Consider the following 144,179-nt stretch of genomic DNA (forward strand, 5'->3'; position numbering starts at 1 on the left):
TTTGCTTTGTCCAGATGTTGTTTACTAAAATGCATTTCTTCAAAAGTCTGCTTTGCTGTCCCGTCCCTGAAGCCGGTGAGACGTGAGCCGCTCAGCCAGCTGAGGGCCGCTCAGGACATAATTGCCGTTGGGTGGCTGGAGTGGAATGGCTTGTTTGCTTTCCTAGGCTGGACAAGGCGATCGTTATTCATCTAAAGCCGTAGAAGGAGTTCTCTCTCTATCAATCGATCTGTCTGTTCTCTGTTGGGACAAAAGGACAAAAGGAAAAACTGCTAGTCTTTGAGATAAGTAGTGCCTCATACCCTGGCACAAGGCAAGGGTGTGCAGCGATCATTAGTAGCAATGAAAAGGGTGAGTTCTTGCTATGACGCTGTTGGGACAGGGCGCAGGTAGTTCAGTCCTGGGGGCTTATTATGTGCAAGAAGGTTTGTTTGTTTGTTTGTTTTCGTTTTTTCTAATGTGCAAGAAGTTTAAATGAGTAATGAAAATAACTGCCATTGTGTACTCCATTTTCTTGCAATCTTTTTTTTTTTTTTTAAAGATTTTATTTATTTATTTGACAGAGAGAGAGATCACAAATAGGTAGAGAGACAGACAGAGAGAGAGAGATGAGGAGAAGCAAGCTCCCTCCTGAGCAGAGAGCCCAATGCAGGGCTCGATCCCAGGACCCCGAGATCATGACCCGAGCCGAAGGCAGTGGCCCAACCCACTGAGCCACTCAGGCGCTCTCTTGCAATCTTTTTAAAGGGGTCTGGTTATAGTTCACAGAAAGGATTACCATCAGGCATCTGCATGCATCCCTCCTTCTTATTCTGATCCGGAGGGGGCTTCTCTCTTTAAACATAGCTCCACACGAGGACTCTGTCTTCCGTCTCGGTCCAGGTGGCTCTTCTTCTTCCTTCCCATAGCTCCCAGATCTGTCATCCCTTCACATGTTGACACACCCCTCTTTACTATCAACTGGAGAGCAGCTTCCTGAAGGGAGGAGGACCCTGGAGGGCCAGGTACTGGATTCTGTGTGTGGCTATAATGGCGGTAGGAGTGATGTCTGTGGCTTGTCTCCAATTAATAATATCTATACTCTAAAAGACACCATTTATTTAACATTTACTGTATTCATTTTAGCAAGCATGCTCTCTTTTATGTTGAATGTTCCCAGAAATTCTGACCAGGTCTCTCTGGGCTCACACTGCAGTGTAGGAAACTATACTGTTACGCAGGTTATTTGATTTGCCCAAAGCCAAGCGGCCGGGCCCTCATGTCAGCGAAAGTAGCCGTGCTTAGCTGCTCCACGGGCCTTTCAAGGGAGCACCACTTGCCCCAAAAAGTGTTCAGTAAAAAGGGGACATGGAAACAGTGTCAGGCTGAGTTGCTCAGCTAGAGAGCAATGAAGTCTCCAGGCTTGTTACCAGTGAATAGTTTTACCCACATTTTGCAGACATTGAATGCTTTCTGGAACATGGGAAGTGTCATTGCTTGTGTGCTGAGATCTGATGCCGGTAAGAAGATGTGGAGGCCCACAGGTGGACAGCTCGGGCTCATCTCCTGCCCCAGCAGCTCCATTAGTCTATCCTCTCGCCCTTCTGAGGGTCAGGCTCCACCATGATGAACACCACACAGTTACGTGTTACCGTAAGAATGTCCCAGTCACAGTTCGTGATTTCCACTGTGGGGCAAGGTGGTAGTGAAATGTCCCAAGAAATCAGAGTCACAACCATAATCCTAGAACTGTGCTCCAACAGCAGAACCAGGGCCAGTGACCAACCCATGGTCCTTCTTGGGCAATTCTAAGTTTCTTCCATTTTTCTTCCTCCAACAATCTGCTCTTTCTGAACTGGCCAATGGCTTGTCCAAGGCCAGTGGGCGAGTTGCAGCAGAGGTGGACCTGAATCTAGTCTGTCTAATACTTAACCTCCTACGCTATGCTGTGGGGATAAATATTCAGCCTCACTCTCCAGTGTGATGGCCACCACATCAGCACACATAGGGAAGCTTCCACAGAGGGACCAGAGGGGCAGAGGGCTCTGCTGGAGACATAAAACCTGTGCATAGACAATCTACCAGCTCAGCAAATCCAGCCACACTGGATCCAGAAGAAGATTCAGGATGGACTCTCATTAGACCCCCTGGTCATGGGCATATCTCTGGCTCCATGTTGAATTTCTCTAGAATTCTGAGGTTTCTGAACTGATGATAAGTCCCAAGCAAATGTGCAGACCCCATTAAAAATGTAAGAGTGATCCTATAGCCGAAAAGCACACTATGTGGCTTAGGAGGGAGAAGGAGCCCATATGTAGAGTTTCCTTGGCTCCTTGGCCCATGACAGCTTCAAGTTCAAGTACAAATGCATCTTTCCAGTGAGATTCAAGGTTTGGTCAAGAAAGCAGAATCCATGCCAGGCATCTCAGAAAGATAATGTTTAATACGGCAATTAATAACTTATGTGACGGAGAGTGGAGAAGGCCTCCTAGACGGGGAGGTGCCCACAGCAGGGGCTGCCCAGGTAAGGACCCCCACTGGAGCCAGAGCCAGCAGGAGACACCACAGGTGCTGGAGATGTCCAGAGACAAGTTGGGGAGATGTGCTCTTCCTTCTCCCATATTCTCACCCTCTGATCTTCTAACAGTACCTCTCGGCAGGCCCATTGGCAGGGAAACCAGAGAGCAGATGAGGCAGGAAAAGATACCCGGATGGCCTGGGAAGAGAGAATGTGGCCTCTCTTCTGTTCATCCTCTCCTGACCCAGGAGAGAGGAATGGGGCTGGGGAGTCAGGTTGTGTGTCTTAGTCACTTCCCTCCTTTGATATTCACTTAAACAGATTGTAGAAACTAGAGCCAGGATGTCTTTTATTTCTACTTAAGTGGAGAGAATGCAGATGAAAACAGGAGCCACTTGCTGCAGAGTTACCCCGAGAGAGGCACTGTACTGAACACACTTTACGGATCCCTCATTAATCAGCTCAACAACCCTAGGAAGGCAGCTTTATTACCTCCATTTTACTAATGAACAAATAAAAAGAAGCCAGGGAAGGACAGTCAGCTTGCCCCGGGTCACACAGCTTCCTTGCAGAAGCCTGGGTGAGGGCTGGAGCCCACCTCTAAGCCACAGGCCTATGTTTTCTCTGCATCCACCAAAAGGCCAGGCAGAAGCACAGCGGAGGGACCTCGCCCCCGTGAGGAGTTGTTTGCTCGCGCTCTACTCACCTGTTCGAGCATTAAATGAACCAACACAGGAAAGAAAAAAAAAAAAAAAAAAAAGGAAAAGAAAAGAGCAAACCAGGCTGTGAATTTCGATTGAGGATGAAAGGTAATTCCAGCACAAGGTACAAACGAGAGGTGCCCCTTGTTGGGACATGAGGTCTGGAGCCCCGAAGCCACAGAATTCCTGTGTCCTATTCATTTGTTGTCCGATGTTACAGTCAGGACTTGAATCGCTTCCTTGTCCATTGCCTTTGGAGAGCTGTGCGCCTCCTTCTCTTTCCTGGGTACCTGGGTCCCCTCGTGGGGCACCCCTGAACCCCTTGCCCAGTGCGGAGCAGGCCCCGTGTCGGGACGACGTGTTGCAATGTCAAAGGCGTAATTGCCGAAACCAAGTGGAAACAAGACGACGATAATTCATGGGAGGCAGCCACGTCACTCAGGCTCCTTTCTTGGAGTATCTGACTAGATTCCCCTGCAGCAGGGTGGGAGCAAAGTTCCCCCCACCCCCCAAATTCTCCTCAGCAGGGGAACGGGGTGGGAAGGAGGGGGAGGGGAGGGCAGTCTGGGACCAGAGCTCATGGCCTCCGCTCTGCTCCGACCCTGCCAGCAGGGTGCTGGGGAGAGGGCTCAGTCATCTTTTGTTCCTACTTCATTTTCAAAATAAATTCTTGCAGCCGCCAGGACTCTAAAGAGTATGACTGAGTGGCTCTTTGAGAGGCAGGCGGTGGCAGATGGGTAAGTGTGAAAATGTGATCTATCTGGGATCTCACACTCTGCAACACACACAGAACACCGCTGGAATCGCAGCTTTCGAGCGGAGAGCTCTCCATTTGTGGCCAAATAATGGTGACTGGCATTTGGCTTTTGGAGCCGAACGGATAGGAGGTCCAAGAGGTGTGCGGATGGCCTCTTTTGCAGGATCCTCTGACCCCAAACCACCTCATTTATGTTATCCTGAAGAACATAGGGAGCAGATAAAGTTTTTCCTATTTATTATATGTTTTTACACACACAACAGTATTTGAATTAAAATATTGGACGAAGGTAGTTGGATGAAGATGTAGTGGCATCTACAACTGATGCCCGGCTCAGCCCTCCCGTTACAAACAAAACCAGATACAGAAACAAATACACAAACATGAAAGCAACTTGATTTGAAGATACACAACTGGTCGGAGGGTTTTTAATACAGCAGGTATTTGCACAGTAGTGTTAACTACAGACCACGTGCTAGGCATTATTCTGACCTTGAAGGAAATAAGTAGAAGAAGACATGTTTCCTCTTCAAAGGAATCTGAGCTAACAGAGACAGCCCTGGGGGAGGACCCTGGGTTTTCCTCAGTGCCCAGAGATGGGCACAAGGGTCTGAGCCAGCTGAGAGCCCTTGGCCTTTCCCCAGTGAACTGACACAGCCCCTGGCCCCAGGGAAGCCTTACTCATATGTGTGAATGGAAGGACCCAACCCCATTCTGAGAAGGCAGTGTTTGTGCTGGATCGTGATGGGCTGATTGAAGTTTGCCAAGTAGGAAATGATAAAAACCCATCAAAGGTGGGAAACAGAATTGCCAAGGTCTGAAGGTGGGGAACAAGAACAGCCACAATATGCTGTGTGTCCTCTGGAACGCTGCAACAGAAGACCACAAATTCGCTGTGATATGAATAGCAGATTCTTAATGATCATGGTTTTGGAGGCTGGAAATCCAACATCGGGGTGCATGGCAGGGTGGTCGGGTGCTGGCCAGGTCTTCTTCTGAGGTGCAGACTGGTGCTCTCTCCTTGTGTGGGCAGAAATCCCATTCCGGAAGGCTCTGCAGGAACTAATCCATTCCCAAAGGCTCCACCTCCAAATGCCATTGACGGGGAGGAAGTTTCAACATAAGAATTATGGAGGGAGGAGTGCCTGGGTGGCTGAGTCCTTTAAGCCTCAGACTCTTGATTTCTCTTCAGGTCATGCTCTCCAGGTCATGGCATGGAGCCCTGAGTCAGGCTCTGCACTCCGCCAGGCATGTGCTTGAGATTTTCTCCCTCCCCCTTGCCCGGCTCTGCCCCCTGCCCCTCCCCCTGCTCTCTCTCTCTCTGTCTCTGTGTCATATAAATAAATCCTCAGTTCATATAATGCTCGGTTAGTAAGAGAGCTCAGTACCAGAAGATGGAGTCACAGAGAAGGAACCTCTGTAGTGCCCAGGGAATCCCCAATATCCTGCATTTTCAATACACGTTGTCTTTGAAACTCACATTCACATAATATGGGTCTTTACTTCAACTAAAATCTAAATGTCAGTGATTCAAGCATGTGCCTTGACTCCCCGTACAACCAAGGATCAGATCCCACACAAAAGTGAAAACCGCATGGAGCAAGCATCAGTCTTCCGCTTTTCTGGATTCTTCTTTGTTTTACACCCAAAAGTAACAATGCTTTTCGAAATTTTTCTCTGAATTACTCTTACGATTATATTTTAATATTTTATTTTATTAAGATTTTATTTATTTTCTTGACGGAGAGAGAGCAGCAGAGGCAGAGGGAGGAGCAAACTCCCCCCTGAGCAGAGAGCCCGATGCGGGACTCCATCCCAGGACCCTGGGATCATGGCCTGAGCCCAAGGCAGAGGCTTAACTGACTGAGCCACCCGGGTGCCCCTATATTTCAGTATTTTAGACAGGCTAATCCCACATCCCAGAATCTTGCATTAGGGCATGAGAAATCCTCAATTTCTGTATGGCAAAACTACTTCCAGTATTTCAATATCATCTTCTTTAGGACACTCTGCATACCCCAGTAATTGTTTACTCAATTTAAAAACTCAGTTTGGCAAGGTTTTCTTTTGGTTTGTTTGTTTGTATTTAGGTAAGACTTAAGTTTTTCCTGGTCCTTGCTGCAAGGTTGTTGGTGGGTATCCCTTTTCCCATTGGACATCTGAGTAAAAAAGGTCAATCAAAAACCTGTCCAAGCTGTTGACAGAAAGCAGCTAAGAGAAGAACAAACCTGAGGCCCGTCTTTCCCTTTGTCCTGATGTCCCTCCAGTGTCTGAACCTGGAAGGAAAATAAAATGACTTGGTTCGATGCATGAATAAGGAGAAAGTCTACTAATAGTTCTCCAGTATATGTCCGAAAGGGTCATTAATGGGGCCATTTCTTCACCTGTGTACTTGGCCTCTAAAACCAGGAGGAGAAATAGATTCAACTGTCATCTCAGCTTCCTCATCCACCCCAGTCTCCCCTCGGAAGATGACCCAAGACCCTGGCGGGCTTCACAAACGAGCCGCCCCCCCATGGTGATTTGTAGAACCATCATGTCTGCAGGGTTAACTTTGGTCGGAATGCACGAAAGCAGATGACCACAGAAATCGAACTCTCCCAGACTCCGGCTGATGTCGAGTTCCTGCAGCATGAGTCATTCAGGAAAAATTAATAATGGAAATGGCTAATTTATAACTGGGCACATCCAAGAAAAGGGTGCGTGCATGTGGAAGGAATGCATAATAGTGATTTTTCTCATTAACAATAGCACCGGCTTGAGCGATTAATCTGCCACACAAATGAGCTGTTCCAAAGTACCAGAAAAGTCTCCAGACTGCACACCGGGGCAGAGGCTGGGGAGGCCGACGGCGCTTGGCCGCCTGCTGGGGATGTCCTCTGGTGTGTCTCTGTCCACCTCTCCCTGCCATGGGGGGCACCCAGGTGGCCATCCTGACGTCAGCGGCTTGGGAGCCGGGCCCTGGGCAAGGATCTCCCCCGCCTTTCGCACCCCTCCGTCCTTTCCTCTCTCCCGTCTTTCTCTTTCTTCTCTATGGCCCCCCACTCTCTGTACTTTCCCTCCTCCATCTTTAGCTCTGTGTCCTTTCTCTGCTTTTCCAACCTCTGCAATCGTCTCCCACTCTGTCATGTGTCTGTCTTCACTGTCCGTTAGTGTTTCCTTCTTCCTCCCTTTCTCCCTCTGGCAGTAGTCTCTGTCGGCACCCTTGGAATAAAACTGAGCCTCAGAATCCTACAAGTACAAGGACGCGTGGTACTGAGCTTTTCAAACCCTACTGTGCTCATGAATTACCCTGAATTGCTGTTAAAATGCAGATTCTGCTCCTCTCGGTCTGGGCTGGGACCCAGGATTCTGAAGTTTTCCAAAACTCCCAAGTGATGCTGATGCTGAGGGTCCTGAGTCCCATGCTGGGAGTACCAAGGACTTAGAGCATCTCTATGTCGAGTGTCTCACTGAACAGAGCAGGAGACCAGGCTCCCCGGGGATAGGCTTGAGCAGAGAGCCCCACACGCAGGGGACTGCAAATCCTCCTTCCTTCTTCAAAGTTGGCTTCTCCCTGATGTGTTTCCTCATCCTATCTGCCACTTAGGCTGGAGAGAACACTTTTTCCAACTTGAGACAAGAAGCAGACATCTTAGACTCGGTTCTGGGTGAAACTCAGCTCTGCTACATACCATCCTTTTGAAACTGGACAAGTCATTCAACCTCTTTGGGCCTCCGTCTTTATATTTGGAAAATGGTACTTACCTCTCAAGGCCATGGTGGCGATCTGTAAGTGATGTGCAGTAAGAACCCGTAGAATCATGTTTTTGTCTACACTTTCCTTCTCAAAGCTGTAGGTTTTAGGTCGGCAGATTCCATTTCTCATGGGCGCACCTGTCCTTCTCGGGGAGAGGCTTAGTGAAGAATATGGTACCTGCCCCTTCCCCTTCTGAGAGAAGTGCATGGTCCTTACGCTTTCACATTCAGTCTTCCACGAACCATCCCAAATCGAGGAGCATGGGGCGCAGACAGCCCAGCTGACCTCTCCAAACTCATCCCACACATTTGTGCTTCTTCAGGCTGGGATTTAAGTCCTTGGCTCCCCAACTGGGACTCTTCTCCTATGGCCCATGGGCTTCCAGCTCCAAATTAGCTTTGAGCCATGGTTGCTTCTTGCCACCTTCTTTAAGGATCCCAACAAAATTCTATACTTTCCCAGCAAAAACCAGTTCACATCCTGGGCTACATATTCTAGCCCAGCCAAACCAAACTATGGAGTTAAAAGTCCAAAGATAATTTCACAAGGACGTATAAAACACCTGGTACTCTGATGTGCTTTCCATAAATGAAAATTACCAATCCTCCGGCAACATTCTATTGGTATTTGTTATTAATTTTGCCATTATTACAAATAGCTTTCACTTGTACCGTTTTGCCTGGCCTCTCCTCTTCCCCCCGCCCCCCCATATGCCTGTTTAACTTCATTTCTCCAGATGAAATGACTTGCTCCTTTTAGTCACACTCCTACACTGCCAGATGACATTAGCCAGTTAAGGAAACTGCTAGGCTGTCGGCAGTTTTTAGGGTTTTAAGGGGGAAGGGAGGTGGGTATTTTATTTTTATGTCCAACCCTATAAGTCATATAGGGACTTTGAGTTTGGAGGTCTTCCATTCTTCCCAATGCAGCTAAGCATCTGAATGTGCTGTTTCTCCGTTGCCTGGGCAGATTTTTCTTGACCTGTCTAAAACCCAGAGTGAAGTTGAGAGGTGCAGCAAGTATCCATGGGCAGGGCCAGTGAAGGGGCATCCTGTGTGGGGCATGAGATGGGAAAGTCATCCCTCCCTTCCAGTTTCACTGTCCTCAACTGGAGGGGGAGATGACCCTTCATGTCTCCAGGGTGGCTGTGAGGGTTATTTGACTGTGTGTATGTCATGTGCCTAGTGTGGTGTCTGGCAGAGAGAGATGCTTAATTCCTGCGTGGGTCCTTCCCTGGCCCTATGCCCCCATCCACCGCTCAGCACTCCTTGTCTTATGGCCTCTGTTTTCCTATCAGTGTGGTATATTTGCTGAGCTTAGCAAGGCCAGGCTCGGACGTATGACCCTGGTCTATGACTCACTCCAACAAAGTTCATGCTCATGCCCAAATAATTTTTGTTTTCTTTTTTTTTCTTTGTTGTTTCATTTTTATGATAGCCGCCATTAAGCTGAATATGTTTACATTTTGATTTCAGAAGGCAGGAAAGGTAAGATGTTCACTTACATTTAGTTACATGGAGTATGATTAAAACAGATGGTTTTAGAAAATACGTTGTAGGTGTTTTTTCCTTCCTTCCTTTTATTTATTTATTTATTAGTTTTTTAAGGAGAAATCAACAATAGGATTTTGCTGGCCTTCTCTTGCTTGGTTTCTTCTTTTTACTTGGATTTCTTTTTCTTTCCTTTCCCCTTTTCTTAATTCCTTTCTGCTTTTCTTTCTTATTTTCCAAAAGGCTCTGGATCCCTGCCAGTTATTATTATAAGCTGAATGCATTGGCTTTGAGCCAAGATGCCAATAGTTAAGCACGGCGCCAAAATGGATGGTTTCTCTCCTGCTTCCTTCAAATATTACCCTCCCCCCAGTTGTAACTTGTGGGAGGGGGTGGGCAAGTACTTCTGCTCTCCAGTTTCTGCAAATGTACCACGATAGTTGGGAGAATAGGGCCATGGGGATATAAAAGGCAAAATGATTGGAAAAGGTGAACATGAAAGATGTTTAGGGTCTTTTCCTAGTTAGGAGTTATTTTGGGCATCCAGTGAATCATCTTCATTGAGGTCTGACAGAGGTGGAAGGAAGACCTGCCATGCACAGTGGTGTCAATGTGCGGCATGCCTCTTGAAGACAAACCAATTTCAGGGACAGGGAGACTGGAATGTCAAGAGACAACCCTCATGTCAAAGAAAGGGATCTTCAGAATGAAAATCCTGAAAAAGGATATATGCATTTTCCAAGAATATGGTCACAAACTATCACAGATTTAGTGGCTCAAAACCACACACAATTATGGTCTTACAGTTCTGGAGGTCAGAAGTCTTGCTATGAAGGTGTTGGCAGGGAATTCTTTCTGGGAATTCTTAGGAAGAACATCCCTTACCCTTCCTAGCACCTGGAGGTGGTGCATACTCCTTGGTGTGGCCCCTTCCAACAATGACATTATTCTGACCTGCCTGCTTCCATGGTAACATTCCCAATCCCTCTGCTCCCATGGTCATATCACCTGCTTCCTCTGAACCTCCTGCTTCCCTGCTGAGAACCCTCCTTACTACATCCAGCTCACTTGGATAATGAACAATTATCTTCCCATTTCAAAATTATTAATTTAATCACATCTATGAAGTGCCTTTCACCATAGAAGGTACCATCTCCACAGGTTTCCAGGATAGGACATGACTATCTTTGAGGAGGGGGTGTTCTACTGTCTACCAGAAGAGGCCTTGCTGATTCTCACTTGCTGGCCCCGTGGTTATTAATGCAAAGCCCAGAAATTGTAGGGCTCCACTTTGGCTATGGTCCTGAAGAAGCTACAACATCTCTCTAATTTAGCCAAATGGCAACCTGGTATACATTCAGGATTTGGTTCTTTAACACCACACTCATCTCTGACACCTGAATTTCTGCCTATAGAAATTCAGACACAGGCATGTCAGGACTTGGGGGCACTGACCCTAAACCCATCTGCATTTGGAGACAGTCAGCTGCACCAATCATGGTTATAGCTTGCCTTGGCTTCTTCTAGACATCATTGCTCTAACATTCACTTTGCCTCCTCTCTGCCTCTCTGACCCCTCCTCTCCCTCCCAGTGGATGCTAGCACAGAGATTGGAGAACAAGTAGATACATCCCAATATTCAGAATGACCTTACGCCAAGAAATAAAAGTGCCTAAGGACTAATTATTAAGTACATCAGGGCATCCTGAGATTTTCTCTTCCCCATAATATTGCTACCAGGATAGGGGTGCCTGCGTGGTTTAGTGGGTTAAAGCCTCTGCCTTCAGCTCAGGTCATGATCTCAGGGTCCTGGGATCGAGCCTCACATCGGGCTCTCTGCTTGGCACGAAGTCTGCTTCCTTCTCTCTCTCTCTCTGCCTGCCTCTCTGCCTACGTGTGATCTGTCAAATAAATAAATAAATAAATAAAATCTTTAAAAAAATATATTGATACCAGGATAAAAGAGCAGAATAATGAAAAGAACCCACAAACTCCACTGTTCCCTTATTCTTTCTTCCCTTGCTGTTGTATTAATTTTCACAGAGGTGTGATCCTTAAACCGTTTCTTTCAATAGATTTCACAAAATCTTAAAATGCAATTCTATGAAAATAATAAAGAACATCATATTTGCAAGGAAGTCATATTCAACGCCATTCAAAACACATGATACACAGAATCTCAATCACCTCAGATTTTTAAGCAATTCCTTTTTAATATATTCGCAATTCAGAAACAGTCAAATCAAGGAAGAAGAAGAAGAAAAAGAAGGAGGAGGAGGAGGAAGAGAGGAAGGAAAAGAAGAGAAAGGAGAAGGAGGAGGGAGAAGTGGGGGAGGAAGAAGAAGAGGAGGAGGCAGTGGAGGAGGAGGGGGAAGAGGAGGAAGAAAAGGAGAAGAGGAGAAGGAAGAAGAAGAAGAAGAAGAAGAAGAAGAAGAAGAAGAAGAAGAAGAAGAAGAAGAAGAAGAAGAAGAAGAAAAGGAAGAAGAAGAAGAGGAGGAGGAGGAGGAAGAAAAGGAGAAGAGGAGAAGGAAGAAGAAGAAGAAGAAGAAGAAGAAGAAGAAGAAGAAGAAGAAGAAGAAGAAGAAGAAGAAGAAGGAGAAAAGGAAGAAGAAGAAGAAGAAGAAGAAGAAGAAGAAGAAGAAGAAGAAGAAGAAGAAGAAGAAGAAGAAGAAGAAGAAGAAGAAGGGGAGGAGGAGGAGGAGAAGGAGGAGGAGGAGGAGGAGGAAGAAGAAGAAGAAGAAGAAGAAGAAGAAGAAGAAGAAGAAGAAGAAGAAGAAGAAGAAAAGGAAGAAGAAGAGGAGGAGGAGGAGGAGGAGGAAGAAGAAGAAGAAGAAGAAGAAGAAGAAGAAGAAGAAGAAGAAGAAGAAGAAGAAGAAGAAGAAGAAGAAGAAGAAGAAGAAGAAGAAAAGGAAGAAGAAGAAGAAGAATAGGAGGGAGAAGGAGAAGGAGGGGAAGAGGAAGGGAAGGAGGAGAAAGAGAAGAAGAAGAAGAAGAAGAAGAAGAAGAAGAAGAAGAAGAAGAGGAGGAGGAGGAGGAGGAGGAGGAGGAGGAGGAGGAGGAGGAGGAGGAGGAGGAGGAGGAGGAGGAGGAGGAGGAGGAAGAGAAGGAGAAAGAGAAGGAGAAAGAGAAGGAGAAGGAGCAGGGGCATAAGTCTTGCAGGAGATAGGAGGGAGCAGGCCTCCGATGCTAGGAAATGGGTTACACCTAGAAATGTGTCTGTTTCATATATAAACTCAATATTATGCCATTGCAATAACCTTTGCTCGATGCAGATATTAAAACTTCATAGTTTGAACATGTTTTTGTACAACTGAATAAACAAAGAATATTATTTATAAGACTCCCCAGAGGAAAGGCTTAATATCTCTTCATTATTCAAGATGTGTGACTTAAATTATTTTTTCAGGTCCCCAAATGAACAAGATTGCTGGTCTTTCTGACATTCATGGATGTTAGAATATGACACTGAAGCTAAAGCTAAAGCTGACTCACAGAAAGAGAATGATATTGTTGCTTTTGTGGGGAGGGAAATTTGGGGATCATTCTATGGCATTTTTGGACTCCCTGTTTTGTTCACTATGTCTTAAAGTGAGCAGAAAAGTTTTGGGGCTCCCTTTAATGAGAACAAGCGAGAAGGAAATTGAGGTGCTCTGCCAGCCCTGCAGCCAGGCTTGGGAGGCAGAAGGCAGAGTTTGGACAGGGAGAGGGTACAGAAAGGCCAGGGAAGTAAGAACAAAATGGTGGTGGTGCTGAGCAGCAGTTGGGAATTGGCAAGCAGTGAGAAGGTGCTTGGTAAGTACCTGCTGCCTTCCATTTGTCCTTCCTATGTCTCTTCCTTCTTCTCTGTTTTCTTTGTGTCTTGGCTTATCCTTCATGGACTGCATATGATTTGTGGCCTGGGACTCTTGTTCATCTCCCATTCCCTCCCACATGGAGCTGAAGAATGAATGAATGATAAGAATTCTTGGTAGACACTTACTTACTATATTTTAGAGTATCTGGCCCCAAATAGATGATCAATATGAGATACCCATATACAGCCTTTGTCCACACAAAGTTTACTTCCCTGCATAGTTTTGAGGGTATATGGCTAAGCAAGTTGAAAAATGGGGTTTATGAGAAATAAAAAATCGCACCTGGGACGTTTTCAGCTGATGCACTGAACTGACCATTCGGGTGTTAATTAAACTCAATTCCTCAGCTCTTAAAGGGAAAAATGGCCACCAAGATTAAAGCTTCATAATTTGTCAATTGCCCATGATTGATCTGAAACTATTCAATTTAATCAATTATAAAGGCATGTTCTTTATCCCACACAATATATAATCTGCCCCTCAGATATTTTCAGTCCATAAATGGAGAAATGTTTTCCAACTTATTTTTGTTTTAAAGAAGACCTGAGAAGATACATTTCAGGATTGTGTTGGACTTGAATCTGTCCTCCCCCCCCCCCAGAGCTTCTGTTGTCTTCGTGCACACACATAATCTCTTTTATAAATCCCTGATCTTACATCTGTTAACTGAGGCAGGGGTCCTCACTCCCATGTTTGACACTATCTTTTCTTCTAAGGTCTTTATTGTGGCTTTCTCATCTGGCATAAGTCCATATTTCTTCAACTTTTGGTCTTTCCCTGAAACTGCCTTCTATTGACAAAGGAGGAAAATTGGCAAGGAACTCAAAACACATTCAAGACATCCACATTCGAAATTCCACTGGGTGTCATCACTTCTTTTCTTTGCACCTGGCTTTGCCCTTTGCATCAGTGAGGGGGTCAGAGTGGACCTGCACAGGGTCCTTTTCTGCTCTACTACCACCATCTTTCTACTGTGGAAAGCTCCTTCAAAAGAGCTTGCTTCTTTTAGGGGTTTCCTATCTGAACGTTTCAACAACTGAATCTTTTCTGTCAGTTTTTTGGGGGAAAAAATAAACTGTATTTCTTGACAATCAGAAAAGAAGTATTTCAAAAACATCTCTGATTATTTCTCTGCCCTCGTGTTGGGATGGCAACTTTTGGGAACAAAAACAGAAGATGATAATCCCTTCAGAGGATCTGAATTTACTTGTTCCCTCTATAACTCTGAGCAGGTCATGTGACCTTTAAAGTTTGCTTTTTCTCCTCTCAAAATGTAGAAACAGTGCTTGCCCTGGCCTCTTGCAGAGTAATTTTTGGATGATCCCAAAGAAGGATGTGTGCCAAGAGAGTTCACAGCCCAGGGCCACTTAAGTGACAGTAGCTGTCTCCAGTCTGCATCTCTATGATTTGTGCATTATCTGGCTGCAAGTGGGATCATTGGAAGTCACACATTTGGTCATACCCTTTCCTGGACCATCCTCCCCAACCCCAGTTTCAGGATGGCAGCTGCTCTTCTTTCCTCTCCAGCTTCATCTCCTACATCTTCCCAATCCAACAAGGACCCTGTTCCCCAGCCGCAGAACCATCTTGTGTTCTGGACAGTGCCATGGTCTATATACTTCTGAGGTTTTCATATGCTTTATCTCTGCCTTTCCTCTCCTTTCCCACTCTTCCCATCTGGTTAAATACTTCTTTTACTTTTAGTGACTTCGTTTGTAAGATGCTCCCCAACTTTTTGTGTAAACAACAAGAAGAAGACAATACAAATACAGTTGAATTTTCCTTTCCTCCTCACTGATCTCACTTCTTTATCTCCTCAGAAGTAAACACTCTCCCCAAAACTACTCAGTCCCTTGAGTAGTTTTTATAAATGTCTAAACATGCATGTTGCCATAAAATATGTTGTGTTAAGCATTTTAAAAAATTTGTGTAGATGTTGTCATAGTACATGCCTATTTTTGCAACTGTTTTTCATTGAATACACGGGCAGAATCTCTACAAGAGCCCGAAAGGTCAAAGTGTCTGAAAACCAAATTTTTTCTCCAAAATGTGTTTGGCAGAAAAAAATCTACCTTTACCTGAACCCATTAGGTAGCAAAACATGATTGGAATTTATGTGTAGCTGTTCAATTTTCATATATTTTTTTTCTATAGAAGTATTAGTAAGTTTGGTTTCATACTGCTGGCTCCGATTCTGCTGAGGATGTTATTAAAATAGAGATATATTCCTCTCTGAATTTAAAAAAAAATACCAAAACACATCTGGCCTCAAAAAAGTTTTGGAAAATGAATTTGGACTGGGATGTTGTTGACATTGGTCAATTCATGAAGCTCTAGTGCATCAGCTTAACAGCTTCACCAGCACAGTAATATGACACTGTATAATTTGACTCAATTTACTTATTCAGTCTCTGGTTCATGGACATTTAGGGTATTTCCAATTTTTGACAATTTTGAACAGTACTGCAATATAGCTCTTGTACATGAATCCTTGTGCAATGAATAGAAATGGTCTAAAAATAGAAGTGCTGATGCATAGGACATATGCTTTTCTAGTTTTATTAGCTAGTATCAGTTGTTCTCCAAAATGGCTCTTCCAAAAGAGGCATGAGCAGGTAGGACACAACACAGAAAGCTCTTATGTTCCTCATCCTTCCAGATATTTGGGATCTGTAGTTTAGGAAATGGTCAACATTTCTATATTCTCCATACATATTCAAAATGAGTACTTACTCCCTAATTACACGGCCACAAGTGTCTATATTTTCTGTTATATCACACTCAGTAATTATGTTGTTTAAATATTCTAGATCTTTATTATTTTGTCCCTCAGACATCAGTTCTGAGAGAGGCATATTAATTTCTCCTGCTGTGATGTTAGATTCTTCAGCTTTTTATTGCAATTCTGTCATTTTTGTTATATAATTTGAGGATATATAATTGGATATATGTAAGTTCTAAATTGCAATACCTTCCTGATACATTCTTGTTCCCTAGAATGTGTTTGGACTTCAATTTATTTTCTTGATATTAAAATAACGACACCATCTTTTTTTGGTTAGTTTTGCCTGATATATATTTTCTCAACCTTTTACTTCCAAGTTTAATAAGACATTATGTTTCTCTCTCTCTCATCCAATCTTACAACTTATCTTTGTATCTGGAAAGTTAAACATTTACTTTTATTATGATGACTGATGTATGTGGATTTATTTATAATTTCTTATTTTATGTATTCCATTTTTTTCATTTTTTCTTTCTGTCTTTTTATTGGATTGATGAAATATTTTCTATTTCCTTTTACTCCCTATGAGCTGTAACTTAACCATTCTATTGTCATTTTTAAAGATTTTAAGATTTTATTTATTTGACAGAGAGAGACACAGCAAAAGAGAGAACACAGTGGAGAGTGGGAGAGGGAGAGGGAGAAGCAGGCTTTCCACTAAGCAGGAAGCCCAATGCAGGGCTCGATCCCAAGACTCTGGGATCATGAGCTGAGCTGAAATCAGATACTTAATGACTAAGCCACCCAGGTGCCCTATTGCCATGTTTATATAATATTTCATTTTTGACCAAACACTAAAAAAATAAACAAAAACACAGTATCTTTCCTCACTTCTAGATTAAGAGAAAGATCCTCTTTTTAAATATTATTATTTAAAATTTTAATGTCCCATTATTTCTGGATTGTGTGTGTGTGTCTGTACATGTGTGTCTTTCTGACATGCCTCTGCTAATTATTCTTCTAGCAAGGTACTGTTTCTAGTGCATTCTTATGTGTCTGAAAGATATTTATATCACCTTTACATTGCATGACAGTTTGGCTGGCTATAGAATTCTTGACAGACTCTTCCTCTTTCCAGTAATTTAAAGATATGATCAACCTGTTTTCTGCTCTGACTCAGCTCACTGCTACATTGCTGGCTACCCGGTCACACAGCATCTGTCCTCCGGCTGACAAGTTCATCTGATTTGAGTCTGCCATTTGACTATCCCTTGAGTTTTTAATCTCACAATTCTGATTTTTTACTCTTATAATTTATGTTTGGTTCCTTGTTACATTTTCTATTCTTTTTATAAGTATCTATCTATTTCTTCTGGTTTTTGAATCTTTATTTTTCTCAGTTAACTATTTTTGGAACTTTATTAGATTTTTTTTTTTTTTTTTTTACTGAATTTCCTTAATATGCTATCTGTCCTGTGACAAAGATGCCACTTCCCAATAATACCAAAATAATTCTTTATTTGTTTGATCTCACAACACACATATACAATACTCTCAGAACCACATATTCCTATGCCATTGCCAACAACATAGTTAGTAAGCAAGTTAAGATTTTACTTATGGTTGTATTTACCTTCCCCACTTTATTTTAGATCTTTGTATGTATTACATCTATATACTTGAAATAATATTACCGTTTCTGTGCTCAATGTTTGTTCATATTTTAAATAATTTACATGGGTAAAAATACTATATTATACACCCAAATACTTGCCATTTCTGCAGTTCCAAGATTTCCTCGAACTGCAATCATTTGCTATAAACAATTTCCTTTAGCAATCACTTATAAGAAAAATTAACCAATGACATGTTCTCTTAGTTTACCTTTATCTGGGAATGTTTCTATTTTGTCTTTATTCCTTTGGATGTTTTTATTATGTATAAAATTTTGGGCCGATAGTTCTTTTCTTTCAACAGCTTAAAAATATTGTACTGCTTTCTGGTTCCAACAGAATTCCGGAGTATGACATAATGAAATATATAGGCCTCTGTACCTTTGAAACTAGAGACTAAATGTTGCTCTATGATTTCTGATGGAAAATCCAGTCATTTTGATTTTTTTAAATTTTTTATTTTTTATAAACATATATTTTTATCCCCAGGGGTACAGGTCTGTGAATCACCAGGTTTACACACTTCACAGCACTCACCAAAGCACATATCTTCCCCAATGTCCATAACCCCACCCCCTTCTCCTAAACCCCCTCCCCCCAGCAACCCTCAGTTTGTTTTGTGAGATTAAGAGTCACTTATGGTTTGTCTCCCTCCCATCCCATCTTGTTTCATTTATTCTTCTCCTACCCACTTAAGCCCCCATGTTGCATCACCACTTCCTCATATCAGGGAGATCATATGATAGTTGTCTTTCTCCGCTTGACTTACTTTGCTGAGCATGGTAGTATCTGTTCTTATCAGTTTGATTTTTTTTATATGTGATTGTTTCCCCCTCTAATTGCTCTAGACATATTTTTTTTTCTTTTTGGTAATTTATCTTCAGTTTTCGGCATTTTATTTTGTTTTATTTTTTCTTTTTGTTGTTTGTTTGCTTTTCTCCTGTTAATCTTTTTAAGTTTTTATTTAAATCCCAGTTACTTAACACACAGTGTAATATTAGTGTCAGGTGTTCAATAGAGTGATTCAACACTTCCATACAACATCTGCTGCTCGGGAGGACAGGTACACTCCTTAATCCCACCCCTCATTTTCCCCCATCCTCCTACACCCCTTCCCCTGGTAACCGACACTTTTGTTCTCTATAGTTCAGAGTCTGGTTTATTTGGTTTGCCTCTCTTTCTTCTTTTGTTCATTTCTTTTGTTTATTAAATTCCACATATGAGTGAGATCATATAGTATTTGTCTTTGACTGACTTATTTTGCTTAGAATAATACTTTTTAGCTCCATCCACATTGTTGCAAATGGAAAGGTTTCATTCTTTTTGATGGTTGAGTAACACACACACACACACACACACACACACAAATGTATATTTATATACCACAACTGCTTTATCCATCCATCGGTTAATGGACACTTGGGCTGTTTTCATATTTTGGCTATTATAGATAATGCTGTTGTAAACATTGGGGTGCATGTATCCCTTTGAATTAGTATTTTTTATTCTTTGGTAAATATCTAGTAGTACAGGGTGCCTGGGTGGCTCAGTGGGTTAAGCCTCTACCTTCCACTCAGGTCATGATCTCAGGGTCCTAGGATTGAGCCCTGCATGCGGGAGGGGTGGTGGTCCCTGCTCAGCAGGGAGCCTGCTTCCCCCCTCTCTCTCTCTGTCTGCCTCTCTGCCTACTTGTGATCTCTGTCTGTCCAATAAACACATAAAATCTTTTAAAAAAAATACCTAGTAGTTCAAATGTGGGAAATTAGGTAGTACTACCCAATTTTAAATTTTTAGCTTTTTGAGGAAACTCCATATTGTCTTGCACTATCTTGCATTCCTACCAACAGTGCAAGAGGTTTCCCCTTTCCCCACATCCTTGCCAACACCTTTTATTTCTTGTGTTGTTGATTTTAGCCATTCTGACAGGTGTGAGGTGATATCTTATTGTAGTTCTGATTTGTATTTCCCTGTTGATCAATGATGCTGACCATCCTTTCATGTGTCTTTTGATCATCTTTATGTCTTCTTTGGAAAAAAAATATTCATGTCTTCTGCCCATTTTTTAACTGGATTATTCATTTTTGAGTATTGCATTTATGTTCAGTTTTTAGCATTGTAAACCATATTTTCATGCATGATTTTCTTTCATCTTGTCTTGTTTTAGTTTTCCTGGACTTCCTGAATCTAGATATGTAGGTCTCAAAACTAAGGGTGATTTTATAGCCAATGTTTTTTTATTTTTATTTTTTTTTTATTTCCACACCTATTTCTCTTCTTCTAGGTTTCCAATGACATGAAATCAGAGTCTTAAAACTTGTCCATGGGTCCCTGTGCATCTGCTCATTTAAAAAAAAATATTTATTTATTCATTTAAGAAAGAATGAGAGAGAGAGAGAGAGGGAAAGAGAGAGAACATGAGAAGGGGGAGGGGCAGAGAGAGAGAATCCATTAGCAGAATCCCCACTGAGCACGAGATCCAATGTAAGGCTTGATTTCATGACCCTGGGATCATGACCTGAGCTGAAATCAAGAGTCAGGTGCTTAATAAGCTGAGCCTCCCAGGTGCCCCTCTTCTAATTTTTAAATTCTTCTCTCTGTTCTTCAGACTGTGTAATTTCTACCCATCTTTAAATACACCAATTGTTTCCTATTCTTTCTCCATTCTGCTACTGAGACCACTCAATGGATTCTTTTATTTCCTATATTGAATTTGTCAGTTCTAAAATGTCCATTCTTTCTTTTTTATTGTTTCCATTTTTCTGTTCATCTATCTTTACACTTACCGTTTCAGTTGTTTCAAGAGTGTTCATCTTCGCTTCTGGGATGTCGTTATAATAGCTGCTTTATGGTTAGATGTTTTTGATTTTTTGTTTGCTTGTTTGTGTTGCCTTTGTATATCAATTTTGGAGGGTCTCGTGGGCACTTTGAATATTATTTCGCAAGACTCTGGATTCTGCTAAAGTCCCCCGAACGAAGTTGATTTTTGTTTCAACAGACAATCACGTGATTCACCTGAACCTACAAGTTCTATCCCACCTTCTGGGGTTGGTGTTGCTTATGTCAGTTAAGCGTTCCAAGTCTTTGCTCTGTTGTTTGGATCTGTCTGCACATGTACCACCCAGGGCTTGGTCTGGGGTTTAGTCTATGGTTTATTTCACAGCCTGGTTCCTAGAGCCTCCTCTATGCTTCTTCTCTATGCCTTACCCAAGCGCTTCCCAGGAGTGAATCCTGGGTTTGGGCGAGTTCGTACATAGGAAACAGGTGTCCCCTTCTCAGATCTCAGAGTTTTTTCCACCCAGAAACAGTGGCCCTCCAGGGGCCACTCTTCCCAGTTCCTCTGGCCAGTAAGACAGGTTTCTTTCTAGACATTAGCCTTTCCAGGTTGTTGGCTAATTCCATATGGCTGAATTTTAGTTCACAGGGGTGAGAAAAGGAACAAAGGGTCTTCTCCAAACTACAGGGACCCGTATTCTTAGCACCCCTTTGGCAGAGAGCAGGGTCTCATGTTAGGGTTTTAGATGCCTAGGATGGGATGCTGCTTTGGTGGCCGTGCAGTTCCGCTTCTGAGGTTGTCCTCAGAACATGACTGGGAGAGAAGAATGTATTTTTGAGACGAGGAGTGGAAATTTCTCCCATACTCTCTGACATGTGGGAGTTTACGATCTCTGTCCTCTGGCTAGAAATAAAGGTTTCCACAGGGGTAGATTTGTTTGTTTGTTTGTTTCATTTTGTCCTATTTTGTTTTTCCATGCCCACTGCACATCTGGTGATGAGATCCATCTTTGAATCAGAACAGGGAGATGAAAGAAGTGGGGGGCATATTTGCAAATATCATTCTTGTCATGGAAAATTTATTCACACATTTACTTTAGCTTATAACCCCCTGTTACGGTTCAATTTCTAGAATTTTCAGGTAGTTTTATCTGTATTCTGTTTAAAAATTTTAATTGCTATCAGACTATAGTAGAGTTGTTCCATGTTAGTCTGGAAATGGGAAAAAGATTAATTTATATGACATGTTTAGAAATTGCTTTGAAAAGTTTTGATCTAATTTTGCTTTTAACTGTATAAAATATTGCTGTGGCTCCAAAGGAAGAATGACAGAACAGAATTGTTTGGGTCAAACTGTGTCCCCTTCGAATCCATATGTTGGAGCCTCTATCCCCAGTGCCTCAGAATGTGACTGTATCTGGAGGCAGAGATTTTAAAGAGGCGACTAAACTAGCATGAGGTCATGAGCTTGGTCCCTAATCCAGTTTTCCTGGCACCCTTGGGAAGAAATGTGGACCCAGAGAGACCATGAGGGGTGTGTCTAAGCTGAGAGAAGGTCATGGAGAGACAGGAGGAAGGTGCCCTCTGCTAGGAGAGAAGCCTCAAGAAACCAAATCTACTGACATCTTGATCTTGGACTTCCAGCCTGAGACAGTACACTTCTGTTCTACCCTGTGCTACTTTGTTATGGTCACCCTAGCAAGCTGGTATTAAAACAAAACAAACAAACAAACAAAACCCTCATTCTTAGCTTCCTTTCCTGCCCATCTGCTCAGTGTTTCTACTCCTTGCCTTCCTACCTGCCATGATCTTCTGTCATGATCTGTCTCTTCTTTTTTTGCAACAACATCTCAAATTTGTTATTTTTTTTTCTTTTTTTGGGGGGGGGGTAAAGGACACTAGTTTTTATTTTATTTATTTTTATTTTTTGTTCTCATATATTCTCAATAACTAACATATAGTACATCACTGGTTTTTGATGTAGTGTTCAGTAATAAATTAGTTGTGTATATAACACCCAGTGCTCATCACAACCTGTGCCCTCCTTAATACTCATCACCTGAATACCTCATCCCCCCAGCCCCTCCCTTCTGTAATCCTCAGTTTGTTTCTGGAGTCCAGAGTCTTTCATGATTTGTCTCCCTCTCTGGTTTCTTTCCAAAGATACAGATGTACTGAAAAGAAGGAGCACCTGAACCCTAATGTTTATTGCTAATGTCCACAATAGCCAAGTTGTGGAAGGAGCCGAGATGCCCTTCAACAGTTGAACGGATAAAGAAGATGTGGTACATATATGCAATGGAACATTATGTTGCCATCAGAAAGGATGAATACCTACCATTTGCATCGACTATGGATGGGACTGGAGGGGGTTATGCTAAGTGAAGTAAGTCAAATTTGGTAACATTATGCCTAATTTTATCCATGAAGACACTATTAAGACAGGTGAGCAGGAGAGCTGACCTTTGACACAAGGCTACACAGCCCAAATTCTTCCTGCCACATTGCACAGAAATCCAGAAAAGAGGGTAAATGAACAGCATAAGATTGCCCTCATTCAGAGTAATAAAAATATGTCATTTTAATTCACCAATCCTTTATTTTTTCCCCTCAAACTGTGGTTCATGCAGCAAAGGTGGTACAAATCCCTTCCTGAAAAATTTTGACAAACTTGAAGCACCACTGAGAAACGTGAAGGGCTCTCAGCGGGACCTTGTTATTCTGAACATTAATACAAAGCCGTTCCGTACAATACAATACAACTTGATTTTGTATGGCACCCCATTCAAGTAGGAACCCCAATGGAAGCTTACACATCCTGTTTTTAATCAGATTTGAGTGATTTAATTTCAAACACACAACCACTTTTGCCTAATGCAACCTGCGTTTGAAGAAAGGTTCCTTCGTGACAACAGAGTGAGAGAATGACAGGGGTTTTATTCCGACTCTGACTCAAAAGACCATATTTTGCCTCTGATGAGGGTACATAAATACCACCTAGGGGAGGGTGAGTGATGGATGGCATGCGATTTTCCATTTTGCTCCTCTATGAAGTACTTACGTGCTGAAATTATAGTATTGAATAACAACAAAAAAATACCAAAAATGCCTTAGTTGTTTTTTTTTTTCCCCTTTTTCCTTGGGGGGGAAAAAATGTTCTGTTTATCCTCCCATGACAGAAAGACAGCTTGGTAAAGTGAAGTTAACGGGGAATTGAGATTTCTTGCTTTTGCTTTAGGGTCTCCCAACTAAGTGACCAACATTGTGTCCTGGACTGCTTCTCTTCCCTTGTGTTCGTTTTCCAAACCCTAGAGGAGGAAAGGTCCATGCTTTGGTGTATGCACTCCCTGTTACTCCTGTTTATTAACACAGATCCCTGCTGAGCTTCTACTTAGGCTTGGTCTCTGAGTGCTTAGGAGAACCCAGTTAGGAGAACCCACTGATCCATTACACCTAGGCTACAGATACTCAAAGAGAAGCTTCTGTTTGAGCAGACATTTTGAGCTAAAGACCGTGTTTGGGAATAGGGAGAGGAGGGATAGGATTAACACAAAGGGCTGATAGCAGAAATAGAGCTTTCTTATCCTGATAGTTTGGCTTTCTTTATAGGTGACCCAAAAGACTAAATGAACAGCAGTGAGGCAGCCTCTTAACAGGCAGATGTGCCTATTAATCCGGAGCATGAATCACACAGATAAGAAGGAGCAGGGCCAGCATTTGACCTTAGCTGGTCTTGTTCTGGTAGAAGCCTGCTTAGCCACAATGCTATTTTACCTTATAATTTAAGGTAGAACGTTTCTGCCTCCAGTTCTGCTTCCTTAGACTCTCTTAGCATTACTGATTTCCTCCCATAACTGTATACCTTAAGGCTGGAGAAGCAGCAGATTCTCTTCTGAAAAACCCTCTCCCTCACACACCCCTGCCAGTGCAGCCATGGCAAGGATCCTCAGAGGTGGGCAATGTGCATGCATGTGGTCTGCCCTTTGGTCTACATCATTCAGACAACAAGAACAACTGGTTGTATTTATCCTACAGGAAATCTCTGACTTCCTTTTAACTGTTACTTGGTCTTCTTCCCTAGAATCCTAATTCTCTCCATGACTATGGAGCAGGACAGTAGGTGACCTATCTGATGACCTTGTTTCCTAAGTGAAGCTGAGTATCAGTTGCCTTCATTAACAGATAAAGGGTAGATGGAGACTCTGCAGAGCCTTTTAGCCCCACTAATTTTGATCCCTTCTCCCTAGTCCCAGGCTGTGCCTGCTGACTCTAGCCCTAGCCTAGATACTGACCCTTGGATGAAGCAACCTTGTATGGCTCCATGGCCATGCTTGTTGGCTCTTGTTTTCACAAGCTTTGGTCCTTAGCACTTTACACATGGCTGTTGGCTCAATCCCAAATCTCATTTCAGCTTATTTGCCTTCTGGCTGCTTTTAGCAAAATACCAACATCCCAACTGGGCCCAACAGCTTAGAATCCAACCCAAGCCACTGGCCCACTCTACCTCTGATCCTTACAGATGGGGTATTATCCTTGGATAATACCTCCCAACTGTCATCCTAATAATCTTCTAAGAATTAATCCTAAATATTTGACAAGAGGAAAGTTAAAAACACTGACCTAATAGACTTCCTTTTGGGAATTGTGTGCTTTTTTCCCAACACCAACAACCAATATTTCAATTCTTCAACACCAACTGGGGCTCCAATAATTTGATTCAATTCTGAAACTGACTATCTAAAGTTAGTGCAGATCCCATAGAGTAAGGGCTCAGTCCCACAAGACTGCCCTCATTTTAGATGTCAGCTCCTCATTTTAGAATCCAGCTACAAGTGCAATCCCCAGTGCAATCCCCAGACCACCCACACTTCTGTCCAGCTAACTACAAATGTGTGGATTCCCACAACCCCCTACTCGGGTTCCATAATCTGCTAGAACAACTTACAGAACTCAAGAAAGCATTCATGATTACTGGTTTCTTATAAAGGATACAACATAAAAATAGATGCATCAGACAGGGTTTTGGGGGAGGGGTGCAATATGTAGTATAGAGTTTCCATGCCCTTTTAGTGTGGTCCATCTTCCCAACACATTCTTGTCTTCACCAGCTCAGAAGCTCCCTTAATCCTATACTTTAGAAGTTTTTAAAGAAGTGTCAGTGTATAGATGTGATTAATTAAACTATTAGCCACTGTGACCTGATTCAGTCTTCAGCTCCTCTCTCTTCTAGGGGAAGTCAAGGGGTAGGACTGAGGGTCCCAATCCTCAGATCCTGGCTTGACCTTAATGGCAACAAGCCCCCATACTGAAGTTATGTAGTCTTCCTCAGTTCTCGAGTCACCTCAGTAAAATATAAAAGACACTCATCACTCAGGTGGATTTTAGGAGCATTATGTCAGGAATCGGGACAAAGACCAATTAAAAAAAATTTGTTAAACCATAGAAACCTAATAAAAGTTTAAACTTATGTTAAATTAAAGCTAGCCAAGATTCCAACGAGGAACCTACGTCATTGCTCAGAGGAGAAATGCTTCTCCAATCTGCAGGACCCTAGGGCAGCAAGAACCAACAAGGGGTTCAGTGGAGGATCAAAAACAGTTGTGTTGAACACAGAGATACTGGCAGTCCCCAAGAGTTCCTGAGGACCAATTATATACCAGGTGCTATTCAAAGCTGTGAGATGACACCTGGGAGCAAGATAAAGCACCTGTCCTCCAGCAGCGATGGTCTAGTTGCAGGAGACATGAAATTCTCATGCTGTGTCTACAGGCTGCCCTAGGAGAATCCTTCTAGCTGCAGGGTGAGGCACCTCAGAAGGAAAATGTGGGTGAGAGGACCAGGTGCCACAGGGAAGTGCCAAGAATTGAAAAAGTACTGAATTCATTAAGTGGACCTAATGGGAAGAAATAGGGTGAGTGACCTCACTGTGAGACTTGGAAGTACAAGACCTGTATCTCAGTTCCCTCTACCAGAGAACCCAAGCCACAGAAGCCCACATGAACTTGGACCCCTCTGAAAATCACTGGCACCATTTAAGGTCATTACCGAGGAAAGAGGGACACCAATTCCACCATCTGTCCAGATCTCGTACCCTCTCCCTGTTGTCACATCACTGAAAGCACACTGACTGACCTGTGGATTGTTCCTTCAACAAATCAAGCACATTCTTGAATCAGGACATTTGCACCAGATGTTTCCTTCCAAAACTCTTTCTTCTAGTATTGAAGTAGTTCATTCCCACATTGCATTTAGATCTCGACTCAAGCATAGCTCAGAGTGGCAGAATTCTCTGCCTACTGTGTATCAGATATACTTTTCTTCCCCCACACAACATATTTCTATGCTTTCACTGTGGCCTTCCTTTTCATATTACAACTTGATTAATATCTGTTTGCACCATCTTCCTATTTCTAAGGCAACTTTACCTGAAAAGTTCTTCGATTATTTTATTTATGGCAAGTACCTAACACAATGTACTTACCTAACTATTTGATAACTGACAGTTGTTTGAATACATATGGATAGTTCTGTTCTATGCAGTGTGACTCTTGAACTCTGGTCAAAGATGACTGGACTAAAGAAGGAACAATGGCTTCTTACAGCCAATTCACAGGGTGGCTGGTGGACTGAGAGCTTTGTCCCACTGGAGGTATGTACCCATCACATCTTTTGTCTTTTGCATTGAAATGAGAGGTACTGAGGCAGAGGCCACTGGGGCAGGAAGTATTTGTAGAAAGGCAGTTGATAGGTCCCATTAGAGTATGGCTGTACAGGTTTCTTCTGCTGAGGACATAAAAAAAGGACTCACGAGTTCCAGTTTACGGAAAACACTGGGTCATGAGGCCCAGAGGAACTGTGGTTTCTGCTCTTTCCAGCTATTTTTTGAACCATCCGAGCTTGTACAAGTGGCTGAGAATCCAGGTTTCCTTTTGTAATGTGTCTCCATGCACTAACCCTTCCATGCTTTGAGTAAATTGAAAAGGTCCTTGTTTCTGAGAAACAAAGAAATCCTAACAACATTTTCATACTTCATGTGGATTTTCAGGTCTGGTAATGCCAAGATATGTTTGGGTTACAGAGAGAAGAAAAGGAGAGTCAATGAATAAAAGGAGAAAGTCTAAATTAGAGGGAAGGAAGTTAATGAACACCTCTTGGGGATATACTATTAATTGTGGGTGTAAATGGTCACATTTGACTTTGACATAAACACAGTTAGGATGGTTTGGGATATAAAAAACAAAAAACCTCCTTGAACTGGTTTAAAGTATAAGGGAATTTTCCCCATGTACCGGGAGTCCAGGTCTAATGTAGGTATAGAGCATGATCAGGGACTGAGTTTCCATTGTCCCCCATTCTTTTGTCCCCATTTGGTGTGACAGCTTCATGCTCAGAGTACCTTCCCCTATTGTAAAGGATTCTAGACATCTGAGGCAGCATGCTTTCAGGGGCAGAGAGAGAAGTCTACTCCCCCATGTCACAGCCAACCAATACCAACCCCAAAGTCTGGGTTTTTGAATTACTTGTTCTACAGGGGAACAAAATGATCATTAGTGACTATAATGGCTCAAGTGCTCTAGAATGTAGGGGTCTTCTCTATCCCTTTAAGTCACAGAAGTTGGATAGGGTAGAATTAGATACTTGAATCAAAGATAGATTGTTTTTGGAGAAAGGAAGTGAGGAAGGGTGTATTGTCACCATTCCACTGATGAGGAAACTGAACATAATTAAGTATCATGTTCATACAACAGGAACTGACCACTCAACTAACTGACCCCGGGCCAGTCTATTTTAAACCCTGTAGGTATTGCTTAAGGGATAAAGGAGGGAGGGGGCAAGAGAGAAGGGAGGAATAAAAAAAGGAAAAATAGCAAACAGAGAACAAGCAAGAAATAAGGAAGTCAAAAGCTTCCTTCCCCAGCAGGCCTTGCTATGCACCCGGGCCAGCTTAAGAACCAACTGTCACCATGCGGTTTTCCAGTTCATTACTCCTTGGCATCAGCAAGTTCTCATTTGTGAGAAGAAAACAATGACTTTAAAAGGCTCATAAAGATTCTTGGACATCAACAGAGGCTTCCCCAAACATAATTTTATTACATTTGGAGAAAAGGGAATCTGCTTTTTTCAGAGACAATCTTCACTTCCAGATATATTAATTTACAAATGAACAGAAAGCAAGTGTCCTGTGGTTGGCTGAACTCCAGATATTAGTGGAAGAAAATAGCTAGAATCATTCAACTAAAGTCAAACAAAACAGAGATTTCCATGCCTGACTTTTAAAGAAGCTTCTAGATTTCTGATTTCATTCTCTGAAGTTGAATCTCTTGGTACCTGAGGCTAGTAATATTTTAAAAGAGGGAGTAAGTTTTCCATCAGTCCTATGGGACAGCCTGGCCTATTTCTTTCTGCTGCAATACCAACAATATTTAGGTGTCCTGGGGTGGTATTGAGTGTGAACTGGGGACTGACAGTGGGGAAACACTGTGGGCCTCAGCACCAAGGCCAAGGGTGGTGTTCAATAGCATGAGCATGTAGGCCTGATAAGACAGGTGAGTTGGGTTCACAAGGCTCTAGACAGCAGGTCTTACTGAATACTCAAAGTCAAGCCTGCAGGTGATTTGGTTGTTTGTGGAAGAGTCCCACATCTAACTAGTGTTGTGAGAACCTGTATTTCCCAGAAGATATCTGGAAGGAGCTAGGTAGGTGTTGAGAGCCCTTGATAATTATGAAAAGACTCTGGGAAGATTAAGGACACCACTGTCCAGAAGGAATATTTCATATCTAATGCTCAAACTTCTATTATACTACTACATTCATTAGTTGGCAGCCAAATTTTCTTCCAAACACATCTGAATTTGAATCTTAAACATATACTTTATTGGCTTAATCATGTGCTTCAGTTCCCTTAGATACAGAATGGAGATCATATACCCAACTCATAGGATTTCTGGGGGTTGGATTGCTGTCAGGGGTAAAAGAATGGAGTAAGCAAAATGCTTAAAGGTTGAATTATACATGGAAAATAATAATAATTAATAAGTTAAAAACCCTCTAATAATTAATGCAATTATTAATAACACCAAAACCTACATATTAGTTTGCTTGTGATGTCATGGCAAAATATGATAGAAGTGAACAGCTTAAGTAACAGAAAGTTGTCTCTTACAGTTCTGAAAGCTGGAAATCCAAGCTCAAGTTGTCGGCTCACTCAGTCTCTGGTTAAGGGCCTCTTCTTAGTTTGCGGATGGCTGCCTTCTTGCTGCATTCTCTCATGGCAGAGACAGGGGGTATGGGGGGTGGGGAGGAGAGAGAGAGAGAGAGAGAGAGGGAGAGAAAGATCTCTTCTGTCTGTTTTTTAAGGGCACTAAATTTTATCAGACCCAGCCTCAGGAACTAATTATTTCCCTTTCTCCTAGAACCAAGCATTCAGTCTGTGAATTTTGAGAGCATACAAGCATTCAGTCTGTGACTTTGCATGAGCACATGCATGTGTACACACACACACACACACACACACACATGTCCCTACAATTTTCCTTGACTGAGACTATCAGGTTTTCTAAGGCTTCCAAAGGTCCTTAGTATGGCATCATAAGAGGAAGGATTAACCACATCTAAAAGGGTACACTTGAGCTTATGTTTTCCAGAGTTCCCTCCAGGGATTTGTCAAAGTTTGTGTGATCCACACTGTTTGTGTAAATCTGATCCAAAGTGTGTGTAAATCCAAACTGAGTATTCTATAAGCATCATTTCCCAGAAGAAACTTTGGACTGAGAAATGACAGAAGCTCCTTGCCCTGGTAATCCATGCAACTTGTCCTGGGATTGCCATTGAAAAGCTTTCACGCTTAAATTGCCTCATTTTATTGGCCAGAGAGTTGTGGAGATCATTTGTTGTGGAGATCATTTGTTGTGGGGATCATTTGTTGTGGAGATCATTTGTTGTGGAGATCATTTGTTGTGGGGATCACCCCTCCCAAGACCATTGCTATCTTCCTTCCTTTTCTATTATTTAAATTACTAAGTTATTTTCTCCAAGAAAGTGGAGAACCATTTCCAATTCATTTTTAGTTACCTGGCACTTATACCCACAATTCCAACTTTGGTGTCTATGGTAAACATTACTAATATTTAATAAATATCTATTCTACAAAATCCTAAAGAAGCCACAGCATCATTTAACACAGAGCTCCACACAAACTGCTGCCAATCAACACTTGCAAATCAGTATAAAACCAGTTTCTTATATATGCTGAAGTACCACCTGGTGGGACTAGATGATGGAAGCATTCACATCTTTGATATGGTGGAATCTCAGAAATGTCAAAAATATTTAGTGTACATGGGTGGCTCTGTCAACAAAACTGTCTGAAACTTTCATTTCAGGTCTTGATCTCAGGGTCATCAGTTCAAACCATAAGTTGGGCTCCCTTAAGAAAAAAAATCACTGGGAAACCTGGATGGCTCAATAAATCAAGAGTCTGACTCTTGACTTTGACTTAGGTCATGATCTCAGAGTCCTGGATTGATTTGAGCCCTCTGTTGGGCTCTGTGCTGAGTGGGGCTTGCTTAAGATTCTCTCTCTCCCAGGGCACCTGGGTTGCTCAATGGGTTAAGCCTCTGCCTTCGCCTCAGGTCACGATCTCAGGGTTGTGGGATTGAGCCCCACATCAGGCTCTCTGCTCAGTGGAGAACCTGCTTCCCACTCTTTCTCTGCCTGCTTCTCTGCCTACTTGTGATCTCTCTCTCTGTCAAATAAATAAATAAAATCTTAAAAAAAAAAATTCTCTCTCTCCCTCTCCTTCTACCATTCCCCCTGCTTTCTCTCTCAAATAAATATATAAACATTTAGATAAAAGAGAAACTTCAGAAATATTTAGATCAATGGAAAGATTACAGATGTTAGAATTTGATAATTACTTGAATCCTGATGTATCACATATAACTCTACAGCTTTGAGTAAGTCAAGACAATCCTTTATGACTTCATTGTCTCATATGATGGTAATAAAAACATTATCTAACTACAGATATGGTCTCAGGTGATATTGTCTGCCAAGCCTTTGGTACAAGATGAAATAAGGATAAATGTTAGCTCTTTTCGACCATAAGCTACTCTCATATCCTGTGTGGGCTATGTTTGCACCCCTGATAAATAATTAATTAAACATTCCTAGAGTTAAAGAACTGTAACACATAAAACTTTCTATTAGTATCAATACTTTGAAGAAAGGTCCAATTCTGGAACATCACAGTATCTTGTATTGGACTTATACTAATGGCAATAACAATTACAACTCTGAAATAACATTTTAGAATATTCTGAATCTTGGAGAGCATTCAAAACTAGGCAGATATGATTCCTGAAATGAGAGATAAATGAACTTAATTCTACACATAATCAGCTTTTTCTGTGTAGATATTGGTGAAAAAAACTCAGACATAAAAAAATAGTGTTACGGGGCAAAAGAGAAAGATTGCATGGAGCACTGGGTGTGGTGAATAAACAATGAAGCTGGAACACAGATAAGAAATAAAATAAAATGAAATGGAAAAAAAAAAAGAGAGAAAGAGGTGTGAACTTAAGACTGGAAATAGATGGGAATTTGAATGGAATGGAATGACTTACATTTGGAAAGCCCTGAATTCTACATACCAAATATTTTCTAAATCTTTCACTGTTCCTAAAATTCATATAAAAGAGAAAGGCAGGGGCGCCTGGGTGGCTCAGAGGATTAAGCCTCTGCCTTCGGCTCAGGTCATGATCTCAGGGTCCTGGGATCGAGCCCCACATCGGGCTCTTTGCTCAGCAGGGAGCCTGCTTCCTCCTCTCTCTGCCTGCCGCTCTGCCTACTGTGATATCTGTCTGTCAAATAAATAAATAAAATCTTAAAAAAAAAAAAAAAAAGAGAAAGGCACCCAGAAATCACCATGAAACCCAGCAAAAACCAACAGCTGAGAGCTAAAGAACTGTGAAGTTTTAAGCAGTTACTCAGTACTGGGAAGACATAATTTGGAAGTGTAATCTTATCAAATTACAGGAGTTTAGTAAAAACTATGAGTTTTTTTACTGAAAACACAGAAGTACTGTGCTTAAGAACAAAGAATAAATCCATGGACCAAAGAAACAAAACAAAACAAAGTAAACTGGCACTAGAAAGGCATAAATTCAATCTAAGAAGACCTACTGTAATTTCATTACCTTCTGTGGGGGGGGGGGGGACAAAACAAAACAAAACAAAAACAGCAACAAAAATCTCAACATTATTATGGGGAACATAACAAAATCCAGAGTGTCTATATGAATCCTCAATATCATGTATGCAATAAATATTCCCTAACATACCTAGAAGCAATGAAATATAGTTAATAATAAGGAGAAAACATAGACAAGAGAAGCAGATGGGTAAATGACTCAGGTATGAGATCACAAAAAAGAAAAGCACAAAAGAATCAGTAAATAGTTGAACATTCTGAGGAAAGACATAAAAGCTATAAGAAATAACCTAGTGGAAATTTTAGAATCGAGAAATACAATATATGAAATAATAATGCAATAATGAACCTAAATATAGTTTGAATACATCAGGGAAAGAACCGGTCAGTGGATCAGTATAATGTGGATTCCAGTGGTAAAAGAAAATACTGAAACAATTTTAACAGAGTTTCAGGAACATATGGAATGGTATGAAATTGACTACTATGGATGGAATCAAAGTTCCAGAAAGAGAGGAGAAAGAAAGAGGTGGAAAATAAATGAAGAGATAATGACCAGAAATGTTCAAATTTGGAGGAAAAAAAAATCATTCATAGGTCCAGGAAGCTCAGGAAATCACAAGGAGATAACATAGTCAAAATACAAACAATGGATAAAGAGAAAATCCTGAATTATCCACAGAAAAATATATACTAATTACAGGGGAATAAATATAATAATGATGACTAACTTTTAATTAGACAGGATGGAGGTCAAGAAGCAGTGAAATTGCATCTTTAAAGTGCTGAAAAAAGATCTGTTGATTCAGAGTTCCATATCCAATTAAAATATCCCCAAAAGTAAAAGTATAATTAAGGTATTTCATATTAAAAAAAATCTGAGTAAATTCATCACCAGCAAACTCACAGAATAGAGATTATGAAACAAATTTCCTCAGGCAGAAGACAATACTATCAGGTTAAAATTCTGATTTACAAAAAGTAAGGAGGAGTGCCAAAAGTAGTTTACATAAGGCAAAATAAAACTGAACATTTTAAATCAATTTTTAATAAGTTCAATAAATAATTGAATGTGTAAAGTAAAAAAAAATACAAATATTGTGACATTTACAACATAAGCAGAAGTAAAATATATGACAATAGCAGCATAAAAACGTGAAAAATATTGCATTATATGTTTCTTACCTTATATTTAGAATAATATAATACTTGTAAATAGACTGGGAGAAGTTATTGCAACAACATTATGGTAATAAAACAACATTAAAATGATTAGAAAATAGAGAGGTAAATCCAGTGGATGCTAACTAAGAAAAATGGAACCAAAACAATATTCAGTTAATTAAAAAGGCAGGTGTGAGGAAGAGAAATAAAACAGATGGGACAAATGGAAAATAAATGGAAATATATTTAAATGTAACCATGCTGATAATTACACTAAATACAAATGGATCAAACATGCCAAATAACAAGTAAATATTCTTGTAATGGATAAAAAAGCAAAAACCAACCTTATATTTACAAAGAAACCCTTCAAATATAAGAAACTAATCTGTTAAAAAGAAATAGATACAAATGAAAATGAAAGAGAAATATTAAAATATGTGAAATACAGCTTAAGCAGCATTCAGAGGAAAATTTAAAGTCAATTTATTATCCTAGAAATAAAATTGATCATCTAAGCTTCCATATTAGGAAAGTAGAAAAAGAAGAGAAACTCAGGCAAAGTTAGAAGAAGTAAAAACTAAAAGCTGATAAATACATATGAATACCAACATCAGAAATAAAAAGTAAGACATATTATAGATTCTTCGGTTCCACGAACATCAAGAGAATAATAAGGAAATAAATGCAATAACTTTCTTGCAATAAATTTGACATTTGGAAGAGACAGGCAGCATTTTTAAAGACAAAAACTATGAAAGCTTAAAAAAGGAGGAATAGAAAACTTGACTGTGTCTACATGTATTAAATAAATTGAGTTAAGGAGGGTATGTGATCTGATGAGCACTAGGTATTCTGCAACTAATGAATCACTGAAAACTGTATCAAAAACTGATGACATACTATATGTAGGCTAATTATGTTTATATGAAAATAAAATAATAAAATAAATAAATAAAATTAATATTTCAAAATTTCCCACAAAGAAAATGTTGGATTCAGATTGTTGCACTAATTAATCTTAACAAATGTTAAGTTCACAATTAAAGCTGTATACATGCAGTCTTAGAAAATAGAGAAGTGGGGCATCTAGGTGGCTCAGTGGGTTAAGCATCTGCATTCAGCACAGGTCATGATCACAGGGTCCTAAGATTGAGCATTGCATCATGTTCCTTGCCAGTGGGGAGCCTGTTTCTCCCTCTCCCTTCATTGCTACCTACCCCCTCTCTGTCTGTCAAATAAATAAAATCTTAAAAAAAGAAAATAGAGAAGAAGCAAACATTTTCAATTAATTTTATTATGTCAAAATATCTCTGATAAATAAATCAGACAAAAATATTACCAAAAAGGAGTCAGTAACTCAGAAACATAGGTGTAGAAATTCATAATTTTTTTTGAAAATCAAATTCAGCAATACATAAGAAAGGACAACACAACATGAGCAAGAGGGATTTATTTTCAGAATGCAAGGTTAGTTTAATATTTGAAAACCAATTAATGACATTTACCACATGCAGGAGAAAGTATTTAAGTAAACTTAGCAGCCACTCATGATTATTAAAAAAAAAAAAATCTTACAACAAATTAGAAAGAAAGAAAAGAAACTTCCTTAATCTATAAAGGGCATTTATGAAAATACTCCTATACGAAGTAAGTAACTAAGGTAATTCTTACTTAATGAATTATTTGTTGTTTTGCAACTAAGATTAGAAATACAATGAGGATGTTCACTTTGGGTACTTCTTTTAACATCATACTATCGGTCCTTGCAAACACTGGACCTGAAAAATAAATACGGGACATTAAGTTGGGTACACTAGAAGTTAAATTGTCTTTATTCGTAGATGACTTGATTGTTTACATCAATAATCCTAAAAAAATTGAAAAACAAATCAAAACCAAAAATACTTGTATTAATGAGTGAATTTAGCAAGGTCATTGGATACAAGACCAAAATAAAACTTGTGAATTTCTATATACTAGAAAGAACCAATTACAAAATGATATTAACATGGAGGACTTTGGGAGATGGAGAGTCGAAGTGAGTTGGGGGAAATTAGAAGGGGAGAGAAACCATGAGAGATTGTGGACTCTGAGAAACAAACTGAGGGTTTTGGAGGGGAGAAGAGTGGGGGCTTGGGTGAGCCCGGTGGTGGGTATTAAGGAGCGCACGGATTGCATGGAGTGCTGGGTATGGTGTTTAAACAATGAATTTTGGAACACTGAAAAAAAATTAAATTAAAAGAAAGAAAATGAAGTTTGAAACTCTATTTTTAATATCATTAAAAGTCACAAAATACAGAAAAATATTGTCTGATAACAAGCAAGATATCTACCCTGAAAACTGATGAACATTACTGAGACAGAGACTGAAATGGAGAGATGTACTACACTCATAGAATGGGAAGACCCACTGATATGTCAATTCTCTTCAGACTGGCTGATGGATGTAACATACCCTGGATTAAAATTATGGATCATTTTATTACAAAAAAAATACAAACTGATAAAACTTATATGGAAATGTAAACAATCTTTTAAAAAATTTTTGTTTATTTTTAAAAATTTCTTTTCAGTGTTCCAGAATTCATTGTTTATGCACCACACCCCATGCTCCATGCAAAACAATCTTTAAAGAAAATAATGGAGTTAGAGGACTCACACTCTAATTATGAATCTTTCTAAGCCACAGTATTCTAATTATTGTATTATTAGAGTAAGAACAGAAAAATATGAGAGCTCAGTAAGAAATCCAGAAATAGATCCACAAATGTATAGTCAGTTGATTTTTGGCCAAGTTATTGCACAATATAGTGGGGGAAAAAGAAAGTCTTCTCAAGAAATGATGATAGAACAATCAGACAGTTACATGAGATGATTAAGGGAGCTTACCTCAGACTATACACAAAAATTATTTTGAGATGAATGCAAGCCAAAAGTCTAAATATTCTAGAAGAAAACAAAAGAACAACGTTGTGACCTTCTTCCTTTGAATACAAAAAGGACTAAACATGGGGAGTGGGAAATCACCAAATTTGACTTTATCTAAATGAATTCCTTCTAGTCAGCAAAAGAGACCAGTAAGAAAATAAAAAGAAAAGCCACAAAGTGGGAATAAAGCATTGTAATGCATATATCTGATAAAGGACTTACATCCAGAATATATAAAGAACCTCTGAATATCAAAGTAAAAATATCACAATCCAGTGAAACTGGGCAAGAGGCAAATACCCATTTCATAAACAAGAGGAACATTAGACCAAGAGAACATTAAAAGGTGCTCCAAGTATTTGTCATCGGAGAAACAGATATTAAAACCACAATAAAATCCTCCGTACACACAGAGTGACTGAAATTAGATCCCTCCAACTCCAGATAGCAACGAGGACGTGTAGAAACTGGATCACATACATTTTGGGAGGAATGTAAAAAGTTAAAAACATTTTGGAGGGCACTGGTGGCTCAGTTGATTAAGCGACTGCCTTTTGCTCAGGTCATGATCCCGGGGTCCTGGGACTGAGCCCCGTATCGGGGTCCCAGCTCCATGGGGAGTCTGCTTCTCCCTCTGACCTTTTCCCATCTCTCTCTCTCTCTCTCTCTCTCTCTCTGTCAAATAAATAAGAATCTTTTAAAAAAAAAGACAAACAAAAAAACATTTTGGGGAACAATTGAACAGTTTCTTTGCTAAGCTTTCACCTGTTCTATGATCCAGCCACTATTCCTAGAGATTTATGCAAGAGAAATGATAACATAAGTCCACAAAAATATATGTATCAACATTTTCAAAGAAACTTTATTGACTATAGACAAAAAATAGAAACAGTCCCAATGTTTACCACCGTGGCGTACGTAAATAGACTTTGGTATACTCATAGAAAACTATGATAAAAAAACAATAAAAGATTAATCCAAAAAAAAAAAAAAAAAGGTCACTGTGGGCAAATATCAGAAACATATTCAGTGAAAGAAACCAGATGTGAAAAAGTAAACAATGCATTATTTCCTTCATTAAAAAAAAAAAATTTCACTTGGAGTTTAAATTCAAATTTAAGGATTGGCACAAATACACTTGGGAATAGAAATTAGAGTAGCTTTTAATTGTGAGAATACATGGAGCTGATCATGAAGAAATGCTCTGCGGGGTTGAAATTTTCCATATCATCTTTGGTGCATTATTATTATTATTATTATTATTATTATTATTATTTTTCTGGGGAACACATGACCAAAGAGTGAGTAGCCTAAAACATAGATGCAATTCTGTAATTTTTTCAGGGCTTAGTGGGGTGGATCTTGGACTCTGTAAAATGTACTGGGGTGACCAGATGTCTGGACTGTTGTCTTACAACATGGTGATTACAGAAGCTGATTTCTTGAGGGCTGTGTCTGAACCGATCACAGCCTTATTTCTGCCACATTCTATTGGTCAAATGAAGTCATCACCTGTTTCCTGAAGATTTATTCAGTTAAATTCTTTTCTCCAGGATTGGTTAAAAGGACAAAAGATCGTCTGAACACCAAAGAGAAAATTAAAATTGTTCATTTGTTTTCAAGAGTTAAAATGTATTTGTTTTCAAAGAGGGAAAATGTATTGCTTAGTTACTTGAACAAACTAATCAAAACTTGTTGTGATCTGAATATGCTGGGAGAGCGAGGTCTTCCACGGTTTGTCCTGTTTTCCTCCCTTGACTTTCAGGAATGTGGAAGAGGCAACGAAGTCTAGTTTGGGGAAACAGAGGCAACAAAGATAAATGGTCTGTACGGGACTCTGCCACTCACTGATTGTTTGTGCTTGGATAAGTGGATTAACTTCTGGGACTCAGTTTCCCCAACTGTAAAAGAAACAGCTGATAAAGTTGTCATCGGAATTAGAGGGGGTCAGGGTGAAGAGATTGGCATGGTGAGAGTCAGTATGCGAGGTAGTAGGAGGATGATGAGAGGTAAAATATTTTAAAAAAAAGAAAGAAAAGAAAAGAAAAATAGAAGTCTTGTAACAAAGGAGCTCTCAACCACACTTGTGGAGCCCTCCCTCCATTGAGGGTACCACAGTCACATATACACGCTCTGTCTCTGAGGCGACCAGTGAACCACAGTAGATTTTAAATATCTGAATTCTTGTCTTCGTAGGATGAGGTGTGGAAATGAAGATCACCCCAAGAAAGACATTTATAATTATGAGGGCTATGAAAGATTGGGTTCCCCAGGAAGGAGTGTCTCTAATCACCGCAGGTATTGAACGAGAGAAGGTATGGTAACGTTTCAAATTTTGTTCCTTAATGTTGCCAGAAGAAAGTGTGCTTGACATTTGGTTCACCCTCTAACTATGCTTGTGCCTTTGCATACAGCCTGGTGAACCTCAGTTTCATCACCTGTAGTATGTCAATAATGATTATATCGAAGCACTGACTTCAGAATTAGCGGTGATATAGATCAGGTACCTCGTCCTTCGGGGAGGCTCAATGTGCTCATCACCATGATGCTTACTGTTGTGAAAGCCCTATCATGTGTCAAGCCCTGTGCAGGAATTTGCAGCCTGCTGGGCATGCACATGTCACAAGGTGTCATTACATACAGGGTGGCAAAAGTTGTGTGAAACGTGGAAGCAATTCTGTAAGTGCAGCGAGAAAAAAACTGCCTTTTTCCCACCCTCCCCCCTTCCTCCTTTCCTCGTTCCTTCCCTCTCTCTCTCTCTTTTCTTTCTCTTTCTGTCTTTCAATCTTTCTTTCAAATCTCTTTAATATCTGCTTTAATAAAACAGCCACATTCGCACACCGCCTTTTGCCTGCAGGCTCTTGGGATCGAGTAATTATGAAGTCAAACAAAAAAATTAAAAACAAAGAAAGCTTATTAAATTTGGAAGATTAGATGGGGCGCTTGGGTGGCTCAGTTGGTTGGGTGTGACTCTTGATTTCAGCTCAGGTCACAACCTCAGGATCATGAGATCAGGGCTCCATGCTCCATGGAGTCTGCTTGAGATTCTCTCTCCCTCTCTGCCCTCTGCTCCTGCCCTTGGTTGCACACTCATGCATGCTCTCTCTCTAAAATAAATAAATAAAATCTTTTTAAAAAATAATCATGATGCTTGAAAATCGCTCTGAGATGTTTATATTTGGCATGCTTGTAAATGCAGCCTTGGGCTATTGAACCTTGGGCTATTGAACCACTGGTGGTGGTTGTAACAGGAAGAGAACTGACTTCAAAGCCAAAAAGATGACGGTTCGAGTATTGGCCATCGTTTTGTGGAAGCCATATGACCTCTTTCAGCACGTGGGTGGGGGCGTGACAGGGGCTAATACACAGAAGGCCATTCCACACAGAGGCAGACATAACAGAATCAATGTCTGGTTCCCCCTTTTATGAGATGACTTGCAACCTACAGCAGTTAGGGTGACTTTAGTTCAAACAACAGAGTAACTAAGAGCGCCTTGAACCATCAGAATGTAGTCTTTATCTCACAGAATCAGTCCAAAGGTAGGTGAATACAATTGATAGACTTAGGGGCCCAAGGCCATCAGCAAAAGCCAGGCTTTTCCTGTGGTTCTGCTCAGCCATCCTCTCCTGGTTGGGGGCATCACTCATCTGCCCTACAAGATGACTAGGGCACCTTCAGACATCATGGCCTTGCACAAAGATATCCAGGAGGAAGGGGACTTCCTCCTATGTGTCTGATATATCTTCTGGTGAAGCAGAGGCTTCCCAGTATTTTGGATTCAGGACCCCAAAAAGCATTTACATGATGTATATATGTATATGTGTTTTTACATGAGATTTATATATATATATTTATATACACATATATTAATAGTTTCATTTCTATTGCAGTAATTATATATGTGTATATTTATAAATACATACAGATAAATAAATATGCATACATATTTACTACAATAGAAATAAAACTGACAATTTAAAAGCATTTATTTATTTTAAAAATAACAAAAGCAAACCCACTATATGTTAATGAAAGTGACAATTTAATGACAAGCAACCATAGTTTCTAAACCAAAAACTATAGGTTTTATAGTTTTTAAATAGTGAAAAGTGGTTTCATCTTTCTTTCTTTCTCTTTCTTTTTCTTTCTTTCCACTTTTTTCCTTCCTCCCTTTTTCCCACCCTCCCCCCTTCCTCCTTTCCTCGTTCCTTCCCTCTCTCTCTCTCTTTTCTTTCTCTTTCTGTCTTTCAATCTTTCTTTCAAATCTCTTTAATATCTGCTTTAATAAAACAGCCACATTCGCACACCGCCTTTTGCCTGCAGGCTCTTGGGATTGCTGTATTGATTCAAGTAGATGATAAAAATCTGGCCTGACACAGATATGGAGATGAGAAAAGGAGAAAAATTTTAGTGGTCTTTCCAGAAAATTCTAGATATTTTTCTTTTCTACTACACCAAAACTCAACAACCGGTGTTTTTAAAAATTGCAGTGTGGATTCTGAAACCATACTGATGAACTTTTCATACTTTGTTTCATTATCTTTCATACTCTGACTGGATAGTTTACCTATGCATAATCCTATAATGTCCTGCATTGGTTGTTTGGAAAATACTGCTTTACTGAGTTATACAGAACTTCCAAGTGTTGACACATTTCATTATACAGTATTTAAAAACAAGTCATTGCTCATCTCATCTTTAAAAAAAAAAAAAGTCTTTAATTGTCAGGAAGTTGTCAAGCTCATGGTGGAAGGTACATACTTGCAAAAAATTCAATTCAATTTTTTTTTTTTAAGACTTTATTTATTTGCCGGAGATAGAGAGAGAGAGTACACACAAGCAGGCAGAGAGGCAGGCAGAGGCAGCAAGAGAAGCAGGTTCCCTGCAGAGCAAGAAGCCTGATGCGGGACTCGATCCCAGGACCTTGGGATCATGACCTTAGCCGAAGGCAGTGGTTTAACCAACTGACCCACCCAGGCATCCCTCAATTTTTTTTTTTTTTTTTCTTAAAGGTTCGAATTTTGTCAGATACTTTCAATTGTTGAGAGCTAACGTGGAGGACTTATTGTGGTCATTTTTACAGAAATATCAGCCAAGTATTCGAGTTTAATGGCTGCAGTCTGTCAGTTATTCTTTCAGGTAAAAACAAGCTGGTTTGATTTGTGACTCAATTGTGCATGTGCTTTCCAGAGTGCACAAGTGTGGCAGACAGGTCCTATGCATTCTGCCCAGTTTGTTATGCAGAATATTAACAAGATTACACTTGAGAGTCGAAATTCGATACAATTGATTTTTATAGCTTTATCAAAGATGAAACAAAACAAACTTTTTTTTTTTCTTTTAGCTATGAGTGTGTGGTTTTGAATGTGCTAAGCACAGGACAGCTGGGTGCCCCCTCCGCGATTCATGCTGAAGCACCAGCAGTTTTCTCTCCCTCTCTTCTCCACCCTCAGTGCCCTTTTCAACACTGCTACAAAGAGCACTAGCATCTTGGTATCATGAAACAACGGTGCCAGTTTTGAATCCTGGAAGTGTCACACTTTGAGAGCCGCTGTGTTACTTAATAGGTAAGAAACACCAGCTTTATGTAAGCACATCTCCCAGCAGAAGCAGTAAAATTGTATAGCAAAGGGTTGGTTGAATAAATCTCGTTGGAACATCCTCTATCTGGTCTTCTGTAACATAAGGCTGCCTGTTTAAAAAATATATATATAACAATTTATATCTTCTTTTATTAAAATGCTAACAAAATTGTGTTGTAGAAATTTTGACATATTAAAAAGCCAGGATAAAAAAAAAAACTAAATGATGATTCCCCAGCTAGAGATAAACCCTGTTAATATTTTAGCAAGCATCTTTTCTTTCTTCCCATGCATTTAGAGTACTTTGCAATCTGCCTTTCTCTCTCTCTTCCTTCCCTCTTTCCTCCTTTCCTTTCTCTTTCTTTCTTTCTTTCTTACTTAACATTGTCTCATGAACATTTTTTTCATATCATTAAATATTTATGGACGACATCACTCTAAATTATTCATTTCCCCTTCTGACAGGACATCACATTCTGCCTGCAATGCGCTGGTGCCAGGTTGCCTGGTGAGACAGTTTTGAGAACTGGTGGCCTGGCATTTTAGGAATTCTTCCTCATGATGATTGCTTTCATTGATGAAGGTGCCATCCTGAGTCCTTGTGGCCTTTTGGCAACTGCTGGTTACTCATGGACATCTCATGTTCCGGGGGGGCATGTCCCTGTCTTCAATTTTTTTTTTTTTTTTTTTAAGTCCTCCCAATCCCTTCAGTTCTGTTACACGTGCCTGGCTGGGCAAGGCATCCTCCGAGTCTTTCTAACACCAGTTTCTCCTTCTTGATGTCTTTCTCATTTGGTACAAATCATCCCCCTTTAAATGGTATTTTCTCCTCTTCACCTTTATACCCTGAATTTCCATGATGCCCTTTTGTTCCTATTGCAAACCTAAGCACTGAGGTCGACAGTAAGGGTCCTCCACCTGCCTCCAACCTGGATTTTCCTTCTCCTCTTTACGTAGATCCCCACTTCCCTCTAGTCCCCTGGGGACTACAGCACACACTGGGCCAGCTTGTGTTTTTCTAAAATTTCCACAACATTTTCAGTTCTCCATGTTCTTCCAGAAAATTTGTATTGTTCCCCAGAAAAGGTAGAAAAAAATATTCTTCTTCCCCTGAAAGTGGGTGGGGCTTTTGTGGTTTCCTTGACTGGCTGGATTGACTACTACTGCATTGGTTCCGAGGCTGAGTTAGAAAAGTAGGAACAATAGCAAACCTAAGGATTCCAGTTCTCGGCGTGGAACTGACCTGCTGTTCCTGAGTAAAGCAGACACACGCTGGTCCCACTGAGCCCTGCCCTCACCACAAATTTTGTGAGCAAAATAAATGCTACCTTTGCTTAAACGCCTAGATTTTGGATTTTTTTGGCATTGATTTTAATGTAGTAATAGATAACCAGAGCATACATCCTGCCCCTTCTTGCCATCCTTCTATAGCAGATAAGAACTCCCTTCTGGATAGTCACCCAACCCCCAGCCTATCTTAAATACTCAGGCTATGTTCTCACATAAAACCATCCACACATTCTCTTTCCTGGTTCTAATAGCCCTGTGTTCCTGAAACAGTTATGTACTTGGTCTGTCTTCTACTCATGCTCTTATATTTTTATTCTTTTAAAGAAATATTATTTAACTCTTATGAAGTAATATATTTAATATATGCATGTTAGGAAGCATCATAAAAAAATGAGCAATCCCAAGACAGAATATTACCAGTGCCATAATGTATACCTCACCATGGCTTTGTGAATACCCCTCCCAGAGAATTTTGGATCTACCATACTCTGTTCAAAAATTATCTGTATTTATTCCTAAATGACACATTTTTTCATTATTTTGAATTTCATGTAAACAGAATCTTCCTCTCCATAATAGTCTATAGCTATCACTCTTCAATCTACCTTATGTCTTAAGATATTGCTATGCTATAGACATTTGCTCATGGCATGGAAGAATTAACATTGTCAAAATGTTCATACCACCCCAAGCAATCTAGAGATTGTTTTATCAAAATACCAACAACAGCAGGGGCACCTGAGTGGCTCAGTTAGTTCAGCAACTGACTCTTGATTTCAGCTCAGCTCACGATCTCAGGGTCCTGTGGCAGAGCCCCTCACTGGGCTCCATGCTCCATGGGGAGTCTGCTGCAGAGTCTCTCTCTCCCTCTGCCCCTCCCTCTGCTTGTGCTTGCTCTCTCTTTTTCTTTCTATAAAATAAATACATCAATTATTTTTTAAATACCCACAGCATTATTCACAGAGCTAGAACAAATCATCTTCAAATTTGTATGGAACAAAGACCCCGAATACCCAAAGAAATCTTGAAAAAGAAGAACAAAGCTAGAGGTATCACAATCTCAGATCTGAAGATAAGCTGCAAAGTTGTAGTAATCGCAACAATATGGTACAGCACAAAATAGACAAATATAGATCAACGGAACAGAGTATAGAGCCCATAAATAAACCTACTCATATATGGTTGATTACTTTATGGCAAAAGAGGCAAGAATACATAATGGAGTAAAGACAGTCTCTTCAAAAAGTGGTGCTGGGAAAACCGGACAGCTTTGTGCAAAAGAATGAAACTGGACCCTTTTCTTATGCCATACACAAAAATAAACTAAAAAACATATACCTATACACATAGTGGTATATATATTATATATACATATATGTATACATATAAAATGGTGTTATATATACCATGCTGATGTTATATGTGGTGTATGTGTATAAAATATAATCTCTATATGCCTATAATCTATATTATACACACACACCATATAATGGAGTGTTATGGAATACTGAGTATAATAGAATATTATAATGGAGTATAATATTGTAATGGAATATTACTCAGCCATAAAAAAAGACAAGATCTTGCTGTTTGCAAGAGCATGGATGGACCTGAAGATTATGCTAAGTGAAATGAGTCAGACTGAGAAAGACAAATATACGATTTTATTTATATGTCAAGTCAAGTCAAAACTAACAAAACAACAACAAATAGAAACAGACTCATAATTACAGAGAACAAACTGATGATTGCCAGAGTTGGAAAGGGGAGGAGGGATGGTGAAACAGGTGAATCCTTAGTTCTAAAGTAAACAAGTCACAGAGATGAAAAGCACAGCATAGGGAATATAGTCAATAATACTGTAAAAAGATTGTATGGTGACAGATGGTGACTATATTTATTGTGGTGAGCATAGCATAATGCATATAATTGTCAAATCACTATGCTGTACACTTGAAACTAATATAATATTGTATGTGAACTATGCTTCAATAAAAAAGAGATGTACCTATGTGTGCAGCAGTGATTCTTTTTCCTAGTGCTTAATAATCCATTGGATGAATATACCTCAGTGTATTTATTTATTGATGGGCACTTGAATTGGGTCGGGTCCATGATTTTTGCTATTGTGAAGAGTGTTGAATAAACATTCTTACACATATCCTAGGTCACAGGTTCAAGAGTATCTATGCCTGAGAATACAATGTAGCATACTTGGAAATGGAAATGTTCAATCTTAGGAGATCATGCCAGATTTCTTACCAAAGTGGTTGTGCCAATTCCACTCCCAGTAGAAAGATAGGAATATAATCACCAAAAATTGGCATCATATCTTTCTTTTTTGTCTCCCTAGTAGTTGTAAATGGTCTAATTTATATTAAATTGCTTATAATTTAGACTGAACATCTAAAGATACAGATATAAAGTGAATTATTTTCTAGGTTGGATGTGGAGGAGAATGGCGTACCTGGAGAGGGCATGGAAAACCTGTGATTTCCCCATACCTTGCCCTGTGGATCTCGTCCACTTCTTATTACTCATACCCTTTAATAAGCTGGTAAATATGAAAAATAAATAATTACGTATTAATATAATATATTGTTAATTACATATAGCTTGACATATTGTATATAGCATCCGTTTAATTATACATGGATATGTTATATACATTACTAATTATATGTAGATACTTATTTATCTATGTGTTTTCTATTTTCATTTATTTATTTATGTTTCTTTATTTAGTGTTTTCTTTCTTTCAATGGGACTGTTCAATGCTTGTATCCACATTTTTGCTGAATTTTCATATTTTCTTATTAACTTGGATTCAGGTGTCATATATTTTGGATGTGGGTCTTCTGTTGGCTTTGTGCGATTTGACACTCCCAATTGGTGGCTTCTCTTTTCACTACCCGTCTGGTGCCTTTGGATGAACAGAAATGTTGGGTTTTAATGTAACTGCATCCTTTAGGTCACTGTGTCTCTCTTAGTGGAGACTGGAAAGAGGCTTCTGTAAGAGAACTCTCCCCTGCTTGAGCCTTATAAAATCATTTTAACATTTTAACGTGATCACTTATATTTTGGTCTTCAGCACGTGAGGAGTGCTTCTAAGGGGGGCATGCATTATAAAGTAGGCATGCATTTTCATTTTTCCCCCTATGAATAACCAAATAATCAACACCATTCATGCGTTGATAATTTCCCCCCAGTTACCCAAAGTGCATTCCCTGTTAAATTCCAAGTTTTAACATAAGGATCCCTGTCTGGGCTCTTTCTTCTGTTACACTGAACAGTTTGCAATATTATATGGTCTTTGTTACTATACATATGCTATAGAACTAGAAGTCTGGTAGGACAAGCTACCCCAACTGACTACGTTCTCAGAGTACCCTAGATACTTTTAGGCTTTTGGACTTCCATATAGATTTTAGCATCAGCTTGCCGAATTCTAGAACAATCTTTTGGGGATTAGATTGGATTGCATTGACTCTATAGATTACCTTGAGAAGATTTAACATTTTAAATACAGAGCCTTTAAATTGCTAAAAATGATATAGCTATCCATTTATTTGGGTCTTTAAAAAGGTTTCAATAAAGTTTTATTTTAATACAGGTGCACATCTTTTACAGAATTATTTATATGTTTCATATGCTTTTATCGCTATTGAAAATAAATAGTACCTTTACTTTTTCTGCTTGAATATAGAAATGCAATTTAAAAATATATTGATTTCATACATAGCCTTTTCTCTGAACTCTTATTTTTAACAATCCATAGATTCTTAAGAGCTTGCTATATTGACGATCATGAGTCATAAAATAATGTTTTTCCTTTCTTTTCTTTCTATATGTTAATCTTTTCCCTTATTCTGTTGGCTGGGATTTATACAGCAATGTGGAACAGAAACAGAGGAAGCGACACTCTTGCCTTGTTCATGATTTGAAAGACACTCTTTCTAACAATTCAGCATGAAGAATATTCGCCATACATTTCAGGTAGCTATGTCTTATCACATTAAAGGAATTCCCTTCTATTCCTTGTTTGCAAATAGCGTTTTTTAAAAAAATCATCCATGGGCTTTATTATTTCCATTTTATGCCTGTACCATACAACCTTTTGCAAATGACTTTTTTCACAGAGGTTCATGCCTTTGAGATACACGGATGTTATTGTAGGTATCAAGATTTCAGTCCTTTTTACTGTTGAGGAGCATTCTACTATATGGGTGCATTTACTAGTCTGCTAATACACTCACCCGCTGAAGGGCACTGGGGTAGTTTCGAGTTCAGGTAATTATGATGAACGGGTCTGCTAAAAACATTCACACATAGGTTTCTGTGTGCGCATTTTCATTTCTTTGTAAGATTAATATTTGGGAGTGAAGTTCTAGGTCATGCGGTAAGTATATATAAAACTTCATCAGAAATTGCCAAAGTGTTTTCCAAAATGAACATGAACTTTTGTATCCACCAGCCCATGGGGGACTCCCAGTTGGTGTCCATCCTCCCCAGCTCTTGGTCTTGTTTTAACAGTAAAAAGTGTGCAGTAGTGTCCCACGTGCTTTTAATTTCCATTTCCCTATTGATTAATGATGTCAAGCACAGAGTCCTGTGTTTGTTTTTTTTTTTTTTTAACAGTAGTGATCTTTTTTTTTTTTAATATAATTTTTTATTTTTTATAAACATATATTTTTATCCCCAGGGGTACAGGTCTGTGAATCACCAGGTTTACACACTTCACAGCACTCACCAAAACACATACCCTCCCCAATGTCCATAATCCCACCCCCTTCTCCCAAACCCCCTCCCCCCAGCAACCCTCAGACAAACCATAAGTGACTCTTAATCTCACAGAGTCCTGTGTTTATCTGTCATTGGTATAGCCTGTTTTGTGACTGTTCAAATCTTGAGCCCATTTTTAAACTGGATTGTGTTCTTACTGTTAAGTTTTGAGAAATCTTTACATGTTGCAAATATAAGTTTTTTATTTTTGTTTATCTCATTTCCAAGTATCTCTCCCAGTCTTTTGTCTATGTTTTCATTCTCTCAACACTTACTTTGATAAAGCCAATTTATCATTTTTCCTTTTATAGATCATGATTTTATTACCTAATCCTGTAAGAATTAATCCCATAATCTCTTCTGATAGTTTAAATGGTTTAACATTTAGATCTTTGATCCGGTTAGGGTTAATTTTTTTTTTTATTTTTTATTTTTTATAAACATATATTTTTATCCCCAGGGGTACAGGTCTGTGAATCACCAGGTTTACACAGTTCACAGCACTCACCAAAGCACATACCCTCCCCAATGTCCATAATTTTTTTTTAAGATTTTATTTATTTATTTGATACAGAGAGAGAGATCACAAGAAGGCAGAGAGAGAGGGGAAGCAGTCTTCCTGCTGAGCAGAGCCTGATGTGGGGGCTCTATCCTAGGACCCTGAGATCATGACCAGAGCTAAAGGCAGAGACTCAACCCACCGAGCCACCCAGGCGCCCCAGGTTAGAGTTAATTTTTGTGAAAGGGTGAGAATGAGGTCAAACTACTTTTTTTTTTTTTTTTCATCTGGAAGTCCAGTATTTCCAAAATTATTTATTAACCAGACTATCCTTTCTCCATTGAACGGCCTTTGCAATCTTAATAATACATGGAGGAACATTCTGTAGATCCCACTGGATTTTTCTATAAAGAAAATTTTAATCTCTTCCTTTTGAGCTGTATTTCTATTATTATCTCCTCTTATTTCTTTGCACTTGCTAGGCTTCCTAGCTGAAACAGAGTGATGGGCAGACTTCCTTGCCTCATTCCCCACCTGTGGGGAAGGAATTCAGTCTTTTCAACATTAAGTCCGAAGTTAGCTAGAGGCTTTTTTGGTCAATTCTCTTTTCCAGATTAAGGAAGAGCCTTTCTATTCCTAGTTTGCTGAGAATTAAAAAATAAAAAATTATGAATAGATGTTGAATTTTGTCAAGTTCTGTTTTCTGTATCAATTAATATGTTCATGTAGTTTTTCTTCTTTTCTATATTAAAATGGGGGATGCAATCAGGGTGTATTCTAACATGTACATATTTCTGGATTTGATTTGCTAAAATTTTGTGGAGGATTTTTGCTTCTATATTTATGAACAACATTGTTCTATGGTTTCCTTTGCCTGCTTTTGGGAGCAGGGTAATACGGGACTCATAAAATTAGTTGGGAAGTGTTTCTTCTCTTCTACTTTCTGAAATAGATTGTAGAGAATATTTAATTTCTTCTTTAAATGTTGGACAGAATTTGCCAGTGATATAATTTTGGCCTGGATTTTTTTCCCCAGAAGGTTTCTATGAAATCAAATACTTTCATAAAAGAAAAACTGGAGGGCCTGGGTGGCTTAGTCAGTTAAGGCAGAGGACTCTTGATTTTGACTCAGGTCATGGTCTCTGGTGTTGAGATGCTGCCCAGCCTCAGCCTCTGCACTCAGCAGGGAGCCTGCTTGTCCCTCTCCCTCCCCCTACTTGTAAGAGTGCTCTATCTGTGTCAAATAAATAAATTAAAAAAAAAAAAAACCTTTTAGAAGATTTTATTCATTGGTATTAGAGAGACAGAAAGCATGAGCTGAGGGGTGGGGGGGGCATTCATTTGCCAAGTATATTTTAAAGATATTAAGCCAAAAATATTAACCTATTTGCCAAAACTTTTACTATTTTTGTTGTTCTTCCTTTATTCTCGATGTTCCAAGTTTTTCCCTAGGATCATTTTCCTTCCATTTGAAGAACTTTCTTTGGCTTTTTTTTTTTTTTTTTTTTTTTTAAGACTGTCAGCTTTTGATCCATTCATTTAGTTTCCTTTCCTCTGAGAATGTCTTTATTTTATCTTCATTCCTGAAAGATACTTTCCCCTACTCTGGATTCCTGGACTGGCAGCTCTTCTCTTCCAGCAAAATGAAAATGAAAATGTTGCCCACTTCCTACTGGCCTCCGTGGCTTTACAGGAGAAACTTCCCATCATTCACACAATTGTTCTTTTTGAGGTAATGTGCCATGTGTCTCTGGCTGATTTCAGAATTTCTCCTTTGTCTTACATTTTCAACTGTTCAGTTATGATGTGTCTGAGAATGATTTCTTCAATCAGTCTCACTGGAGTCCATTTAAAAATGTGGAGCTGATGTAGCCAAGGAGAATCTTGGGACCTCAATGCAGATCCCGTTCCTGTAAAAAAGGGGGCATAGGAGAAAGAAGGAGGGTTGGATATGAAGAGAGTTAGACTATTCTTTTTTATTTTTAAATTCAATTAGCCAACATATAGTACAACAGTTTTCAGATGTAGTGTTCAATAATTTATCAGTTGCATATATACCTGGTGCCCATCACATCACATGCCCTCTTTAATGCTTGGATTATTCTAAGAAAAATTGATCAAACCAGTGGTTGTTTTGAGCCAAGCCACCAATTGGTGGAGTCCTACCCCTTGTAGGAGTGGTGCTACATTAGTCCCTCCAGTGTGCTTGGTCATGGGCTGGGGACCGCCTCTGAAAAGCATAACCTTGGCACAAATATGGTGGTGGGTCTGGAGGAACAGCTTCTGGGATCATCCACTGACTACGCCGCAGAAGATCTGAGCAGCGCATTGCCATAGCTGCCAAATCACATTTGCTACTAGTGGGGACCAGGGGCAAGCAGGGGTGCTGGTTAGACTACAGTCACTACTGATGAGAGGGTGCAGAGGTCATGTTGGAGTTGGTGAAAAGAACTGAAATTTGGGGCATATTTTAAACACAGCACCAGCAGAATTTTCTTGCATATTTTTAAATTTTACTTTTTAATTTTTTACTATGTTCAGCTAGCCACCATAGCGTACATTGTTAGTTTTTGATGCAGTGTTGAATGATTCATTAGTTACGTATAACACCCTGTGCACATCACAACAGAATTTTCTGAAAGATAAGGGTTAAAAGACAGGAATAACTCGGGCTTTCAGCGTGGACATCTCGGAAAGAGTCCTAGGATGAGAAACTGAAGATACTGTCTGAATGAGAGAGGGAAATAAGAAAGATGGAAATGGAAGACCTTGTATATGGGATTCAGCATTTGTTTGTAAAGAGTTAAGATTTAAAGAGTGAGAGAAACAGAAGCTCTCTGAAGAACACACGCAGGTTTTTAAGAAATGACAGAGGGAAATTTAAGGTTAACATGAATGTGAAAGAATAAGACCCAGGGGAGTGAGGAGACTGGCAATTAACTGGGAGACCTTTATCATAGACAAAGCTGATGTTTTCCATTGTCTGGGTCAACATAGCAACCTTATATGTGTGTGTGATGTGACACTTAATTGGCAGCTGAAATCAAACCTAACATTGGCGTCTTTCATGAAAATGAAACCTTAACAGCTTGGAGTTTCCAGAGTTGAAAGCATCCTTAGAGATTCTTCCTCCATCGCCTAGGTAAATGGGAGAGGGAATTGGGGTCAGGCAGCAGAAGAACATAATCCAAAATCACAAAGCCTTTTAATCTTAAGAATAGCAATAAGCTCAGCTCTTCCTGTATCTTGTCTCATTGCTTCCCCTCACTTGTGAATCCGGGGGAGGCCCCCAGATCTCCGTCCAATGTACATCACATTGTACATACCACTGGAACATCTCGGGGGAGAACGGAGTCCATTATGATCCGAGTTCTTGAGATTCCATACGTACACAGTAGTCTGCCAAAATGAGTGCAGGCCTAAAGGACTCACAGGGTAACAAAGAAGAAACAAGTTTTTATCTAATACTCTAACCCGACGGACCTCTCCCTAACCTCCTGCCCTAACCCCGGACTCATGCCAGCATCAGAACCTGATCAACCTTACTGCCACGTTCCATTCCTGCTCAGCTGTGTCTGCCTCACATCGCCGTAGGGCCTTCCTTCCTGATTTTTTATCCACAAAAACAATCTATTTCTTTCTATAGACTATAAAAAACGATATTTCTCTTAGAACTCATCAGTTTCCACCTTGTATTAGAATTGGTTGGTGTAATTTTCGTGTCCTCGCCATCTGTTAGCTTTCCTTCTATAACAAACAACCCCAAAGTCTCAGTAATGTAGAGCAGTATTCATTTCTCACTTAGAGTCTCTGTAGGATGCAGGTTGACTCTGCTCTAGGATGCAGCTCTGTGAGGTAAAGCTCTGTTCCAAGAGTTTCCTCCTTCTGGATCCTAGGCAGTTGGAGCAGTATTTACCTGGGAGTCACCATCATCATGTCAGACTGCGGAAGAGAAATGGGAAAAATTTGGAATGCATTTGAAAGTTTTGGCTTGGCGATGGTATATTTTATGTCTCCCGTATCCTACTGACCAAGCCCAAAGTCAATGAGGTAAGGACAACACAGTTTCCACAGGAAGAAGAAGCAAGCAACACGGCAATGAGCAGCGAAGTATGATGAAATCTTTAAGAGCAATTACATTATCTCCAGGTCTTATTTTCTTGGTCTTGAGTTCCTGGGAGGCAGAATCTTGGAACAATTCCCCTCTGATCTTTCTAAGGTCTAGCCATGCGGCTAATATACAGTACCTACTCAGTAAGTGTTTGAGTAATGAATAAACACTTCTCACAGCAAAACCACAGATGGTTTATTGTTATATGACAAACATTCAAACTCTCTGGATTTTTTAGTCCTCACTCATCTCCAGCAAATTCTTGCTTTCTGAAGAAATAGAATGGTCATGATTTCCAAATTTTCCCAAATTGGTATACTTCCTTTCCTATGACCTTTGAGTATGCACGTGCCAGTTTGCATGAAGGAAGCAATGTGACCAGCATGAAAAGAATGGGTGACAAGCACCCAGATAGCCCTGGGTTTGAATTCTTGCCCTCTAAATGACATGCTCAGTGGCTACAACAGGTCACTTTACCCCTAGAAACCTCATTACTCAACTAGAAAGTGGGAGCAAGAGCTCCTAATGGGCTGACAAGTGAAGAAAATGTATGTGATGTACTTTGTTCCCCAGACAGTGGTTTTTCCAAAATTATCAAACACATGATAATTTGTATGTTACCTCCTACTATTGAATGTATCTTCTTGTGGCAAATTAAGTCCAGAAGGCTGTGTCTCGGGTCCCTTGTCGCTTCTTGTCTTGCTTCTTCCATGGCATGCATAGTTTGGGTAGAAGGTCCTCAGCCCCTCTCTGTCTAGGTCCCATCTGGTCTGTTTTACCAACTGTCATCTTGCTCAGGGACTTGCAACCAATTATCTTCTTTGGGAAGCCATATAGCCCAGGTGACTCTGACAGCACAGGTCACTGACTGGGTAGGGGATCTCAGTTAGGACTCAGTCTCTCCATGTGTAACTTGGTGATGTTGGGCAAAATGACCTCATAATTATGTTCACGAGAAGATTAAATTAGTAAAACAATGATCATGATCGCAACTAGCCATTCTGGAACAACAAAATATGAACCTCACTGCTGTGATTTGCTTTATCAGTTTGGCCAGAAAGTTTTATTTTAGTGTCATGACCCAGGGGGAAAAAAAAAAAAAAAAAAAAAAAAAAAAGCTGAGAAGACAGTTCTGTGTCCACCAGGAGCCAGCTGCTCTAGATACTTCTCAGGCGGGAGATTGGGTGGACAGTCGTGTTTCTCCACTCCAGGCTGTGAGAAAGGCTCAGGTTTGACCAGAGGCCTCTGAGTCTCTGGAGCTGCATTTTCTCATCCTCTCTCTACTGCTAACAGCAATGGGTCCTTCTTCCCAATTCTGATCGCTGAGGGAAAATTCTTCCTTGTGGCAGTGACTGACAAATCGTCCCATTCCAGGAGCAGGTGAACAATGACCTGATGAAAGCTTAAAAGGGGAAAAATGCCAGACAACGAGGTCTGATCTCCACACACTAGCGCCGGAGATCCGCTGGTATCACATGCAGGTGTAGGCACCGGAGGTATCTCCACTCGGGCACCCATGCTCCTGGGTATGATTGAAGCATGACACTTACCTTCTCACTCCAGAACAGACTTTGTGATCTGACAGAATGTCTCAGAATCATCTACAAAGTTTTATCAAAATACATACTCCTGGCCTGAATCTCAAAGATCGTAAGGTACAAGGTCACCCAGATACAGAATGAAAGAATTTCCAAAGTAACTTACCACATACAGTTTCACAAGGCAGGTAGTATGCAGCACACTATGGTAATCCAAGCAGATGTCCATGACCTCACCCATGGGGCTGAGGGCAACGTCCCCAGGCTTTATTCCCAACTCTTCCAGGAACCAGCCGTTACGGATGGCATGCCCATACCAGCATGCCTGGTTCTTTGATTTTTTTTTTTTTTTCTTCTTGCTGCCAAGAAAATCTTTTAGGCCTTTATCCATGGTTGGTCCTCCAAGGCACTAACCCACTGGCCTTCTACACCCTACTGCTCCCTGAGATACATCCATGGACAATAGCCACACAATTTCAGATGGATAGGTGTAATTTCTAATGATTCTTCAAACCACATGGACTTACCTCTATGTAGAAATTCTTGTGTTTTTTTCAGAGGGACATCCCAGAAAATACAAGGTCTTGGTTTGGCCCCCAAAATGGGAGAGATTGAACAGCAGGAGGAGGAGAAGAAAGAAGGGCTACATTGATGGAGGAGGGAGCAGGTGGGGTTTGGGGTGCTGTAGAGCCTGAGTGTTCATGACGCTGTGTTACAGATTTATAGAGCTGATGCCACATCTGCCCGAAAGCCTTCCTTGATACCTACCCGGAAATTACTCTTTCCTCTTCTGAATGCTGACAGCATTTCATTAACCCTCTCCTACGAGACCTTCTGTTTTATGGCATAGTTACCTTTGCTCACAGAACGCTCCTATCGGTAGATCATGGACAATCTAAAGAAGACAGATCAGGCTACCATGTGGTTAAACACAGGCATAGATTTAAAATCATAATGCCAGTGTTTTAAGTTCTGATAGGTAGTGCCTCTGTGGTTTTGGGAAAGTCCCGTAAACTGATTTTCTTTAAGTTGGACAGGCCAACAATATTAAATTCCATGACTAATGATTAAAATGGAGTATTGCGGTCATGGAAGAAAAGCACCTAACCACATGGTAAATATTCAGAATTTAGTCCTTAGTATTTTTTTTTTTTTGAGATTTTATTCATTTATTTGAGAGAGAGAGAGCAAGAGAGAGAGCACAAGCCAGGGGAGCAGCAGGCAGAGGGAGAAGCAGGCTCCCCACTGAGCAGGGAGCCTGAAGCGCGGCTCAACCCCAGGACCCTGAGACCATGACCTGAGGTAAGGCAGGTGCTTAACCGACTGAGCCACTCAGGCGCCCTAGGTCTTAGTATTTTTAATAATAAGAAGAATTGGCACCGGAAGCCATGCCCGAGTCATTGAGGGTTAGTAGGTGGGGAAGCCAGGTGGCTGCCTACAGCACTGTCCCATACTCCCCAGACCAAAGGGCCTGAGGTGACGGGCCCTTCCTTCCTACACCTGAACCTCGCGGTATAGCACACATTGCCTGGGAATCTCTGCTAGGTATGACTTCCCTGGGTTTGGAGCCAAATAAAGATCCCTGAGGGAAACTGTGCAGGCAGTAAGCTGAAGAAGGTGACAAGCCTTAGAACAGGGGACGGGCTGGAGAAGGGAGCCCTTATGGACAAAAGCCTGTCTTCAGACCTTGCTGAAGAGAAGCTGTCCACACTGGACTGTGTTCTCCCAGGGCTGGAGTTGGAGGGAGGGAAGGAGTGGTGACCACAGTCGGTAACCGCAGTCGGTCCTAAAAGCCAACCTCGAGGCCAGGAAGACAGGGCAAATTGAACGTCAAATTCTGTCCTATTTCACTGCTGTGGGTTTGTGTTTCAGAAAAAAGCAATGCTGGTTAGGTGCAGACTAACTCGTATGAAAGTGGGACACTCTCTATCCAAATGCCTACCTGCCGTTGGGGCTCACATCCCTGGGATCCATGAATGGGCTTCTGAAGGTCATTGAAAGCCGTTTTAAAAGTTCCTGAATTTGTGAGGCTTAAGACACATTCTCTTGTATCAGACTGTCCCAGGACTAGCATCCAACAATGAATGAGTGAATGAATACTAAGATACTTCGAGGCCACAGAGTAGTGCCACAGGCTTCAGTGTCCACCGCAGATTGACCGTGGGGTCCCAGCGAGGAACAGGTCGGGGAGGGAAAGTTGGGCTCATGCACTGATTTCTCAAACAAAGGTTCGCAAAGCAATGACCCTGTGAAGCTAGGAGTTGGGGTGCTGGGCAAGGGGCAGGAAAGGGTACGCTGAGGTCCCTTCTCTCATGGAGCTCATATTCTGGTCACGGAAACAAAAAATAAACTCATAACCAGATTCCTAAATTAACCTCAAGTGGTGGTTCTGACAGGGGTATTTGGCCAATCTCTCAGCCTCGTCTAAGCCTCCAATTCCCCATCTGTAAGCTGGGGTGACCATGCTTCCCTGCCCCTCGAGACCGTCGCAGGACACAGAGGGAGGAGAGCAAAGGTTAGAGGAGCTTCACAGGTGAAGGTGCTTCCACTCACCGAGTGCCTGCCATCCACAAGGCCAGGCTGGACCCCTCCACGCACGCTCACACACGCTCCCTCTGGGCAACAACGCCAACAGAGTAGCCTGGTCTTTACTTTTACAGAGGATGAAACCGCAGCTCAGAGACCCTATGCACCTCGCCCATGGTCACACAGTTTGTGAGTGACGGAATGCAGAGTCAGGCTGAGGCCTGTGGGAGCTCCAGAGTGTGTCCTTCTCCACTAGGCTATCTTTAACCGATCCGAAGATGGAGTTAGAGCGTGTCACATGAGGTAAGCAGGGGAGGACTGGAGTTCATGTGTTTACTCACCCTCATCAGTCTTGAAACCTAGAACATTAACTGTTCAGAACTTAGGGGTGATAACGTGGGTCCCTCGGTTTGTGACATGGCTTCCCAACCCCCACACCCATGGTGTTTGTGCCCTTGTGAAGTCATTTTCCCTTGGCGGGGGGCGGGGGTTGGGGAGGGCTAGACCTAGGACTCCCATCTAAGGACAGGATACAGAGAGCAGAGGTGGGATCACTTCTAAGATTCGGTCACAAAAGATTCAAACTCCCATCCCCCTGGTGTTTCTCTCTCTGGTCTGTCATATATGAGTGTTGTGATGGAGCAGGCTACCTGGGAAGGAATGGACCAATGGCCAGCAAGAAGCTGAGGTCCTCAGTCCAGCATTGTGAGAACTAAATCCTGCCAGCACCACATGGGTCACCTTGGAAGAGGATCCAGTCCCGGTCAAAGATGAGGGTGGCCTCCATTGTGGCCAGGTAAGAGACCATGGATGACTACAGCCTCCTGAAACCCGAGCAGAGGACCACCCAGATAAGCCAGATAGATTCTTGACCTACCAGGACTGGTTGATAAGTGCATGCGTTTTTATTTGCTGAGTTTGGGGCCCCTTTGTTGTATACAGCAATCCACACCTCGTGCAGGTAATGGGCACGTATCCCATATATCATGTGCACTACCAGGGGGGCTGGGAGGGCATCCCATAATTAAACTCATCAATATTTCTACTGCCAAATCTATGCTTGTTTTCATTCTGCAGACGACATGAAGATCATAAATAATATCACGTTTTTCTGTTCAGTTTTTTCTGCCACATTAGTTTATGCCAAATTTATGAACAAACATCTGGCTTTCAGAGTTTTCTGGTTTGGGGGATTTCAGATAAACAGTCGTGGACTTCTTACACATCCCCGGGGACATTGCCAGGATCAAATGACAAGGTGCTCGGGGACAGACTTTAAAAAGCCCTCTGGAAGCTGGCTCTTGCTGTGACTGACAGAGAACTCTCAGCTTCCAAGTAAACACATGGTCCCCAAGCTCAGACACTTGCCCTCCACCAGCCAGAAGGAACCGAGAATGTGGTGACCCTCACAGGCTATTCCGGGCCCATGACACTGCTTGCCAAGCTGCTGCTGAAAGAAATGTCTATTCAGTAAACATTTGCTCAGCACCTGTCATGGAACATCATTTTGACCTAAAAGAAGGCATGAATGATTCACCAAAACCAGGACTCAGGCCAGCACGTGTGAGCCTCTCCCCATTCCAGGGCCTGACTTCCAAGAACAAAATTCAATCCTGCCAGAATGTCATCAGAAACCAAATTGGGAACTTCTCGAAGACCATATTGTGTGCAGGAAGGTGGGGGCCATATGCTGGGCTTCTTTGCCCCTGGGGGGCCCATGGTCACCTCTACCAACCTGTCTATCCTCAGAATAATGAAGTCTTTGTGAGGAGCCGTGAGCCAGCTCTCTTCAAACCCAGGCTGAGTTGAAGTCAAAGTGTCATTGGGTGTCATTTCTAGTGGTACCTGGACTTCGCAGTTCTTGAAAAGGCTGGGACCACACGCTGACGGTGTCTTTATCGTGGTACAAGCCATCTTCAGACTTTGAGAAATCATACTATTGTCAAGGTTTTTATTGGAAGCATCTAACTTCCAACTTTGTAATGCTTTTACTCTTTGGGAGATGAAAAATAAAACAAAACAAGACAAAAGGGTGAACACTCTTGATTTTTTACTTTTCCTAAACTTTAGTCTGAGTTTTTTTTTTTAAATGCAAATTAGATCTTGTTGTCCTCAATGTATCAGTGATTCCAAGATGTTTGAAAATCCTTTCCCCACCTTTGTGCACCGACAGAGGAAAAGACTCTACATTTCCCCAAAGTCACCCCCCAAATTCACACACACATACTTACACACCCACTAAAAGCTGATTTGGAATTTAAACCCTGAGTAGTGTTTAAGAATTCTGAGGGCTGGTTTTGGCAGTGGCTTAATTGTAATACTGTAGCATCGCTGCAGGCAATTTTCTTTGATTTAATTAGATGAACTGTGGTATTTTTTTTCTTTTTGCAAAAAGGCTTTATTATGTAGAAATGAAATATGTATAAATTTAATTTTTAATCTTGTCACTACAGTGTGGGAAGAAGCAAGCTGATTCTTTTAATTTACCCTCTTTGTTTAAGAAAAAAATTAAATTAATCTTATCACAAGTGTTTATGAGTAATTGATTTGATTTTTGCTCTCCAGTCAGAAGTGGGGAGAGTTAAGACTGCCTGATTCATCAGCAATTTAAGAACCATATGACCATTTTCTGGTTTGTAAATACTGATAGAGAGTCAACCGTGTGCCTTCTTCTCAGAAGATGGTGGACACATTTGGGTGAGATGTAGAACAGTCCCCCATTATCCTTCAGACGAGTGACTCTGTGGCAACGGAGCAGAATGGCATGAGTGCCAGTCTTCCAGAACACTTAGAACATACTGCCTGGCCCTGGTGAGGGAGATAAACCTTAAACTTCACTGTCCATACACCTAATCATTGGACCTTCCCTGCCCACTGCTCAGAGCTGAGTCTGACATCATTTGGGATTCTAGATACAAAGATGTTTTATTTCCTGAAGGGGTGGTACTATGGTTCTCAGACTTCAGTGAACATTGCAATTTCCTGAAGAATTTCTGCAGAATCTTGGGCTCTAGCCCCAATAATTCTATTCAGTGGGTCTGAGTGGGGTCCAGAAATTGACACAGAGCCCAGGTGTTTTTCCCGTGGGTGGTTGGACAACCATGACCAACAGGAAGGCTTGCCCACACTTGTCTATGGGTATAACCTGCACTCTTACCCTGAAGTTTTCAGTAGACCATCTATTACTTCTTTGTGCATTCTATTACCCCTATTATGCCTTCCTTACTTATTTTGTTGTGTATTGAATCATTCTATATCATGGTATCATTTTATTATCATTTATATAATTATACTACAACAAATGATGATATTAAACATGTATTTATGACATAAAATACTATCTATAACATAGAATACATATTTCAGACAAAATACATATTTGTAACATAAAATACATCTAATCATATTATGCAAATTCTATCATAGAGAATATAGCAGATGCAGAGCAAGAAAAAGAATCACATTGGTTCATTTTTGTATGAATTCTAAGTTTTTGTTTGATAAAATGATTTTTAAGCTTTTGAGGAAAAAAAGTAATTATCTATTTAGACCTCTTTTCTCAACATTGACAAGATAAACATTCGAGGTTGGATCATTTTTTTGGTCATGGGGGGCTATTCTGGGCCCTGCAGGATACTCATTCAGCTGCATTTCTGACCTCTGTTCACCAAATGCCAATGTCATCTGCCCCCCACACACACATGCACCAAGCTGCGACAACAAAAAAATGTCTCTATAAATTGCTGAAGGTACCCAAGGGAGCAAAGTCTTCCCTGGCTGAGAACTGCTGAGGCACCCCAAGGCCCCAGGTGCTCCCAGGCCCTCCAGAGCCAAGCCACACTAGCCACATCATTGCTCAGCCTGAAGCCCTGTTAGGGGTTTAGTGCCCTGGTATACAGTGGTTAGTGATGTCAAAAACGGGGCTTCTAAAATGAGTCTCCCTCCATATCAACAGGCATCCTTAATGATGGGGGGAATAACAGATGTTGCATGTGGCACACATGTCCTAAATGCCAAACCCAGGAGCTCCATTCGATCTTTACCGAGACAGAGGCAGGAGACCAGAGAGTAGTTTCCGAGAAGGGAACTGGGAGGCCAGGCAGAAGGGCATGGATTCATGAATGGTGCTCAGTCTTCTTGGCCACTCCATCGTTCATGGTTTCTTTGGGCAAATATCAGCAACCTCTGATGGTTCCAGGGAGGTGGGAGCTGCTGCTCCTAGGAACATAGGCTGGTCACCTGGAGCTGTGTCAGCATGAGAACAGGTATCAGTCTCACCCTAAACCTACCAGAAGTTTCTGAGAATGAAGGCAAGAAGGATATGCTGACTGGTTATGGAGAGGTCAGTGATGGAGTTCACAAAAGGCACAGTACGTCCTGGCAACATCAGTGGACTCCAGGCTGATGAGTGGCAAGTTCCTCTGTGACGTGGGTGCAAGACCCAAAGGCTGTCGATACATTAGAAATCCACAGTCACAGGCTGCTGGTGTGAGCCTGCCACTGAGCTCACAGACCTTGTTTGCTCCTGTGCACTGGTGTCCAGATAATCTTTCCAGCAGCCTTCCCTTTCAACAATGAAAAGTGATCTGTGACTTTCTTATGCTTCCTAGTAAACACAGAAAAGCACATTTAGGTATTAATTCTTGCATACCAACTGCTTCTGGAGGTCAAGAAAGAAGCAAGCTTACTCTCAAATGCATCACTCTTTGCGTCTAGGTATTTTCGGTAAATGACAGACAATCTGATTTCAGAGGTCCGGGGGGAATGAAGACCATCAGCGGTGCCTGTTTTGAGAAATGGGGGTATTTTAAACCCTTTCACATGTGCGTCAAAGGAGGATCGGGGATCTCAGATGATGTGTCCCAAGTGACAATGCTTGAGAAATGACAAACTAGATGCGAAGCAACCCTGTCTCATCCTATCACTGACTTCCAACTGCCTTCCATGTCTCTGCATTAATAAAATCATTAGGACAGACACATACATATAGAGGGCTATGAATTAGTGCCTTCCCTTCTCCTCCTCCAATGGGCTCTCATGGGTGTCCATATTTAATCATTACACTTCTAATCTTTTCCTGTATGTAACATTTATCTTTTCAAGACACAGTTGGGTGGCCACACACATGATATTTCCCGCTTAATGTATTTTCATTTCCCTCTCTCTGGAAAAATGGTATAATGGGATTTTGCTGTATTTGACTAAAGAGTGGGTTTATTAAAGTGCGTCATGTTTCCCCAACAGTGTCATCAGTTGTAGGGACTGGATGAACCTATTTATCGAAGTTGAAAACATGCATTATTTACCTACTAGTCAAGAAGGTGGGTTCTCACACATCAGAAGCAAGAGTTGGGTGGCACTGAGGTGAAGAACCCCTCATGGTTGGATGTAACTTCATGATCATTATACTTATCGTCATTTGGATGCTTGGTAGAAGTCACTTTATTTGAGTCTTTTTTTTTTTTTCTTTTTCTTTTTTAACTTTCTCTTCTTGTAATTAAGTTAAGTTAAATTGTTTTTTGTTGTTGTTGTTGTTGTTGTTGTTTTTTGGTTTTTTTTGGGGGGGGGGGTTTGGGATTTGCATTCAGAGTTCCAAGTGCCAACCAAAACATCTTTAATTGATACATATTCTGAGCATATCTGGGATTCTCGTTAACCAAGTTCATTTATAGAAATCTGGTCAAAGAATAGTCTCTCACCCTGGAACCCAAGACACTAAGTCAAAGAGAGGACAACAGGGACTGCATAATCCATGTTTTTTGTTTGTTTGTTGTTTTTGGTTTGGGTTTTTATTTCCTCCTGCTGAGATGATGAGCAGGAACTGACCATGGTCAGTGTCTCTTTGTCACCAGGCTTGTTACCATTCAGCAGGCAGCCAGGGGTCAGAGGAGGAGTGTCTCCCCCTTACTGAAAGAGGGTCCAGTGGAAACCCAAGAGAGGCAGCCATGGAGAGCAGAGGGACAAAGTGCAGTGGCACAGGGATGTGGGAATCAGTTCACTCATCTCCATTTCCTCAACTGAAAAAAAAAAAAAAAAAGGTTTTGATTGGACATCCAGATCAGTCTAGCCAACAGGAGTGATGTCAGTAGAAGCACAGACCATAGGCTCATGGACTTTTTTCCTTAGGAGGCTTAGCTTTGGTTAGACCCTGTAAACTTGACCCAATGTTCTGCATTTGTAAAATAGAAATTAGAACTCTTCCCTCAGTAGGTTGGTATGAAAATTAAAGGATTTTTCCACTTAAATTTTAACTCCAAGGCCATTCTTGGGGTATGGTCCAGGAAGACTCTTCCAAGATTATTCTGCAGTGTAAATGAGTCTTAACTGAATTACAGTAAATTACCACCAACTTTGCAATTCCCCCACACAATGGCCGTGAGGGCTCACCATTGTTCAGAAGGTGAGTCCACCCAATTTGGTGTCCGTGGAACTGTGGTAGCTCAGAAATAAAATTTCCTCCTACCATTATACAGTATTGATTTGGAAGGTTGGGGGAGGACATGGATCTGCATGTTACGAGAGATTTGTAGATGGAAATGATCTGCAGACCATCTTCGTGAAGCATGCTTCCAAAATAAAATACTCACACATCTTGCATGGAATCCAAAGGCTTCCTTGATCTCATGGCACCCTTCATCCCGATTTCCTTCCATATCCTTTGTAGACTCATGTTTCCTTCCTCACTTGGCTTTTCTTTCATTCCCAGGATATGCTCATGCCTTCTACACTCATTGCTTTTGTACAAGCATGAAAATCATTCCTCCCCACACCTGTCCTTAGAACTCTTATCAGATCCAACCACATCTTGGAAGCTTCCACACCATAAAAGCACCCTACATTCAGGTTTCTCTTTTACCATGAATATTTTTTCTGTGGTGATGTGTGTTATATCACATTGTAATCACTTGAAAGAGTAAAAAGTCCTTTTTAAAGTCAATCTGGCTTCAGCACTTACTAGATTGAGCCAAACAGTCTTGTTTACATTGTACCTCAGGGACATTGTGGATGAAAGAGGCTGTAGAGGGCTATCCTGGGAATCTAGCTGTCACTTATAATACTGTTTCCCTGGAGAAAAAGACAAATGCGTTCTGAGTCCCAACTCACCATACAAGGTAAGATAAAAGCACATCTCCCCATTTCCCTGGCCAAAGTAAGGGAGAAGCACCCCCTCCCTGCCCTCACATCACTAGTGGCAGAGAGAAATGCCACTCGGGTCCCCACAGCCATGCAGGGGACAGCAGAAGGGTAGAAGGGGGCAGAGACAGAGAGAGGAAAAAACAAGAAAGTAGTAACCATGGAAAGATTAGAACTTCCAGGTCCATTTGGTATTTCTTCTCCTGAGTTGGAAGATGAACTTCTTTCTACTAATGATTCAGCCAGTTTTCCAAATGAGTGAGCTAAAAGCAAAAGTGACCCAATAAGGGGTGGGAAAGGGAATATGAGGAGAAAGGGAAAGCCTCCTTGGGTATCCCCCATGTCTAGGTCAGCAGGCTTTGAGTTTTATATACAACGTTATATTTAAGTCTTGAAATGCCCTAGGAAGTAGACATTTTACCCCCATTTTGTGGAAGAAGAACTTGAGTCTCTGTGAGAGATAAAAGAACCCACCCCAATGCCACCCATGTCTCAATGGGCTTCAACTGGAAACTCCATCCTTCCCTTCTAGAGTTTGTACCCACCACTCTGCCTTAGGCAGTAAATACTCAACCATTGGTGAATTCAAGTATTAGTTTCTGACAGTGGAATCATAGGACGTATTTAAGATTGGGCGTGGAAATTAATGATTAAATAGGAATGATGTCTCTGCTTTATGTTCTTGTAGTTTGGGAAATGGAATGATGTTGTGATAGAATGAAGAAACAGGTTATTAAACAGTATGTTGTCTATAAGACACACATGCACACTTAACAGTGTGTGTATCGAAAGCTTAATGGCATTACACTGTGATCACGCTAGTAAAATCTTGGTAGTGTGATTGTGGGTGGTTTTCACCTTCTCTCGGGCACTTTTATATTGTGTTTCAACAAATACGTATTCATTTATGGAAAAGAAAAACAACTATGGTTATTTAGAAATAGTTGGCATCAGCAACAATAAGAACAACAAAGTAATTCTTAATGGCCTGAAATGAAATCCTCACCAATGCAACCCGCACCACAACCATGAGCACCTGCTAGCTGTGCAGAACAACAGTTACCTGTACCACTAGTGCCCCCAGCAAGGACAACACCCATGACAGGACCACCAGCAGCCCTATTGCCACCACCTTCATATCTACCCCCACAACCACCCCCATGTGCAGCCCCATGTCTACCCCCATGACCAGCAACTGTGCCTTGACTGCCTTACCATCCTATAGGCACTACACTGGACCCACCACCATAGGCTGAAACACCACCTATGCCTTCCAGGGGTTCTGATGAGGTTGGGGAAGTAATTAACTTGCATTGAAAGACAACCTCTTTCATCCTGGTATTTGAGGGATCAGGATGGTTCTTGGCATTAGTAGGTGCTCAGTAAATGTTTGATGAGGAAAAAAATGAATAAAACACCATGTGTTAACCATAAGTGTCACTGAATTTAAAACTATGACTTCAGCACCACAGGCTGCGCAGATAGATGGAGTTAATTTGTAATGATATGGAGACACCATTTTCTTTTCATTAAAGTCTGCATCTGGTGCCTTTGTAGCCTGTATTAAATGCCATTCGTCATGCTAGGGTCTTAGAAGGGCCCCTGGACTCTGGTCCTGTTAAACATGCTCTGCCTCCCACATGCCCATTTGCTCTCATGACACGCAATCAGAACTAGATGAGTCTTCCAAAGGAAATCTGCTCCAAACCTCTCGTTTTATGTTTGGGGAAACTGAGGCCGGGAAAGGAAATGTGACTTAGGCGTGCTCACGCAGTCTCACCCTATTCCTGTCTGTCCTTAGGGTTTTCCTCTTCTCGTTACTGGGGAACAATAGATCAGACTTTCCACAGAGAAAGGAAAACAAAAACTAATAGTCCCCTCTTTCTGTGTGAGGTGCGGGACTTGACATTTTACCCATATGGTCTCATTTATCCCCACAACAACTCAGAAGGGTGGTGTATTCTCCACAGCACAGATGAACGAAGTGTGGCACAAAGTGGGTAAACCCTGCATTCCTGTGACACAGCTGCTAAGAAGTTAAACTCAGGACTCGCTGGCTCCCCAACCCGTTCTCTCTCCATTTCATCGCTGCTAGTTTTCATCAAGTTATCCTTCTAAATGACAGAGTTGTGACGACAATCTTGCTTAAAGATCCCAGTGGTTCCCATTAGCTATACAAGAGAATCTGATCTTCAAGGTGGCATCCCAGGCCCCCAGAGCCAGTCCCGGCGGATCCTGCTCAGCTCTGCTCTCTCCACATCACCCTCACATGTCACTGCTGCCCCGGCAGGTCTGCCACTCAGGGCTCCCCGGAACCTTAGGTTTGTGCACACACTGACTCCCTTTCCGCGACAATGCTGCCCTCCTTCTCCACCCAAGAGCATCCTTATCATCTTTCCCTTCACTATCAAATCAGAGGTGGACTTCTGTTCCAGAGGCCCCTTTCTTCCCCAGCATAATCAGTGTAAAACTATCTTCTTTGCTGAGAATGGTTGGTTTGTATGTACACAGCTAGACTTCCTAACTGAATCCTGAGGATTTTTTTAAAGAATTATTTATTCATTTATTTGACAGAGAGATAAATCACAAGTAGGCAGAGATAGAGTGGGGAAAGCAGGCTCTCTGCTGTGCAGAGAGCCCAACACAGGCCTCGATCCCAGGGCCCTAAGACCATGACATGAGCAGAAGGCAGAGGCTTAACCAACTGAGCCACCCAGGTGCCGAGTCCTGAGGATGGTTTTGTGCATGTGCCTCTCCATGGCATGGTAGCTCCTAGTAGACAGGGACCATGTGATACTCCTGCATAGAACCCATGAAGCCCATGGCAGATGGCCCTGTTAGCACACAGTCACTGCTCACTGTTTGGTCAAGTGCATCTCTCCAACTTTCTTTAGTTTCCTTTAGAATTCAGGTCTGGTGATCACATAAAGTTAGTCCAACTGCTTTTCTTAGAGCCTTTATGGAGTAGTTAACACCAACTTATTACTCCCACTTAGCAGATGAATAAAGAGAGGCACGGAGGGAGCTTGCCTTGTTCAAGGTCAACAAAAGTAGACAGAGAAAGCACTGTGGACCCTGACTCCAATTTCATATGTCAATTTCAGTCCTCTTTCCAGAAATGTTCAGCTGCTGGAAGAAGGACCCCCCTTTTTTGAGAGATGACAAATTGTATTCTCTATTGTCCTAAAGTGGTTTTCGTTTCTGATTACTTAATTTGCCCAGAGTTTGCTTTAAATGGTTTTCCACGGCAGGCTGTAGATGTTTGCGGTTGACTTTTTGACATTATAACACTTTAGTACAAAGGAAGCTACAGAAAGCAACAATGAAAACATTTACTAAGTATGTTTATAATCAAATATATCCCTCGGTAATTTAATTTGGAGGAAGCGGAGAGCCCAGCATTACAAACAGAGGGCTCGTTAATAATTCATAAGTCCTGAAACACGGAGAGCTGGAACCGAGATTCAGACTTAGGCCACGGTTTGCTGCTCTGCTCAGAACCCACCTCTGCCCAGTGAGGACTGGGTGAATCAAGTAGCGGGAGTCCTCCCATGGCTTCGCGCTGGCGGGTTTTAACCACTGCTCCTAGGAGACTCAGGTTTTAAGAGGTCAGACTCTGGGATGAGGCTGGGGGTGGGTAGGTGAGGGATACTAAAAGGGTCTAGTCACCACCCCAACCCTGAGCCACCAGGTCTGAGAGATGCATGTTGCAACAAGGGGCTTCGTGTGCATAGCTGTCCAGCGGGCGTCCCTCAGTCAAGGCCTTGCTTCATCCATGGCCTTTGTGATTGAACATCTGGGAAGCTGTTGATGAATCCAGATGAAATGGACATAAGTGAAGCCGGCTTCATTCTGTTCCCCCCTACATCTGGCCAGGCTTCCGCCCAGAAGCACGCACAGTGACGCAGTGTGCAAATATTCTTCTGCACGCCTCTTGTTAGCATCTCAGCCCCATCATGAGGGGCTAGTGATGCTCCTGCTGGTGATGGCCACCTTACGGGGAGTGACGGTCCAGAGTGGTCGTGGCTTGATTAAGTCCCAGCCCCAACTCGGGGTAGAGATGAGAGGAGAGGCCTAGGACCCTGTCCCGTGAGTGGCTCCACGTCCACAGAAAAAAGAAGAGGTATGTCTTCTCTCACATTTGCACTTTCTGGATTATTTCATGCTCTAAAGGGTGGGGCGAAGAAACTTGGTCTGTTTCTTCAGCACTTAGTCATTTAAGGGCTTACAAAGAGTTTAGGAGACAGTGAGCAGAAGATGAGGGCAGGCCGTTTATGAAGGATATACAAAGGTCTTTGTGCGGGAAACGTCTCAAGTGTGGGAAAATATGCAAACCTTATGCGTGGTAAGAGAAATTAAATGGCAACTACAGTGAGGTATTTTTATCTATCAGATTGGCAGAGGTCAAGGGGTCTCGTGAAACACTGTGGGGGCGGACCAGGAACTGAGCGCAAGGCATGGGCACTGCTGGGAGCCAGAGGATGGTCATCGGACCAGAGGGGACGTTCATAGCACCCTGACATAGCGATTTTATGGCAACAGTGTGTAAAGATGAGTGTGTAGACACAACGGCAGCAGCGTTCAGTGTGGAATCAAACTACCGTCAACAGCCTAAACATTCATTAAAGACTTTTTGTTACACACATAGGAGCACACAGTAGAACAGTGGACAGTTTTTTAAAAGAATGAAGAGATGGGTATTTCATTCTTCCTGTATTGTCTCTGTGTATACATGCAAACATATCTTCTGAACACATACATCGTCCCTTCATGTGTAAATATATACATGCGTACACGCATGCATTGGTATTTGCACAAACACGCAGAGCACACTGATAACGGAACTCTCCATGGAAGGCTCTGTCTGTTGAAAAGTGGATTAAAATTTTGTTCAAGGGTACCTGTGCATGGGATAGCCCCACCTGTGTAAAAATAATTCAAAAATCCTATATGTGGGTGACCATTGCGCACACCCTCCTGCCTGGTTTACACCAGGCTGCAGGGGATGCAGAACTCACAAGCAGGGCTGTGTCAAGGAGGGAGAGGCACACCCCTGCAGTATTAACTGTCAAATACAATTACCTACTTAGACATGAGTATTTTAAAATACGTGGAAGCTTGGATCAAAATCCCCATGAAAAGAAATTTGGAGAAAATACAATTATACTATTTAATTTATTTGAAGGTAATTCATAATTCCCAAAGTCAGTATTTTCTTTCCGGGTTGACCTTTTATGTTCTTTATTATTATTTCTTTCTTTAGATGTCCTGATTTTTCATGCTGCCTGCATCTCAGTCAGGATTCTCAGGATTCACTCCTGCAGGTCCTCCGTGAAGCTCAGTGTCCAGAATTAAGTGCAAAATGCCAAGTGTGCCAAGGCTATCACAGACTGGAACACAGCTGTCCCCTCCCTTTTCAGAGACACTACCACTGCTCACATAGCCAAAGAGCACAGAGCGCTTTGAGTCATCTGATTCCTTTGTGAATAAAGTCCGACCGTAAACTAAGACACTAAATAATTTTCCTAACTGGGACCTAAGTCTTATCTATCATCTTGTCTCGTAGAGTTGGTCCCTAGGATCCAAGACTGGAGCCTTACTTGACTCAGATATGCTTTCAATTCCCTCACTTTAAATTATTTTCCTCTCATATTCCGCGTCCCCTGTCTTGGTCCCCTTCAATCACAGCCCCTCACTATGCCTTCCCTACTTACAAAGCAGATGTTTCCTGGCTGAGCCTTGACTGTGATACATACATGTACTTTTTTTACACTGTGTCACCAGTGGTACCATCAGGGCTCCTTTTTCAAAAAGATGCTGATTGGTCGAAAATGGCTTCCAGTAACTCAGCCTTTGTTTTGTAAAAACATTATTGCAACATTGTATAACACTTTAGAAATGTTTCAAATTTAGGCTGGCTGGTGATTTAGCAGACTAGGGGGCTAGCATATGGAGTCTGCTATGCTCAAGAGGCTGTGGTTTTGGTGCTGACACCACCAGGCGAACCAAGATTAGCAACCCCACGGACCTTCTCGCATCCGAGATGCCCAGGTCACCAGGTGTGTGGTTATCTACTTGCACCAGGGGTGAAGTCTTGTGGGCAATGGGAGAGACAAAATTTAGATATCCTAAGGCAATAGGTTCCTAATAAGCTTGGTATATATTTTTCTTTTTCTCTTTCTTTTCTTTTCTTTTATTTCCTTTGCTTTTTCATTTCTTTTTTTTTTTCTTTTCTTCACCTTTCCTTTATCTCCCTTCCCGTTCTTTCCCTTTCCCTCGCTCCTCCCTTCGTCCCTCCCTTCCTTCCATCCTTCCGACCCTTCCCTTCCCTTAGCATCTACATTGTGCCAGGGACAGAGCTGTTTAAGACACTTAAGTCCCAAGTCCTTCCCTCAAAGTGTTCATAATTGAGTCAAGAAACAGGAACGATAATACGAATTACAGATCAGCTTAAGAATTGCACGGCGTAGGGAGGCACCTGGGAATGAGAGATTGAGAACTTGATAGTTGTTTTGAGTTTAGACTCTTCCCCTAAATATATGTAGTGATTAAATTAGCATTTATTAAGCATCACAGGACATAGAAGAGGAGAAGAGCGCTTCCGGCAGAGAGAACCCTGTGCAGAACCACTTGGAACAACATCGAAGAGGCCACAGGTCGGAAACCACGAGTCTTTCACTTCAGCTCATGCGTGCACTAGCTGTGTGATCAGGGGATGTGCATTTATCTGCGAGCCCCAGGCTCTGAACCTTCTGAGGCGACGTCTACTTGCTCCAACCTAAGCCGCCTGTCGAAGGCGGGGTCCTGGAGACCACCATCCCCGTCACTGCCCGCTGTTTTCTTGCGCACCATCAGTGGTGGAGAGTGACGGCAAAAGAAAAGAAAAGATTTGGAGCTCAAAGGCAGTAGGTCCCACCTGACTGGGGCTTTGCTCGTTGTCAGTCCTGAATGCTTATTCCATGGCTCTACCCTGCAAAGAGACTCGGTTTCCTCATTTGTCCGAGGTGGGTGAGGGCACATAACTGCGTCATGGGGATGGTGTCAGGGTCAGTCGTGGGAAATGGACGCGAGTCCAGAATGTGTGTTGTGGGTGGCAGTGACCCCATCAGCTCCGCTCTCGTAACGACACTAATAATGTGATGCTCACATTGGGGTGCTCGATTTCAGATCTGGACAGATCTGAGGGTCAGGGAGTGGTTCTTTGTCTTCAACCCAAGACTTCTCTAGGTCACACAGAATCAATGTAACTGTTCCTCTGCACGGCAGCTACCCATGGGCCTGAGGGTTGCTCTCCGACAGCTGCATTCTCAGTGCTTGCTCTCCAGTCTGCTTCTGGGCCTTGGAGGGCAGAATTTGATGCGCTGAGAAGGATGTGATCTTTTTCCCCAAAGGCCTCATTGAGGTTAAGTGCTGTCTCATCTCATGCATTTCCTTGAGGATTCCTTTTCCATAAAGCAAGATGTCCGAAAGAAAGAAAAGGAGACGTTGGAGCCCCGCCTTCCGTGTCCAGCCAATGCATCCCAGAATTCTCTAAATTGTTCTCTGAAGTTCTCCACAGTTTTACGGAGTCCCATGGAAGGGAATCTGGGGCCATGCAGATAAATGGCGAGGGAGGGTTATCCTGCAGGAGACCTCATCCAGGGGCACGTCTAGAGGAAGAAGACGTGCTCCTTTGTAATTCTCAAGGAGAGAAATCATGGCATCGTGCCTCCTTTATTGGCCCACGATCCGAGTGAGGCTGAAGATGGCATCAAGAAAGGAAGGAGTGGCTACGAAGGTGGTTGGAGTTCAGCCCAGCATCTCTGAATGAGGAGATCTGGATGTGCCTGGCACTCGGCTGTCTCCCGGATCACATGAGACCTCCTTCCTCTCCAAGGGGCATTTGAGATGACCGACCTTTACCTTGCCGTGATATCCAGACTGAAATAAAGGACAAAAACAAAAGGAGAAAGACAGGCGGGGTGTTTTACTTTCCACCGGGATGTATGCTTGGCACTTCACTTTTGCAACAAAAACAATGACAGAAATCCAAAAGCAGTGGGGAGCTCCCACCTGCTGGAGAGAAAATCTGTTGTTGGTGGGTGGGGGAGGATGTTGCCAAATCAGTGATCTTAAGGGCTTGTCCCTTCCAAGTGTCCCACCTGCCCCACGCACTCCATAGTAGATGGACCCTTGGACATTTCCCAAAGGAGTTTATATAGGAAATGACAGCATCCAGGCATGAAAGCATCCTCACTGGGACCCGGCAAGGGGGACAGTGCCAGGGATGGGCTCCTGGGGCTCAGAGCTGGGACAGGAGACACCACTCACCCAAGGGGGCATGAGAGGGAGGGTACAGGAACAGGCTCCAAGAAGGCAGGAGAACCACAATCTTACCTTGAAGTGGGGGATGTCTACTCAGCCACTTTGTAATGCCCCCCCCCCAAGCTTCTGATATCTCTTCTCCATCTGGTAAACCCACAAGAGTAAATGCTTCATAAGAAAAGGACACAGACCCATCTTCTGTTGTTTCCTCATACCTCATAAGAATTCAGTAAATGTATGTTGAAAAAATGAGTGCAGGAATAAAGTGCCAAGAAGGAGGAGTGGGCAGAGGGAGCAGGATCAGGCTCAGACTGGGACGGGGAACCAGAACAGAGCAGGGAAGGGCTGTGGCCACAGTGGGTGCCAGACTCCCCGGCTCCCTTTGATCTGGGACAAGCTTGGCGTGGCCGGCCCACGGACACCCTGTGGAACCCGCGACAGGCAGGCTGGGCCGGTGACAGCCCCATTCTTCCGCAGGAGGCTGCTGTCATCAGCAGGGAGGCCCGCAGGTCTGGAGGGAAGCTAGCCTTCATTCAGGGAACGGGGCGGCTGGGGCCTCGTGTTTACTGGAAGTTGAGCAAAGTGACACCATTAGAAGAGAGTGGGAATGAGAGCGAGAAGGGCCGGTTCGGAGTCGGAGCGGGGAACAGCCCCACAGCGGCTCAAGCCAATAAAGCCTCTATTTGGATACCATTAGTGGGTTTGGCAGGCGAGCTCACCGTCTACTTCAGAGGACCACGGCACAGATTAAGGGAGGCTGATGCTAATTTGCACATATGGAAATGCTTTTTCTCGCCGTGGATGGCTCTGTTGTGGACAGATGGAATTAGCAAGAACTTCGAAGTCGTGAAGGCAAACACATCAAAAAAAAAAAAAAAAAAAAAGCCAGCTTCTCTTTTCTTTCCCACTTTTTCTTTCTGTTGGCCTCTCTCCCTCTTCCTTCCTGCTTCCTTTCTACCATTTCTCTGTCCTCTCTTTTCCTTTTCCCTTTCTCTTGTGAGGACCGTCTGATTGCACAAGAGTGAATAAAATTGCCCAAGAGTGGTTCCTGGCATTAATAATGCATTGATCACATTTCAGTCACAAACACTTCTCGAACAGGGAGCTGCTCCACATCAGATTTACGTGGGGTTTGGGGAGCCAGAAAGCTCTGGCAAGTGAAGGCTGGCCTTCAGAGAGAGCCGGGGCCTCCCTCCCGGCATTGCCCTGAGGAGGCTGAGCTGGGGTGCTCTAGGGTCCCCCTTCCCGAGTCCCCAGCCTCTCCCATCCCAGGCCACTTTCCTGTCAGCTCCGGTGGGTTCCTGTCCCCATCATCTCACGCTTACCTGAGAAAGGGCTTTTCGGAGGCACACAGTTTGCTTCGGGGCTGAAGCGATCAGTCCCCGGGGATTACCTTTTATTATTATTTTTCTTTCTTTCCAGTACTCTGGGCCTTTGACTGGGAAGGTCTGTAATATTTTATTTATTTGGCAGACTCGCCAGGTTTCCTGTCCCTTCAGAACTTGACACAAGAAGGGGTCCATCTAGCTGCGACACCTACCTGGGTAATTATCCCTCTTCAGGGATTATCAAACTTTTTTCCATAAAGGGCCGGATCGTAAATATGTTTGGCTTGCCAGGCCACAGGCCTTCCTGGCATGTAAGAGAGCAGCCATAGAGAAGATAAAAATGAATGGGTTCCAATAAAACATTATTTACACAGACAGTGCGTGAGCCAAGTTGACCCAAAGGCCACAGTTTGCCAACCCCCGGTCCAGGGAATCTTAAATGGTAGAAGTCACACAGTTCTGTCTGCTCACAATCTGCTTTCTAACTCATCCAAGGGCTGGATGAATACAAGTTTTGAACATGAAAGGGCTATTCTAATGCTGCTCTGTCTCCACTGACCTCAGAATGCTTCACCACTGGACCCTACGCAGCCCAAGGACCCAACGAGAAAGCCAAGGTTATTTTTGGTACCCCCCCCACCTCTGACTGTGGGACCCATCTCAGTGCCTGGGCCCCAAATCCACCATCCTGATGTTTTCCTCCTCTCCCTGCATGAACATTAGACGTGAACACATTCCCTTTGCTCTTCTTTGAGCTCAGTTCTGCAAGACAGGGACAAGGCAGACCCTGACTGTTGTGCACAGGACCTTCCTTCAACAAATCCTGACCAAGTGGCTCACGGATGGCTGGAACAGTGCTTCAAAACCAGGAAAATCCAAAGGACTCACATCATCTCTGTTGATGTTTTATCTGTGTGTGTGCTTTTTCCTTCAGGACACACGGGGTCAACTCTCTTGCTCACCTCGCGATCCACAGTGGTTGACCCCGTTCCTGCATGTAGTTCCCTGTGAGGCCCTCCCAGGATCATAGCTACCAGGTGGAGGATATTTCCCCGGGTCTGCAGTATTCCACGAGACAGTATCACTGGAAGAGCACGCTGATAGCCATATTCAAGTTTATCAAGCATTATCCTAACCATTGGATCATTAGATCATAGTCCATGAGGGCAAGGGCTAACTTGTTTGTATAATGCATTGGTATTTTTATGTATACGTATTCAAATCATATTCATATGTAGAGTTGCTTTTATTTAGAGAGAGAAAAGATATACAGATACGTAGGCACAGAAATTTTTAAAAAATGGATAAATGAATGTATGAGAAATGGATGGCTAGATGGATGGATGGGTACTATGAAATAGCAAGCTGTAGAAATTAGCTAATTACCCAAATTATCTAAGCTCACTATTTTTCCTGTGTTTTTTTTTTTAAATAATCCACATTCCATTTGGTTAAATGAATCTAATATGAATTTCATACCCTTTCATGTTCTAATGTGAGGAAAAATTAATTTATAAAAACTGAAGTGCTTTGAGGATTGCAATGTTTAATATAGGCATACAGTAGAGGGGTGTGTGAGTGTGTGTGTGTGTGTTACCTTATCATTTAATTGTTATTTGCAGATGTCCAACAAATTTAATGTGGTCACCAAAAATAAACAGTTACTATAATGATTAGTATAACTTGGAATTCAGATAAATTAAAAAGTATCCTTTTTGTTGTTATTATTACTCTATATCTGTTCTCACAGAAGTTCTGAAAGGCTTGTCTTCTCTGTCATGTTACTGTTCACCTTTTATATCTCATTGATGTTGTAACACTGGTTCAAACTGTACACTTGTAAAACACCAAAAAAAAAAAAAAATCCCCTGGTGAATTTTGAATATGAGACTGAATTTTAAATTACCAAGTGCTCTGCACACTTGTCTTTACACCAACTTTAGATCCATTGGCCTTTCCAGGCATTGGATACAATTCTCTGTGGTGTTTTCCCCAAACTGGCAAGAATCATCTCAGAGAAGTCCAAGTTGTTTGCATGGCCTAACTTCTATTTAATTGGAAAAATAGACTCAGGAAAGTTTTTCCTCCTCATTACTCAGGAATGCCTTGTATTAGTGGGAAAGAGGTGTTCCATACAATTTGAAAAATGGTGCAGAAACTGAGCTTCAAATGAGCACATGCACTCTAGGACATGAATGCATTAAAAACAAGGAAAGAATAATAAGAAATGCTACAAATGAAGAAGGGAGTTGCTGGAATCAACTGTGGATTGTAGAAAACGCAAAACAGGAGAAGAAACAGAGGCCAGGTTGCCACTAACTGGCTGTGTAATTTGGGACAAATCTCAGAAAGTCATCCTCAGATGGAGAATCCTCAGATTCGGGGAGAAGGGAAGGAAGCGATGAGGGGACGGGGGAGGAAGAACAGGGGGAGGGAGGGGGGAGAGGGAAGGGGAAGCGGGAGGAGATGGGACACAGAGGGAACAGGATGGTGAGGGATAAAGGGAGGGGAGGGGAAGGGAGAGAAGCAGGGAGGGGAAGAGGCCGAGGGAGGAAGGGAGAGGGAAGGTGGGCGGGAAGTGTGAGCCAGAGCAGTTCAGGCAATCCCTCTGCCTCACAGCCCTGTCTCCTCTCCCAGGTCCCATTGTGGACTCCATAATCACAGCCCAATATCCTGGCAGCCACGGTAAACTATGGAATGTGCGGCTTTTCCCATCCCCTTCCAGACCTCTGTTCTACTGACCTGTGGTTACAGTCACAGTCACGCTCAGTTCCCACCTCTCCTTTGTCCCCTCTACCCACTGAAACACCGCAGGCAGAAGACAGCTTTAATTTACATTTTTTCTTTTAAAGTAAAAAAAAAAAAAATTAATATTGTTGACACACGATGTTCCAGGTGCATAGCACGAGGATTCAACAACTTTGTACATTATGCTCCAGTTACCGCAAGGGTAACTCCTTCGGTCACCATGCAACATTACCACAAGACCATTGACTATTCCCTGTGCTGTGCCTTTAATTCCCAAGACTTACTCATTCCATAACGGGAGCCCCTCTACTCGCAGCGCATTTTGCCCATCCCCCACCCACCTTCCCTCTGACAACCATCACTTTGCTCTCTGTGTTTCTAGGTCTGATTCTGCACTTGTTTATTCTTTTTTTTTTTTTTTTTTTCAGATTCCGCATATAAGTGACATCATATGGTCTTTGTCCTTGTCTGACTTATTTCACTTAGTATAATACCCTCCAAGTCTAACCATGTTTTCCAAATGGCAAATATCTCATCCTTTTTTTTTTAATTTATTTTTAAAATTATTTATTTATTTATCTATTCATTAATTCATTCATGAGAGACAGAGAGAGAGGCAGAGGGAGAGGGAGAAGCAGGCTCTCCGTTGAGCCAGGAGCCCGATCTGGGGCTCAATCCCAGGACTGTGGGGTCATGACACAAACCAAAGGCAGACACTTAACCAATTGAGCCATGTAGTGCCCCTCCACATCATCCTCTTTTATGGACAAGTAATATTCCATCTCATGTATACACTTCTTCTTTATACATTCATTTATCAATGGGCACTTGGCTTGCTTCCATATCTTGGCCATTGTAAGTAATTCTGCAATAAACATAGCAGTGTATATATCTTTTCAAGTTATAATGCATGTAATTTTTTGAATAACCCAATAATGGAATTACTGGGTCATAGGACATTACTAATTTATATTCTACAGATAACTGGACCATAATCTATCCAGGACTAAGGAAATCACATTTTATGACTTAGGCTGACCCTTTGTCCCTAAACTTGTTTTCTGGCTACATACTACATATTTTTTGAATGGGGTAAGGCTCTTGCATGTCAAAGCCAGGAAAAGGATGACAAAATACACAAGGTCTCTTAATTATTTGCTAACTAAATTTGTATTTTCATGATTTTTTTTTTATTACAAAAGAACTATTTGAGCATTATGAAAAAAAAAAAAAAATCTTGGGCTCCAGAACAATAAGAAGGTAAAAATACAAATCACCCGTAATCTCACAATTATGAAAAAGAATACTATTTGTCCTTTAGAAGTCTTTATGAGTGCTTGTGTTTGTTTATAATACAGAGATTGCACTGAATATAACTTTTATATTTGCTACAAGTTTGTGTTGTAGATATTTTTGCAAGTGTTCAAATTATTTTAAAACCCACCTTTTTATGACCCGTTGCACATTATGGTGATATAAGAATTTGCCACTCAGGTATCATCGTGATTTAGGCTCTTCTTTTGTTGTTGTTGGTGATTTTATTTTATTTCTTTAAACTTTTTAAAAAGGATATCCTTTATTTATTTGAGAGAGAGAGAGCGCGCACAATGGAGGGAGAAGCAGACTCCCTTCTGAGCAGGGAGCCCTATGTGGGGCTCCATCCCAAAACTCCGAGATCATAACCTGAGCTGAAGGCAGATGGTTAAGGGACTGAGCCACCCAGGGGCCCTGATGCTGGTGATTATTTAAAAAACAAACAAACAAAAAATCAACTCCAATGCTTATCTTTTTGCAAAATCTGGTCTCCATTTCTTCTCCCTGGTATATTTTTCTCCACCCAACCTTATCTTTGCCACGACCTGTTTGAGAGTTTCCTCTTTGGTGAAGTGCTTTTCAATCCTTCAAAATATAACCAATGACTTTTTTACATTGTACCTCTCATACCTACATAAATGTCCCTTAGTTCATGTGTGTGAGTGTGTGTGTGTGTGTGTGTTTCTTGTGCTTCACCGTCTACCCAGCTAACCAGTTCCTTCTGGGTGAACATGGATCTGCTCTCCCTGTCCACCCACTTTTCCTGTCCGCCCTCAGAGCTCACCCGCAAGGGGACGATACCAGTGCTCGCCTCTTAGACTTGAAGGGAGAATACTAGTTGTAAAGAAAGGGAACGAGGTAATACACGTAAGATGCCAAGAACAGACGCTGGCGTACAGAAAGTCCGCCATCACTCCTTAGTTTCACTGCTGTGTTTGCCACGATGATGGGAACCCTTGAAGAAAAAGCACCATCACACAGACACACGCACGTGTGTATACAGCCTCATTCCCTAGCGTGGTGTCTGGTCCTTAGAGCTGGGGAATCATTCATTGAATCAAATAGCTAGAGTTTAATTTTGTTAACATTAACATCATAAGGCCCTTGACTCAATGCATATGCTAATAAAATTGTTATTTATAATGAGATTTTGCATCTACTATAAAGCATTTATTTATAGATCTCACATTCACATATATTTTAGGATTTTATAAATCAAACCTTATTTTATCTAGAAGACTCTCATATCACTACAAAAAAGACTTTAGAGACATTCTAATAATTGCCGTATGTTCAGGGAGAGAGGCTCTTTTCATCATACAAAAATGAAGTTAGTTAATTGAATGGTTATGATGGCTACAGAAGGGGTTTATAAAAGTCACAATTAAGAGGAGCCCACTGTAAGAAAAGGCAAAATGTATTTTCTTAGCCTCCCATAAGCTGCATTTTCAATGCACAGATTTAAGAAAAGTCCCTTTCCAAATCCTCTTTTGTCCCACATGAAAGGGATGATGACTTTTACACAGCCAACTCGGGCTTTAAAAAAAATGAAATAAAAGGAATGTTTCCTCTAAGTAGAACATCATGGGGCCCGTCACCGCGGCTTCATGCCTTTCCCTGTGCAGCTGTTCTTATTTATTCCTCCACTTCCAATAAAACCGATGCTTTATGTCAAGGGGCAATCCGTAATTAACTTTTCAACTGGTGGCAGTGGTTTCTTTCCGTGCCACCAACCGTGTTGAACTCAGCCTTACGAAAATAAAAGTAACAATAAAAGGCCCAGTGGATACACTTTCACTGGGCCGCAGGAGGTCTGCTCCCTGAAGAATATCCCAAGGATGGAGACATTCTGGGACGTGGCTTGGTTGAAGAGTCTTGTTAACAAAGGTGGCATCTCCAAGCTCAAGATTTCCCTCCTTTTTCCAAGGTAGATGTCTGGAGGATACCAGATGGCAGACAGAGAGGGAGGGAGACAGAGACAGAGAGACAGAGAGAGGCAGGTGCCCCTGTGTCTGTCTGTCCATTTACCCATCTTCTTGGCGGGGTACCATGAAGCCAGACTGTAGTTTTCTCTTCCACAGGAATCACGAAGAACAATTCAAGAAACAATGGAAACAGAGAAATCACATTTTTATCAAGGACCTCCTGAGTGCTGAAGGACAGAGCAGGTGAGGTTGAATCAGTAAGATACAGAAAGCAAACGTGAGAGAAAGAGCCGGTCAGATCTCCAGGTGGCCATCTGTGCACTCTCTTCTTGTGTCTTCTTGGACACACAGGGCCCATGCAGAGGCGTCCTGGCCCCTTGGTGGTGACACTGGGTGAACGTGTTTTTGCCCACACTGTGAGTGTGTCACCCATTGTCCAGATACTGAGCATGCCTGAGTCCTCCCACGCCCATACCCAGCCTCTGGGGTCTGGGAAGGCGGGCACGTTGCAGTCGTGATCCAGAGGAAATGGGTGCTCTGGAAGAATTTTGGGTTCAGGAGCTCCCCAAGGGGAGCCCAAGTCCTTTGGCAGGCAAGGCCCCTGGAAAAGACATGACCAGGGAGCTGTGTGCAGCATCTAGGCCATGGGAAACTCTCCCCTGGAGGGTAGCTAGGTGACTAGGCACAGACCTCACCAGCATCAGGCCGGCCTGAGCTCTAGCCCTTGCATTGCCCCTTCCTGCCTGTAACAAGCAACACCCTTGACCCTCCCACACCCCCTCTGTACCTGAGACAGGTACGGGGGAGAAATGAGGTCACGTTCACAGGCACTGAGGGGTCTGACATAGGGGGCTTTTTCAAGCAGCCCCCGAGTCTTCTCCATACTTTAATTTACAAACAAAGTGAGTCTTCAGCTCAGGAGAGAAATAGACATTCCAGTGTTCTCTCCTCCTCACGCTCGGAACTGAGCCCCTCGCCTGCGACGGCTTCCCACGCTTCCTGGCCTTCCCTCACCTCTGCTTGCTCTGGCCCAAGTTACCTAAAATACGTAGCTGAGAAATATGGACCCAAGGTTCACCCACGTGCCGGCTGTGTGATCTTGGCCAAGCAATCACACCCCTCTGTGCCTCAGGCTTGCCATTGTGAGTAATGATGGTGTCTACCATATTTTTTTCTATTGTAGTAATATTTTCTTCCCTGTTACTTGTGTAAATTCCTTAGCAAGAGGCACATGCCATGTCCACATTCACCACGTATTGATGCCCTCAGTGTACGCTGTTGCGTGTACCCCCGTGAAATGGAACATAAAATGGCAGAACAGCTGAGTGAGTGGCATGTGTTCAGGAGCTCCCCATGCGTGCGGGGGTCGCCGGCATGACCAGGCAGTGCGGTGGATCTGTTGAGTGGGGGATCCGTGTTCCACCGTAGCTTGAAGCAAGATATGTTCCTACACTTCAAGGGGGCTTACTCTGCCCTTTCAGTCACCCTGTCACCTCAAGTCGCTCTCTCAGGGCAGAGAGAATGGTGCCATAGTAGCCTCATGGGCACTGAGTTCATCTCAGCACCTTTGTTCTCAACGTATCAAGCAGAGAGCTGGCCATTTGCAGAGGGTAACGGGGGAGAGCAAGTCTGCCTGTAGAAATGCCCTTTATTAATGACTGCTTTTTAGCCAAGTGTCAAGCGGAGAATGTGGCTTTGTACAAATGAAGGCACTGAAGCAAAAGTGCCCTTTTTAGTACAGCTCCAAGGTAAGGGGACAGGACAGACCAGAAGACAATGGAGAAGCTCTCGTGGCCCAGCACAGACACAAATCCCCAGCAGCACATGTTAGTTTAGGAGAGAAAACGGACAGGGACATCGAGCTCGTTATTATCAGTGCATTCAGAAGTCGCACAAAACTCTCGTAAAGAATGAGAGCATGTAATTCTCAAAACCTTCTTTTGTTGTCTTTGCAGAGTGCCAGGGTAGAAAGCCCCTCCTGATGGTGTGAGCTGCAGCTCACTGGGCCAGGCAGCTTCAATCTGACTCTTATCAGGAGGTTTTCACCTGAAAACAGGAGGAAGCCCAACTCGGACGGACTGGGTGATACATTACATCCCAGGGAGCAGAACGGCAGCGAGGCTCCAGGTAGATCCGTTCCGTCAAGGCACCAAGGATGCAAGTCCCTTCTGTTTTCTGCTTATCTTTCTTATCATATCTAGAATGCCCCCGATCAGCATCCCTCCAAGTTCAATACGGCTACTTCAAAGCCAGCATCACACACAGACCCAACAGTGAGAGTGGGCTAGTGTCCTGGATCTTCTGTAACAAAAGACCACCTATGGGGTCTATGGTCTCATAGTTTTGGAGGCTGGGAGTTATGACCATTCTGAAACCTGTGACAAAGCATCCCTCCTTGACTCTTCTCTCCGGGGTTTGCGAGCAAGCCTGGGCATCTTTAACTTATAGCGATATTGCTTCTGCCTGACCCCCAACACTACAAGGCTATCTTGTTCCTCTGTGTCTCTGTCTCTTCACGTGCTGCTCTCTTCTCTCTTCTCTGGGTCTCTTATGAGAACAGGAGAACTATTGGCTTAGACGTTCAACGTGCTCCAGAATGACCTCATCTGAACGTAATTAATTACATCTGCAAAATGACACTATTTCCAAATAAGGCAATATTCTGAGATACTGGGAGTTAGGACTTCAACACGTTTTTGGAGGACACAATTCAACCCACAGCAAGGGGTAGCTCCTCTCTGTGTCTCTCTTAAGAAGAGGAGAAATATTTCTCAGAAATAACAGGTTCTGCTCTCACAGTTTATTGGCCAACATTGGGTCCTATGCCCCTGCCTCACCAATCACCAGCCAGAAAAACACCATTTTAATGATTTTTTTTTAAAGATTTTATTTATTTATTTGACAGAGAGAGATCACAAGTAGGCAGAGAGGCAGGCAGAGAGAGAGAGAGGAGGAAGCAGGCTCCCTGCCGAGCAGAGAGCCCGATACAGGACTCGATCCCGGGACGTGAGATCATGACCTGAGCCGAAGGCAGCGGCTTAACCCACTGAGCCACCCAGGTGCCCCCATTTTAATGATTGATTACCATTGACTTTCCTCCCCAGCTTTACTGAGGTGTAACTGACAAATAAAATTGTATATATTTAAAGTGCACATTATGGTGATTTGATACACATATACATTGTAAAATTATTACCACAATCGAGTTAACTAAGTACCCATCACTTTTTATAGTTATTCTATATATGTGAGTGAGAAGGCTTAAGATCTGCTCTCTTGAAATATTTCAAATACATAATACAGCATCATTACCGCTAATCACCACGCTGTATATTAGACCCCAGAATACATTCATCTCACAAATGAAAGTTCACAAGATGAACAACATCTGCCTGCTTCCCCCCCAACCCCCAGTCCTTGGGAACCACCAGTCTACAGTATCTTTCTATGAGTTCATTTTTTTCTTTTTCTCTCTCTCTCTTTTTTTTTTTTTAACTCCACCTATAAGTGAGATCATGTAATATTTGTCTTTTTCTGTCTGGATTATTTCACTTAGTTTATGCCCTCTAGTTTTTTCCATATTGTCACAAACAGTAGGCTCTCCGTTTTTGAAGCCTGAGCTATATTCCAGCACACACACACATCCCTTCTAAAGGGTAGACTGGTGGTTTCCAAGGGAGCTATGAACATACTATGAACATGAACAAAGGTGATTTTTTTACTCCATATGTCATAGGGTCGGTGCCCTCATCTTTTGTAGTCCCGTGAGTTCAGGTTATCTGTGAAAGCACAAGTTCCTTTCCTTTCTTCCCCTTGAACAAGAACACATTCTCCAGAAAGAAGTCCAAGCTTCTCAAGGCCCTTCACATCCTGTGATCTGGACAATCAAGAACTGTAATGACCACTGAATGTCAGTCTTCAATGAGAAACACAGTGTTTTTACCTCTCAGCACAAAGCCAAAGCTTGACTTAAATCCACTTCATTGTGACAAGCTCCAGATGGTTCCTCCTTCCTCATGCTCCATCTTTCCGTCCTTCCATGGCTTGGGCAGAACCCTTTGATATATTTCTCAGACTAGCCCATTCAACTCGCCCCCAGGGCTCAATTCCTGTATCACTTCCTTTAGAAGTGTAAGAGTTGTCAGACAATTTCTTGGACTTTCTCAGACAGAGGGATTCCTCTTCTGTTCTTGGCTTTTCCTGGTCACTCCTTCACAGACAACAGCCCTCAATATCGATACTCGCACTGCAGCGTCTACACCGACACAGGTCAGACTGGCGTTCCTTTGTGCGATGCATGGCATGACTATTTATCTCACCACCGCTTGCACAGAGGATCTCAGGAAGCAGGAACAGAGGCTCCCAGGAACCAGGTCATTATCAGGCTCTGTGCTATATGCACAAAGAGAGTCCTGAGAAACATGCGCGAGACAAGGAGCAAGCCAAGAGGACTGGTGAGCTGCATGTGCTGGAGAAGCAGCCTGGAGTTCATGCACACTGCCTTATGTAACCCTTACAAGAGTCTTGGGTGGTATCTGTCCCTTTGGTAAGTTAAGAAGCGGAAGCCCAGGGAAGATAAAGCCATTCTCCAAGGTCACAGAGCTGGTATGTGGCAGAACTGGGGGTCCGACCCCGCCCTCCCACTCTTACTCCAATGTAGCAGTAGGCATGCCCACGACACGGTGGGGCGGATGCTTTTCCTCGCCTACATTATTGGAATTTTGCTCCATGTTTGCAGGTCTGCCGGACACAGCTGGGGACAAGGCTAGGTATTAAATAGCAAGCACACAGCAAAACTTGGATCTCTGGGCTGCCAACACGGACTGGCTAGAAATCCACCAGGGTATGGAAATTAGATACACACACAGAAGGCTCCTGCAATGTGTCCACTGAGTTTGTCCAAGCAGCTGCTTTCTGCAATCAACCCCAGTGCTGTGCATTAGCTGTCATGGTGGGCGAGACGGCTCTTCCCTATAACTTCCACAAGAGTAGAGGGTCAGAGAGAGACTGATGTGTGCAAACCCCGTTTCACTGTTTCCTAATTCTTATCCTCAAAAATACTGTAGGCTTCTTTTGCACACACCCCCCGTTGCCCCCACAGTGAATATGGCTATGACCCAGGCCCCTTCTCCTCTCGGGTTCAGATTTTGGAAATTCAGCTAGTTAACCCGCTGTGGGCATAGCATGGCCTAAACAGCATTGCCCAGCTATCAAGAGACAGCATCCCAGAGGAAAAATACCAGAGAGAATGTAGGATGCATGCAGGGCAGGCTGCGATGGCTTTGGGTCTCAGCTATGAGGCTGGGCAGTTGAACGAGCCCCTTAGATCAATTTCCTCATCTGTAATCAGGGATGATGCAACTCATGGGATTGGCAGAATTACATGAGAAATGTCACATCCCTAAAGGCTAGGGCTCTTGACCCCTATCAGCTTGGTGTGCGGACACGCGACCAGTGAATGGTCATTCTTACACACAACTGTGTATACAACAGAGTTCCCAGCACATAATAGATACTTGATAATTATTAGTTATTTTTATAACAAATAAGGTGAACATCTGATAATGATGAGTAGTAAAGGAGAAACAAGCAGCCTTTCAGGATCCCAAGAGGAGAGAGTGGGTAGATGAAGCTTTACGGGGTCCCAGGTGGGTCCTAAACACTCACTGAGAATCTATACCCACTGACCCTTGGTTTGGCTGTGCATGGCAGCCACTGCTGTCCCTGTAGCTGATGGCAACCCCGGCTTTCCAGCTTTAGCAACAAGACAGACCCACAGCTGTGTGCAAGCTGTGTGCGTAGGAAATGTGCAACACTCTTGAGTGTAACCTCAAATACTTGGTCTGCCTGGACAGGCATTTTTGGGGTAATAAAATAGCCCAGCATGCAGAGGATGCTGACCCCACACCCGCCTTGGGCCTGGGATTGCTGCTTGACCGCTTACACGGCCTTGAGTTCAAGAAACGGTGGGCTAGTATGTTTCCACTTCATTTGCCGGGTTTGGCAGCGACGAAAACAAGTCTTTTCACTGTTTGTCTTCCAGTCACATGGAGCTTACAAGAAAAGATAGATCAGTGCCCTGCTCCCTCCTGATTCTGCCCTTTGACCGAGGTTTGTTCATGGGTAGCATTACGATCGCTGATGTTGTCTTTTAAAAATGAAAGCACATATTAGGCTTAAGGGAGCTTGAAATCGGCGACTTTAAGGAAATGTAACCATGACTTTGGAGAGGCTTGCCAAAGAGAAAAATATATTTGGGGGAGGGTAGGTCAGGCTAAAATGATTCTGAGACTGTACATGCTACACGCCATCTCCATTCCTGTCTCTTGAGAACAGGGCATTTTTGTTGACTTTTCTGTCCCCAGCTCTCCCACTGCTGGGGACACAGGTTGAAGGTGGACAGTGTGCCTCACGTAGCCCCTCTTCTTGTGTTCATCTCCTCCTTGTCTTTACTTGTGGCCTCAGTGCACCTGCTGGGTGGGAAATGTTTTCTCAGGTGCTAAGGGAGTGGGGGGGGGTCATTGTCCCATGTATGACCCCCACAGTGTCCACACACAGAACAAGTTGCCCACCCCAACCCCTGAGGCTTTCCCTGTCTGTGTCTGTTGTGCAACTTATAAAAGCTACCTCCCACTGCCCTTCACAAGGTTGTCGGTCCGTGTGCTAGGAACACTGTAGCCAATGCCACACATTGGGTGGCTTAGAGCAGCAGAAATTTATTCTTGCAGACCTGAAGGCCAGAAGTCTGAGAGCCAGGGGTGGGCCCGGTTGGGAAGGAGACTCTGCTCAGGTTTCTCCCTAGCTGCTGGTGCTGCTGGCCATCTTCAGTGCTCCCTTGGCTTGTAGAAGCGTCACCCTGATTTCTGCCTTCATCTTCATGTGACAGCCTCCCTGAGCAGGGATCCGTGTCCAAATTTATCCTTTTTATAAAGACACCCATCCTAGCTGATTGCCACTGACCTAATGGTATCATCATAATCTGATCTTTTGCAAAGATGGTCACATTCGCAGGTACTGAGGGTCAGGACTTCAATCTCTTTGGGGAACACCGTATTGAGAGAGCCAAGTAACCCTGGGTAAGATGCTCTGGGCACAGTGCTGGTCCCGGGCACAGCTGAGGAAATGTTGACTGAAGCAGTGAATGAATGATGCCAGGAGCCCGGGCTGCCTTGTCCCGGCGTGCAGGCAGATCCAGTACCTGATGGGCAGAGCAACACTTGGTATAAAGTTTGCTCTGAAAGCAACAAGAGCCTTTCACGGATACAGGGAGCCACTCTTCAAAGCAGGAGGCTCCTTCCTCCTGTGCTCCTTTCTCAGCAGCCTTGCAGCATCTGCGCTCTGGGCGCCTGTTCAAAGAACGCCCTCCTGCCCCGGCCTCCACCTCACACGCTTCGTGCACGGGGCCGACAGCGGGGATCTCACCTCTGGCCTCAGCCTGGCTCCACCTGCCGACTCCGGACGTGGGAATTGTTAGCTTTTAATTAAAGTCCCCTTTGGCACTCTGGCTCCCGTGCGAAACATCAGTGGCAGGAGAGACATTTACTGGCTGAATGCGTTTATTTAAAGCAACGAGTCTTGGAGTACATTTTGCCCTATGAAGGCCTGGGTTCAAGGGGAGCCTACGAGCAGAAATGAACTCCCTGTTGGAGACCAGACCCCCAACACCGGCCCTGGGCCTCCGACGACAGTGCCAGAGAGCCTAACCTTGCACACAGGTGCCTGTTGAGAGGGAGCCCGACATTAAAGGCAGAGAAGGAGAAAACCTCTTTACTCTCTCCCCGAGCATGAGGCTTCTAGCTGGGGGTCAAATCCGAGGTAAACAGACGGCGAGCGGGCGAGAGGGGGAGAGGGGGCTTGGCTGCGCATTCCCGAGCCCCTCCTGACTCCAGCACCAAGAGGCGGGGTCCTCGGAGCCTGAGCTTCATAAATTCTTTATAGAAATAGTTCACAAAACTGTCACCTTTCTAGCTCCTGGCAAAATGACAGTTTGCTTACTCCCAGAAAGGAAAGGAGGAGTGGGAAACAAACAAACAAACAAAAAACCCCCAAACAGAAAACCACCTTCCACATTTGGGAATGGAAGGCTACGTTCTGGTCTATTCACTCAACAGACAGAAACGGGGTCCCGTGCAGCCCTTGGACGTGGAGGGTTTGTCTCGGAGGGACTGACTGCCGGTCCTAGGGCAGCTTGGTAACATTTCCGGGACTCAGTTTCTTTTTTTCTTTTTTTTTTTTTTTTTAATTAAATTTATTTATTTTCAGCATAACAGTATTCATTATTTTTTCACCACACCCAGTGCTCCATGCAATCCGTGCCCTCTGTAATACCCACCACCTGGTTCCCCCAACCTCCCACCCTCACCCCACCACTTCAAACCCCTCAGATTGTTTTTCAAGTCCATAGTCTCTTATGATTCACCTCCCCTTCCAATTTCCCTCAACTCCCTTCTCCTCTCTAACTCCCCATGGACTCAGTTTCTTAACTAGCAAACGGAACGAAGGGTTATCCGGGGCTCACACACACCCCACTGGGAGGACCCTAAGGAGCGCTGTTGGGTGTGTGGAGAAGCCTGTGAATGGGCTCTGAGATCATTTATGATTGTAAAGGGCCCTGCCCTAGATTCCTGAACATCACAGGGAAGAAGATACAGACTCAGGGAACCAGATACAGACTCAGCCTCCATGGTCCCCCTACGACAGTGTCCCTCCCAGACCAGGCGTGGGGTGGGTGGGCTCTGTCCCTCTCTCTCCCTGGCTCCTCCTCCTCTTCCCTCTCCTGCCTTTGTGTGGACAGTAGGTTGAATGGCTGTGAAATGCTGTGCCCTGTCCCTGCAGCCTGGAACATCTGACTTTTCTGATTTCTCCATCTTTGGGGGGTATTTCTCCACGAGTGGCCTTCAGTCCTGCGCTCGTGTGCACCTGTTGCTAACCCAGGAGGAGAAAACTGCAGAAATCAAGAGCAAGTGTTCAGAAACAACTCGACGTATTGCATGGAGCACTGGATGTGGTGCATAAACAATGAATTCTGCAACACTGAAAAGAAATTTAAAAAATGAATAAAAATTAAAAAAAAATAAAGTATGAATGATGCACCAGTTTAAAAAAAAAAGAAAGATTTGTATTTCCCTGATGCCGAGTGATATGGAGCACTTTTTCATGTGTCTGTTGGCCATCTGGATGTCTTCTTTGCAGAAATGTCTGTTCATGTCCTCTGCCCATTTCTTGATTGGATTATTTGTTCTTTCACAGACCTGTACCCCTGGGGATAAAAATATATGTTTATAAAAAATAAAAAATTAAAAAAAAATTAAAAAAAAAAGAAAGAAAGAAAGAAAGAAAGAAAAGAAAAGAAAAGAAACAAGTCAACACTGCTCGGAGATGCAGGGTGATTCAGACGCTTTGGCTTACTGAACAGGGTAAAATGCTGACAGGTCCTGGTGCACGAAGTGTGAGGTTAGCGCAAGATAAATACCGGGGGGCTGGGGGAGGTTGTTCAGAAGGAAGAATTCCAAGATGGCAAGCACAGAGAGAAAGCCCAGCACTGGGCTTCTCTGAGCATGGGCCCCAGCGGGGCTACGCTGGCTGTAGAAGTCAGGAGCAGAAGCTCATGGGGTGAGCACTGTGTGTGGCCCACAGAGCAAAACTATGTTCTGGGGAAGGGCTGGTTCTGCTCCCCCAGAAAGTTCCAGAACACTTCTCTAGGATGCAGCTAAGGCCTCATCTTGCCCAGCCCTTCCTTCCTGCCTGCCTCAGTTATCAGAACCCTGGCCCTGGGTCTCTCTCTTCCTCCCTCCATCAGAGCCCCTCTCACGAGGGGGGGCTGAAACTAGCTGTCCAGGAGCCTCTCTTCTCCTACCATGTGACCCTGGACAACTCAAGGTCAAGGGATTGCATCTTATTAATTCTTAGGACCATCCCCTTGACAAACGTTTGATGAACTCCTACTGTGTGCCCCATGCTCTGCCAGGCCAGGGGGAGGATGGTGGGCTCTGCTCCCAAGAAGTTCATGGTCTAGTTCAGGGACAGAGAAAGTGAAGCTCAAGGACACCCAAGGACAATGGCTTGGCTGGGGAAGCAGAGGAGATCCAGATCTGCCCGTGTGGCCCAGAGAATTTCTCGGAGGAAACCACTTGGCTCAGTGGCCACTGAAGGGTGAGGAAGGGAGGGAGTGAGGAAAAGCAGGAAGGAAAGGCCTGTTTGACTCGCTAGAATCGGCTCTCTGAACCCCATCTCTCGAAACACAGTAGACTCGGTACACATTTTCCAACAAGCAAGCCCCCCTGGACTTCTCTGTTTGCATTCACAGCCACAGTCCGTGAAGCCCTGGTCGTTTCTCTCTATTCTCCCTTGGAACACATATCAGTAAAGCTTCTGTCCCTGCCTTTCTGCTTAGAATTTTTGATTACCCCAAGGCAACTGCCGATGCTGACTGTGCACCCCAGCACCAGCCCATCTGGTGGAGTTCTGATGGGACCTCTTGCAGGATGACCCCGTTGTTCCCTCCTGCTTTTCTGATGCCTTCTCTCTGCTGGGTCTTCCCCTCCCCCATCCATCTCATGTATTGATCCTGCTACACACCCAGATCTTTAGACATGGGGGTACCCCAAAACTCTGTTTCTAGACACTTCTCTTTTCTCCTAAGGTGAAATTAATCCCTTCATTCCTAAGGCGATACCAACTGGTCAAATAGATCTCCCCAGCACCAGCCTCTGCCCTCAACTGTCAACAGGCATTGGCAGCTTCCTTCTCAAGAGCTCTGCACAGCGCTTCCAGGAAGCCCAGCTGCAGCTGTTTCCAACCTAAACTCCTGATTTGTTTTCACCTCCCCTAGTCTTCTTCATCTCAGGAACTTATAGTTCTTCCCACTTCTGAGCTAGCAGTCCTACAGGAAGCCTTGCTGCTTTTTCCTATCTCTGTCAGAACATTCTGTTAGCTGTGCTTCCAAAATCATCCAAACTATGATAACTTCTCAGCATGTTCCCAGCTTCCACTAGGTCTGGGGATAGGACATCCTCGCCACCCACCATTTACATTGTGACAGCCTGACTGGCGTGGTCACTGTCTATCTAGAGCTGCACTATCCTGTATGAGAGAGACTAGGTCCATGTGGCTCAGTGCACATACATTCACCTTAGTTCAAGTATAGTTAGACGTCCAGTTTCTCCATATCAGCAACATCTCATTTATCAGTAACCCCCCAGTGAGTCAAGTGGAGCTGGTAGCAACTGTTTTGGACTATGCTGTCATATAGCATGCTCATTATTGCAGAAAGTTCTGTTACTTTAGTCTATTCTCACCCTAGGAGCCAGAGAAAAGTGGTTGTAACATATTGGTATCATTTTAATCCTCTGCTCAAAACTGTTCAGTGGTTTTGCATCTTACTTAGAATAAAAGACAGTTTATTCAGTGGCATGCTCTCGTTTATTAGCTTAACTTCATCTCCTGCCCTGGTATCCCTCTCCTGTTGACTAGTCTGCCATATCACACTGACCTCCCTAATCTTACCTAAACATGCTTGTGCCACAGGGCCTTTGCACCTGCTAGCTACCCTGCCTAGAATATGCTTTCCCTTGAAGTTCACATGCCTCATTTCTTCTAGGTCTCTGCTCCCATGTCATCTTATCAGTGAAGCTTCTGCCTCATTTTGTTTTCTTCAGAGAACTTACCACCATTTGGATCATGCATATTTAATTTATTGTTTATTGTGTGAAATAGATTGCATGTCTTTTGTGAGAAAAAAAAAAAATCTGCTTAACTGTTGTATCTCCAGAGCCCAGAATAATGACTAGCACATAGTAGGTGTTTAAAAATATATTTTATGAATTAATGAGGATATTAAGTAAAGAAAGGCAGGCAGGTGAAAAAATGCATTTCAATGATCCACAAATTAGGATATGTGTGTGTTTATTACGGAAGTGTGATAGACAGGATGCCCCCTCACTCTGAAATTGCATTATCACATGGATCTTGGGATCAAGATTACATGTTGTGTTCAGAATCATGAAATGCAGTCCAGACTGTGTGACTTCAGATCTGGGTTTTGATAGATATTGTAGAAGATAGGTATTTATCACACCATGACAATAAAATGGAGAGTTTGCACCTTTCCTTTTCTCAGATGTTTTCCCAAATCTGTATTTCAGTAGGAAAACCTGTTTAACTATCAGTGGAGGATGTACTCTGAGCTGGAGCCCTGCCCCAGAGGATCTCACTTCATTAAGAGGAACAAGGCATGCTTGCTGCTGTAATGAACATGACAATGGCTCCAACGTGATGAACCTGTAACTCTCACTCGTGTCAAGTCCGAGGCAGAGATTCCCACTGGCAAGCAGCTCTACTCCAAGGGACGATTCATGTTTTTGACTTGTAACTTATGATTTCATCTTCTTGAAAACACGGTCTCCTAGATCACCATACACACTTGCGTCAAGCCAGAAAAAAAGCAAGAGGAACAGCATATGGAAGGTGTTCTTGGAGTGGGTCTGGAAGAGGTGCACCTCATTTCAGTTTGCATCCTATCCCCTAGAACTCAGTCATGGCCACAGATGTCTACAGGGGGTCTGGGAAATGTAGTCTGGCTGTGTTCACAGGAAGAAGAGGAAATGGTGAACAGCTTGTCACTCTCTCACAGGGAAATTGTGCTATATATCCTGTGAATAGGCCAGGGGACTTAGCAATGGGCATAAGAGAGGAGAGATCCTTTCCAGTTGATAGATTTTGGAAAGGTCAGAGGGCAGAGATGGATTCCAAGATTTTATAAGACAAGTCAACTGGGACATACATCAGTAAGCTTGTGGGTGTGCGAGCACCAGTGAAGTTTTCCTGTTTGGAAAGAGCCAAACCAAGAAGAAAGATATTCTATTTGGAAGATGGGTTGAAACAAAATTCCAAAATTCTTGGGATGCTGGGCTTGCTTGTCTATACTCAATACTGTCCCGGTCTGAGATAGACTTACTCGAGCCACCTGAGGCCTGTGAGACATGGAGTAGGCAGGGAGCAGGATCCACACCCAGTGGAAGAGGGAACAGGCTGAGAGCAGAGGGTGACTTACTCAGGGCCCTCCCATCAGTCAAGGGTAAGGGCAGACCTAAGCCCTGGATCCCTAAATCCAGAGCTTTCCAACACTCTGCCTGCCTTGAAAGAGCCCGGAGCACCGGGAAGCCTTATCCTCAGTATCATTAAGGTTTTTAAGGCTCAGGCCAATCAGACCTCTGAAGTTTATTGCATTTCCATTTGTCCCATTCAGATAATAAAGCACGCAAAGTAAAACCAAATTAAAATTTGAAACATGGTTACGTTATTAAAATATTTTGACTGCCCTTCAGCTGTTCTCTCCAGCTTCTGATCTTATCTTGCTGGCATTTTAATTGCAGTGGGCACAGATTTAAAGCGACAGTAACTGCCCTAATGTATAGACCAGTATATCAAAGACAATACCACATGGTGGACCTCAGGGCCAGGCTTCAGGGAATCTATAGAGGGTCTATCCCCAGCTTTTCCAGACTTCTCGGCCAAGACAGAGACTCCCAGGCATGATGTGAGGCGGCTGGGAATTCGAGCAGGAAAGGAGGGGTGTATTTTCAAAGCTTATCATCATAGTAAGGATAATGACTGTTCATATATTCCTAGTGTGCTCCAACATCCAAAATCTCATCTGTTCTTCAAAACAGCCTGGAGCCTAGGAAAAGGCTTATCACATAGTAGGTGCACAGTGGGTGTTTGCAATGTTATGGATGAGTACTCCACGGAAAGAAATATCATGTGCATCATTATTCTCATTGTAGATACCTGGACACTGCTGTTCAGTGTTTCAGTTACTTGCTGAAGGACATTCATGGCTGGCCTGGCAAAAGAACCAGGTTCCCGAATGCGGGCCCCGTGTTCTTCCCTTCCTTTCAATGCTTCTCTAAGTAGAGAGCTCTATACAGATGGTACCTGAGGTGTTTTAGGACAGGTCAATGCCATCAGGCAGCAGCAAATCTTGTCATGAAAAGAATCTGTTGTTTTCAACATTATTTCAGTTGCTTCAAGGAGAAAGACTTAGGGGCGCCTGGGTGGCTCAGTGGGTTAAGCCGCTGCCTTCGGCTCAGGTCATGATCTCAGAGTCCTGGGATGGAGTCCCGCATCGGGCTCTCTGCTCGGCAGAGAGCCTGCTTCCCTCTCTCTCTCTGCCTGCCTCTCCATCTACTTGTGATTTCTCTCTGTCAAATAAATAAATAAAATCTTTAAAAAAAAAAAAAGGAGAAAGACTTAGATTGGGACCCACATACATGCATAGTATTAATATCTTTCGACTCAGACCTCTAGTGCCTCCCCTTCATAGACTGGCAGTAGACCATAGACCCAAGCCTTGGTAGGCAACAGCATCTTGATAGAATTTCATAGCAATGTTTTTTTCTCCTTGTCTTTACCTTCATCTCTAACTGATGACATGGGATTCTGCTACCCCCTTAAAATATGTAACATAGTGTATGTGCAAAATAATCATCCAAATTCTAAAGAAATCATTCTATTAAAGGGAACAGTAATGAAACAATAGTATAATCGATAGATTAGATATAACAGAAGTCATGGAAGTCATCTAGCCTGGGCATGGAAATTTGGAAATCACTGCTTTGTATTAAGATATCCCCTCAAACAAACCAAAAAAGACCCCAAAGTCTACGATGTGAATAAAAGGTAGAGAGTCATGGAAAGGGCTCCCTGTGAGTCCTACGCAGTGTATGGGGACTGGAGCATGGTATCTGTAGATCCTGACCAGCCTAACAGGTCTCCATGTCCTTAGCACAGGACATGCTGCTTCCTCCACGAAGCCTTTGACATTTTCCCCAACCAGGGTTGGCCATTTTCTTTGTTAGATCTCCAGCACCATTTTTAGGGCAATTGAACCCCTTTGTCTCTTGTCAAGTTATCTCTGTGTGCTCTTAATTTTCTTTGATAGTCTTCTTGAGGGAAGTCCCATACCCTGACGCCTTACTTTTTTTCCCCCCATGTGCATTGAAGTTAGTGCCATTACTACAAGTATAGAGAATTTGCCTTCTAAGGTCTTTTGATAGATGGACAACTGGGATCTAAGGTGCTTATCACAGGGTTTGCTCTCTGCTAAAGTCCGTCTTTGTGGGGAAGCAGATAGAAGGCATACAAGACAATTACCTTGGGGAAGCGATTCAGTTCCTGGGATCACTAAGTGACATCTACCACTGGCCTCACCTGGGTTTCTTGTGCCCTTTTCTGTGATGGTCCTGGAAGTCCTCCTGACTTCCTGCTAAGGACTATTCAGCATTCTGATAAAGACTGACCTTTAGGAAACATCCCTGCCCCAGCACTGCCTGGTGAACATGAGCAGGGGCTGAGTATCATGGACCAAATTTTAATTCACCACAGAAGGAATAACATCCTGAGAAAAACGGAACTCATGTGCAAAGGCTTGGAGGCACAAGACAGTTTTGCTCACTGAAGGTGTGTTGGCGGGTGTAATGTCCTAGAGCAAAAGGTGAGTGTGGGACAAGAAGATAAGGATTTGGATGTGGGTGGAGGTGGACTGTATCTTTGCAGGCACCAGTAAATGAAGCTCTGGGGGGTTTAATGCTTGGTCCAAAACTTACCAGAAATTCCTGACAATGTTTCACTGAGGGAAGGGCCTGCTCAGATCATGGGAAGTTTACTTAGGCAGCCATAAAGTACGAGGTGGTGGGTTAGGGTGGGTGGGTGATGAGTCAGAAGGCTGGGAGAATCCATTTAGATTCCCAATCTGAAGCAGAAGCAGAGACAGGGTGGAGAGGATGAGAGCAGAGAGAGGCACAAGGAGGCCTTTGTATGGAAGTTTACTTTAGACACGTCTCCATGTTGACCCACTAGAATATTCAGGAAGCATTTCTCCCGAACAGAGCATCGATTGAACAATTTGCTCTGAATAATTAAATTTGCTGTTTTAAGCCCATAGCAGTAGAGTTTATTTATAATTGGAGCCACAGTTTGCATGCACTTTAAATGCAAAGAGGAGCTTTAACCGTCAAGTTATTATATTACTCAAGAGTTTAATTAATAACACACTAATTGTAGAAGCCAACATCAAGAGTCACACCATATTGTTCCTATTACGTTTGGAAACTGTTTGAAGTGATTTGGTAATTAAAAAAATGAACTTCGGAATACAGCCTTATCTTCTTGTAGATATGGAGAGTCTTTTGTTTATGTGTTCTAGTACTTTTTAAGATCTTGGGTTTATGATGAAGAGCCTCTGAATAATGCCTTTAGAGTAGATATATGCATACGTATTAAAGCAAGCCAAATGCTTGAAGCCATTGGTTACAAAGTCGACTATCAAAAGGTTAAATCAAATAGTAAAAAAAAAAAAAAAAAATCTATGGGATTAGGGCTGAAAAGGTTAAACTTTCCACACTGGCCATGCTTGATCTATTTCACCCTCAAGCCCACTTTTCACATGTGAAAATCAAGGTCAGTGAAGTTAAAGAGTTTGCTTGAGAATGGCCAGGCCAGGGGAATGTATCTTTTGGCCTCAAAATACTCTTCCACTTCTGAAATTCTGTACCATGTCTATATCCACCTACTGAAAAGAATTCACTCTCTTTTATTCTTCCCCTCAACAAACACAAACTCAACTGAATGAGCGTTCAAGCCTACTAGCACCTCTCTTTGCCCCCAGAAAAGTAAACTTCTTGAAGGGAGAGCTCGGACCTTTTTGGTCTCTTATGGTCATGAGCTTGTTTTTCCTAATACAGTGCTGGTTATAGTCAATAATTTAAATACCTGCCCCGCTGAACTGGGTTCACCCCCTCCCATTTTCCAGCATACATTCTGCATCTATAAAACTGAGATCTACATACAACGTCTGGGCAGGTGCATTAACCATGATGCAGTCAAACCCGAAAAGCACAGACCTCAACTGTGGACCAAATCTGAGAAAGCAATTTAACAAACACTTATTTACATACTACTGTGTGTCAAGCTCTGAATTAGAGGCTAGGATACAGAGTTGAATAGAGCATGCTATCCAGGATAAAAATAAATACATTGTATACAGACACATACATAAACACCTTCATCAATTTATATAAACCCTTGTGGTACACATATTATATATCAACTTGGAAAGTAGAATTGTGCACAAAGTGCTATGAATGTAGATCAGAGCCCACTGATAGGTATTTTCTGCTTTGGTAACTAACCAGTCTGCTAAAACCAGGCAACTCTTTTGGGATATCATGAAAGCATGCGGGGAAAATACATAAATGAATGGTCATGGCTGTGTCCCAGGACAACGTTATTTATAGACACTGAAATTTGAATTTCACATAATTTTCACCAAATCTTCTTCTTTAAAAAGAAAACAAACAAAAAAACAAAAACACTTTTTTCAACCATAATCCATTCCTGGCTCATGGGCAGCCCACTCAGACAGTAAGCTGAATTTGGCCCTAGGGGCTCTCGTTCACTGACCCTACTACAGCAAGAGGTGGTTTCCTCTGTATTATTAGAGGAGCAGCTGCGAGGACGAGGCAGAAACTCTGGTTAGGCACCTGATGGGAGGGCTGGTTTGGAGAACGACAAGATGAGAGGCCCTTAGGGAGGTGAGGACACGTTTCACAGGCTTTTGAGTATGCTGCTAAATGATGATGGGTCTAGCCACTGAACATAGGAGCTGCTGGAGAACATTCTGCAAGTCAAGGCCTTGGGTCTGTTTGGTTTTACAAAGGTCATTGCCCTTCCTCTGAAGAAGGGCTTGGGAGGAAGTGTGCCAGCAGCAGAACCACCAGTGAGAGTGCTGTCACACTAGTCCAGGAGAAGGAACTCTCCAGAATGAGTTATTAATTTGACAGAAGGGTGTCAAACAGCAATGTTAACAAAGCTCCCAAGTCCAAAGCAATGACTGCATCAAATAAACACTGATGGCCCTGGAGAGGTGCCCTGATCCTTCCTTCAGGACATCAAATCCAGAATTACGGAATCAAAGGGATCGTGGAGAGAAAGTTAGATTCCAGGCACAGAGAGGGTAAGGGATTTGTCTGAAATCACACAGCCAGTTTTTGATCCGTGTGGATACAAACCCTTCCATTAACTTGTCCCTGTCTCTTCTGATGTTTACGTGCAGTTTCAGCCTCATGACAAGTCAGGACATGAGCAGACCAAGGAGCCAAGTACACTGGCCCCTTCAGGGAAAAGCTCACTTGTGGGTTAGCTCATTGGAGTCCTCCAGCAAAAGCTCATAACGGGGTTGGCACACACCAACGGGATCTTGAGTGAGAGAAGCCAGACACAGCAGAGAGTGTGCTGTGTGAAGGACAAGGACAGGCATGGATAACGTAGATTGGAAGAAGTCAGATGGTGGCTAATCCCTGCGGGTTGGGGGGGCAGGGAGTGAGGAGCCTGGAGTGGCCTCTGGGCAGGGGTTGGTGATGCCAGGTTCCTGAGCTGGGTACGAGCTACAGGAGTGCATTTGGTTTGTGAAGATGCAGTAAGCTTCACCCTTAGATGCGCTTCTCAGTACCTGTGCCATTTACCTCAACAAAAGTAAAAAATGGGGGTGCCTGGGTGGCTCAGTGGGTTAAGCATCTGAGACTTTGGCTCAGGACATAATCTCAGAGTCCTGGGATTGAGACCCATGGGTGGCTCCCTGTGGAGCCAGGGACTCTGCTTCTCCTTCTGTCTCCTCCCCTGGCTTGTGCTTGCTCTCAAATAAAGAAACACTTTTTTAAAAAGTAAAAGAAAAAAAAATGTAACCCTCTCTATCTCTTTCTTTATCCCCATATCTGTATTACTATCTGTATGTATAGCTGCATGTATATAGGTTTTTATAAAAATGAGTTACAGATACAAACTGTATCTCTGTATCTGTACCTCTAGAGAGAACAAGCCATTTCCAGACCTTTTTTTTTATATAATTTTTTATTTTTTATAAACATATATTTTTATCCCCAGGGGTACAGGTCTGTGAATCACCAGGTTTACACACTTCACAGCACTCACCAAAGCACATACCCTCCCCAATGTCCATAATCCCACCCCCTTCTCCCAACTCCCCTCCCCCCAGCAACCCTCAGTTTGTTTTGTGAGATTAAGAGTCACTTATGGTTTGTCTCCCTCCCAATCCCATCTTCTTTCATTTATTCTTCTCGTACCCACTTAAGCCCCCAGGTTGCCTCACCACTTCCTCATATCAGGGAGATCATATGATAGTTGTCTTTCTCCGCTTGACTTATTTCGCTAAGCATGATACTTGCAAATGACATATCAGATAAAGGACTAGTGTCCAGAATCTATAAAGAACTTAGCAAACTCAACACCCAAAGAACAAATAATCCAATCAAGAAATGGGCAGAGGACATGAACAGACATTTCTGCAAAGAAGACATCCAGATGGCCAACATTTCCAGACTTTTTAATGCTTTGCTTTATCACAATAAAATCCATCCATCTATATCCCCAAAATTATTCTCCCTGAAACTCAGAATAATAATCTGTAAAACAAAAATAATTAAGATAATTTCTGTAGGGATTAAATAAAATCATATGAGTGTGTGTACGTTGTCTTTTTTCTTTTCTTTTCCTTTCTTTTCTTTCCCCTTCCTTCCTCCCTCCGTCCCTTTCTTCCTCTCTTTCCCTCTTCCTTTTTGTCCTGGCGCGCAGTGGGAGCTCCGTGAAGGGCTGAGTCAGTTCTCTCTCTCCTGGTCATTCTTTATCCATGTGGCCTGGCTGAGGGGAAGGTGTTCACAACTGTGCACGATTCAAACGCCCTGGACTGCAGGGTGCCCAGCCCAGGTCTTGAGCCTCAACTAGCAGGTCTGCCCAGCCCCATCTGGAGCTCTGCTGGGATCACGGACACCCACCCAGCAGGGGACCCTGCGAGACCCTCATTCTCCATCTGTATTTGCCAGAGGGACCTGTAACCTATTGACTAGGAGTATATCATCAGCGAGTCCCTGGTCTGAGCATTCTGAAATACTACCAAGTGCTACCTCTATTCCTAACAGCTTCCCTGGCTGGTAAACAGAGTTAATAATAAGTGCCTTTCTTACCTCCCAGAGCTACTGTAAAACTCCTGTGAGATCACGAATGTGAAAGCCTTTCATCTTCCCCAAAGTTGTACACATTCCTAAGGGTTAGCCTTCATCACTCAGTACTGTGATGTCTGTTTCTATATTGACTACCCCCATGAGACTCTCAGCTCTGCACAGTCAGGAGTGGGGTGCCATTGTCAATGCACTTTTGGAACCTCAAACACAGCTGGCCCAGAGCTGTCCGCGGAGAAGTGCCTTGAACGGATTAGACTCATTGCATTATCATACACCATCAATGCTTTATGCACAAAGGATGCATGACGTCAGCCGCACTACCCTCCAGCCTGTATAAATGCTCAGCATGTCTTCCCTGAGTCATACAATACATGCCCTGGACATCGAGATGTACACTAGCGACCATAAACAGTAATAAGCGGCGACATCGCGATGGCCATGGAAAATCGATGATAAAAAGGGAAAACAATATCTTATGAGGGGCTTGAGTGAAATAGAAATCAGAGGCACATTTTCAAGATTAGGAATTAGATTAGAAAATTGGCAACATGATAACTTTTAACAAAAATGAGATGCAAACGTCCTGCTGAATATTAAAGGCATGCCGATGAACCAACCTGCCCCAGTGCAGGACTTTGTGGGATTTCCAGGGCTACATGAACCATTTCAGCTGTGAAAAGAGTATCTGTAGGTTTGGGTCAGAAGTGTGCTTTTTTACCTATTTTAAACCTAACCTGATAGTGTCCATTTCAAAACTGTTAAATATAAAACAATGCCTTTTTCTCTAATTTACCAATTTCTAAGTCACAGATGTACAGTGGGTAAATCCCTAATGACTTACAAAATTCCTCTCATCTTATTTTTGTAGGCTCTGGCGCAAGACAGCCCTGTAGAGAAGGTACAGGAAGAAAGAGCAGGGAGGAGTCCAATCTCTTCTCTCTGTTGTTGTAATTTATGAGAACACGGGAAGTGATCTGTTTGATAAGCAATTCTACTCACTCTGCGTAGAAGTGGAGTTGATATCGTTCATTGGTATGGGTCAGTACGGTTTATTTGTCCTGTGCCGGTGTTTGGTTATGCATTCAGGTTTTAAAATATACAGCTTCAAAATGCAGCACACACCATTTTGAAATCCATTTTCCACTGTAGGTCTCTGAATGGGACGCAACCCGATAAAGGTCTCATGGGTGAAATTTGAAATTTGTCCCATTTGATGCGAATCCAATAGGATTTATAATAGCAACAGCAAAGACGGTCAAAATTTCCTGATTTTAAATGGGAGCGTTTAAAAGACATCGACCTGATGTAGCCCCAAGGACTGAGGTCTTTTAGCCACAGAGCTGGCAGGGAGGAAGCTGGGATAATATTCCATAACAAGCCTTCCCGGGTTCGTCTGGGTTCAAGCTTGGGGACCGGAGGTAGGGATTCAAACAAAAACCCCTGAAAAATAGCAGAGAGGTGTCACCCTGTACCTGATCTTAGGCTAACTGTGGAGCTTCCGTTCCCAATGAACCCTGCCCACAGCTCCATTTGCTGAGGGAGGCACTGAGACGTCGGGAGTTGGGTGGCTTTGCCAGGGTCCCACAGGGACCAGGAGTGATTCCAAGACCCAGGCTTCTTCCAGGCATATCTGAGGAGTCACTTCCTGAGAACACGATGTCTACCAGCCATGAAATAGTGAGCTTCCACCTGACCAAAGTGGAAACCTGGGGGGTGGCCGGGGGGGTTGGGAGGAAGGCTGAAAGGCGGGAGCTGGGAATAATCACATGGGGACAGAAGAGGCAAGTCAGACCTGCCCCAGCCCAACTGCAGACCTATATATACATGCCAGCCCTGCTGCTGGGAACACGGGACCCCCTCACCCCATTTAGCAGAGGAATAGACCTTCATTCTAGACAAATGGATGGGCCTAGAAGATACTTTGCCCAGAATCAGCAACGTCATCTCACATGAACACAGCTCCTGGATGCTGGTTCTTAGAGTTTCTAATAGGCACTAAATAGGGAGCAGGGTTTGGTATATGCACAGAAATTCCCTGTGGCCATATCGTGGATACACCCCTTCTTTGAGGGAGCCCTCTCCTCCCTGAGTCTCAGTCACAAGAACACAATAAGATTTGCCTGATTATCACAGGGGCTGATCTAATGCTCCTGTCCCCCATCCACACACACCTAAATCCCAAATGACTGCTCCAGGATTGTGATCTAACTTAGGCCAGTTAGGAACCTCACTCAGAATTCCACCCCTGGGGCTGTGAGCCTGGGGCAGTCCTGCTGGCCTGTCTGCTGTTTCAGGAGAAGCCAGTGCAGCCAGCAAAAGGAAAGCAGAGGCACGAAAGGCAGGAGGGCCAGTGCTTCGCGTGAGACCCTGACTCCAGCCGTCCGAGCTACTCTCCTGCTTTTTCATGTGATGTGAGCCAGTACGTGTAACCCTCTTTGCTTAGGCTAATTCTCACTGTGTTCCCATCTCTAACAACTGACATTGTTCTAAGTAATCTCTGTCCATCAGCCTGCCCCTGGCTGACCCAGAGACATGAGTGACAAGAGGTAACAAGGTAGGGTGTCTGGTGCAGGGACGGAGCTGTAGGACCCAGTGGGGAGGAAAACCTCACTGTTCAAAGTGTGGCTCACAAGCCACCAGTATCAGCATTCCCTGGGAACTTACCAGAAATGCAGAGCCCCAGACCTACTATAGAATCTGCATTTTCATAAGATCCTTTGGGGATTCATATAACATCAAAATGAGAGAAACAGTTAACTTTACGACAATAAAATCACTTATAGATTCAGCAGAATAAGCCAGAGCAGCCAGTGGAATGAAGAAAAACAATCCAGCTTCTCTGTAGGTCTTGGTTAACTAGAGTGTGATGTGGATTCAGGGTACAAGACCCCTTGAATTCCCTCTTGTCCACTCGACTCGCTTTACAGATGGAAATACTGAGGCCCAGGGAAGGAGTGTCATAGTCAGTGACACGTCTGGGCTTCTGCCTATCTCACCATGAAGTTAGGTCAGTTTGCTATGCCCTCTGTTCTTTCTTGCTGGAGACAAATATCCACCCAGCCCTCACCCTTGTGTGTTCAGGGCTGATTACAGGAGCAAACATTCATACGGAGTTCAAGGCTGCTCCAAATCACGTCGTCTGCCCTGGAGGGAAGAAGTCTTGCCTACCCCAACAGGGCACGTTCATCTGTTCAGCTGTGCTTGGGCTAAGGTGTCATCCCTAGTAACTCACCCTTCAAGAATCTCCAGTAGCTTTATAAATCTGGGAAGCAATAAAATCATCAACTTTTCTTAAGCTTAAATTAAGTTCAGATTCTTCTGTTCTGTTTAAGCAATAGCAAAAGCGATGCTCTCTGTTCCGTTCCCCATGTAGTTATGGGCCTCTCCGGCCACTGAGCGTTTTCTGCTGACCCTCTGTCAGCAAGCCCATCACAGGGATTTATACTTGCACGGAAAGGGAGGGCTTTCAAAGTCCTTTTCCCTCTTCGGCCTCATTTTAGGCAATCAAACGATGAATGAGGGAAGTTTTTGCATTGATGAGCAGGTGCTAGTGGATACAGGAATAATTTTAATGCTGATAATCATGTTAAATTAATAGTAGTGATAATAGTAAGCCTTGCGGGCCAGGTAGTCAAATGTTTGTGGAGCTAATGAACATTAAAGCTTTCATTATTGATGGCTTGATTCTCACATCTAGATCCTGGGAGACTTGCCTCAATCCAAAGTTAAAATGAATGAATGGAAACAGAGTGGGCTCTCAGGATGTCCCCTCCTAAGCCCTGAAGCCCGTGACTACGTTACCCTCAATGGCAAAAGGGATTCTGCGAGTGTGACGAAGGATATGGACCTTGAGATGAAAGACAATCCTGGATTAGCCAGGTGGACCCGACCTCATCATGTGAATCCTGAAAAGTGGAGAACTTTCCCTGATGTTAACAGAGAGACGATGCAAACCCAGAAGGAGGTGAGCAGTGTTTTGCTGCTGGCTTTGAAGACGAAGGCAGGGGTCATGAGCCAGGGGTGCAGATTCCTCTGGAAGCTACAAAGGCAGGGAAACAAATTCTACTCACAAACCCCCTCCGCCAAAATTAGCCTTACTTCTTGATCTTTGCCCTATGGAATGTTGGGTTTCTAACCTATAGAATGGTAAGATAATACGTTTTTATTGTTTAAGCCACCAAGGTCAAGGTGATTTGTTACAGCAGCGATAGAAAGCAGATACAGCTACATTTATCATGCTCTCTGTGCCTCAGCTCAGGAAATAGAATGTGCGAGGTATGGCAGAGTTTGCAATCCTGAAAAGATTCCTTTCTAGGAGCAGGCTGGGTGGAGTAGGACGGAGAAGGTCCTATGTAAGATTCCTTGCTGAAGAGCCCTGTGGAGTGCTCTCGAGCCAGGCTGCCTGGGTGCCAGCCCCAGCTGTGTGGCTAAGTAGTCACATGCCCTCAGTTCCCTAAATGAGAAGTAGGGGTAATACTGACACTGGTGGCCTGGCTTCGTGGGAGGATTGAGGAGTTAACATTGTGCCTTGTGTGTAGAAAGTGCTTCGACGTGTTGGAGTCTACTTACATGTATTTTAGAGACTGCAGTTCAACCTAAACATGGACTGAGGGAAGAGCAAGGAAAATGTTTGAAACTTTTTGGAATCTGGAAAGAACATAATCCATAGGGTCTGATTCAAATCGTAGATCAGTGAATGAAGGGCACTTGACTTAACTTCTTTGACCTTCAGTTTCCTCTCTTGAAATAGAAGGGATTTGCCCAATGGAATTGTTGTAAGGTTGAAATGCAGTAACAGAGGTGGACCTGCCTGTTCGTCGATCTGAAAGCTCCACACCCCATGCACCAGAAATCTTAACTCTCACTGTCTCTCCGTCATGGGGTGTGTGTGTGTGTGTGTGTGTGTGTGTGTATCACCGATTCTCTAGCTGCCAGGAATTGTGTGAACATTTCTTCTTCAAGTGAAGACTCTTGTAGGCATGACACAGTTGTTGGATGGCCTTATTGTGCACGCCTATTATTTATTAGTGCCAGTTACAGTTTATAATAACCAAATGCCAGCAGCACATGGCAGCCCACGTGCTGAGTGGTGCCCTTGAACTTAGGCAGGTCTGGCTGTGGTTACGAGTGTGGATGCTCCCAGTTGGTGGGGATCTGATTGCTAGCCACCCTACAGAAAGAGTCCCCAGCAATCAGAAAGGACATTTATTTTCAGGAGCACTCTTTTGAGAATGAGTGGCTCTATATGGGGGGCACAGTTAGGCGAGGGGTTAGCTAAATGGGGTTAAGTTGCCTTTCTGGGATTAACATCCCTAAATTGCACCTAGACAGTGGAGGGCTGTGCTGTCCTCAAGAAGACAGAAGGACTTTGTTTGGGTGTGCTGATAGTGTCGTGGAGCCACTGATGTTTCTGGGAAAGGGGACCATGGTGGCAGATTTTCAGAGCTGCAGGGGTCTTCCCATCTGAGGGCTGGGCTGTCGTCAGTGTTCACCTGGGCCACGCTGGACCCCACTGATGGAGGAAGGCCTGCTTACTGTCGATGCGAGCAAGGTGCCTCACCCTCTCTCTGCTCCCCACCCCATCACCCTCTCCTACTCCTCCCCTGACCACTTTTCAGCCCAGCCCTCCCACGTGGCTGACCCTCAGCTGGCTAACGAGCCTTAGAATACATGACCGAAGGAGACAATGAATGGAAGGTGGTGGAAGAAAACCCTGGTCGAGGGATGAGTTCAGTCATCTGTAGATGATGGGAGTGTGCATCATGGGGGCATCGAGGATACTAGCAGAGGAGCAGGGGCCTGGGAGAGCTATCTCAGACGCCCAGCTTGACAAGGAGCCAAAGGCTTAAGGCCTTTGGAAGCCACCTTTGGGTCACTGAATCTCATCTCGGTTTTCACATCTATAAAATGGGCACCATTACCACCACCTGGAAGCACAATTGCGCATATAAAAGACAACATGTGTAACCTCTCTAGCGTGCTGGCTGCCATTGAAAGGTGCTCGGTATCAGGCCGCTGAACCTTGCCCGGGAATGGGGTGGTGGTGGTCAGGTGGGGACTGCTTGATCTGGAATCAGGGTAACTGGGTTAAATTTCCACCCCCCCACTACCTCGTTGTGTGACACTGAGCACGCGTTTCATTCTTCCGAGCCTCTACTCCCCAACATTCTTCACAGGCTGCTTGTTCTCCCTCTCAGCTGCCTCAGGGCTGGTTACTGAGACCTCAGTGTTCACCTACTCTGGGTTCCAGCAAGTCACTCAGAGGCCCCCTTCCAGGTCTGTTAGCCACTAAGGGCTGGTTTGGAAATGGTGGTGCATCTGCAGACCAACGCTTCTATAACGCAGCCACGCACGGTCATGTGGCGGAGTTGCGTAACGTGACCGCACAGTGTGGCTCTGCACTGAGCTCTGATCTCTTTTCATGACCATCTGGGAAACCTCCTGGCCGGTGTCACTCAGGAAGATGTCTCCGTTCTGGTTCTGTCTGGATATTCCTTTTCCATCCGTGCTCTATGATGTTTGCTGTTGCTCTGCTGGGCCCCTCCTTGGACTATAGTCTCTTTGTCCCAGGGCCTTAAATACCAGTATTGAGAATTCTCCTTTGGAGTTCTCCAAATCACACAGAGAGGAGGGTCTCCATGAAACGAATTTCTACAGAGTCATCCTTCCTCTGGCATAGTTTCTCCATGGGGCGACAGCACTTTGGCCAAAGAATAGGCTCCCTTTGTTCCCAGCATCTTCTCTGTCCTCACCCTGACATTCTCTCCACCAGCCCCTCCGGCATGCCCCACCCAACACCTTTCAGTCACCCTTCAGGTCTGGCTCAGCTGAAGGCCCTTCTCAGGGCTTCTCTAAAGCTCAGGGCTTGGGGTTTGATGACCTGGTGATGGTTTCATGTTACTTTGCATTTTACCTCAATTAGAACTTTAAACAAAATCAAAGATCAATCATCTATTACCTATCTGCCTGCCTGTCCATCCATTTGTCCATCCACTCACCCACCCATGCAGCCCACCATCAACCCACCCCCATCCATTGACTTAACCATTCAATCTTCCATCCACCCACCCACCCACCCAGGTACCCTTCTATCTACCCACACACTCATGCACCCACCTACTCACCCCTCCAGCCACCCCTCCATCTGCCATGTCTCCATCATCCGCACATGGGCATATATACATGATTCCCCACTCAGATAGGACTAGAAACATTTGGATGGGAAAAGCAAACTTCTGCTTGCCTCACCCTTCTCCACACCCAAAGCAAGCACTAAGATATGTAGCTGTTTTGTCTGTTACGTCTCTATGTTGACGGTGAGCTACTAACAGCTACATACATTCTACGCATCCCAGGTTGTACCCGTGAACCTCGCACGGTGTAAAAGGAGCTCTGTGCCTTTGAACTCATTCTGCGCACACTCACAAATGCACACGTCTCAGGTGTGTCCATTTCTGAAGGGCTGCTCAGGCCTGGCTTGAATCGGTCTTTAACACTGTGTCATGATGACTGTCTCGGGGGTGTCCTCCCAATCACAGTCATCATGTCTCTCCCCTCTTGCTGCCCTGCTGAGCAACATGTGGCCTCATCTACTGAAAACCGTGTCTTTGGTTTTGTATACTTAGCACTGGTTCAGCCCCAAAGTCTCTCCCTCGACATAGTCAGACAAGGTAGGCATCTCTCCATTCTATTTCATTCTTGGAAACATGGTTTCTGCAACTCTCTGTGCACCTGCATGCGTCTGGACTTCTGCTGGAAGCAACATGGAGGTCACCCTACAGCCTCCTTGCCCTCCGCTCCTGCGAGTTCCCCACGCTGCGCTGCTATGTTGGGTCCCCTTCCTCTGCATGTCAGTCCTCTCTGATGCTTGGTTTTATTGGCCTTGTTCAGGGTTCTGCTCTCTCCAGTCATTCCTAGAAAAAGGGCACAGGGGACATTTCTCAAAATGTTCTTACACAACCTTGCCACTCAGTTTGTGGTTTGGCAGCTGGGCGTGGAATTCTAGGTTAGACTCCCCTTCCCTTGGGTAGGTATTGGAATTCTGAAGATGCTGGGTTATCATCTTCTAGCTTCCCGGGTGGCTGCTGAGAAGCCCATCGCACAGGACGCCCCAGGACGTGACTGCCACCTGCTTGTTCTTGCTCTTTCGAAGCTTTAAGAATCTTCCCATTATATCTTCCCCAAAGTAATAGTTCTTGCTGGAGGCTTTCTACATCCACTGTCCAGGACACTCCGACGGGGCCTTTTGCTTAGTTTTTGATGATTTTTCATTTCTGAAGAATGTGTGACTTCTATGCTTTATGGAATCATCACTTTCAATACTGAGAAATATTTTTATTATTTTTTTTTTCAAAAAATTGGGTGCTGTGCAAAATATAACAGACAAGTGTATCACACACTTTTAAGATTAATCTGAAATGTTATCATACTCTGCTTCTCTTTCTTAATTGCAGGCATTCATTAATATGACAAAGGCTTGCTTCGTTTAAAAAAATCTTATTTTTGTGTTACGTATGTCTATGACTCTTATTTTTTCCTCTTGAAGTAAACTCTACATTCAGTGATATGTACAAATATCAAGTGTCCCATTTAATGAGCTCTAGCCAGCTCTAACCAGGGGTTAGACCAGTGCTCTAACACCTCCACTACAGAGACTCATATCGTGAATTTTAATCTGTGCCTATTCCCATATACCCCAAAGCGCTATCGAGATACAGAACATTCCCCACAGCCCAGGCTGTTCCCTCAGGCCCCTTCCAGGTCACTCCCTACCTTTGCCCCCATGGCAACCATTGTTCTGGTTTTTCCCACTGCACACCCATTTAGCCTGTTCTAGAACTATGTATCAGGGAAATAACAGAGTGCGCTCTCCTTTGTTATCTCCAGGTTTGTGAGATTTCTCCATCTTGCTGCGTGGATCACTAATGTGTTCCTTTGTACAGACACAATACCGGCTGTTGAACCTAGCTCTCTTCACAGATCCCTACGCTGTTTCCAGTTTGGGGCTATTATGAGTAAAGATACAATGAATATTTCTATACAATTACGTTTGTGAACTTTTTGTTTTGTTTCGTTTTGTTTTCATCTGTACTGGGTACTAAGACTGGTGGTTCTGGGAAGGTAGATGTGTGCTCAGCTTTTCAGACATTGCCCTATCAAACTTTTTTTGATATAGTTGTACCATTTTTCACTATTATGATGGTATACGGGAGCTCTGGTTGTACCCCAACCTGGCCAACATTTGGCATCATCGCCCTTTTGATGGCATTTTTATTCCATTTTGATTAGTTTGTAGTGGTATCTTTTCCTAGGTTTCCTTTGTATTTCCCTGATAGCTAACAATGATGAACACTTGTTCATGAGGTTATTGGCCCCTTGTCTCTATTCTTTCAGGAAATATCTGTTGTTCTTGCCTCTCTGGTCATCCTTGTCTTTGCGGATGTGCACATTTTTTATTCTCTGCTCAGCTTTGTGGGGAGAAGCTTGCATCATGGACTCCCATCACCCCTTACACAAGTAACATTGGCGTCAGTTGATACTTGATTCTGAGCAGCTTGTGTGTAAGACAGAGGAATGTGTGGTCATCTCTATCTTCCCAGTACGTGGCCTGGGGCAGGTGTATACTTAACATTTGTTGAGTGGAGTTAAGTTTCCGTGATGCTTTGAGAGCAGGGCACGTCCTGCCCTGGTTGCTGACAATAGGAACTCCTTTCTAGATGAGTTGACCCTGGAAACAACCCCCTCCTTATTGCAAAGTCTGAATTCTGCAGGGTGTGATCTCTGGGACTAGTAAGCAAGCCCTCCAACTGTGAGTCTGTCTCGGGACGTGGTCTCTTCCTCTCTCCCCGCACTGCCCCCTGGGTTACAGGCAGACGTGCTCAGGTCCATGACGAGGTTTGTTCTGGTGTGCAGTGTTCCCACCTTGAATGTCTGTTCAGCACTGAGCTTGGGGGCCTGTGCTTATATTCATGCTTTCATTACAGGCTGCCACTGGGTTCTTATAAGGCAAATTGGCCCCAACTCTCTTAAAAAACAAACAGCCTCTCCTAGTGCTTCAAAATAATTATCTCCAAAAGGGAACGAGGCAGCCCATCCATTGTCAGTCCTAAATGACATCATGGCTGGTGTGCAGTATTTAGAAGATTAATAACATCTGCTTTTTAAATCACGGTTGGTCGCAGACCCCGGAGCTCACATCAAACATATGGGGTATTTTGTATGCACGATGTGCAAGCAAACTCTACGCAGCCAAGGCCACATGCTAGAGAAAATGCTGTAATAATAACACTCGCTTCTCTTTATTGAAGGCCTTATATAAGCTGGCATGTACTGACTCCATAAATGTATGATATGTCTCTTCACCGAAGTCAGCCGGCAGGACCTGTATTGTGAGTCCTACTTAGCTTAAAGAAGAGCTAAAGGATCCATCGGATTTAAAAAACTTAGCTCCCTTGTGCTGGGGAGTAAGTGATGACAGCGGGATCCAGACCTGAAGAGCTGTGATTCTAGACAGTATTCCAGCTCTCACAACCCTTCACCCCCGTTTCCAAACTGGGGACCAGAGCATCGCTGATGAGACAGGGCCATTTACTCGTTCACTCACATTTACTCCTCTTCTCCCACCTGCGTGGGCACAGCACAGAGAGGGGACTTTGACCTGAGCCCTACTTCCATCCTTGGAGAAGAATCTGCATTTGCTTCTTGACGTTGGGCAAAGTGACTCCCATAATTGCTGAACCAGAGCATGCGTCAAATCTCTGCTGACTGGTTCTCAGGGACTGAGGGGAAGTGAATGACTACATTTTAAACACGTTTGTCTGGGGTTTGTTTTTTGTTTAGTTTAGTTTAGTTTTTTTTTTGTTGTTGTTGTTGTTCAGAGTTAGAGAAATTGGCAGCCTGCCTTTAGTTTCTCAAGCAGGTTTCCGCGAGGGAAGAAAGGAAAGAAAGCATTGAAAACAATGAGCACAGGCACAGTTTCTAGATGTTTCCAGGACAAAATGGTGGTTCTGACAACTGCAGAGCCATGAATAAAGTGCCAGGAAGGGTACCCTCCCTCTTCCCCTGCAGAGGAGAGACGGACCTGGAGGTTGTGCTGGAGAGGAGGACTTGCCACCGCAGATGCCCAGGTGTGAAAGGAGCAAGGTCTGCGTCTGCCTGGGGCTTGGGGAAGCGCCTTCTCTCGTCAGAGCACCAATCCCACGTTTCTGATCCTCTCTCTAGAAAACGTGGAGGGGAAGGAGGAAGGATGAAATTACACTGCTTTTAAGAACATTTTGCCCACATCCTCTAAGCTATTGACACTATTTGAAGATGTGGGACTTCACTGGCCAAGAAAGCCTCCCACCAGCCGGCAGGGGAGCAAGGATCCCGGAGTTAAGTGGTCCTCTTGGCACCTGCCCTGCTCCAGGTGCTCTGCCAGGGCTGGTCACGGGACACCATGGACGTGTGACAGGAAAACGGCTCAGAGCATAGACCATGCGATCCAGGAGGGCCTGGGTCTTGCTTTTGTTCGCTTCACAAACGCGCATGGGGCTCCCCTCTGTATCAATCACCCTCGGAGGCGAAGGAACAAGATTCGCCTCATCCCCATCTTCACGGGCCCCTCTCCAACCCTGAAGGAGTAAAAGCACGCATTACTCAAAGGATTGCCAGGAGAGTCCGGTGCTTTGAAGGGGATGAGCAAGGCCAGAGAGGCGAGCTTCTTCGGCAGAGTAGTCAGGAAGGGCTCTCTGAAGAAGCAGCATTTTATCTGAGACCAAAAGGGAAAAAGGAGGCCAGCCACGTGAGAAGGGGGAGAACTTTGCAGGAACAAAAGAGCTCATCCTCACCTGGAGAGGGCGGGTTGGGTGCACAGAAGGACTGAGCCACAGCAAGCAGGTCAGGGGGCCGGGAGAGGTCAGGGGCTGGGCGGTGGGGTGGAGGGTCTACAACCTGGGCAACAACTGCAGTGTTTTAAGCAGGGGGGTCCCACACACCAGAGACCAGCAAATCCCACCTAACACCGGTTTTTATAAATAAAGTTTTATTGACACACAGCCACACCCATTTATTTGCCCATTGTCTATGCTGCCTCGAGAGCAGAGTTAAGTAGCTTTGACAAAAAGCCTATGATACTCGTCATCTGACCCTTTGCCGAGAAAGCACACATTAAAGTGTCTACACCACGGGACCTGTGGTGAACTTGACTTCTTTGAACATCAGCTTCCCCATACACAAAAGGAAGAACTAGGAGCAGGTGAATTTTATGGCACATGAATTATATCTCAGCAAAGCTGTGACAATAGCGAAGAAGCCAATGATGTGGACATGATCTTGCTCTAGGAAGGGACAGAAGAGATACTAAGTAACCATCTCAGAGCAGACTAGCACCTAAACACATCTGCGGTGCACAGCCTGCAAAGGACGTCTTGCATCCTTCCCTTATCCGCACACTGTGGATTACAGAAGTTGGGCACTACCCCGAAGAGGCACAGTCCCAGACGATAGGTCCAGGATTGTAGCTCTGGTCTTTGGGGACCCCCCTCCCCACCGCCAAGCCCCGCACACAAGCCTGTCTTTATCACTGTGACCTGCAACGTCGAGATAGACTAAAAAGCGGAAGTGAGTCTTCGGGATAGGAGGCAGTTTTGGTGAAGCTGGAGGGAGTGCATGTGCTGTCTTTCATTCCCTCCCCGCTGCTGGTTTCAGGCTGTGTGAATGCTTACTGCCCCGTGTTTCACTTTGAGCTGGGTGTTCATGGGAGCTCTGCACTTCGCATGAAATCTGGCCTGACTTGCTTGGTCGGGAGGAGAAACTCTCAGAAACTGCTGAGTGGGGTGCTGTCACAGGGCCCCATCAAAGGAGCTGGCCGGGGCTCCCAGACCCGGGTCTTAGGCCAGCCAGCCCACAGCTTCCTCTGGGCCAGAACGCAGTCAGCTCCTTTCGTTTCAAGTTTCAGCTCACCTCGTTTCAAGTTTCGCTCTTGAGTAGTTCACACAGAACCTTATCTCCCTCTCTTCTTCGAGCTGGTCGTGGCTGGGAGATGCGGTCAGAGAAACCCGTGGTCCTGGGTGTGCAGCTGCCAAAGGTGCAGAGCAGACCGGACCTGGGTCTGTGGGACAGGAGCTGGGGATCTGAACTGGGCTCTCTGCCCCCAGATGATGATCTCGGAGGGCTAGCCCGGAGCAGATGCCCCTGCAAGCCTCAGCCTGCCCCCTCGGTCGAGTGAGGGCTTAGATGAGGAGCTCGAAGATCACCTGCGCCTTACTACTCTGCCAGGTCTGTTTGAAGGCTGCAAACATAAGGTCTGACATTTTCCATCATTTTACAGATCTGAAGAAGACTTTCGAGATTTTTTAGTTTCCCTTTCGCGTTTTACAAGAGAGGAAACAACACTCAGAGATGCTAAGGGGCTACTGCAGACTATCAAGGAAGTTAGTGGCAGAACGGGGCCCGGGAGCTACCTCTGCCAGGTTGCGGGGGCAGTGCTCCTTCCCTGCATCTGAGTCTATCCCCCCGGTACACACGGCTGCCCCATGTCACCTTCGATCTGAGCCTTTCTTGTAAACAAAAACATGAGAAAAGGGCTTCATGAATACTTATTATACCTCAGATAAGTTAACAGCAATTTTCTTCGCTGCAGCTTGGCAACTTTCCCAAACATCTGGTCAGGGCCGGGCCGGCCTGGCCCTCCTACCCCTCAGAGGAACAGTTGGGACTGCGAAAGCCTGGAGCCTTGCAGCTCCCCCGGGACGGACGCTACCTAATACGCTGTCTGCGAGGCTCGCTTCACTTCCACAACACCTGCTTTCTGGAGCCGAGCTGCCACTCAATCCCAGGCCAGTGGAGCATGGGAAATCGGGAACAGGGGGAGAACACGCCACTGTGGCTAGGGAGATGACATGGCATCTGTGAAGGGGGTCCCAGTGGCGGGAGCAGGGGGAGAGAGATGGAGTTCATCACACAGGGCTATGGGGACAGTCCTGATGAGGATGGCTCTGGGGTTAAGACCGGCTGAAATGCTCAGAGCCCTCCATGCCCAGGGTCAGTGGGCCTGCTTTGTGTCTGAACACCTGGGTTGCTTTTTCATCTCCTTTTGGCTTGGGGCACCTTGAGTGGAGATGAAGCCATGTCTGATTGGGACAGACTGACCCAGCATGCGGGGCTGATCCAAACTTCCTAAGAGGATGGTAGGCAAATCATTCTGGCCCACGCACGCAGCAGACAGGAACCCTTACCGTGTGCCGTGCTGGGGGCTTCCTGCTAAGAGACAGAACCAGAAGTGACTGGGTCCCTTTCTTCTAGCAAAACAACATCTAGCTGGGCAGGAAGAGAAGGAGAGAAGACCTTAAAAAAAAAAAAAAAAAAAAAGGATCTTTGGTATTTTTAAAGGAATAGGGGAGAGAAACTTAATACCTAATACTGGGAAGAACAGAGGAGGAACGTCAGACCCCGGGAGACGTGGGTGGTGGCCAGGACATCTCAGTGCTGGATGAGAGAGCTAAGTCTACAGGAAGGTAGGAGTGAGCCACGTAGGAAGCTATGGGTCTCGGCTAGACCAAATGCAGTGAGTGAATTTGCAGAAATGATAAACGTTACGTGAAACACCCACCACAGTCCTCCAAAAATGTTTGCAGCAAATGCTGCCACATTACCCATCGGGCGGCAGGTGTCCTTGGGCATGGTGGTGCCCCGGATTTCATTTTTCTGTGGCTTAAATGCAGTCCGTCCCCACATACCGAGAGTGTGCCACAGGGGAAGCCGTGGGCCAGGAAGGCTGTTGCGAAGACACTGGGAGTGACCTCTTTTGTATTAAGAGGCTATGGTTTTGTTTGCCACAGCAGTGCACCCAGTCAGGGGGTGAATCTTGATCAGTAATGGGCCATTTGGTTCGATGGATTTTGCTTTGCCCCGCACAGTTGGCCAGCCTCCTTTGCAGGGGGTGTGGTCATGGGATATAGTCCTGGCCAATGGGATTTCTGGAAAAACCCTGGCTTTCTGACCTTATCCTGGGGCATAAATAGAGTTCCCCAGCAGACCTGAATTTCCCTGACTTCCCAAGCACTGATCAACCACTATACAGTTTAAAAAGAAATAAGAGCATTGAACCCCACCAAATTCTAGACCTGAAGCCTAAAATATGGTTCAGAGATACTTTTCTAAAACTTAGATACGATTACATATAGCATGATATTAGTTTCAAAAGTAGAACATAGCCATTCGGTATTTCTATATATTACAAAATGATCACCACAATAAACTCAGTTATCATCCCTCACCATATGTCGTTACAAAGTTTTCTTTTTTTTTTTTTTCTTCTCTTGTGATGAGAACTTCTAAGATTTAATCTCTTAGCCACTTCCAATTATGCAACACATTCTTATTACCTTTAGTGACCTGCTGTACTTCGGATCCCCGTGGCATTTATTTTATAAGTGGAAGTTTGTACCTTCTACCCCTTTTCCAGTTTTGCCAACCCCTCCCCTCCAGCCTCTGGCCACCACCAGTCTGTTCCTTGTGTCTATGGCATCATGTTTTATATATATCCTTACTCATCTTAGCTGAGACACTCATGGAAAATCATTGAGCTTCATCAGACCTCCATTTCTTTTGCAGTGTAACTGGAACCAAAATGTTCTGGCCATGAAGGTTGAGTTTGAGGTACGGAGGGGCCATTTGCCTGTGTAAACTCTAAAGATGGTTTCCAAAAATGTCACTCTTCATAATATTATGATGTTATTCCCTGGACTACTCAATGTGAATGTTATAATTACTATTTATATTTTTTTCTCAGCTAATTGTATTTTTCTTATGGTTACAGCTATTAACTTATAATGGGACATTACCAAACCCTAGTGTTTTCTAATACCTTTTTAAAAAACATAATGATTCGAGTCCTTTTCAAAATATTTATGAAGTAAAATATGGTTGAGCACTGCTTTCTTTTTTCATAGATTTTTATCAATTTTATTAATTTTATATTATCTATGTCATGCGACATTAGTTATATTTCTTTACCTAGTAATATCTTTAGTAGAGATAAAATTAATGAATAAAATCAAACATACATATTTTTATTGAAGTATAATTGACATATAACATTATATTAGTTTTAGGTGTACAATGTAATGATTTTATGTTTGTTATATCATGAAATCATCACACAAGTTACCATTTATCACCACACAAAGCCATTTTTTTTTTTTTTTTCTTGTGATGAGAACACTTAAATTTACCTTTTGGCAACTTTCAGATATGCAGTGTTTTAGGCTACAGTCCCCATGCTGTATTTTCATCACTTGTTTATTTTATTTCTGGAAATCTGTACCTCTTGATCACCGTCACCCATTTCATCCGGCCTCCCTACCCCCTCTCAGCCTGGCAACTGCCAATCTGTGTTTATATATTTAGATAAGAAATAAAATCAGTCTTACTAACTTTTTAGATAAACGTATATCCTTTCAATGCGAGGACTGTTAACCAGATAAGCCTGGCAACCAGCGGATTTTAGAGGAAGCTTGAGCGAGGGTGTGCCACAAGTTGGCACATTTTCCCAGTGAAAGTGTGTGTGGTGACGATCTCTAAACTTCCTTCTCCTCTATTTTAATATCCTATTCTTTCTTTTCTTCTGGTGAAATGGCAGAACTAGTACCTATCCAATTAATTATGCGCTCAGTGAATTTGAGTGGAAATGATCTCCCTTCAAGCACATCTTAAAGAAATAATTATAACTATAAATGTTACCCGAAAAAGGTAGAGCATATTATGAAACATGCCCTAAAACTCCAGCTCTTGACACTGTTGGCTATCCTAAGCTATCCTAGCATGGAATGGGAGGGTCAAATCTCATCAGAGACCAAAGAAACCAATTTAGTCTTCTTAGAGGCCTACACTCTTTCCTGTCTGTCCTTGTCCAGGAAGCATGGAAGCCATTTCACCTCTTCCTAATAAAACATTCTCTCTCTTCTCATTTTTCCTATTTCCCTGTTTTAATACCTGATCTTCTAGACAGACTTAAGCTTGGTGAGAGTGGGAGCCTCTGTGCCCTAGCCGCCACCAGCTCTATGCCTCAGGAAGGGGTGAGACTTCCCTCTGGCTGGTGGCCGCCATCTTGTTTTTATCCTCTGCAGTGTTCTATAAGAGACAGAAAGGCTCTTCCTGCTCCTTTGTGTTCTCAAGTGCCTTTCTGTCCCTAACCCTCCCACAACTTTTCCGCAGAAGTTTATATATGATTGAGACCCCAATCTCCCACATTTTAGCCAAAGTTCAAATGATGACTCAACTGTTGGGTTTAGATCAAGCTGATTTGAAGACTAATGTTTCCAGATAACATTTTTCTTCACCTCTGATAACTTTGTGTACCTTTGGGTAGAGGAAGCCATGATATCCAAAAGATGTGATCAGGAATTACTTGATATTACCAACATAATTGGGAAAGATTGGAACCCTCAAACATAAAATCTTTACTCTCCTTTTAAGAGTCCTTTCTCAGAGCCTTTACTTATCACTAGAAATGAGTATAAAGCAGAGAGACACATAAGCACTGAGGACATGGGTTTCTTTTAGCCTCATTTAATATTCATTACAAAAAAGACTGGGCAGCAATCCGTGACCCACATGACATAAGACCTCCAAAGATATTTACTGACATAGCAGCAGAGTATGAAAGTTGTGAGGTCTAATTAAAAATGTACAGACAGGTTGGGGCTAGAGGATGTGGATGGTTTCCAGAGCCTGGAGCAAGTGACAGCCATTTGGAAAGATTCACAAATGACTGAAGCTAAGGTATCACATCTTCCTTTCTAATGGCCAGATAATCGGGGACCATGGAGAAAGGAAAAAATCCTATCGTTGCATTTTCCTTTCTCTTTTCTCTTACATTTTCCAGTGGGTGGTGAGTGGGAGAGAGAGAGATGATAGACTTCATTTATCTTTATTTCTAGACATATTTTTTAATATTGTGGTTAAATGTTTTGCTAACATACCTGACAAGGGAGGGAGGGAGAAATGTTTATTTTACCTGCTACCATGTGAATCAAGATGTATCATCTTTTTTTTTTTTCTTTTTCCCGGTATTTATTCCTCATTTTACATACTTTTTTTTTTTTAATGGAAAGAGGCAGAGAAAAACTTTAAAAATAGGTTTAAAAAATGTAAAATCTTAAGTGATACTTGAAAGAAGACTTTAAGATGTCATCTCTTGGGGTGATGTGTGGCTCAATTGGTTAGGTGTTCAACTCTTGATCTCAGCTCAGGTCTTGATCTCAGGGTTATGAGTCCTGTATTGGGGCCTACTTAAAAAATAAATAAAATAAAAACATAAAAACACCCCTTCTTCATTTTCTGGATGAGGGAAATAACACGCCGAGGAGACAAGAGTTGCTCACAGCTCAGGGTGGGGTTGAGTTTTGGTCTTTGGTTGGCCTACATGAAGTCCATGTTGCTTGGACACTGCACCCCTCCCCAGTGGAGTTCCTGTCATCCCAACATCCATGGCAACTCTGGATTTCCCTGCAACATGGAACTTCCAAGGCAGAGTACCCACAGGTGTTCAAAATAAACCACAACTCTTTGGCCGATGACAAACACTACTCAACATTGGCAATCCCTACATGAGAGATACTAAAAAGATGTATATACTGGTCCATGCCGATGGTCCCTGTCACAGAGTTCTTAAAACTCTTATCATTCCTTGCGTGATAAGAATGTCTTTGGTTTTAATGAGAAGACTCTGAGGGTGAGTGGGGGGAGGGGGCTCCTGGTTGGCTCCTGGGTGGGGGCTGGGCACTAGAAGGACCAAGCCGTGATGAGAAGTTTGGAATTTTCAGCCCTAACCCCATCTTTCAGAGAGGTGAGTGGGGCTGCAAATAGCCTTAATAATTGATTATATCCACATGAGGAGACTTCAACAAAATCCCCATTGGAGGGGTATCTAGGTGCTTCTAAATGGGGAGCACATCTGTGTACCCACACTGTGACCCAGCTCACCTGCACAGGGACAAAAGCGCCTGCACTCTGGGCCCTCCCAGCCCTGCTCTCTGTGTCCCCTCATCTGGCTGACAAGTGAGAAGTGCACAGGAGGACAAGGACTGGATTTGTCCTTCCATCACATAGATTTTCCTAAGTGTTCACTGGGGAAGGGTGGTCTTTTCCCCTTTGTTTACTTTATGCAACAAATATTTCTTGAATGCCTAATAACTCAAAAATTGAGCATCTTAGAGTCAATTAAGATGATCGACTGGTAATTTTAAGAGATGCTTGAGCATTTTTCAGTATCTGAGATCTTTGATTCCATACATTGCAGGCTGCATTGCTCAGGAGAGTCAGGTCAGGTCTCATCATGCTCTCGGTGTCCCATTAAACCTGGTTCTTCTGTATACTGGTTCAGCCTTAAAATCCAGGTATAACTATTAGCAATTCAATAAAAGCACATTTCTTCTTTTCTGGTATGGCATGACGTTATCAAAAAAGGAAAGGTAGGACCTGTTAAAATATTTTGTTTCTAGGGCTAGTTCAATCACCAACCAGCCAAGTGCCTTTAAGGCATTGGATGTCTCTGAGATTCTGGATGGTCACCTTCAAGATGGAGTAATATGAATCATAACAAGTAGTAATAATGTCTCTCTCACATAATTGTTTTGAGAACTAACCAAGACCCTGAAATCAAAATCCTTAACACAATGCCTGGCTCTCTATGAATAAGGCCAACACAAAGCCCAGATTTGTTGCATTGATTAAACTAACTACAAATGTGGGGTGAGGGGAAAGCCATGCATACTGAAAATTGCTCCACGTATTTACTTCTTATCGTAGCTATTCCTACCTGTCTGTGTAGCAAGCTCATTTTGTTCCTGAAATAATTTAATGTGGTCTCTTTAATATTATTATCTTGTTTTATAATTCATTTTCTAGTCAACCTTATTCAGACACATTATTTTCTAGAAATAATAATTATAGTGATTTCAATATAAAATACAGTATACATGTATTGTTGGTTTCCTTCTAAGAGGCTGTCATCTACTTGTAGGTGTAATTGGTACCACTGACATCAATTTACAAGACTGGAAATGGTAAGTTGAACTCTCTCTGCATTTAGACTCATACTTCAAAGGATTGAGAACAGCAAGGAAGTCTCCATTTAAAAAACAAACCATTAGTAGTAGTTAATACACTACCTTTGCACCAAAACTTTTATCATGTCCTTGGATAGATGGAGTCTGCATTCAAGATAGATTCCTCATATTAAATTCCCCTCAAAGTAACTCTATGGAACAAGGATTACTCTACCAATGGCTATAGGGCTTTGAAAAATGTTGAGTCAGAGCACAAAAAGGAATCCTCCATATAATTCAGTCTCATTTCACTATCAAAGTAAGACTTGCCTTTTCTAACATCTTTGAGAAAAAGGTTATCTAGACCTTCTTGACTGCCCAGAGTAACAGGGAGCTCACTACTTAACAAGGGCCAACAGACCATTGTTAGGCATCCTAAGTAGAAAATGTTCCCTTGTGAATTGGAAGGCAGATGACTGTGGATGGGACAATCTCTGTGTTAATGATCTCAATCACTTACCTCACCAGGTAGTCTCTGGCAGGTAATGTTTTCCCACTGGAGCCATAGCTTGTTCAGCTGTGAGAGGGGAGAGGGATAGATTGCTCTGAGAAGGTTCATGGGATGACATGAACTCATCTGCGTAAAGTGCCAGGACAGCTTAGCAGGTGCCCAATAAACATCACCTGTTGTCTCCTGACTTTTCCTTCCTCTGACCTGAAATCTTGCTAGTTGACAGCCCTTAAAGATTGGGATCTGTCTCATAAAAATTAATAATAATTGAAAACAAGACAAAACCTAGAGTTCTCCCTACTTCTCCTAACAAAGCCTGGTTAGAGTAGAGAAGTCACTGCCCCATTTAGACAGGATGTGTGTCTGCATATCATTCCAGTTCACTCCTTTGTTTGTTTGTTTGTTTTTAATATTACCTGAGTGAGATAGGCATTGAGGTTGGTGACCTTTAACGTGTAAACCACAATGTATGTCCCTCTAGATCACTTCTCCAAAAGTCAACTTAGACCTTCTACTGACCCCAACAACCACTCCTGGAGACTCCTGTTACAAATGTGTAATTGGCGCTCACAGTCAGCATCCTAGGAATGACAAGAGTCACGGGGCTATGCCATCTTCAGCCGCTGTTGAGGACCCCGCCCTCGCCCCCCAGATCTGCCTGTGTGTGAAACCAGGTCGACACATTTCCTAGGCTCGTCCTCAGGGAAACTTTGCAAACCCTTGCTTTCGAAGCGGGCTGACTAAGTGTTATCAATTCATACTGAAATTTACACTCTCCTCCTCCCTCTGGTCCCATCAAACACGGTGGAACATTCTGTCGTTTGTTCTCAAACAAGAAGAGGGTGCCTGTGTCACTGGTGGTATTGGGTTTCACATGTGGGCCAGGAAGGTCTCCGAGGGTCTGCTCTTCTCAGTGTGGGAGACGTCTCTCCCTCTGACACTTTAGAGCAGTGTCAGTGACCTCAGGCTTAGCTGCAGTCTCAGGGAAGCTCAAGTTGGAGGCCAGACACCGTACTAACTCCCCCACCCCAAAAAGCCTCCCCCCCAAAGAATAACAACAACAACAATCATTTTTGTTGGCTGTTTGTCCTCAAGTGTTGTCACACCCAGCCTCCTGGAGTGTAGTGCTGAAGGGTGAAAACCCTCAAGGCAGAAGACAGCAGGAGACCTCTGGTGGAAGCTCTGGCACCAGGTGCTGGGGAGTGGGTAACATTCCAGGGCTCTCTTGGGGTTCTGGGAGATCACATGGAGTCCCTCACACTGGGTCATACTTGTAATTCACCATCAGTGTCCTCCATGCACCCAGCAGTCATGGAATGTCTACTTAGTCTCAGGCTCTTCTTTGGTGCTGGGAATATACTCATAAGTAAAACAGATCCAGGTGCCTGCCCTTGGGGAGCTCACATTCTAGGGAAGAGTAAGAGAAATAATTACACAGCATGGTGCATTAAACAGCTCGGGTGTGGTCAAATAGGAGCGGTGGCAATGGCCCAGAGCATGACAAGTGTGGTGTGGATGGATGTGAATGGGCTTACTCAAGGAGGATTCGCAGAAAGAGTCAGGTGGTTGTCAGAGGTTTAGGGCTTGGAGTAGGATCAGACCCCCAAGTTCCCAGTCTTGGCTCTCGTAGTCATCTCTCCGGGTTTCCCTATCTGCGAATTGAAGAGAATGGTAGGAACTTCCTCACAGAGTGCAGGGAAGATAGACTGGGAAGGATCGTGGCACATGCTATGTGCCCATTAAATGTGTCATCTCATTATTGCTGGCACATTCATATTGCAGTTATGGAGACTGAGACAGAGAAGTGGCACAATGTCCCCAAAGGACAGACACGGCAGGACCCAAGCTGGAGGTGCAGACTGCAGAGATGTCCCAGCCAGTGATCAACAGTGATGACCAAATGTGCATGTGGCTTGTGTCTTTCGGGTCGTGTGTGGAGGGCGTCCTCTGCCAGGCTCCCCTCTGCTCTGGGGCACTGACGAGGGGACATCTCAGCTCACTTAGATACCTGGTGGAATCTTGAGGAATAATGTTTGATCAGTCTGTCTCTCGTGTGAGACATGCTAAGCCTTTCTCTCAGGCCCTGACCTTCTGAGGAGAGGGGACAGCTGCTTGCTGATTAGCACCCACGTGACCTTATATATAATTAAAAACACATTAAGTCACCCACCCGAATTGTCCTCCTTGGACCACATGGCCCCAGTGCACTGAATTCCCAGAGGGCCCCTTTCCAGCCCTTTTATCCTGTCTGTCACCCCTTGACCCTTCTCCTGCTTCCTTAGAAGGACAGGCACTAGAGAAACGGCAGTGGGCTGTTGTCAGGGAGGAGGAGGAAGAGGAGGGAAGGGGGGAGGGAATGGGTTCTTTCAGGGCACTGCCTACATCCTTGGTTAAGATCGTTGCCAGAGAGTGAGTCAAAGGCAGGACAGTGCAGGAGAGACCTGGGATTTCCTTCTCACTCCTTTGATTAGGATTGTTGCTGTCCCTTTCACAGCCCTCTGGCATCATCATGGCTTGCATGCTAAAATCTTTGCATACACCCGAAAAGATGATGACTAGTTTATTCATTTCTATACTTCATTCATTCATTCATCTTCCTTATGGAGGGTCTCCTAGCCTCTGTGCTCTCCAATAGGCTTAGAAGAGACAGAAAAAAGAAAAGAGAGAGAGAGAGAAAAAGAACAGGGCAGGATAGCAGCAAGCACAGGGTGCCACCAAACCACAGAAAAGAGTTAAAGACTGCCCATGAGGGAAGGGTGGGCAGAGAAGGACACGCAGAGGAGACAAAGCACGTGCCACCCCTTGGTAGGGGAGAAAGAATTATCCTAGTACAGCCAGTGAGGAAGACAGAGAAGCATGTGTGGAAGTTGAAGGGTGAGCAGGACTGCGGCTTGTGGGTGAGGGTTGGGACAGAGTGTGTGAGAGGGAGAGAGTGACAGGGACCCAGGGACAGGGGCTGCGTAAGCTTTGGAAGGGCTTTGGAAAAACAGAGAGGCTTTGGAAGCAGAAAAACAGAAGGGCTTTGGAAAAACAGAGCAGTTTGGTTTCGATTCTGAAGCCAACAGGGAGGCACTGAGGGGTCTTAAGGAGGAAAGAGAGAAGGTGAATTTTGTATTTTGCAAAGATGACTGAGTACGTGCGGAAAATAGAGCAGAGGGGGTCAAGAACACAGGAAAAAGAGTCAGATAACACACCTTCGCAAAACTCAAGAAGAAATATAATGGGGACCTGAACCAAAGTAATGGTGCTTTGGATGGAGAGGAAGGGTTTGACTCCAGGGAAATTCGCTGTGGTCTCCATAAAAAGTAACTGTTTGTATCAGTCAGTTTAGGTTATGCTAAGAGTAACAAATAATTCCAACCACAGTGGTTCACAGCAACAAAGATGTATCTGCAGTTCATATTTATGTTCTTCCCAGGATTCCTAGGGCTTCTGTGGCTGTGCAGCATGCCCTCCTCATTTGGGTCTTAATGAGAGAGAAGAGAGACATACAGGGATTCCAAAAGCTTCTGCTCAGAACCAACATCACTCCCATGCAAGCTTTCTTGGCCAAAGCAAGCCACACAACCACGGCCGGTACAAATCTGGTGGAAGGACATATTTTTCACAAGAACTGTTTTGTTAGACGGGGCAGAGAATGCTTTCACAACAATACAGTCTGCCACATTGGTCCTAAGTACTTTCCTTCCTCCTTCACTCCTACACAATGTACTCAACTTTTTCTCTAAAGTCCCCCTGTCAGACTCAAAATCTGGGAGCTCAAAGTAGTCAATATATCAAGTCTGAAAATAGCTCTTCCTTAATAAAAATATGAGTTTGGTGTGACCCTGCCCCCATAAAGATGAGAGTGCATTAGAGGGAGAGAAGGAGCTGGAAGGCAATCCCACTCCTGCTGAAGAGAAGAGTGAGGAGCGGGCGTTACATTAGCCCTTACCGATTCTGGAATCACACCGGGCATGGACGAGGAGGAGTCTCTACCCAGAGGCATGGAATGTTCTTAAAGGGGCCTGGGTTCTCTCCTTGGGAGGAGTCCTCAGGCCATCATTCTCCACAGCTCTTGGAGGGCAAGGCACACCTTCTGAGGTGGTGTCAGAGGTGCAGAATAAAGAGTTTAATTTTTGTAATATTTTGACCCAAAATACTCTCAACTCTCAGTTTCAATTGTTTATGAGTTTAAGGAGTATGTGTGTGTGTGTGTGCACGCACACACATGTGTGCACTTAGAAGTATATTTAAATTGGATAATGGACATTAAGGAGGACACATCAATACAACTGATGAATCACTAAATTCTACTGCTGAAACTAATAATACACTATATGTTAACTAACTTGAGTTTAAAAAAAAATTAAATAAACTCCAAGAATTATATTTAAAACAGCAAGTCCCCGTTATTTGCAAGGTTAGAGGTCACACTCAAATGCTGATGCCTTTCTTTCCTATATTAAATTGACTTTTTTTTTTTTTAATGACTCCAGCTCTTTCATTGGATGTTGACATGACTTCTGAGATCTGACCAGACACTGGGAATGGGTGCTGATAGAGACAGTGGGTGTGGGAATGTGAACCCAGTTTGAGAAGAGAATTCAAGACCACTTTTCCAAGACTCTGGGTCAGACCTGACCCGCTGTCAGCCTCCATGTTTCTCTCCTGTGCAAGTCTAGCTAGTGCCTAGTTGAAGTTTAAAAGTGGTAAGTTCCTCTTTTTTTTATCAAAGAGAGAGACCACTTTTATGATTTTATAATGGCAGATATGATGGCAGGGGGCAAACAGTCCACTTTCTCCATCTTACCTTACAGCCCCCTTGCACTTAGAGACCATCAAGCTATGTCTGCACATGGACTTGAGCAGAACTGGCATTTGATGCTTCTGGAGGAAAAAAAAAATGTGGAAGATTCTATGTTCAGTTTCCCAGAGTAATGTCTTGTTGTACCGTAGTAAATGAAAAAAATGCCAGGTCCAGATAAAGCAGCTACAAGATGGGGTCTCTGTAAGCTCGGATCCCGGGATGAAATCCCATACTAAGCTTTGCGGTCATACAGCTAGATCTAGACATAAGCTGTCTTGATGCGAAGCTATCGAGATCAGGGAGTGTTTGTTATTGGGCAGCCCTACCCAGGCTTTTCTGACTGACGCTGAGAATCACATCTGCTCTGGCGCCCTGAAGCACAGCCTGATCACTTACCTTTCAAAACAGTACTTTAAAGTTCATCTGGTTTAGAATCTTCCCATTAAGAGAAAATGACATTCTGAGAAGGGAATCTACTGGTCAAAATGATACAGTGCTTGGGATAAAGACTGGCATACGACCCAGTCCTCAGGCTGCTGCCCCACACTGCCATTAAAACAAGAACGAACCTTCCTTCCTTCCTCCCTTCCTCCCTTTCTTCTCTCTCTCTTCTTTCTTTCTTTCTTTCTTTCTTTCTTTCTTTCTTTCTTTCTCTCTTTCTTCTTTCTTTCTTTCTCTCTTTCTTTCTCTCTTTGATCTAATAGAGCCAGTCACATGCTTGGTATCACATTCAATATTCAAAATTACACAAATGGTTTCAACATCAGCTACTCTGTCCCAATTAAAATTAAACTATTTGTACTACATGCATATTTATACAATCATCCCCTCTGACTAGATCTGGTCACGTGCATAGACTCGGAAGTTACAGCACATATTGTCTGAAAAGAAGAGACGCAGGAGAAGGAAGGTTGTTATCTGGGGCTGGGGGTAGTGTCTCCATTAGGCAGGCAGTTTAATTTAAGGTTTAAAAAATGGATTTCCAACAGCTGATACACAGCAGATTTAATAACCTGACATTTTCTCTCTCTCTCTCTTCCTAGATAGTCCGTTCAACTTTGACTGGACCTGTTGCAGGGTGATATGATTACCATAGTGTGCACCCTCTGGCATTATTTTAAAAAGTGAATCCCTAATCCCTGCTTAATTTTATGAACTGTCAAAACGATTCTAAATATCTCCTCTGTTTGCATTTTCACCTCGGGACAGGAGTCCAGAGGTACAGACTGGGTATACAACGGTGGACTTCAGGCAATTTTCATCTCTTAATGCCTGTAGCGTGAGAGGCTGAATTTGTAATAATCACCAGATTATCTCCAAAGATCGCTCTGTTGTACCTGCAAAATGGTTCTGCGGGAAAATGCAAAAGATATGGAAGAAAGTAATTGATGAGAGGCGGGAGATGATTGCTCTTCCTAATCCCTGATGGGGGAAAAAAAAAAATACTCACACCAAGACAAATGTTGGTAATTTCTGTTAAATGCTGCTTGGGATTTGCTGTGGCAGAATCCTGCTTGAGAGTCAGAGATGGCCTTCTGCCCCTGCTGGCAGCTCACCGCGCTGGGGTCTAAGGGATAGGGGGTAATACCCAAAGTAGGTCCAGAAGAGGAGGCCGGACCCTGGCCCAGCACAAGTTGAGAGAGCAGCCCCTGTAGAAAATGTCAAATCAGACAATGCAGGAGTGTCCCTGGTGCATCACCAGGTTCCTGGCAGGGGCCGCACACATGCTCATTTCCTTTTTTCTTTCCTCTCTGTCCTGGAGACAGGCAGCCTGGGGATCCAGGAAGAAGGCCAGGGTCAGACGCCAGCGTGCTTCCAGATACAGTGGGACTTTGGGCAAATCACATGCTGTCCTCTCCCTCCCGGATTCTGTCTCTGCACCTGACAATTGAGGGAAGAAGGTGCCAGCTACCCTGCGGTGGACAATGGGTACCACCAACACCATTGTGCAGCACGGAGGGAAACCCGGCCCCTTCCCTTCTTCACGAATTGGATTCATAGTTTTCCACCCACCTTTTTCTCTCATTGGTCAGAGTGTAGGACAGCCCCAGCCTCTGTGCCTCTCATCTTAGGGAAAGGAGAAAAGATGGAGTATAACAATAGGCAAAACAAGGTTATGCATCTGGGAAGATCCCATCTTCCCTCCAAAACACAAAACCTGTGGTTTTAAAGATGCGCAGATAATCCAAGCTAAAGACTGTTGTGGAGACACCCTTACCTCAAAGCTCTAAGAGAAGAAGTTTCAGGAAAAGACTATCCTAGAAAACCCAGGGAGGTTGACTTGGAAATCCTCCTTCCCCTTCTAGAGCTCACTAACCACAGGGACCGGAATGTAAGCAGTTATTCCTTTTAGGGTTAAGAGAGGAGGAAAAGCTAGACTTCAGTTTATGCCCTTGTAAATAATGACAATAAATTCCAGATTGAGTTGTTTTCCTGTGTTGTGTCACTTTTCCTCAGAGGAAAAGCCAATCCGTGTTTAGTTTCTGATGAGCTAAGTAGGCCAGACCCAACCTTCTGCCTTGTGACGTCTTGGAGGGGTCCGCCTCTACGGCAAACAGGAGCGTCCGGGTTCATAGGACGGAGGCTTCTGAAGGGTGTATTGGTGTGCGGGTCTTCCAGCGTAGGGATGTTTTGTTTATTTTTTTTTTAAATTTTTTTTTAAATTTATTTAACAGACAGAGATCACAAGTAGGCAGAGAGGCAGGCAGAGAGAGAGAGAGAGGGGGAAGCAGGCTCCCCGCTCAGCAGAGAGCCCGATGCGGGGCTCGATCCCAGGACCCTGGGACCATGACCCGAGCCGAAGGCAGAGGCTTAACCCACGGAGCCCCCCAGGCGCCCAGGGATGTTTTCAAGTTTGTCCTTGTTCTCTTGGCACTCTGTGGAATTTAAATGTGTTCGGATCTGTGAAATCTTTGGGTCTTTTCACCAGATTCTCCCAAGTAGGGACTTGGAGGTAAAATCTTTGTGGTATAAGCTGAAATGACCTGAAACTATCAGAAGCTGGGAGTTCTCTGAGAAAAATGTTACATTGAATTTTCTTTCGTTGGCTTTTTTAAATTTTTTTAAAGACTATGCTGTGTTGATAAATTACTAAGCTAATTTTCTTCTTATGATGAACTTTACCAGAAGGAAGACATTTATATCACATCCGCACGAAAGTGGTGTCATCATATCACTTTAAATGCTGAGTGATAACCAACCATAACTCCTTACAGTTGCTTTACAACATTATAGTTTATAAAGTGCTTTTAATACGCTGTACATCATACCAACAGGGTGGCTTAATATTGTTTTATTGACTAATAAAATGTTTTAAATAATGCTAATAATATTTAATATTTAATAATATTAATACTAGTTAACATTTCACACGTATTAAAGTAGCGAATGAGGAGAGCACAGCTATAAACAGTGGAGGTGCTTTATGTAATCTTGTTCCGTTATTCACGGCACTACCGCAAAGCTGGTCGTATTCATCATGGAATAGATTAAGAAAATGAAGCTCAGAGAGAGAAAACAGTTGCTTGACCCTGGTCACCCCTAGTAAATGACAGAGGCAGAAGCAGATAAAGGTCCTCAGATGCCAAGCACAATAATTTTTACAGAGCATAATATTAGCCAGGTTTAAAAAAAATACATGTCACTGGCGAATGACATAACCCTCTATGTTCTACCATTTGCAGAAACTCCATTGGTTTGGGAGAGTAAATTGCCACTTTCAGGTCCAAAGGCTTATTTGGTACCATCAAGACTCCTACATTTTATCAAATCTGGAAAGGAAAAATTAAAAACCGAATAATCCAGAAAGCAAGTGGAACACGAGTTCTCATTAGAGAGAGCAAAATCCTTTCTTTTCGGAGGAGGCATTTTGTACATCATCACATGGGAGATGCGCGTGCAAATTTTGTACTGCAGGGGCCCAGTGTGAACATATGGGCCCATTAATCATGAAATATTGATTGTGGATTGAAACTATGAAACAGGTTCCATGACACATGGGTTTGTTTTGTTGGTCTGAAGTGTTAAGTAAAATAACACAGAAGCCATGTTAACATTCATCTCCTACTCTCCTTTTGTTAGCGGGTTAGTGCTCACCCAATTCACATATCCTCAGGTTTATGAATTATTAATCAAAAGAGCTAAAAAGTCAATCCAATCTGGTTAGATACTGTAGTTCTTGTGGCTTCCAAACTTTTAAATAATGAATGGTTTCATCACTTCCCCAGCGGATGTCAAGCTAGAAGAATGTCTGGAATCAAAATCCCACTGGGTAACAGAAGCAACATAGTCAAAAAAAAGTAGTAATTTTTAATAATAGCAACTCCAACCCTATTGTATCATCACTGCCACTCTCGAGAGAGATCATTTCAGAATGGGAAGGAGAGGTGTCTTGAATAAAGGGCTTTATGGGATCAAATATTGCCAGAAAAAGCAATATAACATAAGGGAGTTGGTGAAGAGATGAATACATCCACACAAATACATTATATTGTTAAAAAAAAAAAAAGCATGTTTTTACTGTTCCTAATTCTTCAAAAGGAAAAGGTACCTTTAATTATACCTCATATTGGAGAAATTCTCTGATGAACCCCTTTTGATGAATGTCGACTTGGGGAGAACAGCCTAGAATAAAAGGGAAAATAAATGGGGTTCTTAGATTGGCCGGATTATCACGAACAATGAGACTCAGTGCCAACAAGGAGGTATTTAGTGGGCAATAACAGAAGGGAAAGAAAAGACCAACCCAGAAATAACTGCTTGTATCGGGTGAGGATCTGGTAGAGAAATGCAAAGTCTAGGTAAAAATGTCAGAAGAGAGTAATGCTGGCAAGTGCGAAGTGTGACAAAGGACTGATGGGTGAAGGTATGCAGGAGTGAAATCAAAGCCGATGGTTTAGGAACTCTGTGCTGTTTCAGAGAAGTCTGGTGAGCCCCTTTGCATCTGGGTAGGGCCGCTGCTGAAGGTGAGAACCAGGACGGCTGAGACCCGGCCAGCCACCCAGTGCTTCCTCTCCGCATTTGCTTCGCTGTGTCTGTCCTACTGCGCGCTAAACACCTTCATTCACTCTGCAGATGCGGATTGGCTCCGACATTCCCATTTTTAAGAAAAGTTCCAAGTCCCTCCAGAAGTTTCTAACCAGGGTGAGGAATCACAGGCTGCGTTTAGGATGATTTAAATGCATTTCACTAAGTGATTGGGCTGTCCTTGGGGAGGATGTCTTTTTTTTTTTTTTAATTTTTTTTATTACAGCTATCAATTTATTTATTTTCAGAAAAACAGTATTCATTATTTTTTCACCACACCCAGTGCTCCATGCAATCCATGCCCTCTATAATACCCACCACCTGGTACCCTGACCTCCCACACCCCCGCCACTTCAAATCCCTCAGATTGTTTTTCAGAGCCCGTAGTCTCTCGTGATTCACCTCCCCTTCCAATTTCCCCCAACTCCCTTCTCCTCTCTAATACCCCTTGTCCTCCATGCTATTTGTTATGCTCCTCAAATAAGTGAAACCATATGATAATTGACTCTCTCTGCTTGACTTATTTCACTCAGCGTAATCTCTTCCAGTCCCGTCCATGTTGCTACAAAAGTTGGGTATTCATCCTTTCTGATGGAGGCATCATACTCCATAGTGTATATGGACCACATCTTCCTTATCCATTTGTCCGTTGAAGGGCATCTTGGTTCTTTCCACAGTTTGGCGACCGTGGCCATTGCTGCTATAAACAGTGGGAGGATGTCTTTTAAGATGAGCAGACGGGAAATGGGTGTGCCTTTATTATTAACCAAGTCTTTGCCCCAAATCCCATTGAGTAGCTTTTTGGGAAAGTGTGCTCAAATATGCATGGATTAATAACAAACCCAAAACCTATTTTTTCCCCTCTTTCCTAAGTTAGGGCTGCTATATAAAATACAAGTTATCTAGTTGCATTTGAATTTCAGATGAGCAATATATTTTTAAGTGTATGTGGTCTCAAATAATGTATGAAACACACTTATACTAAGGAAAAAAAAAATCCTGGGCTTTCTGAGATTCTAATTTAACTGGATGTCCTGTATTTTAATTTTGCAGCCCTACCCTAAACCTAAACTCAAATCTCAAGATATCCTTATCTTCTGAAGTTGTTTCACATGGACATAATCTTAATGAAAATGCCACGTATAAATAACTGAGGTTTAAAATATATGTTTCCATTGTATCCCCTTGCTCCTTTTCTGTCTGCCCCCTTCTTCTCCTTCCTTCCAGTTTGACTGAGCGGATGTGCCTGGATCTGTGTGGTGGTCGTGAGGGTATAAAACTGAATCAGACCCAGCCCTTTTCCTGGAAAAGCTCCCAGCCTCCTGGGAGAGAAAGGCATGCAGATATTACTGGTCAAGAAGGAATAGTTTGATAGAATTTTTATCCATCCATCTATCCATCCAGATTCCTTCCTTCCTTCCATTCACCATCCATCCATCAACCATCCAACCATCCATCAACCATCCAACCAGCCATTCATCCTCCATCTAAATCCGATTCATGGAAGAAGTTATTTGATTTTGCTTCAAGAAGGAATCTTTCCACCCCCTTACAATTTATACAGATACCCCATTTCATGGATGATAAAATCGAGTCTTAAAGAAGTTACTCAGCACTGTAGAGCTGATAAGCAGCAGGTTGGGGATATAAATCCTTACCCTCAAGATAAACCTCATTTTGATGCATAACAAGAGACAGGGTTAAACATGCACATCACCACCTCTCTCCTTCTGATTTTTTTCTTTCTTTCTTTCTCACAGATCCTCTGCCCCCTCATGTGCCAACGTTCACACATTTCTCTCTATTGACATCTGTGGCATTGGGCTCTGTGACTCCTGTCACCTGTGCTGTGCCGGGCTGCCTCCTTCCCCTCCCCCGCCTTCCTCGGCTGGGTCTCTGACCGCAGGGGCTGAGCGTCTGGCCTCTGAGCACCACTTTCTCAGAGGGCACTTCCTCCTGCAAGCTGCTCTGGCAAGTTGTTTATCTCTCACAGGGATAGTCACAAAGATCGTATCTGTGGAACTCTATCTGTCTGGGCACAGATGTCTGCCTCCGTGGCAGCCACTTCATCTCCCTGCTGGGCCTCACCTTCCAGAAGTCTTCTTCCTCCTCCCCCAGAGCCCCTCCTCCATTTTGCAGAAGATTAGCTGAAACCCAGCAGGGCAGAGCAAAAGGCTGCCGGGCTCGGCTTCCCCACAGCTATACAGATCCCAGTTCCCGCTGGGCTGCCATTGAGGAGGGGGTGGGGAGAGGCCAAGGGACCCCCCATGGTAGTCAGGAGAGCGACTCACTGAAGGAGTTAGGCTGAAGAGAGCTGATGCCACACACAGAGTGGCCCCCCTTGGTGGCCTCTGGGAGGGGCCGGGCAGGGGGCTTCAGCCTGGTGCTGTCCACTAGCACTTTCTGGGCGGGCGGAAAGGACCCTCTCTGCACAGCCCACTGCAGAACCCGCCAGCCACAAGTGGATACTGAGTAGTTGAAATGCGGCCAGTGCGACCGAGAAATGGAATTTTTAGCTTTATTTTAATTAATTAAGATGAAATAACCACACATGGCTCGTAGATACTGAATTAGAGGGCACAGATGCAGCACCTGCGGCCAGACACTCCCGTGGAGGGTGGACCTTCTGGGCTGAGAAACGCACCCCTTTCGGACCCTGCGGGTGCTGGAGGGGGGCGTCACTGGCTTGCTCGCTCTTAGTCCATTGGTTTCCCTATCTTCAAAGTGTGGTTCATAATCACAAGGTGTTGGGAGAACCCAGTGTAGTAACTCACACTCACTATGATAATCAATGAAATAATTGATAATAGTAGTTATCAGCCTTAAAGTAAGCACTTTGTCAGGACTCTGTTGCTCTGGGCTCTTTGTACACTTGTCTCCCCTGGAAACCCCATGATGACTGTGTAAGACATTTGCACACTAGCAAACCCCCAAAAAAACACAAGTCTTACCAGGACGGTGGACGTCCTAGTGCTCACCACCACGCTTTGGCTGCCGTAGAGAAGTGGCATAGCAACGTGGGCAGGGGAGCCCCTTCAGTATCAAAATGCCCCAAGTCTCAGTCCCATAGACTCAGATGAGCATGGCAGGTTACATAACCTCTTGGAGCTCCTGCTTCCCCATCAGTGAAACAGACTCAGGATGCTCAGGGCATTAGGCTGTCGGAGACGGTGATAGGAGGTCCCGTGTTTGAAGTGCCAACCACAGCGCCCAAGGCGCTCACTGAACGTCAGTCCCTATCCCTCCCCATGGAAAACAACCATTGATTTTGATGACACATTGAGGATGAATGGTACCCTTTGAATGCCTGACTAAGGGCTACTGGGAACATTACAAAGGAAAATTCTGTGGGTCTGATTGTAGTTCTTATGGAAGGCGGTGAGAACTTTGGCTGCTTCCAAACCCCTGTCAGATGGCTTGACATTTCCAGACGAAAGTCACTCATCTCCAGTGGGTTTATTTACTTACAACCAAGCAAAGTTTCCAGCTTTTAAGAAAAGAGGCGTTTAAAATCGTATTAAAAAGACCTCAAAGGCCTTCCTAGATATCAAACAACCCTTAAAATAATATTTTGATAATTTAATTGTAAATAATTCAGGAACATGTGGATTAAATTTCCATTAAAACACACATGACTTTTAAAATCGGGGAAGGAGCTTTTATTGAACATTTGAGCATTTGAGCAAAGCTCTGAGGCATGGGACAGGGATCAGAAGGAGTGGGCTGCTCCCTGTTCTGCTTCATTTGTGTCAACCGAAGGAAATCTGAGCTAGGAATTTTCAGCCTTCACAAGGTCTTCTTTGAAATAGCCTTCATGCCCTGTCCCTGGACCTCAACACAAGAGGAAAGCAAAGTACCAGGGACCAGTTGGATGACAAAGCAGACTAGGTGAACTTTTGGAGACAGTTGTGTTCCTTCAGTCCTGTAGAAAGGTCAGGAAGCTCTGGCCATGCCCCTCCCCCCAGACCCCATCAGCAGGTGGAGTGATTGAGTTCATCCTCAGGCTACTGCCGAGCCTGGATGTGCAGGGCCAGGGAAGCAGGCGGTCTGGAGATGACCAGTACATCATTTCCCATGCACACACCACAGTCATGTTCTACAGAGACACACATGTGCACACATGTACACACACCTCAGCGTGACCCATGGAGGAAGTGACCCACTGCCTTGTTTCTCTTTGATCTTAGGCTCTTTTCTTCCCTCCTCTAAATGGACTGGAGGCCACAGCTCGAGTAGGGACCCGAGACCGTTCCTCCTCTCCCCCACACCCGGCCCTCCCTTCCCCCTCTCCTCCTTCTCCCTGACTCCTTACCCCTCTCCTCTCCTTCCTTCTCCTGATTCCGTTCTTCTTCCTCCCCCGTCTCCCTCCTTTCTCTCTCTCCTCTGCGTTTCCCGCCCCCCCCCCCACTTCTTCTCTCCTTCCCTCCCTTGCTTCCCATAGAGTCCCTCTCCGGTGCACACCCAGATTTATAATGCATCCCATCCAAGGCAGTCTCAGTCTCTTTCATCCCCCAGGAAAGCCAAGGTTCCCGATCGTTCTCACTCCCACTACTTGACATGCGGACCCCATACCACACTTGATGACTGTGTCGGGCGATGGGGCACGCCTGCACACAGCGGGAGGCCGCGGGTTTGAGAGGGAGCACGGCTAGTATGAGGCTCCCAGTGGTGTGGCTGAACAATTGGACAATTCTGATGAGGAGACACTTGTGTGCGGACTGGACTGGGGAGGCCGAGCGGCTGAGCGGGGTTTCAGGGAAAGGAGTGAGTTGAGACAGACCTGCTAAGTATAGGCACTTAGATAACACAGTGGCCCCACGTGGGGCCTTGCACACTCTGTCCACACATCACTGCGTTGGTAAGGGAAGAGTGGAACGGAACCAGCACCGAGGTTGACATCCCAGGTCCTGCATTTCCCAGTCAGTGATTGTCAGTAGAAGCAACTTTTCCAGGACCTCGGGGTCTAGTCTGCATTTCTTAAAGGAGAATTTTGGAAGCCTTGGAATTTTGGAAGCATTTGATGGGCAAATAGAACTGCGTCTGAAGGGAAACCCTCCCTGCACATCACCAGCTGCCCTTACTGTGAAGTGTGGTGTTGGACTTGACTGCCCCGTGGCCATGGTCCTCTCTGTGGGCATCACCCAGGCCCCAGGAGGCTGACAAGAGGGATCTGGGTGGGTCCAGCCCTCAGCACCAGTCAGCACCAAGAGGGAGACACAGGGAATTACAGGTGGGAGTTTTGATTGCAAGTCCCGACTCAAGACAGTCTTGGAACCCCCAGCTCCTTATTACATGGAGGGGGCAGTGACCCCAGTGATGATGAGGACAATGACAAAATCACAGCAGTGCTTCCTATCATGGGGCTCTGTGTGAAATATTTTCCTGCTTCATTTTATCCTCTGGAGAGTCCTGTGCCCTTGGCATCATCATACCCACTTCACAGATGAGGAAACTGAATCTCTGAAGGGTTTACTGACTCACAGAAAGACACATAAATAGGGTGCAGTAGAGCTTGGATACCAGAACTGGAGTCTTTACTGTGATCAAAGAAGTGGCTTGTTGTAAGTCTCAGAAGAAAAGAAATCTAGCCAAATGATTACCACCGCTAGAGATCTACTCAGAGACTTTTTTTATTAAGACTATGGTGACCAACAATTAGTATTAACACTAAAATGTTCATGTTAATTCTATTAGCAATTGGTGGTGTGCCACTATTTTCACTCCTGAGAATCCCAGTGACGGTGCACTGTGCCATCTCTCGCCAGTTTTAGTTTCAGCTTGCTGGTCGACTGCTTCGGTTTGGGGCTAGGTGTGTTGATGTAACATGGATCTATCTCGAGTCCTATGTTCACGCAAACTCATATGCTGAATCTTAAAACATGTTATTTTTAGATGTATCCATAGTTCACGTATCAAGTAGACAACTTGACGTCTCTGCAGGTCTGGCCTCCCTTCTAAGGATGATTTGTCCTTCCTGAGTCACCCCCATCCCTGCCTTTTCTGAAAAGCCATCCCAACGGCAGCACCATTTTTTCCTTCCTGGATTCAAATGGTGTCTCGTCACTGGCTGGGTTCAGACAGGCTGCTTCTGTCCCTACATTTCCCCCCAAATGCCTCCAAGTTCCCAGTCAGTCAGGGGGGTGCTGCGAGAGGAGACACAGCATGGTTTGAACCAATTCCTGGCTCTGCTGAGTTCTCGCTAAGTGATACAGCAGAAGACAGTGGGCCTTCCTGCCCCTGGGCTTTCTCCCCTGCCCCATGGACATCAACAGTTCAATGCCGAGCTCTAAGACTCATTGCCCGGGTGATGTCTACATAGGTTCCAGCTCTAATGGGAGAGGGGGGCTCCCTCTCCTGAGTGCAGACTCTGTTCATGAACACACAAGGAAGATATTCAATCAAACATCCTCCCATGTGGAACAGACTGGAAATGGCATGGACAGGGATAGGCAAATGCGGTCCCGGCTCTCTGTTCTGTAAGCACAAGGGCAGAAACAGGGAAAGGTTCAGACTATTCCAGAACTTGGGTTTTCTCGTCTCCAGAGAGAGTAATATTTGCCTCTCAGGAAAATGGTAAGAATTAAATGAGCTACTACTTCCTCCCAAGATCTAGCACCATGGCTTTAGAACGATGTTTATTCTTTCTTATTCTTCCCAGAACTAGGGATGAGGAGGCAGGCAGGAGAGAAGGTGGGGAACAGAGCCTCACCCTCATGAAGCACGTTCTGGTTCAGGGAGCCCTTTAATAAATATAATCTCAAGGGGGAAGCTATCCTACCCACTTTGCAGATATAGAAATGGAGGCTGGGCTTGCTTCAATGGCTGCCATGTGTCATGATGGGTTGTGATGGGTCCCCAGAGGCACCACTGCTCATAGACGTCCTGCCTTGTTGGAGAGGTCCAGCTGGGGTTCTGTGGAATCAGAGCCCGGGCCACAGACATTGAGAACATGCCCCATCTAGGAACAGGCTGTGCTTGGACAATCAAGAGTGGGGCCAAAGTGGGGACTGACCAGCGAGCCTCTCTTTTTACAGGTTGCTTTCTAAAGATGAAAAGACAAAATCCAATAACTTTTCCCTCAGTGACTTTAACAACGAAGGTCTTCCTCTTCCAAATTCTTTTTTTTTTTGATTCTTAACTGAAATTTCAAGCTGTGATCACTGCAGGGAAGGGTAGAATTTGTGAAGTAACTTTCCACCTCTGAGCAGCAGATGTGGTAAAGGACAAAGATGGTAGCATCCCAGCCATATTCCGCGCCCTCCCTCGGGCCTCCTCCTCCCACTCACTGCGGCGTCTTTGTTTTTGCTATTCCTCTGCCTTGATGGGCTCTCTCTTAGGCTCCGTTGCTGGACTCAACCTCTTCCCCTCAAGCATTTCCCAGAACTGCCCTTTTGTTACATTTCCAGCCATCCACACCCACATTTCCCACTCCCCACCTCAAAGATGAGACTAGGGATTTAATGGATTCCAGTTCCTGACTCTCTCCAGGGCTCTGCAAAAGGCCCACCAGCCTCTCCTAGGTGGTAGAGATTCAGCCGTATGGCCTCTGCTGGCCCAGCCTCCGTCTCTGTCATTCACCCTGCAGTGCCAGCCTTCATCCCCCCAGACCCTCTGGCCTCCGATCTTGGGCTCTACATTTCCGCTCCTAATACCCACCCTCCAGACAGCTGTGGGGGCTCTGCCTGGGTGTGCTTCTCCAGGCCTGCAGCAAGACGGGAGAGCGGTTCCCACCTCCACCCTGGTCCTTGGGGGCCCAGAAAGGCAGGATCACTTCCCCCGTGGTTGAATATGACTCCAGGCTTCCACTGTGACCCCCCCACTCACCAGTCACCTGCCCCTTGCCCTGCCCTCCAGATGCGACTAGGTTCTCTCTGGATCATAGCTTTCTCATTGGAAAAATGATGTGGCCGAATCGTATGCTTGTAAGGGCCTCTCCTGCTTCTATTATCACTTTTTATTTTTTAATTTTTAAAGATTTATGTATGTATTTTAGAGTGTGAGAGCACACAGGGGAGAGCACACATTGAGACGATCTCCTGCAGGCGCCACACTGAGCATGGGACCCGGCCTGGCGCTCCATCCCAGGGCCCTGAGATCACTACCTGAGCCATAACCAAGAGTTGCGTGCCACCCTGGTGCCCCTATTACCTCGTTTTTGATATTTGGGATTTTTTTTTTTTTTATTCAAGTGATCTCAGAAGAGTTCAAGACCCAAAGACTGATTTTTTAAAAGAAGATTTTATTTACTTATTTGAGAGAGAGAGGGAGAATGAGCAGGAGAGGAGAGAGGTTAGCAGGAGAAGCAGGCTCCCTGCTGAGCAGGGAGACCGATGTGGGATCCCAGGACTCCAGGATCATGACTTAAGCCCCGAAGGCAGTTGCTCAACCAACTGAGCCACCCAGGTGCCCCCGAAGACTGACTTTTAAAATCACCCTGGTGGGATCTTTATAAATTAATCCTCCACTCCCAGTTTTATTAATGGCCTGGATGAACATGAAGACAACTCCACCCAACGTGTGCACATCCCAGAGGGAGAACAAGATGGTAGATCTGGTGATACAGTCCTCAAAAAGATGCCAAGAAACCGGAATGAGAAGCTAAGTGTGAGCTGACTTTCCTCCTAGAGGAAATGATAGCTGAGCTGAATCTGAAGGAAGGTTTTCCTCGGAGGAAAATGAAGATGCTTCAGCTGTAGCAGGAAGACACTGGGGACACTAGATTTCTGCTTTCAAATGTCACAGATCCCAAGCGTACAATCCCCTGTAGGCTGTCAAGGACAAAAGGAACCAGACTTGCTCTCAAGGTCATGGCCATGAGCAGTGGTGGGCGTTGCTTTGAGACAGGTGTTTGGTCTTGGTAACGGTCACCATACAGTAGAGAAAACCTGCCATCCACTCATTTGGCGAGTGTTCTGAAAGAGCTGTTCTGCCAGGCCCTGAGGAAGCAGCAGTGACTAAGGTGGGCGTCCTTTTTCTCCCCCAGGCGTACATTCTGGAGGAAGACTTATGTAATGGGACACAGGCAAATGCATAGCATAACAGGACATCGTCACACAGGTAGCATGTACATGAATAGCACTGAATGGTACCCAGGTAAACACATGCATGAACAGTGCATGTTTACGTGCAGGTAACTGTGTATATAAATAGTACATAGTAGCACACAGGTAAATGTCTTCACAAACAGTAGATGATCACACACAGGTAAGCAAACACATAAAAGCATATGATACTCAGGTTAAATGCAAGCAGGAATAGTGCATGATCACACAGACAAACATGCATATAGATAGTACGTGATGGCACACAGGTAACCATGCACACAAAGAGTACACGGTGGTACACGTGTGAACATGTATGTAAGGAGTGCATAACCACACACAGGTAAAACACACATGTCCCTTCAGTCAGATCATTTCACACTGTGGTCAGTGCTGGGAAAGGAATGAATAAGATGTGGTCCCAGGGTAGGGAGTGACTGGAGGTGACAGGGACAGTGAGGGGAGGGTTCACTGCAGCTGGGTGATCAGGGAAGGAGTCCCTGCAGAGCGCCAGCTGAACTGAGACCAATGGCAGGGCTAAGCAACCATGCCAAGAGCTCCCCCTTGGGAGCCCTGCATTCACCACTGCTGAGGCTGGACAAACCCTAGCATTGTGACGGACAAGGGCAGCGTGGCTGGAGATCAAAATGTTTGCAGATGTGAGGTGAGGTGAGCTGAAGTTAGAAAGATGGGCAGGTGCTAACTCATGCAGCTCCTAAACTTACCAGGATAGCGGATCTCATGGACTGGTGGTGGTTACGTGCTGAGCTTCCTGTCAGTCAGGGGATGAAAAGAGAGAATGACCACTGGTCAACCATGTCCAAGAGGCAGGTCGATATTAGATGAAATGAGACTAGGGGGGCATTTGAGAAGAATGGCTTAAAGCCTAGCTGATATTTGGTATCAAAGTATTCACTTTCCTGGGCTCAGAGACTCTGAGATCTCACCTCCTAGCAGATCTGATGGGACACACTCTGTCAACATTGAGGCACAGCCACCAAGGACGGGGGCAGAGCAAATGACAACCAAGGAGAGGCCAGGAACAGGGACATGGTGTCAGCGTGGGCATCAGTGGGGCCACGTGCACTGGCTCATTTAAAACCGGACACTAACAGCACCTGTAGTGCCTCCTCCCACTGGCCCCTGAAATCATAGAAAGAAAGAAAGAAAGAAAGAAAGAAAAAAGAAAGAAAGAAAGAAAGAAAGAAAGAAAGAAAGAAAGAAAGAAAGAAAGAAAGAAAGAAAGAAAGAAAGAGGCATTAGAAAGATCCTATGTTAGGGGCGCCTGGGTGACTCAGTGGGTTAAGCCGCTGCCTTTGGCTCAGGTCATGATCCCAGGGTCCTGGGATCGAGTCCCGCATGGGGCTCTCTGCTGAGCAGACAGCCTGCTTTCCTCTCTCTCTCTCTGTCTCTCTCTGCCTGCCTCTCTGCCTACTTGTGATTTCTCTCTGTCAAATAAATAAATAAACTATTAAAAAAAAAAAAAAGAAAGATCCTATGTTAAATCTGACAATATTTTAAGCTCATAGGGACGCCTGGGTGGCTCAGTTGGTTAAACATCTACCTTTAGCTCAGGTCATGATCCCAGGGTCCTGGGATGGAGTACTGCCTTGGGCTCCCTGCTCAGTGGGAAACCTGCTTCTCCCTCTCCCTCTGCCTGCCTCTCCCCCTGCTTGTGCTCACTCTCTCTTATCAAATAATTAAATAAATAAATAAATAATCTTTAAAAATATGTTAAGCTCAGAAGATGTAAGTATCAATATATACATCCCTTTTGATACATCGGAAAGCCCTCTCCGTTAGACAGACCGGAACGTTGGTAAGATGCTGTAAGTCAGAGTTGCTGCTTGGCTACTCTCCCACAGTCAGATTACCATGAGCAAATGTAATCTCAGTTCAAAAACTCTGGTAGTTCTGCCATGGTGAAATCAAACAGACTTTTGTCATCTTTTCTTCATGAGATGCTCAGTTTTCTAGAAAAAAATAAAATGCAGAATGTGGTTTAAAGTGTTGTTACATTTCGGACAGGAATTGAAGATTTCCTCAAGAAACAAATCTGTTACCCAGAGGGGGTTTATAGGGTTGAGGACCATGTACCACCATTCCAGACCCTGCTGTGTTATTTATTTCCTTGTCATACATGGTCTGGGTACACCTGTTTCTTTGCAGTGCATTTCCCATCCAGCACATGTGCTCCTTGAACAGGGCACAACGTCCATGAGCCTTGATTTCCAGTCTGTGGAACAGGGACATGGATTGTTGCCATCCTCAGAGAAAGGATATGGGAGTATAGGAAGACCACGGATGGGCTTGGTGGCCCCAGAGATCCCACAAATCCTAGATGGCTGAAACCCTCTCTTTTGGCTTCTGTGATGGTGTCTAGATCCACTTAACATTGATCAGATTTCTGATTCTGCTCTGTGCTAAAAAGAGAGTCTTACCCATTGATCATAAACCCTTCCTGGAATGGAGGTCTTGTCTTCATTGTAATGTCAGGACCCTTGAGACTTCTGGGTTTAAGAAAGTTCCTAAAAATACAGTAGAGGAGAAGATTTATTTTTTAAAGCCCAAGCTTGCCTGACACCAGTGTCCACATGTTGCCCTGTCCCCATGATGGCCTCTGACAGCCCTCTATGAAGCGACTGAGCTAACCGCACTGAGTTGCAGCAAGGAGCTGTGCGCTGGCCTCCTGGAATCCATCCACGCCCGCCTGCCAGGCATCCCACCCACCCCTTGCTAGCCTGTCTGATGAAGTCCCCACTCCATCTGGTGAGATCTGGGAACCTCTGGTCCTGTTATCAAATCGCACTCCCAGCTCCTGTACATGGAAGTCTCCTGGGAGGGGGGACCTGGGTAATAACCACGCTAATGACAAAGCACTAACTGAAGACCTGGTAACCTCTTGGTTTCCTCCCTTCCCATGGCCTGGGTAATGAAGCTGGGCAGGCACTGGGGGAGTAACAGGATCCAGCTCGGGGTTAGCTAAGAGGTGGTTTGTGGTCAGGCACCCAGCAGATGGGTTCAAATTACCTGGCTTTAATTTCCAATAATTGGCGGGCTGGATTACTCTTCAGCTCAGGGGACCTGGGTCTGTATGGCTCTGGCCATCAGCCCTGCAAGAGAGGAGACCCGTCCCCACAGGATTTGCTGCAGGGAGAAGTGGGGAGCACAAGGGACACCCCCACGATTCCGGAAGACTGGCAGACGGAGTTCTCACCCACCATGGAAGGCTTCTCATAATAAGCTAGGGGCCGGTTGCAGAATTTACCAAGACTTTTTGCAGAAGATGGGAAAGAGTGCCAGTCCTGAAAGGATAGATTTAGTCAGATCATTCTATCCTGGTTTTTTGCGTTTTGGTTTAACTATCAAACAGATTGTGTATATGCACATATCTCCAAACACTTGCTTAGGCTAGCAAGCCGAGTCCTTGCCATGGCTCCACTCACAGTCTTAATAATTGCTGGATTTTCATGGGGACCTTCTAGAAGCCAGGTTGTGTTTTCCATGCATAAGCTTATGTAATGTTCAAATGACTTCCATGGGGCACGGACTCTTATAGCCATCGGTTCACAGTTGCACATGTTGATAGCAAGAGGGGTGACCGGGGCTTTGGTGTTTCCATTGCTCCTCACGGGGGGCTGGACTCTGCTCTGGACCCCATACGCATTTGACCACTTCCACCATCCAGCTCACTGGCTCGGCCAAACACAGGCTCTTTACTGCCTCCCTCAGCCATGCTAAGGGCTGTACCCTCATCTCTACCCTTGGCATCTTCCCCTACTCTGCCCAGCATGCAATAAACCATTCACTTGTTCGTGTGCTTATTTTTTGGGGACAAAGTGTGCTCTGAAGCCTGATTTTCTTCTGTGCCTGGCATAAGCTTGGTGGATCCTAGATGCTTGATGACCAATTGTTGAGTGAATCAATAAACAAGAATGTCATGATTAGTAAGACAGGCCGCTTCTGTCAAAAACTTGTGCATAGCATGGTGAGGAAAATGGAAGTATACACAAACCTACAAACACTAAGATGGTCCTTTTCACAAAGACAACAGTAAGAGGAATTACCATAACCAGGATAAATGAAGTCACATGTGCAAAAATGTGAAGTGCCTTACACTACAGCGTGTGTGCATAAATGTTCACAACCAGTTAGTTTGTCTTCCCCAGGAGACCATTTCCCCCTCCCCTGCAGGGCTGGACAGTGTGTGTGTGTGTGTGTGTGTGTGTGTGTGTGTGTGTGTGTGTATATGCATGTTTGCATCTTTAATCCTCTGCATCCCCAGGGCTCCTGGTCCACACCTGGTTGTATCCATGGTGCTGGGCCTACGATGGATGCTTAAAGAAAAACAAGGGCCAAGATCAAGAGATGAGGCAGTTGAAATGTCACCCCAAAGCTTCCTGAGGGTTTTAGAAAGGCAGTATGAGTTATTTTGCATTCTGCATTTGTTCTAAGAAGTGCTCTCTGACAGATCATCTGGGAACAAGACCAAGAGAAAATATAGCCGTCTTGTTCCTACCTGCTGTGAGCTATAAGCCACAGCTCTCCCAGAAACTTTCCAGGGAGGAAGGAGGCGCTGGGTTCCCTTCCAGGGAAGGAGAGTTGGCTGGAAGCTGGCAAGTGTCATTGTCTACAGAATGGGGGTGGACCAGGTGGGGCCATCAAAGAACAATCCAACATGGTCTGTGAAATGCTCTTGGTCAGTTGTCTCATCCATGGGATGGGCCCTCAACCTCAATGACCCTCAGTTTCCACATCTACAAAATGAAACCAGTGAGGCACCAAAGGTGGGGTTGTTGGAACTCCCAGTGAAAGAATGACCCCTGAGTATTTCTGAGACTACCAATTGCTACAGAGGTGCTGTCTCGTTTATTCCCTTATAATTCATGCATTTCTAACGTTTTCCTTTACAGCAAAGACAAACCTTGCTCCCCGGTGCATTATGTAATTGTCACGGCCAACCGAACATTTCTCACCTCAAGGCTGTCTATGTTACTGAGGTGGCCACGGAGAGAGCTCAGGCCCCCAGACAGTTAAACCACGTTGGGGCCACCTGGTACTTGAAGCACCTCAAGGGCCTTCATAAAACTGCTGGGCGACCACAGAACTAACCACCGGTTCCTGCGGAGCCGAGCTGAGCAACACCACTTGCAC

Source organism: Mustela nivalis (assembly GCF_964662115.1).
Source record: "Mustela nivalis genome assembly, chromosome: 6".
Lineage (NCBI taxonomy): Eukaryota > Metazoa > Chordata > Mammalia > Carnivora > Mustelidae > Mustela > Mustela nivalis.